The sequence below is a fragment of the Microcaecilia unicolor genome, chromosome 2, assembly GCF_901765095.1.
Source record: "Microcaecilia unicolor chromosome 2, aMicUni1.1, whole genome shotgun sequence".
NCBI classification, from domain to species: domain Eukaryota; kingdom Metazoa; phylum Chordata; class Amphibia; order Gymnophiona; family Siphonopidae; genus Microcaecilia; species Microcaecilia unicolor.
In genome coordinates this window covers 363,095,205-363,218,345 of record NC_044032.1, presented here as the reverse complement: position 1 = coordinate 363,218,345, position 123,141 = coordinate 363,095,205, and the positions used below count along the sequence as shown (strand labels likewise).

General features: G+C 41.9%; 2 protein-coding genes across 3 annotated transcripts; one reads left to right on the top strand and one right to left on the bottom strand.

Moving 5' to 3' along the window:
* Positions 1-1,695: 1,695 nt before the first annotated feature.
* LEPROTL1 (leptin receptor overlapping transcript like 1) lies at positions 1,696-39,897 on the bottom strand. 2 transcript variants are annotated; one of them, XM_030194508.1, is made up of 5 exons: positions 39,837-39,897; positions 38,966-39,046; positions 31,534-31,609; positions 13,098-13,284; positions 1,696-3,206 (listed from the first exon to the last, which is right to left on the bottom strand). In XM_030194508.1, the coding sequence occupies exons 2-5, from the start codon at positions 38,979-38,981 to the stop codon at positions 3,090-3,092; spliced, it is 396 nt and encodes a 131-aa protein (XP_030050368.1). In that variant the 5' UTR covers positions 38,982-39,046; positions 39,837-39,897; the 3' UTR covers positions 1,696-3,089. The 2 variants fall into 2 exon arrangements, with proteins under 2 accessions (XP_030050368.1, XP_030050367.1); XM_030194507.1 differs by lacking the exon at positions 39,837-39,897 and adding an exon at positions 39,141-39,222.
* Positions 39,898-39,925: 28 nt separating this feature from the next.
* SARAF (store-operated calcium entry associated regulatory factor) lies at positions 39,926-98,076 on the top strand. Its single transcript, XM_030194506.1, has 6 exons — positions 39,926-40,221; positions 57,482-57,660; positions 70,439-70,865; positions 81,575-81,722; positions 91,679-91,800; positions 97,613-98,076. Exons 1-6 carry the CDS (start codon positions 40,146-40,148, stop codon positions 97,636-97,638), a joined length of 978 nt encoding a protein of 325 aa, XP_030050366.1. The 5' UTR covers positions 39,926-40,145; the 3' UTR covers positions 97,639-98,076.
* Positions 98,077-123,141: the final 25,065 nt, after the last annotated feature.

Genomic DNA, 123,141 nt, shown 5'->3' with positions numbered 1-123,141 from the left:
AATCCACTGGAAGATGCTCCCCAACAACCTTTATCTTTTCAATACCACAACAGTCCCCAACATTTGTACCTTTTCTGCCCATTAGGACCACACTGTCTGTGACCTTGGGAGACCTCCTACCCCATCATTCGTGTTCTTGCTACACCACCAGGCCCAAATGCCTGCATCGAGCTGCACAGTCTGAGATGCAGAAAGAACCTGGTGGCCACTAGCAAAACCGCAAGGGACCCAACAGACAGATGCAGGAGCCGAAGCATATGGAGGGAAAAGTAATTTATGCCTGCGTACATAGGGTTATACATGCAGAAATTGCATCTTATAAAATCAATGGCACAAATGTGCATAAACAGATATTGGAGTTAAACTCATGCATACTTTGTCAAGTGGGAACTCCAATGTTGGCGTGTAGACTATAAAGTGCACACTTTCATTCTGCAAAACAAGTACACACATATCTAATCTGCTCCTGAGGAGGCACAACTTATGCATTAGATATCATGTGCGCTCACATATGTATTTACGGGAAAAGTAAGTATATACCTGTTTTCCAGTACAAACAAGGCATAGAGTAGACATGAGCTTCCCTCTTATAAAATTACCTTCTTTATATATGTATAGATTAACAAATATGGTTTTGTCAATTAATATATTTGGTACCTCTCTCAATTTTTCAACAATCGAGTGTTAAGTCTGATTTGTCACTGTGTGTCGTCTATATGATGCAAGTTCTCGGATCCTCTTGTATTTTTTTTTTTTTTTTACAACTAGATGCTATGGCTTGCTAATTTTCTTTCCTTCTTTTGACAATTGTATCAAAAGCCTATACACCAGCGGTTCCAAAACCTGGTCCTGGATGCACCCCAGCCAATCAGGTTTTCAGGATACCCACAATGAATATTCATGAGAGAGATTTCCATGCACTGCCTCCACTGCATACAAATCTCTCTCATGAATATTCATTGTGGATATACTGAAAACTTAACTGGCTGGGGTGCCTTCAGGACCAGGTTTGGGAATCACTGCTATAGACAAAATATTATACTATTGTAATTACCGTCTTCTCAAAACTCACACACTTTACCTGTCTGACATTTTAATCACACATATATCTAGTTTAAATACTATATACACTGTCAGTTGTACATATAACTATAGAAGGGGGGTCATTAGAATATTACCATATGGAAGGTAATAAATCAAATCACTTTTAAATCATCAACTGATTATCTTCAAACCCATTTTAATTCTATTTCTTATATACAAAAATTTCCCTCATTCTCTGTTCTGAATCTTCCCTTTTGCTTCTCACCTGAGTTCTGTCCTTTGCATCCCAGATCATCATAAGCCTGCTACCTGAATCACAGTATTTTACAGTAGTAAGGGAAAACGGTGTTGTGTCTGGTAAGCTCATTTTGGAGGAGGGAGGGCGGGCAGGCAGGAAGAGAATAGAAGGAGAGAACCATAAAAGATTCAAGAAATCAAAACACATACAGCTAACTCCTGAATGAGAGAAAAATCAGGGCTTGAAGACTCTCCAGTTAATATTACAAAATTATGCATTCTCTACCCTAAGTTATTACTAGAATTGTGGCATGCGAGAACAGTTAATGTTCCTGAGTTTGACAAACAAAAAAATGCGTACAGTAAGATTCACTGCTAAGTCAATGATATGCACTTTTTAATATTTTTGTTTTTAAGAGAAAGCTTTTGGAATGGGTGTATTGCACAAAGAGCTTGCCATCAGTTCCCAGACACAGCGTGGGGAGGGGTATAAAAAAAAAACTACATGTGAGACAACTAGGGACCAAAATCTGATACTATGAGGCATTCACACTTAATGTATGAATCGCAAGACCACTATGAACCTATTTGTAACACTTGCCAAAAAAAAAAAAAAGGGAAGATGAGCAGAAAGCCAAGCTTGAGTTGTACTAAACACTGGTACAAGAATTTATTTTAAGAACATGACATAATAACCTTTAAGAAGTGCTTTTACATTTACATTTGAAAAACATTTTACTTGAAACATGGATGAAAAATAAAATGTTCAAAAATGGGAGAAACTGAAAAAAAAAAAATCTGTTTCCAATCAGGATATGTTTCATAATCACTAGTTTAACCATTTTTGTCTTTATTTTAAAACCCTTTTGATAAGAATGTAAAAGAATTATAAGAACCCAAACTAAAACTACTGAATATATACAAATAAAAGAGCTGCTTATATTTAATAAAAAATGAAATTTCAATGTAATTTTGCTGATGCAGTTTCAAAGGCTTGCCTTGATAACAATAAACATACCAAAATAGGTGATGAACATGTAATCTTCCCCTCACTTCAGAGTTTAAAATACCAAGCAAAGGCAAGGGAGAGTGAAAGTACACTTTTTAAAAACCATTTCTGTTCAGTAATCTTATCAAACTGTTTTTCACAAAAATTATCAACATGTAAAATCAGCTCTCATCCACCACAGGAAAATGCCATTGATGTTATCCTCCAACTTCAGTGAGGTAAAAATGCAAAAGGCATTACACTAGTTTTGCTTTCAATACACAAAGAAGCAAACTGAACACATGCAGGCTAAGGGGAGGGTGGAGGGCTTCATTTTGGTTGAATAATTTCTGGATTCTGGCTAGAGAACCACATTATGCTCAGCACAAAAAAAAAAAAAAAAAACATGCACACACATAGAAATCCAAAAGAATTATAAACTTAATACAGCTATCCACAAAGCAAATGTTAATATACCTTTGAGTGGCTGGATTAGATAATTCACCTTGTTTTAAAGGATGGGTTTTACCACAAGAAAGTAAACATCAACCAGAATAGGAATGACACAATGCAAGTAAAATATCTTCATAAGAGGAAAACAAGAGAATAAGCCAGTGTCTTATCCAAAACACCCCCTTTTAAAGCTTTCCACAAGTCTGAGATAACATACTTGCGAACACATGAACAAGTAGCATCTAGATATTCCGGGCGGCCTGCTATATGCTACTTCTCTGTACTGCCCAGTCTCTTTGCATGGATGACTGCTGAATGACAAGCATAGCTGGCTAGTTTATGATAGTTCTGTGTCTGACACTGTATTTCACCATTGCTGCCAGCTAAATTCATCGTTGTTGCCGAAGACCAAGAAAAATCCTAGTATAGTTGCAAAGATGACGACGTTCCCTGTAAGAACAAGTGCGCAGGCTCCAACTTGTATCTGCAGAAGAGGAGAAAAGCAGAATTACAAATCACAAAAGACTGAAAGCAGCAAGACTCGCAATCCATAAGGGACAGGCTTACAAAAGGGGAAAGGATTTTGTAATACAGGTACAGCAGGTTTTTTTCCTGTCCCCAGAAGGCTTCCAATGAGTCTGTACCTGAAGCAATGGAGTATTAAGTGCCATACCGGGTGAGACCAAAAGTCCCTGGCAAGATCCCAAAGAACAAATCAATTCCTCGTCACTTACACACAGGGATAAAGCAGTGACATTCCACAAGTCTACCTGGCTAATATTGGTTTATGGACCTTTACTTCAGGAATTGTTTAAATCCTTTTTAAACCCAGTTATGTTGTCTGCTTTCATCTTTTCACCACAAATTCCACAGTTTAACTATGCATTGGATTAGTTTTAAAAGCATTATCTATTAGCTTCCTGGAGTGTCCCCTAGTCTTAAAACTATTTAAGAGAGTAAATAACTGTTAGCCATTTACTCATCGTTCCTTTTTTTTTTGTCCATGAAAATTTTTATTACATTTTTTAATAAAAAGGATAATACAATAACAAGATAACAATTGCAACATAGAAGATAGAAAATAAATGCACGAACAAGAGAATTACCATGCAAAGCCACAGAAAGACTATATGCTGTTGATTTATACAAATATACAGAAAGAGGTACAAAGTAAGTATAAATATCACATGACTCATAAAAAGGGATAACAGTGTTGCCTCTAATCAAACTTGTTGGTATTACTATCAAGAAATGTATCCAAAAAAGACCATACTTTAATAGAATGATTTATCCTACTCAATTTGTCTGCAAGAGATAATTGAAATCTGTTAATTTGTAGAATGGAGCGCCACCAAAAATTAACATTAAGATTTGTGTTTTCTTTCCAGTTGGAGAGGATGGTTTTTAATGCAGTAGCTAAAATTATATCCAGAAATTTCAACTGTGGAGGATTCAGTCAATCCTGAAAAGTTAGGGATCCAAAAATAATTTTTGGTGAGATAGGGTCCGAGATAGGCAAGATGGATGTCACATATTTCCAGATTTGTGACCAGAAGTTGAAGGTGTGATGACATTCAAAGATCATGTGGAACAATGTTTCTTGATACATTTTGCATGACCAGCAAATGTTGTTGGAAGTTAGCCCCGATACAAACATGTTTTGTGGGGTCCAGACAGCACAATGGTGGACGAAGTAAAGTGCTTGCATGGAGCTAACAGACAAAATTGCTCTACTAACTTCAGACCAGAACAATAACCATTGTTTAGAGTTGAGGTGATGCTGTACATCATTTTCCCACACTTGATGTAAACCTTCCTTTTATTTGAAGTGCTTTGAAATCAAAAGCTTGCATGTTAGAGGCAACATGACCCAGGGGCGTAGCCAGACACCCAATTTTGGGTGGGCCTGGGCCCAAGATGGGTGGGCAGAAGAACTCTGACCTGTCCCACAAGTGATTTGGTCTCTCTCTCTCGCATTCCATATGGTCTCTCAAACATCCCCCCTCCCTCACATACCTTTTAAACTGGCAGTGAGAAGCAACTAATACACACTGCTCATGTTGGCCCCACAGCCTTCCCTGATGCAACTTCCTGTTTCCACATAGGTGGGAATACATCAGAGAGAAGGCTGTGGGGCCAGTGCAAGCAGTATGTATCAGTTGCTTCTCGCTGCTGTTTACAAGGTACGCAGGAGGGACAGCTGTTGGGAGTTTTCAGCTGGTGGGGCTTGGGGATCTCTGCCAGCCACATCATAGGTGTGCTGCTACTGGGTGGGCCCGGGCTCAGGCCCAGGCCCACCCTTGGCTACGCCACTGACATGACCTTTGTTAAACAGCACAGAAATAAAATAATTAATAGCAGGGGATGGAGCAGATAAGGATGATAGCAATTTAGATATATCAATACAATGTTTGATTGTATCCATCTAAAATTGTGGTTTTCAGGAATAGAGAATTGGGTAGACAAACCACGAAAGAGTATTATAATATTGTTGTTTGTTAACTGCGAGATTGACTAGATCACTTTTATTGACTAGTCGGTCCCAAAAAAATTGGATGGTTTTTGATTTTGAGTTTAGAGTTTCCCCCAGATGCATAAGATGGTAGAAAGGATGTCTATGAGACTATCTAGTTCTAGTATACAAAGGTGGGAGGAAGAGATGAGACTGTTTGACATGAAAAGGAGTAAGGAGTTGGGGTGAAGATAATACTCCGAATTCTGTTCTGACTTAAATACCAACCTCCCATCCTTCTCTTTCCATCTCTCCTTAATTTTATCCCTCCTTACCCCTTTTCTCCCAAATTACACTATCCTATCCTGTCTACCCTCTTTTATCCTAGACATATATTATGTAGCTCAACTTATCATACACTACTAAGCCCGACTTTACGTTTTTTACTACTGTTTTATTGAAAATTCTATTCTTAACTTTGTATTTCAAATTACTATGTAAGCCGCATTGAGCCTGCATTGTGTGGGAAAGCGCGGGGTACAAATGTAGTAAATAATAATAATACTTCCATAATTCTCTTTCAACCAGAAGCCATACAGGTGGGTAATCAGGACAGACAAGCTGTAGTAGCAGGCTTGTTGCGTTATGAAAGCTTTGTGATGAAATAATGGAAAATAAACTCCAGAGTGTTCCTTTGGATGTTTAAAGGTTTTTAGTGCAATATTTGGGGTTTTGAAAGAGCAGAGGAATTCTGACAGCTTTTTCTCTATTTGGGAGTAGAAAGATTTTGGGAAAAGGGCGAGAATAATGCTGACTATAAAGTTTACTTTGGGCATAATTACCATTTTGATTGTATCTTCATGTCCTCACCAAGAGATGTGCAAAGGGCTCAGGACAGGAGAAGATTCTTAACCAAGTCAATGATTTTCTTTTTATTGAGGTCAATAGTGGATTCTACATCAGGACAAAGATCTATACCTAAATATTTAAGGACCCTGTTTACTAATTTGTGCTGTAGGCAAGCAAACTTTTTAGCAAGCGCCAACGCTAGAGACACCCATAGGAATACAATGGGTATTTCTACCGTTAGAATGCGCTAAAAGTTTAGCGCGCCTACCGCACAGCTTAGTAACCAGGCCCTAAGATTTTTGGATGACCAGATTAAATCATACGAGGAGATTTCACCTGGGGTGGCATGCATGTTAAGTGGAATTACTTCTGTTTTATGTTTGTTAATTTTATATTCTGAAAAACTGGAATAAGTTGAAACAATTTGGAAGAATTTATGTAGAGAGGAGGCTGGGTCAGTGAGAAAAAGCATAGCATCGTCTGCATACAATGATACTTTTATTTCAGAGTCACCATTACAAATGCCTGAAATGTCTGTGGGTGACCTAATTGCAATGAGTAAAGGTTCTAGAGCCATGTTAAAGAGAAATGGTGATAGACAGCAGCCTTGCCTTGTGCCTCTTTGTAAGTGGATAGGTTGAAATAGAGCATCGTTTGCTATTATTCATGCAGTGGGAAAGGAGTAAAGAGTCTTAACTCTAGTTATGATTCTGGAGCACCAAACCACTCCAGTATTTTAAAAATAAAGGTCCGTTCCACCTTGTCAAAAGCCTTCTCCGCATCAATGAACAAGGCTATGACGGAGGAGGAATGGGTCCTTGAGAAGATGGAGAGTTGGTGAAAAAAGTCTAGAGTGATCAAAATCCCAAATAGAGAAACTGCTATCAGAATTCCTCTGGTCTTTGAAAACCCCAAATATTGTGCTAAAAACCCTTAAAAATCCAAAGATGTCTGTAGTGTTAGTTAAGACTTTATTATTGTGTTTAATTGATGGGATTTGAACTTTAGATGTTTTTAAGTAATTTGTGAGCATATGACCTGATTTGTTTATATCTGCATAATTTGTTCTTTTTTGCAGGAAAATCTCATGACCAGCTCGTTGGCTCCAAAGTTTATTGTATTCTTGTTTATATAAATTATTTAATATAATCAGGGGACTGATAGTATATTGTTGTTCTAAACTTTTGATTTTAGCTTCTATTGTGTTTAAATGCTTAGTCCTTTCTTTCGTATCATAGGCCGAAATGGAGATAAATTCACCTCTGAGGGAGGCTTTAAATGCTTCCTATAAGGTGAATGGGTTAGTATCTGAAGCTTTGTTTATCTCTAAAACACTGGAAATTAATTCATTAATTCGGTGAACATATTTATCGTTTCTTAGAAGCTGCATGTTTAGTCTCCACTGGGGTTCCTCGATGAAATACTGGATTGTAGTCGTAGCAAAATGGATATTCATGCATGATCTGACAAAGTGATGGAATCTATATGGGCATTAGCAGATTATTAGAAATGACTTTGATTTGGAGAAGAATGTGTAGTCGCGGGTATCAGAGAAATGTTGTCTCCAGAGGTCAATTAAGTGGTATAAATCAATTAAGGATTGTAAGGCTGCATGAACTTTGGGAATATGATATAAAGTTCTGGATTGTCTATCTAGCCAGGCATCTATAGACATATTGAAATCTCCTGTTACAATTAGGAAAGCGAGGTTACATTCAACTAATTTTTTCACCAAATCTGTAAAGAAAGAAGGACAGTTTTGATTTGGGGCATAGACATTTAAAAGAAGAAATTCTTGTTGGAAAATGAGCACTCTGAGGAGGACCCATCTCCCTTCAGTATCAGATTTCTTCTTTAACTTGTGCATTGACGTTTTTATGAAAAATAATTGCAACCCCCCCCCCCCCCTTTTGCCCTGTAAAGGAGAACAAGCATATGGACCCGTCCAATCACTATTAACCAGAGAATGAACTTCAGGGAGCTAGGTTTCCCGAATAAAGACAAATCTGAGTCTTCATTTTCTGTAATGCCAACAGAACATTTTTCCTCTCAAGAGAGTGTCTGAGGCACTGAGAGTGTTTATTACAAGTCTAATTTAACACTTGTAGTCTCTGTGTAAGCTAAAAATGAGAAGTGAGGACTGGACTATACAGCAAATAAAAAACATGTGACATTAGCTTATTGCAGAAACAGTACATATCAAAGCAGGCACACTGAGATAGCAGTAAAACTTGCATGAACAGTTTTGCAAATAAGGACAAGGAAAAAGTGAACATTAAAAAAACAGCAATTAGAATCTGAGAGCTCAGCCTCATAGTGACTGCAGGTGAGTGCAAAGGGATGCAAACAGGGCCACTGTTGGAAAAAGAAAACTGGGGTAGGTGGATTCTTGGTCTGGTTCAGTAGGAGAACTTATGTTCTTATGATTTCAATATATTATATACAATTTATTTAATAAATGTATAGCTCACCTTTCAACTTCACTGAATGCTCAAGGCAGTTACCTCATGCAATATCAACAGCCACAGATAAAAACAGTAAAGGTAAAATTAGTCCTTACCTGATAATTTTCTTTCCATTAGTCCCAACAGATCAATCCAGAGATGAGTGGGTTATACTATCAGCAGGTGGCAACAGAACGCCAGAGCTCTGCCATAAGAGATACTGTGCAGCAGCCTCACCTTCAGCATGATCAATACCAAAGCAGTAAGGAAACAAAGATACCAGTCAACAAACTCCTGCCAGCAACCATGGTCTTACTTCCATACCATCCATCCAGGGAAGAGACATCTTCTTCTTTAACTCTGTGAAACCCAAAGGTTTGAATCTCCAGGTGGATTGGTCCGCCTTCTTTTGAGGGCGGTCTGTAATGACGTTGCATTTGAGTCAGCTATTGTGAATTGGTTGTCCTTTGCAGAGGGAGGCAGTGCTTCATCTATTTAAAGATTTTGTTGGCGTCTGTTTTTCAGTTACCTACTGGAGTTTTGAATGCAGTGGTCATGACATAGGATTGCTAGTCCTAACGCTACCCCTGAAGCAGCTTCGGTGAAACGGGGAATCCCTGTTGGGTACATCAGACTTGGACATGCTAGTTAGCTCTACATTGGATAAGAAGATAAGTGGACGAATATTAAGCTACCAACATGCTATGACTGGGTTATATTAGTGACTATTTTTTTGACTTCTTGTGGTTGTATACATGCGTTTGTGACTCTGTGGAGAGTTTGCAAAGTCATCTTGAGCACCCTTTTTGAGTGGAGTTTTTTTTTTTTTTTAGATCTATGATGGTGAGCCATGCCTACGCTTTACATCTGAGGTTGGCTGGGTGGCTCAACTGATCACTCTTTGTTTGCGCTCAAGTATTTTTCTCTCTCAGTGTACCTGCGCATGAGATATTTAAAGAACTATTCTTTTGATAGATTTTCACCTTGATATGTCTGTCAAGAGACTTGGGATGCTAAAATAATTTTTTACAAATACAGCAGACTCTTGATTCCTTCATTCACCACTCCTTGTTTTTCCTATTACCATCAACAGTGGCAGCATTTACCACAGGCTGCCTCTGGCCACTATGGGGCCTTCCCTCTGCCAGGTCCCACCAAGGCAGAAATAGGAAGTGGAATCCAGGGAAAGGAAGGATCAGCAGAAAGAAGGCCTAAGAGTGGCAGGAAGTATACTGTGGTGATCACCAGGGTTGCCGAGAGGGGGGGGACAGGGGGGACAAAATCTCTCCGCTACGTCTTTGTCTTCCTTGATCGCCCCTTTTACCCCTATCACCGTCCTTTTCCCTTTTATACATGGAACTTCAACCCACAATGATTCAAAGGTGTGATTTGTGTCCTGCTGAATTTGTAATCTATCTGAGTCAAGGCTCTTGTTAATATACAATACTACCCCTCCACCAGACCGGTCCACCCTATCACATCCCAGAGAGACCTTGGCAAGAGGTATCGGGTCAATTAAGAGGCTGGTACCAGCACCAGGGGAGAGCACAAGACAAACCATCGGATACATTACAGGAGAAATTGTCATTCCCAGGGCAATGTGCCAGATGCATAAGCTGCGCAAAGACTGCTCTCGCTGGGGGAAAAATGAGAAGCACACACCATCCATGACCTAGCCCAACTCACAGCAACCCATCTCCCGTAGATACTAGGAGAACGCTCAGCTTCCCCCCCCCCTTTTTTTTTTTAAGAGGCAGGAGAACCAGGTAGCAAGCCTAGTGTGCCAGAATGACCAATGGTCCGGAGGCAGGAAAGGGGGAGGGAACCTGGCACCACCAGGTGTACCCCTAACATTGGTCAAGCCCAGACTCGACCCCCTAGCTCAACTACATCTGAGAGAACAGGCTTGGAGCAAGGCCCATCCACAGAGCTGCACAAGAGATGTCCATCCACCTGCTGAGATGAAGAGAATACAAAAAAAAAAAGAGGCTGCTGCACAGTATCCCTTTTGGCAGAGCTCTCTATCTATCTGCTGGTAGAGGGACATAACCCACATCTCTGGATTGATCTGTGGGACGCTATGAAAACTTCCAATAATTTATTTACGTATTATTTATTACAAAATGAAAAATCCCTAAAAAATATTACACAGTGGCCTCACTTAACCGCCACTGCACCACCCGTTTAAGTGATATCCATCCTACTATATAATCAAGTCTTCAATGCCACCAACATTGAATATAGCTTATAATTTCTTTCAGCAAAGGAAGGGAAATCCAAATATATGACACCACCCATGAAAATGCACAGGATCTAATTTAACATCCCTTTCCCCTAAAACTCTAAAATGTTGTAGCTGCAGGGATCTAAGCAGACCGATACTGTTTGAGCTCCTCAATGATGAATGCTATGTAATAGTTTAAATGCCAGACAGAAAAGTTTAAATATGACCTGCAGCTGGACTGATAGTCAGTGTAGTGATGCCAGTAGAGATTAATTCTCCCATCTGGCAATTCGCTTTATTACCTTGGCCTCCAGATTTTGACAATTTTTTGGAAGACCCATATAGACTGCATTGCAGTAATCCAACCTGCTCAGTATCGCTGCTTATATTACTGTTTTAAAATCCTGATATCTCAAATAGGCCAATTGTATCTTGCTGACTACACTTGAGGCTCTACTGAAATGGTTCTCAAATCTGTCCTGAGGGAACCCCAACCAGTCAGGTTTTCAGAATATCCACAATGAATGTTCATGAATTAGATTTGCATGCAATGGAGGCAGTGCATGTAAATATAACACATGAATATTCATTACAGATATCTTGTAAATCTGACTGGCTGATGTTCCTCCAGGACAGGTTTGGGAACCAATGCTCTATTTAAAGACCAGAGCCAAAGTAACTTCCAGTCTGTCAACTTGGGCTTTTATCTGAATACATATGCCAACACAAAATAACATTAACTGTAAGATCGTATACCTGTAGACAGACATTAGTGGATACAGAGGAAGATAATCTTATTCAGTCCAATGGATTCTCATCTACTTCCACATACAGTTTAGGTTTCTCTACAAAATTTATTTATTAGGATTTATTTACTGCCTTTTTGATGGAATTCACTCAAGGCAGTGTACAGCAAGAATAAGTCAAACATAAGTGACAGACAATTACAGCAGTAAAAACATTCAACGTGCATTCACTCTGATTCCTCATTACCTCTCATCTCCATTGCACCCCTCCTCATAACCTCCACTCATCAGGTAAGATGCTCTCATCTGTGCCCCTTTATTAACAACTCCAGACTCCATGCCTTCTACCTTGCCATGCTGTATGATTTAAATGCACCCTCCCTCCCCACTCCAAGTTGGTGCCTCATTCTCCCTCTCTGGCTATATTCACGTCCTGACTAAAACCCACATTTGCTAGGTTGCTTTTTAAGCTTAAAATTTGCATATTTAATACAATTTCCTGAAGTCTCCTGTCTTGTATGCTTTGACTACGTTATAAGCTTACATATAAGGGATTGTCTCATCTGTACAGTGAAGCATATGTCTAATAGTGCTACAGAAATAAGAAAAATGGTAGAAGTACTAGTCCTACAGAAGAAGTCAATATGGAAAATCTAATTCTTTCAAATGCCTTTTGAGCAAAGCTGCAGTTGCTGATCATTTGTAACCTTTTTATAAAATGTACAAAACAGATCCACAGTATGAGTCTCACTTAAAAGGTCCCAAAACCACAAATGGAGCTGCACTTCCAATTTGGAAAATATTAGCAAAACAATTTGCTCACCACAGTTTCTTCTGCTCAACTATATTGAGCACATGTCAATAAATTATGCTAAAACAACAAGGGCTATTGCAGTTAGCTAACATAAGAGTAACATTTTACCAAATGTCTCAAGCTAATATTTTCCATGGATTTATCTTTCAATAGAAGACAGAGAAGAGCACAGGATCCCCAGTGATAAGAAACTGAGAGTAAAAGTCAAAGTCAGACATCAGATAGGATCTGCTGCAGTTATAAAAATGAGCAGACTACACAGGCCTTGATTCTTTACCTGATACCAATCTCTGTTGAAAAACTATGAGCTAGACATAATTGGTCAGAGAATTAGAAAAATTCCTTAATACATCTACCTCTTAAGGTTGACCACTGTGTTTTCCCAGTTCTTATGATAAAACAAAAAGCTAAAACAAACAATCCCATACAAAATTAAGGTGTAGTAATTAGCAGGGGAGGAAACTTCATTAAGGCAGATCATCTAGATTTTGTGCCACTCTGAAATCTGCAAAATTTACTGTAACCCACTTGCTCATCATTTCCCACTCAGACTTCCATCTAAATATAACCATTTCCCCTGCACCCCCTCAAAAGAAAAATCACCAAAAACAAATGACTTAACACTACACCTACAAGGAAGGCAGGACAGAAGAGTCTGCTGAGAAAAGCCACATCAAGCAATGGGACTTGGTTTCTATCAGCTCCGCAGAACTGTGCAGTTACCCAGCATTTCTGCTGTGGGACCAAAGTATGATAAAGCTGTGGGAGCTCTCAGCACAAACAATGTTTCAAAGAAAATAATATTTAAAAAAAATGAAATTAAATGTACACAAGCACAATACTAACCAGGCCAGCTCTGACAAACACAATTGGCAGTCCAAACGCAGAGACGACAATGCCCGTGGTAAGAAATATAGCCAGCTCCTTGCAAGCATTGCTTGCAGTATCTGTATCATCCACCAGTCGCCTGGCTATGCAATATGGGATAGGAGAGAGGATGTAGAAGATCAGGACAAATAACGGCCAGTACTGGCTGAAAAGAGAAAAAAAGAACCACTATGCTTAATTAGGCATCCAGAACTGTGATACAAAGAGTCAAACAATACAGTAACAATGACCTTACCCAAAAAAGGTTTACAGAATTAGTGTTAAAATGGACCATCAAACATGAACCAACTTGCAGTAAACTATATCCATTTCTGTTCAACATATAACCATTGGTCCAAAGTGCCAACATTTTCATAACAATTGTTCAAAATATTTTCATAGGAAGGAGAAGGGGGAGAGGTAGTACAAGGGGCCTCTCCTTAGAGGGGACTTCCTGTGATTAATCACTCAGATGTTCAGCTCTCTGAGGTAAAGGGTTAGAGTCCTTAAAAAAAAGGTCAACCACAAGATACAATTCTTTAAAGAAAAGGGTTGATCTTTTCAAATTTGTTAAGTTACAAATTACATTCTTTATTATTATTTTTAACAGCAAAACATTATAACTTTTTAAAGTTAAGAATAACTTACAGTGGGTAGCAGCACCTGCACCCCCTCCCCAGGTGACCTGGAAATGTTCGAGAAAAAACCCCCCTCCAACCAAACCAAAACCCAGCAGAGTAGCCAAAAGAATACAATATGGCTGCTGTATAAATTAGGCTATGCACTAGAGATTGTTATTAAACTGGCAAAAGATAGGTGCCCAGCATGGTGATCCTTAATAGATGGCTACACAGCAAAAACAGCACAAATTTGGAGATGAGGTTTGGGAATTGTAGTAGAGAGCTGCACAGGAATAGGGATCACAGGAATCACATGGAAGCAACAGGATTCCTGTGAGGATGGAAGAAGTTGCTGAAGGATTCTCAAGTGTAGTCAAAATCTCTGATGACACCAGAATGAGGCTTGGAACATTCAATGGTTGAATAGTGAATACCACCCAAAAAAAAAATGGAAGGCTGGTGGGGTCAGGAGGAAATGGAGGACTGCAACCAAGTAACAGCCGAGTTCTGTGGGTGTGGGTGGATGAAATTTCTATCCCCATGCAAAGATATTACGCTTTGCTGACTGCAATTAGATTAGAGATAAATCTGTTAGACTTCAGGAAAAGAGTGAAGACTAATCTGATCATACGTTTAACCCATGATTTACTACCTAACTTAGGGCTTCTTTTACAAAGCCATGCCAGAGATTCATGTGGAGCAAATGAGAGGAAGCCCATTCAATCCCTATGGATTTCCTCTCATTTGCCACACGGGAATTGCTAGCGTGGCTTTGTAAAAGAAGCCCTTAGTCTTCTAATAGATGTTTTTATCTAGGGTTGGATAGACCCATGAGGACCAGCTGTGGTAGGCTGGCAAGCTAGCCATCTACCAGAGGTCCCCTGAAGGCTGTTATCTATTTGGCTGCTATCTGACTCCCAACCGGTAATTGTGTGCTTGGGTATTATCTTACTAGCCATTTTTACCCCAAGAGTTTAACTAAGCCTCTAAATATTCTATAGGAAAGAGTAAGGGAACAAGATGCAAGAATAATCAGCTTTATTATAGCTTACCACAATAATACAGCAGGATCAGTTATACAAGCAGATGGGTGGACAGACGGACAGCACTTCGTGTAGCAAGCCAAAAGGTCTTCTGACACGCCCTAAATCTTCCTGCCTTATATACTCTCCTAACTTCATTCTAGGTAATGGGGCCCATAAGCTACAATGTTAAAGTTATTTATCCCAAACTAGCTAACCACAATCTTGCTCAATCAGTAAGTCATTTCCTTTGCACCTGCAGATACTTAAGAAAAACAAGTCTTTTTCTAACTTAAATGGGGAAATTGGGGAATATCCACTTTATAACTGACACTTTAGAGTTTCCATTTTGTTTTCTGATCTCCATTTTGTTTCATGTTTTTCTGACCAATTTTCCTAATTTAGATTATTTAGGCCTCAATCCAGGCTTAAAACTAGGCCATGCTTTTTTCCAGCAAGCTCCTAGTTATGCCAACCATCAGATTTCTGACTTGGCCTATGTCTCTAGTAGCCTGAGCTCTATGGCTCTGCCCTCCACCATTCCAGTGGGGGTCTCTGGCTGTATTATATCTTATCATAGATTAGATTCCAATAAAGATTCAAAAGTTCTTCAAAAATATTAGGGGGAGCTACATCTTTGGGATGCTTGGGAAGCTCATAGATACATATGGTTACACTTATTTTTCCTCAGTATACAGCACTATTCAAAGAATTGACTATTAGCTTGTTTCTGCTGACTTGTTAAGAAATATTTGTACTTCTAAAAAAGGGCACATTTTAATTTCAGATCATCTCAATAAATTCTGTGTGTAGATATCTTGATGGGAGATGACCTTAAAAAAGCGATCTGTGAACAGACAACTTTTTAGTAACCCAAACTTTGTAGGGAAAAACTTACATTGGCATGGCAGGAGTATTTAAGATATACCTATACGCCTGATATCTTTATTTTGTGGAACCAGCTAAAGCAGTTCTGAGGGTTGGAAATCTACTGTAGCTGCATTTAATTTTCGAAAGGGCAACTATAATAAAATTAGGAAAATGGTTAAAAAGAAACAAAGGATCAGCTGCAAAGGTTAGGACACTAAATCAGGCATGGACGTTATTCAAAAAATACCATCTTGGAAGCCCACTCCAGATGCATTCCACGTATTTGCAAAGGTGAAAAGAAGTGAAAATGTCAGCCAGTATAGTTAAAAGGTGAAGTAAAAAAAGGCCATTACAACCAAAAGATTGTCCTTCAAAGAATGGAAAAAGAAAATAAAAAGCAACATAAGAACTGGCAAGTCAGATGCAAAGCATTAATAAAGAAGGCTAAAAAAAAGAATATGAAGAGAAACTTGCTGCAGAGGCTAAAACTTACAGTAACAACTGTTTCATGTATATCAGAAGCAGAAAGCTGCGAGGGAATCCATGGGACCATTAAATCATGAAGGAGCAAAAGGAGCAATCAGGGAGGACAAGGCCATAGCGGAGAAACTGAATGAATTCTTTGCTTTGGTTGTTACGAAAGAAGATGTAAGAGATCTGCCTGTACCGGAATCAGTTTTTAAGGATGATGATGTGGAGAAACTAAAAGAAATCTCGGTGAACCTGGAAGATGTACCGAGCCAAACTGACAAATTAAACAGTAGTAAATCACCTGGACTGGACTGCATACATCCAAGGGTGCTCAAAGAACTCAAGCATGAAATTGCTGATCTCCTGTTAGTGATATGCAACCTGTCGTTAAAATCATCCATAGTACCTGAAGATTGGAGGGTGGCCAATGTAATGACTATTTTTAAAAAGGGTTTCGGGGTGATCTGTGAAAGTACAGACCAGTAAGCCTGACATCAGTGCCAAGTAAAATAGTGGAAACTATTATAAAGAATAAAATTATGGAACACATAAATAAATATGGTTTAATGGGACACAGTCAGAATAGGTTAAGTCAAGGGAAGTCTTGCCTCACCAATTTGCTTCATTACTTTGAAGGTGTGAATAAACGTGGATAAAGGTGAGCTGGCTGATTTGCAGGCTTATTTTCGAAAGAGAAGGGCGCCCATCTTTCGACACAAATCAGGAGATGGGCATCCTTCTCCCATGGTCGCCCAAATCGGCATAATAAAAAGCCGATTTTGGGCGTCCTCAACTGCTTTCCATCGTGGGTTCAACCAAAGTTCACGGAGGCGTGTCGGAAGCATAGCGAAGGCGAGACAGGAGCATGCCTAACACATGGGTGTCCTCGACAGAAAATGGAAAAAAGAAGGGCGTCCCTGACGACCACTTGGGCGACTTTACTTTGTCCATTTTTTCTTACAACCAAGCCTCAAAAAGGTGCCTGAACTGACCACATGACCACTGGAGGGAATCGGGGATGACCTCCCCTTACTCCAGCAGTGGTCACTAACCCGCTCCCACCCTAAAAAAAAACAAAAACTTAAAATTATTTTTTTTGCCAGCCTCTATGCCAGCCTCAAATGTCATACCCAGCTCCCTGACAGCAGTATGCAGGTCCCTGGAGCAGTTTTAGTGGGTGCAGTGCACTTCAGGCAGGTGGACCCAGGCCCATCCCCCCCCTACCTGTTATACTTGTGGTGGTAAATGTGAGCCCTTCGAAACCCACCACAAACCCACTGTACCCACATCTAGGTGCCGCCCTTCATCCCTAAGGGCTATGGTAGTGGTGTACAGTTGTGGGGAGTGGGTTTTGGGGGGGCTCAGCACACAAGGTAAGGGAGCTATGCACTAGAGAGTTGCACGGGGACAGAAATCCTACCCATCCCCACCCGTCCCTGCTGGAATCTTACCCGTCCCCACCCATCCCCGCTGGAATCTTACCCGTCCCCACCCATCCCCGCAAAAATTAAAACCATCCCAACCCGTCCCCACCCGTCCCCGTAAGAATTTAATAGTACATAAAAGAAAGTTCCAGTCAGCTCCCTTTCTGGATTTGAGCCACAGCACTGTAGGCAAGGAAGGAATGGAAGTTGGAACTTGGAACACTCTGGTGCGCACATGTAAGATTTGTCTCTGATTCACTGGCAGTGTGTGCTGAGAGGCCGCCACATGCACGCGCCAGTAGGTCAGGTGACATCTGATTCTCGTGCCTGTGTCAGAGCTGAGGTCTGTGCACCAGCCTGGGAGCAAAGAGGATTAATAGTAACATAGTAAGTGACAGCAAATAGACCTGAACGGTCCATCCACTCTGCCCAATAGTCACACTCATGATCAATTCATCATTAAATCAACGAGTGTGATATTATATACTTGATTATGGTCTTTCTTTCGTGTTTCTGGAACAAAGACCACAGGAGTCTATCTGGCCCCATCCTTATGTTCCAACTGCTGGAGTTGCCATCGAAGCCCACTCCAGCCTATTCATGTTCTCATTTGTGGGACACAGACCGTAAAAGTCTGTCCAGCACTGTCCTTATGTTCCAGCCACTGAAGTTGCTAAGCCCTTTCCAGCCCATCCTACACCAGATTGCCATGTATGAGACACAGACCATACAAGTCTGCCAGGTATCAGCTCTAGTTCATCACAGCCAGAGTCACCATCTAAGTGTCACTTGACATATCCACACACACATGCAGCCATTTAAGGTTAGCTTTTATATAACTTCCATTTTCTAATTAGAGATCCTCTGTGTTCATCCCACGCCTTTTTGAATTCCGTCATCATTTGTGACTCTACCACCTCCTTAATGGAAGACTTTCCACATTTATGCTGTTAAAGCAAGGAGGAAGAGACAGCACTCAAATAAATGGGTATTCGGTAGATGAGAGGCTGGTGCAGGTGCAGCTTACACTTCCACGGGAACCCCACAGAACTGGTTCCATCCCCGCGGGAACCCCGCAGGAACTGCCTCCGTCCCCGCGGGAACCCCGCAGAAGTGCTTCCATCCCCGCGGGAACCCCGCAGGAACTGCCTCCGTCCCTGCGGGAATCCCGCGGGTTCCGCGGGATTCCCGCGGGGACGGAAGCCGTGCAGCTCTCTACTATGCACCTGGGAGCTTTTTCTGAAGTCCACTGCAGTGCCCCCTAGGGTGCCCGGTTGGTGTCCTGGCATGTCAGGGGGACCAGTGCACTACAAATGCTGGCTCCTCCCACTACCAAATGGCTTGGATTTGGTCATTTCTGAGATGGGCATCCTCGGTTTCCATAATCGCCGAAAATTGGGGACGACCATCTCTAAGGTCAACCTAAATGTTGAGATTTGGGCGACTGTATTATCGAAACGAAAGATGGCCGCCCATCTTGTTTCGATAATACTGGTTTCCCCGCCCCTTCGCGGGGACGTCCTGCGAGGATGTCCTCAGGAAAACTTGGGCGCCCTGTTCGTTTATGTCCCTCATAGTGTATCTAGATTTTCAGAAAGCTTTTGACGAAGTTCCTCATGACAGACTCTTGAGAAAATTAAAGAGTCATGGGATAGGAGGCAATGTTCTGGTGTGGATTAGGAATTGGTTACTGGACAGAAAACAGAAGGTAGGGCTAAATGGCCATTTCTCTTAATGGAGGAGGGTGAATAGTTAAGTGCCGCAGGGATCAATACTGGGATCAGTGCTATTTAACATATTTACAAATTATCTGTAAATCGGAATGACGAGTGAGGTGATTACATTTGAAGAACAAAACTATTCAAGGTTTGATTAAAAAACATGCAGAATGTGAAAAGTTGCAGGAAGACCTTAGGAAATTGGCAGACTGGGTGTCCAAATGGCAGATGAAATTTAATGTAGACAAAGTGATGCATATTGTTAAGAATAATCCGTTAGTTATCTGATTCTAGGGTCCACCTTGGGGGTGAGTGCACAAGAAAAAGATCTAGGTGTCGTTGTAGATAATACGATGAAATCTTCTGCCCAGTGTGCGGCAGCGGCCAAAAAAGCAAATTGGATGCTAGGAATTATTAGGAAAGGGATGGTAAATAACACCAAAAATACTATAATGCCTCTGTATTGCTCCATGGTGCATCCTCACCTTGAGTACGGCTTTGAGTTCTGGTTGTCGTATCTTTAAAAAGATATAGCGGAATTAGATAAGGTTCAAAGAAGAGCAACCAAAATGATAAAGGGGATGGAACTCCTCTCATATGAAGAAAGGCTAAAGAGGTTAGGGCTCTTCAACTTGGAAAAGAGATAGATAAGGGGCGATATATGACTGAGGTCTACAAAATCCTGAGTGGTGTAGAACGAGTAGAAGTGAATCAATTTTTTTACACATTGCAATAGTACAAAGACTTTAAAAACAAATAGGAGGAAATATTTTTTCACTCAATAAATAATTAAGTTGAGGATGTACTAATAGCAGTTAGTGTATCTGGGTTCAAAAAAGGTTTGAACAAATTCCTAGAGGAAAAGTCCATAGTATGCTATTGAGACAGACATGAGGAATCTGCTGCTTGCCCTGGGATTGGTAGCATGGAATGTTGCCACTATTTAGGTTTCTGATAGGTACTACTTGTGACCCTGCTTGGCCACTGTTGGAAACAGGATACTGGGCTAGATAGACCACTGGTCTGACCCAATATGGCTGTTCTTATATTCATGTGGCAGGTTGTTATGTATAAAAAGTTCACACAAGCCCAAAATAATCAATCTGAATATCAAAGCACAGTTCTTTAAATATTCTTACGTTCTTATGCTTGCTTGCAGTTCAAGTTGTGCAAGGTGCTCTCACCAGGTTGGGCATGAGGTCGGGGAAACAATGTTGGCAACACAATCGACTGATTCAGAAGGAACTCTGACACAACCTTAGTTAGGAACTTAGGGTGTGTGCGGAGGACTACTTTGTTGTGATGAAACCATGTATAAGGTGCAGCCAGTACTAGGGCCTGAAGCTCACTGACTCTACAAGCTGAAGTAACAGCCACCAAGAAAATTACCTTCCAGATCAAATACTTCAGATGACAGGAATCCAGTGACTCAAAAGAAGCTTTCATTAGCTGGGTGAGATCGATGTTGAGGTTCCATGACACTGGTGAAGGTTTGACAGGGAGCTCTGACAAAAGCAAACCTCTCATGAAGCGAACAACTAGAGGATGTCCAGAGATGGGTTTACCCTGTACAAGTTGATGAAAAGCACTAATTGTACTGAGGTGAACCCTTACGGAGCTGGACTTGAGGCCAGACTCGGAAAGGTGTAGGTGATCTTCAAGCAGGGTTTGTTTGTGTACGACAGGAAATAGATCTAGGGTTTTACCCTCACTCCAGACAGCAAACCTCCTCCACTTGAAAAGTAATACCTCTTAGTGGAAGTTTTCCTGGAAGCCAGCAAGACCTGGGAGACACCCTCAGGAAGAGAAAAGGAAGCAAATTCTTGACTCTCAACATCCAGGCCATGAGGGCCCGAGATTGGAGGTTGGGATGCAAAAAAGTCCCTCATTCTCTGTGATAAGGGTCGGAAAACACTCCCATCTCCACAGTTCTTCGGAGGATAACTTCAGAAGAAGAGGGAACCAGATCTGTTCGAACCAGTAAGGAGTGATGAGAATCTTGGTCCCGTGGTCTTGTTTGAGTTTCTGCAAAGTCTTCCCCACGAGGGGTATGGGAGCTTGCGCATAAGAAAGACCTGTCCCCCAATGCAGGAGGAAAGCATCCAATGCTAGTCTGATGTGGGCCTGAAGCCTGTAACAGAACTGAGGGACTTTGTGATTGATCCGAGTGGCAAAGAGATCCACAGAGGGGTGCCCCACGCTCGGAAGATCTCCTGGGCAATGCCCATGTTGAGAGACCACTCATGCAGTTGTCGGCCAGGCTGTTGGCTTTGCCCGTCAGATAAGTGGTGCGAAGGAGCATACCATGTTGGATAGCCCAACGCCACATCTAAACACCCTCCTCATACAGAGGTGTGATCCAGTGTCCCCCTGCAAAGCGATCCTTTTCAACACGTGGCCTACTATTGGCCAAGAAGGGAAGACAGGAGGAGTAGCCTAATAGTTAGTGCAGCGGGTTTTGATCCTGGAGACCTGGGTTCAATTCCCATTTCAGCTCCTTGTGAGCTTGGGCAAGTCGCTTAACCCTCCATTGCCCCAGGAACAAAAACTTGTGAGCCCTCTAGGGACAGAGAAAGTACCTGCATATAATGTGTACAGCCACCCTGGTGGTCTAGTGGATTCTTCGGGGGTAGCAATAACCCATTGAGCCTGATTCTTCCTAACAGCTGAAGAACCTGGCAACAAAAAGGAATGCCAAAGGGCCCATCAAGCCCAGAAGCAGAGAACCCCATCAGTCCACTATCAGCTGAAAACCCTGGCTGGATCGTTCCTGTACTCCTGGGTCCAAGGAGTGCCTGCTGAGAAAGTTCACCTCCACTATGATTTTCAGTGCTCTCTATCTCCCCCTGCTGGTAGGTGGACACAACCCATTCATAATGGATTCATCTGCTTGATGACAAGGAATGGCATGTTTGAAAGCAGGACTTCTGACCATATTGCTAATGACCAGGACAGTATCTTCTGCTGTCAAGAAGTCAAGATCTAGAGTCCCAAGATGGACAACCAGAGGCTCTTGGTTTATCCTTCAGAAACCGCTGTGGCTTAGTTTCTCCCAGTTCTTTCACTACGTTATTGAGATATTCTCCAAATAGCCACTTGCCCCAAAATGGCAGTTTAACTAGACATGATTTTGATGCTGCCGCAACCAAAGTTGCTGACACGCCATGACAGCCAACGACATACTGAGGGCCGTAACCTGTAATGTCATAAACAGCATCTGTCAAGTAGGCCAACCTCACTTCCAGCTGGGCGTTATGGCGCAAGTCTTGTGCTGCAGACTGCTGATGCCACTTCAGGCATTCTCCTGCCACGAATGAACTGCACACTGTCGCTTGAAGATTCAAAGAGGCCATTTCAAAGGCTTGTTTCAGCGAGCCTTCTAGCTTCCTATTGTTCTGCTCTGTCTCCTGATAGGCTCTCTCTACTCAGGAGATTAGTATGCAGTTAACCAGAGTATAGAACATCACTGTAATGACTTGGAACTCTTGAACCAAAATCTTCTTTAATGCAAATTCAAACAAAAGGAACTAACTTACAGTTAGATGTGCTGGACAGTAGTCTCTGCTTTGCGGAACTGGGAATCTGTTCTCTACCAGCTCTCCCTGTATACAAGGGGAACTGAGAGGCAAGCTGAGAGAGTAAATGCTGTGAATACTTTCAAACTGGTAAAAATCTTGGTTATTTTACAGTAGCTTACATTGGGGAGCATGCAACAAGGTACAGCAAGTCAGTTTACAGTTTTGAGAAAGCATGCGTGCAGACAGTTCTCACACCTTCCACTGGAGAGAGAAGCAGGCTACTAGCCCAGCATACGCTGAGACAAGGGCCAGCCAATAGGAAAAGTCCCATAAGGCATAGGGAACAGGGACATGTGCTCAGGAACAGCCTATCACAGAGTACTGCAGGAAGACTAAGATTTGTAGTCCAAAGGGTACGGTGGTAAACTGTTACAAACAATGTAATCTGATATAAACAATGTCCAACATATACCTATAAACACCAGGCAATATGCCTCCATTCAAATGGGGGAAAACACCCATACTGTAGGTCATTTAGGACAATGCCCCCTTCCAATAGCTAAGTGGTCTTTTTAGTCACCGCCAAAGGCACTTCCTGCCTTTAAGGGTACAAGCACTGTAAACTGTTACAAGCAATGTAATCTGATATAAACAATGTCCAACATATACCTGTAAACAACAGGCAATATGCCTCCATTTAAACGGGAGAAAAACACCCATACTGTAGGTCATTTAGGACAATGCCCCCTTCCAATAGCTAAGTGGTCTTTTTAGTCACCACTGTAACAAGGCAGTCCACCCTGGGAAGCTGTAATTTACCTTTCTCCTCCAGAACAAATGGGTAGAGGGGAGCTATGGCTCTTCCCACTCTCAGCCCCGTGTCCAGTGAGACCCATGCTGCTGTAATCAGGTCTTGAAAGTCTGGATGCATCAGGAAGACCTTAGAAGGACCTCTAAGCCCACTCATGATCAAAGATGGTACTCCTGGCGCTGAAGCAGAAGGCTCCTCAATGGAAACAACCTCAGTACTTTTAGGTCATCCCCCTCCTCAGTGGGAGACAGTCCTCCACTAACGGCTCCTTCAATGATGGTTCCTCTGAATAGACTGAGGCCATATCAGGTAAGGGAGAAGTAGAGACAGACCTCCAGGAATGGACAGATGAGGCTAAACGAGATCTCTTAGGAAGTGAAGGAGCAGCGGGACGAGAAACTGAAGCACTCTGCAGCAACTTTGATTGTTCCTGCTTCAGTAAATAGGCCTGGTTTAAGAGCAATATAAACTCTGCTGAAAATAAAGATCCTGATACAGCTGAATCCTCTGTCAGGCCCTGAGGTTGTAAAACTGTGGCTGTGCTCCACGCATGATAAGACAAAGGCTGTTTCTCACTGCCAGTTGGCCCCCACCAAATGACACCTGTTCCCGTGTTCTCCTGCATCCAGCTGCACACTGACCCTGTCAGAGAGCCAGAAGTCTCCGGCATATTTGGATGCTGTGCCAAAATCAAAAGAAGTGCTGCCACCACAGGATTCCTGGCTTGCACGCTCTGCAACACCCTGATGCCGGCTGGCGAGTCCCACAGTGAGAAAACCACTTAACTGCCTCCACATGAGTCGCCATTCACTCAGACTATCACAAGCGCAGCACAAAGCAGTCCCAAGTGGTGAGTCAGGATCCCTCCTCCAGGACCAATGGGTAGAGGTGAGCCATGTCCCTTCCCACTCTCAGCCCTGTGTTCGATGAGACCCATTCTGCTGAATTGGGAAGGCCTCAGAAGGACCCCTAACCCCCTCATGATTGATGAAGATGGAACTCCTGATTCTGAAGAAGGCGGCACCTCAATGGAAAGCACCACGTGCCTCAGAAATAAAGAGTACTGAGCTCCTCTTTATGAAACAACTTCAGTACCTTTGGGTCATCCCTCTCATCAAGAAGGAGCTCTCTCTACTCTAACAGCTCCTTTAACGATGGCTCCTCTGAATAGACCGAAGCCATATCAGATAAGGAGGGAGAAGCACAGAGCCTCATCTGCCCATTACTGGAGGTTTAAACAAGATCTCTTAGAAAACAGAGGGGCAGTGGAGCAAGAAACTGAAGTACCTTGCAGCAACTCTGACTTCACTGCGTCAGTCAATAGGCCTAGTGTAAGAGCAATATAAACTACGGAGAAAACAAAGATCTCAATGCAGCTGAATGCTCTGTCAGGCCCAGAGGTTGTAAAATGGCGACTATGCTCCACACATGATTAGGCTGTTCCTCACTGTCAAAATGGCACCCATTCCAGCGCTCTCCTGCATCAAACTGCTCACAGGTCCCTGCTGGAGAGCCCGAAGTCCCCAGCATATTTGGAAGCTGTGCCAAATCCAAAAGGTATGTTGCCGTGTCTCGCAAGATTCCTGGCTTGCACATTCTGCAATACCCTGACGCCGGTGGGAGCATTCCACAGCAGGAACATCACTTAACTGTCCTCCACGGGAGTTGCCACTCATCCCTACTGTCATAAGCAATGCATCGCCTGGTCCCAAGCAGTGAGTCAGGATCCCTCCCCTTGCAAGTAGAACTTGTAGGCCTCCAAGTGGTTCTGAGTCAAACTTTAGTCGGACTTACCACTGCCGGCTGCTCACCCCTAAGCTCACAGTCAAGACTTACCATTGATGAGAAAGACTCAGGACTGATACTTTGTCCCAGGCTCTCCAACAAACTTATTTCCCTCTCCTTTCTTTCTATTTACTTATTTTTAAGGTTGTTGTGCTGGAAAAGGAGATCTCCACAGGAAAGGTGAAGGAAGGGAACAAGTAAATTTGAGGGGCACCGGAGACAGGGATCTGAAGACCTCCAGATATGACTGCAGACTGAAGCCACCCGCAAAGCTCAACTGGGAACCAGCTGACCAATTGGAGCGGGAGCAAATCACTCAGAACCAGAGGCTGAAAAGTGTGTCTATCCACCTGCAGGAGATAGAAAATACTGAACAGCAAGAGAGATATGTCTCAGCTCAGTTTTCAGTTCTCTATCTCCACTTGCAGGTTGATAGATACAACTATCCCACAGGTTCTGGAATAATAGGAAGCTACGTAATGGAAAAAAGGTTGACGAGGATAAATTGGGAAAGTTGTAATCTTTTTAAGGCACAGAGCGGCAAACCAGAATATAAGGTGTTGCAGTGGTCCAAGTGAGAGATTACCAGACAGACAATAAGTGTGAAGATAAAAGAGATGGGGAAAAGGTGCAGGGCAAATAATATGGAATGAAGGACTTCATCAATCCGAAGTTTGAAAGTCAATTTAATATCAAATGTAACACCAAGAACTTTAACAATCTTTATAAGTGGAAGAGTGGCCATTAAGGATGGGAAATTACATGGTTGGCATGTAGGGGTTAAGGAAGCGAGACACCAACAAGAAAGGCGATGATCTGCACACCAACATGACATCAAGCAAAAAGCAGACCAAGGATATAGGAGTGCTGGGCAAATTTATTGATGCAGATATCCGACCCTATAGCTGCGTCAGGGGTTTCCCCTATTAGTTATGTCTCCAAATATATATATGAAAGAATCTGCTCTGCACTATGCTTTACTGCTGTTTTAGTTTTTAGGTCCTGTTTGGATTCCTTATACATTTTCATACAAATATATTTTTACAGATATTATAACTTTTAGGGGAAATTTGGGTATTTTCCCTATAGGTACGTGTTCCTTTCACATCTCTTACACCTCCTTTGGCTTTATATACGTTTTCTGAGTAGATACATTTTTACATGCAGTTTATATGTTAATGCACATTCAAACTAATTGTTCATATATATTTAGTTGGTTATTCTTATTGTTTCTCATTTTATAATTGTTTTAATTTGGAGGTATTTCTAATTAGGTTTTTTATTCAATGCTATTGATGTTTTTATTTTGAACAATTAGATTTTTTTTGTTTACATTTGTTTACATTTTTTAATTTGGCTAATTTTTTATTGTTTGCTGATTTTATCATTTTGACTAATTGATCTGTTTTTTTAAATCAGTTTCTAACCCCTGACGCAGCCATAGGGCGAAACGTGGCTGCGTCAGGTATTCGTATCAATATATTTGCCCAGCACGCTGTCACGTCTGTGGCCGTGACCACCCTCAGACTTACTTTATTTCTGGGGGTCAGCTTCTAAGCTGGCTTCTGCCTATCCTTTCTGGAGTAGTTTTCCTTCTGTGTGCTGGCTGCTTCCAGCATGGCTCTAATTACTCTACTCTACTGCAGCTGGGGGTGCTGCCTGAGTTAGCTCTACCTCTGTCTCCAGCCTGGCTCTGTTTGCTCCTCTGTGCTGCACCTAGGTATTCTAAGTCTCTCTATGTTCTGTGTGTGCTCTGCCTGCTCCTTGGTTTGTGCTCCTCTCACCCGCTGGTGGCCAGAGCCAGTGGCTGCCATAGTTTGTCTTGCTGTTCCTACCCGTTCCAGACTTTAACACAGTCCGGTCCGGTTCTTCCAGGCTGCCGGACGTCTCTCTTGTTTGTGCCTGGACAGCCGCCATAGTTGCTTACTGATGGCTGCAGCTGCTCCTCAGGTATTGAAGGGCTTTATTAATCATTTAGAGACTGCAGCCTTGGCCTTTGCAACGTCTAAGGTCCCCCTGTGCACTGCTACCTTGTCCAGTTCAGTGTGAGTTTCTAGCTTGTTACTAGTAGCTTGGGCATAGCTTTTCTTGTTAGCTTGTGTACATCTTTACTAGTTCTCCTGTGTTTTGCTTAGTGTGAGTTTCTAGCTTGTGACTGGTTAGCTTGGGCATAGCTTTCTTGTTAGCTTGTGTACAGCTTTACTAATTTTCTTGTGTTTAGCTTTCTGGTTTTCCCGTGTGTGTTTTCCTTGGCTTCTGGAGCTTCTGCCCTAGTCCTGTCCGCTGCCAGTACTCCTTGCTACTGGAGCTCTAGCCATAGGCTTGCTGCTTGACCGGACCATTGCCTGATCTGACTACTTGCTGCCTGCTGCCTGACCCGACTACTGCCTGAACCCGGATATTCTCTGCCTGTGGCCAGACCTGACTATTGCCGGAACTCGGACATTCCCTGCCTGTCTGCCTTGCTTTCGCCTAGGTGCCTGGGGGCACTTCTGTATCCTGATTCCTGTTGTTCCTGCTTGTTAGTTCCAGTTCTGGTTTCCCTGTAAGGCCTACCGGCTGCCCGAACCAGAGGGCTCAACCCTTGGGGAACAGTGGCTAAGCGTAGGTGAAGCCTAGGTCCAGTGTGTTCCTGTCCAGCGGGTTCCGGTCCAGTGGGCTCCACTCCAGTGTGTACCAGTCCAGTGGGTTCCAGTCCTGTGTATTCCAGTGCAGAACTCCAGTCCGGGGTTTCAGTCCAGCCTTGCCTCTGCTTTGAAGGTGACCTTGCCTGCCACTGCCACTCCACGGTAGTGGCCCAAGGCTCACAACCCAGTGCTTCCAGGGAAGAAGCCCGACACACGCCTATATTCTTGGTCTGCTTTTTGCTTTCTGGGATTGGGGAAGTGAACAGCTTCACATTTTGTAATGTTGAGAAAAAGACATGGGTCAGTTAGCTACTGAGAGAAAAGTTGGAGATGAGTGTTCAATTTTAAAATTGAAGAGGAGATTGTAGGCAAACAATAGATAATCTTAATGTCATCTGCATAACCATAAGATGTACAGCCTTGTGATTGAATAACTAAAGAGAAGAGCAAGGAACATATTAAGTAGGACAAGAGTCAGTATTAATCCTTGTGGGATACCTAAGGATGCATAATAAATGTCTCAGAGGGTATGCTGGTAAATATTTTGAAAGTTACGATCAAACAGATAACTAGTAAACCAGGACAGTACAGTCCCTGAGATGCATAATCCATAGTCTGCTATTGAGACAGACATAAGGGAAGCCACTCCCTCCTTATCTGATGTGACCTGGATTGGCCACTGTTGGAAGCAGGATACTGGGCTAGATGGACCATTGGTCTGACCTAGTATGGCTATTCTTATATTTCACTGCAGGTCACTGGCAGAAATACAAAGCCAGCAGTCCCCTCCCCAGCTCTGTGATCACCTAGTCTCTTTCCCCCACCTGTCATCACCACCTCTGTCATCATCTAGTCTCTCTCCCTCTCTTCCTCCCACCCTGTCGTCACCCAGTATCTTTTACTCTTCTGTTCCCTAGTATTCCTTCCTATCTCACTTCTCCCTGCTGGCCACACTCCTAAATCCAGCCCTTACTACCCATGAAGACAGTAACTTAATCCCCCCACCCCCTGTACCATCCAGGAATCCAGAAGCCAATAAAGCCTCTACCACTCCCCTTATTGTCCACGTAGCCAGCTAAATCCTTTCCTAGGTTATGATTCCTTGCAGGCAGGCAGCTCCTCATTCTCTCTCTCTCTGGCCAAGTCTATCCAACTGTCATCAGTGAACAGGTACTTCCTATTCCATGTACCCCATGACTAGCTACAGTATGAGCTGCAGATTCAGAAACTTTGGCATCCAGTCCTCTTCTTTTGTCTCTTACCCCCTACCGAGCTTAAGAACATAAGAGTAGCCATACTGGGTCAAACCAACCTGTTTTCACAACAGTGGCCAAGCCAGATCACAATTACCTGCCTTCTCATCGACTCCCCAGCCCTATTTCCACACATTCTGACCCACTCTACAGTCCATCCAGATCCTTTACCCCATGTCTCCACCCCTCCCTTTCCCTCCACGTTGGGGTGCCTTTTACTCAGGGACAGAGTGGCTGGCCCTCTAGACACAGCCATTTACCCTTCCAATCATCCTCCTCCTCCTCCTCAACCTAACACCTGAAGCAGCCCATTACCCAGCCTTCAACTTACAGTTTCTGATCCATCTAGCCACGGGGGAGGGAGAAGAGTGGCAGGGCAACTCGGTGCACGATATATGCACAATTAGGGAGGTGGTGGCCTTTTTTGAGACAGCAGTAGCACCTCTGGTGGACATTTGTGGAGTTTCTCTCTCACCCACATAAATATTTTTTAAGTTCCATAGGCTTACTGAGGGAAGAGGTTTCTGGGCTAAATCCAACTTTTAAGAAAAGAATTGACAAGAAAACTTCCTGGACTGTGTAGAAGATATATAGGAAACAATGGATCCAATATTCAAAGGTAGTGGCCACCACATTAAACAGGATTTAAAGTAATATTCATGTTCTTTGGTTCTGAATATACTTGTAAGTAAGTGACCACAGCAATATCAGGACAATAGCCGAATACTGCCACAGATACATTTTGCACAATATCCTCACTCCACCCCTTTACTACACAGATAGCACTTCTTTGGTTAGAGGGATTTTCTGTCAAATGCTATCGGTACAAGTGCTGAAAATCCAGAGTTTTTCTTTCATTGGCCATTGGTGAACTCCACTTGATTATCAGACCCCAATATTTTTAATGGAGTAAAAATGTATTGAATGCCAAAAAAACTGCATTTGAACAACAACGCAGACAAAATTAGACTGAGGGGGCTCATGAGGTAGCAGTTATTTATTTTTGAGCTTTGAGAGAGTTTTATATAAGAAGGAATAAACACAGAATAATTATTTTATATTTTGCCTTTCACATTTTGTCCAAATATAAGGCCCCTTTTACAAAACGGCAGTACACATACTGCCACTTTGCCGCTTGCCAAATTGGGACTACTGCTGGGCTACCACAGGAGCCTGATGGTGGTTCCCACCCCCAGCGTACAGGAGCCTGATGGTAGTTCCCACCCCCAGCGTGCGCCATTTCTGATGTAAAAAAAATATTTTTTTATTTCTGTAGCGCCGGGGCTTACTAAGTGGTAACCAGTGTCTCGTTACCACCAGGTTAGAACGGAAGTCCTTAATGTCACCTAAATTGGTGGTGGTAAGGGCTCCCCCCACCCCAGAAATGGCTGCGCACCAATCTCTGTGATTAGCACCTGGTCATTTCTTTTTTTTTTTTTTTTTTGACTGAAAACAACCTTTTACCTGCTGTGGTAAAAGGGGGCCTTGGTGTGCAGCAAATCCACACGCCAATGCCAGCCAAAGCTTGGTAAAAGGGGCCCACAGTATAGTCCTATGTTTTTGTTTAGTATTTAAACTGCAAAGAAGATTTTTAATGTATCCATTTGATTTGAAATTCACAGCATTGGGGAAGGTGAATTATAATATTTGCTCATTTATCTCGTTGCTAATCATTCACAAACAGCTCTATTCATCAAGAGAAATAAAGGCTAATGTAGTGTGAAAAAAGTGCTAAGGTGTACAGAACTACTATTGGTAGCTGAAGTGATCTGTACATTCTAGTCATAAAAAGGAATCCTGAGAGGTATTCGGCTGCACTACACTAGTCTCTGTGCAAGCTTTGGCCAGTCTCTGGCCCTATACAACTGTGTACAATCTTATGATTGAGAGGTGGTTGGCTTCAGCCTGTCTTCTGCTATGCTGTGATAAAAAATATTTGGCCTCAGTTTCAGAATGCTTTTTGAACATGAACATCTTGCTGAACGCTGGCCACAATTATGCTTCTAAGCCAGTAATTATTTAATTACCAGCCCATTTAGGGCATCAATATTTAGACTACTGTACTAAAGGTATACGTAAGAGATTGATGGTAGTGAGAAATTCAACATTTTCTTATTGGATGATGATCAGCAAATATGCTGAGCTCCAAACAGGGTTGCCCATGGAGGAAGGGGGAGGGAAGTACAGATATTTGTGTGGTGGTGTGTTTCAGGTGCATGCAAGTTGTTAATGTTTGAGGATTTAAAATATGAGCTTATCAATGGACACAAGCATATCAATGAACAATTAAAATTACTTGAAATCTGGCAGGGCACATCCAAGCATAAGAAACATCAATCCAATGGCTCCTCCGAAGGACAGGCTTATTAGAGCTGTAAAAAAAAAAATGCAAACACTGAGAACAGGTAGGATATATGATGTTTTGTAAATTGTCAAAATTAAAACAATGTCACTTTGTCCCAAGAGGTTACATGGTACAGCATGATAAATTTCTGACCTAATCCATGGTAAAGGTCATGAAATACCACCCTCTCCCCCTTAACTTTTCTATTACTTAGCCAGGCTAAGAGGATTCTTCTCACTCACTGCCACATCAGTAGAACTTTTTTCCCCCCAACTACAGAGGGCCAGGCATAAGTATGTAAGTACTGCAATACTAGGACAGAACAAAGGTCCATCAAGCCCAGCATCCTGTTTCCAACAGTGGCCAATCCAGGTCACAAATACCTACCAACATACCAAAAAAGTACAAAACATTTTATACTGCTTATCCCAGAAATAGTGGATTTTCCCCAAGTCCAATTTTTAATGTTGGACTTTTTGTTTAGGAAGCTGTTCAAACCTTTTTAAAACTCTGCTAAGCTAACCGCCTTTAGCACATTCTCTGGCAACGAATTTCAGAGTTTAATTACAAGTTGAGTGAAGAAACATTTTAACCGATTCATTTTAAATTTACAACTTTGTAGCTTCATCGCATGCCCCTAGTCCTAGTATTTTTAGAAAGCGTAAACAGACAATTCACGTCTACCCATTCAACTCCACTCGTTATTTTATAGATCTCTATCATACCTCCCCTCAGCCACCTTTTCTTTAAGCTGAAGAGCCCTAACAGCTTTAGTCTTTCCTCATAGGGAAGTAATTCCATCTCCTTTATCATTTCCGACGCCCTTCTCTGCACCTTTTCTAATTACACTATATCTTTTTTGAGATGCGGTGACCAGAATTGAACACAATATTCGAGCTGCGGATGCACCATGGAGCGATACAAAGGCATTATAACGTCCTCATTTTTGTTTTCAATTCCTTTCCTAATAATACCTAACATTCTATTTGCTTTCTTAGCCGCAGCAGAACACTGAGCAGAAGGTTTCAACGTATCATCAATGACGACACCTAGATCCCTTTCTTGGTCCGACTCCTAACGTGGAACCTTGCATGACGTAGCTATCATTCGGGTTCCTCTTTCCCACATGCATCACTTTGCACTTGCTGAAATTATACATCATCTTCCATTTAGACGCTCAGTCTCATAAGGTCATCTTATAATTTTTCACAATCCTCCCACGATTTAACGACTTTGAATAACTTTGAGTCATCAGCAAATTTAATTATCTCACTAGTTTCTCCCATCTCTAGGTCATTTATAAATATGTTAAAAAGCAGCGGTCCCAGCACAGACCCCTGGGGAACCCCACTAACTACCCTTCTCCATTGAGAATACTGAGCATTTAACCCTACTCTCGGTTTTCTATCTTTTAACCAGTTTTTAATCCACAATAGGACACTAACTCCTATTCCATGACTCTCCAATTTCCTCTGGAGTCTTTCATGAGGTATTTTGTCAAACGCCTTCTGAAAATCCAGATACACAATATCAACCGGCTCACCTTTATCCACGCTTGTTCACACAAAACACCCAAGTTACATGCTCCAGATGCCCACATCTATGCACATTATGTTTACTTAAAAGGCAACATATTAAGCTTTGGGCACATTAAGGTTTAACCTTTTTTTACTGCTTTCTCTTTTGAAACATGTATTCAATATACTTCTATTTTATCCCTCATCAACATTTTTAGTATTATCCAACAACTTGTTGGACCCATTTACGTTGGATAATCAAGACTCTATTGTATATTAATTCATAGATATTTTATATTACATATCTATATATATTTACCTATCTATAAAGACAAATATAAATATACACACAATATATATAAAAAGCTGCAAGCTAAAAATTAAAAAATTCAAACGGTGGAACCCATCATTCTCTTTTAGCCCTTTTCCGATTCTTTAAAAGGACCAAGATTCAGAGCTCCCTCCTCAGTTCCTACAAAGACAAAGCAAAGAGAGCAGACCAACCATAAAAATAAAGTGCTCCAATCCAAGGAATTAGAACTGGCACAGGTAGAAGCAACTGGGGATCCTCCTACCCAGGAGCGTCCACTAGACCATCAAGGTATTTAAAGGTAGGCTCGGGGAGGGCCTTCGGGTGGCCGGACTCGCTCTCTATACAAGGGGGAGGAGCCATTTTCAGTTTCAACTGAAACCGAGCGCAAATTTCAGTTACTGATTCAGTTTTATTTGCCCTTAAGTTAACAACCCAGTCAACCTGTCTGACTTGAATCACCCGGTAAAATGGCTATTTCGGCTCCCTACAGAGTTAGCTAAGATCAGCCAGCTGTCTAGATATGGGGAAACTCAGATTCCCTCTTTGCAAAGAAATACTACCAAAACCATTAGGAAGATCTGGGGAGCTACAGCCAGGCCAAAGGACAATGCCCCAAAATGGAAGTGATCATCCAATACACAGAATCAAAAGGAAAATTTGGTGTTCTTCCCAAATCAGGAAGTGCAGAAAGTCTCTGCCAAATCTGCGAAACTTGCCAATTTTTACTTTTCTGAGGTTAAGGATGGTCTTAATGTTCCATCCTTCTTGGATACCACAAAGTAGATGGAATAGCAGCTTTGTCCTTGCTCTTCCAAGGGAACCAGCACAATGGCTGCCAGAAGTTGTAGATTACCGACTGCCTCTTTCTTGAGCTCTGACACAAAGGGAGAAAGCAAGAGGCTGCAAAAATTCAAGAACCCACTGATCTACTGTGATGTGGATCTACTCGGGGGGGGGGGGGAGCCTGAGGAGATCTACTTTTAGTCTATCAGAGTAAGCTGGCTAATTCTCATTGGAAGCAGAAAAATCAAAGCAGACCTGGAGACCGAGAGGGACAATTCTTAACAATGCCTCAGCCCATTGCCAGCACAGGCCAATGAGTCTATTGGCTTGATCAAAAGCAAACCTATTGGTTCAACTTGCCTGGTGAGCTCCTAGAGAAAGATCAGGCACAATCCTCTGACAACCTCTATAGCTTGGCTCTGCTGCCCAAGTCCCTGACTAGCTTCTTCAGGACATCCGTAAAAGGGATCTGCCCTGAAGAGGAAACTATTTATGCTTTAACTTTGAAGCTAAAATCTGCCAACCAATTCCTGAGCCAAAGAGCTCTCCTTGAAGCATATTTTCAAAGCACTTAGCCTTCCAAAGTTCCATAGGTTTCTATGGAACTTTGGAAGGCTATGGGGTCATTCCATGCCAAGTGGTCTAAAATTAAAAAAAGTTCCCACCATCATGTTCTCCAAATTTGTTCAAGTTTTATCTGTTGCGCAAGTCAGGTGTTAAACGAAGTTTACCAAAATTTGAGGTCTCTAACTGCAATAGTTGCAGATCTAGACCCCCTTTTCTGAAAGGTTGTCAGTCCATGAGCGCGCGACATTTACCAAAATGCCATTTTTGGGATCTAATAAAATCCAAACATTTATAAGAATGGCTAAAAAATTCAAATCCTGTACAGTTTTTGATGCTAATTCCGATGAAATACATTTTAACATTATGGATGCAAAATCCAGTCAAACAAGTTGACTCAAAGTGTGCATCAAAATTGGTCGCGACTCATCGGAACATATTTGGACCAATATTCAGACTGCAACAACTTCCATGCAAACAAAGATACGGACTTGAAATTTTGAACAAGCATTATGCTTGTGCTGGACATAATACTGCCAGATTTGCAACTAACCAGCATCTATAACCGCCCTGCAGGATCTCTTCAAAGTTGGCACTGTCAGCGCAAATGGTAAAATATACCAAAGTTCAAAGCCAATTATTAAAAAAAAGAGAGTCTGCCTGAATCAGCTTGTGAACAGTATAATCTGAAAGAGAAAATTGTGCTCTACAACACTGACCCCATTTCTGACCAGAAACATTCAGACTATTGGTACAATTGTTAACATTATCCCAATTCGATTATTGTAATGCTATATATGCTGGCTATAAGGAGTATCTGTTGAAAAAAACGCCAAACAGCTCAAAACACTGAAGCCAGGTTCATATACAAAATCTCTCATTTTGAAAGTGCTTCCCCTTTATCAATCAAATTACACTAGGTTCCCATCAAAGCAAGAATTACCTTTAAATTATGTACCTTTATTGTTCAAATACTAAATGGCACAGCTCCAGACTATATGGTAACATTAATAAACTTACTTCAAAGAAACCCTAAATATGAGGCAAGAAAATATTTCAGACAACACCTCCCAAATTGCAAAAAAGTGTTCTACAAAACTGTCCACTCTGCAGACTTCACTTACCTAGGAACCAAATGGTGGAACGCCTTAGCATCCAAAATAAGAAATATACAGAAATATACTAGATTCCACAAAATCCTCAAATTATTCCTATTCAAACAAACCCTCATATAGAACGACCATATCTCAAACAGTTATTACCTGAATAGGTTATTACTCTATTTACCATTAACTTTCTCTTTCCTTCATGTATAATTTCTCATTCATAATAGATTTTCTAAATGTTAAACATCCATAGCTATCCTAGTATTTTTATGATACCGTATTGTAAAATTGGATTCTTACAACAAATTACTTTCTTATGCATTATTCTTTGTTATGTATCCTATACTGTTTATTGTAAGTCTCACTGAATTCAAACTTGTTTGGGACAATGTGGTATATAAATGTCACAAATAAATTCCCCTTCAAAATTCCCATGTGAAATAATTATGCGTATTATTTTGTCGTTCAACACATGAAACTACTAACAAAAACATTGAAATTTTACTTCAATCATTAAAAACAACTATATCACGCTGGTCTCCCTAATTCCTTAGTTAGTGGGGTAGACTTGAGACAACAAAGATGACACTTGCTCCCAGAGACAATTACCTCTTAAGTATGCTCCCACTCTCATTTCTGCCATCTTTCTTTAAACAAATAAACTGCTAACAGACTTTCTCTGGAATCACATATCTCCCCACAAAGATGCTAGAATGCTAAAACTCACAAAACACCATGGAGGGGTAAACTTTCCGGACTTTATTCAATACCACTCAGTCTTCATTCTAAATCAAGGAAGTCAATGGTTTCATACTTCCCAATCATTTCCTACATTTATCTGGTTGAAATTGGAAACTGATCTCCAAATATTTAATTGAATAAACTAGCATACACGTCATCACCTACCCACTTGAATATACCTTTGGTTTTAAAAGCTACTCTTGCTTCATTTGTTACTATAAGGGATTTTATTAAAGAAAAATCTAATGGGTTTCACAACTCTTGTCTTATGGAATAACTCACATATAATAATTGCCAGGTCACCCATTCATTGGTTGATCTAGCAATCCCATTACATCTGGTTTATAGATCAATTACTGCTAAATAAATACAAATCATCAAATCATTTGCTCAACTGAATTAAACTTTCCAGATTCAGAATTCCTCCATTTTCTACAAACTGAACACTATAAAACATCTCCTCAACTACCACAAATCCCTCCTTAAAGAACGCACAATAGAAGTTTTTACCTTAAAGGCTCTTCTTCATTGCTCTCATCAAACTTCGTTCTTCTATAAGACATTTCAAATACATAAAAGAAACGACAGTATGGGCACTCAACAGGTATGGGAAAAGGACTTGAACGCTCACATATCAGAAGACTCCTGGCACTCATTTTAGAGCCATGGCCCTAGAGTCTGCTTCAATTACCCAATCCTTATACTTCATATATCATCGCTCACTCTGGACTCCCAGGAAAGCAAATGGCCAGTGATCGATCTCCATCAGATCAATGCTGGTCACGCTGCAAAGCAATTGGTACACTCTCCTATATGCAAATTGACTGCAGCAATCTTTAAATTGTTTGGTCTGACGTTTGGAGTATAATAACATAGTAGATGACGGCAGAAAAAGACCTGAACGGTCCATCCAGTCTGCCCAACAAGATAAACTCATATGTGCTACTTTTTGTGTTTACCCTACTTTGATTTGTACCTGTCCTCTTCAGGGCACAGACCGTATAAGTCTGCCCAGCACTATCCCCGCCTCCCAACCACCAGTCCCGCCTCCCACCACCGGCTCTGGCACAGACCGTATAAGTCTGCCCAGCACTATCCCCACCTCCCAACCACCAGTCCCGCCTCCCACCACCGGCTCTGGCACAGACCGTATAAGTCTGCCCAGCACTATCCCCGCCTCCCAACCACCAGCCCCGCCTCACACCACCGGCTCTGCCACCCGATTTATCCTTCACTTGTCAAATACTATTTCTTTGAAACTCATTATTTGGAAATCACTCATCTTACCTGAACTAAAGATTCGTGCAAATTTCTATTTTATTTTCTAATTTCTCTTGCGCTTAAACTTACTGTTAGCCACTGGAAGGATAACTCACTTCTTTCTTTTCATATATGGTGGAATTGGGTTATATTATTTAAGAACTATGAAAATAATTTAAGTTGTCCCACCCTCCAGAAATCTCATAAGTTGTTACAATGGAAAACTTTAGAAAATTATTTATCTAGCAAATAACTCACAGAGGTCAGCACTATAGTAACAAGATTATGTACACTTTTATCCTAGATATTTATTTACCAAACTCATGCTTTCCTTGTAGTACTTTGTTGTACTATTCTTGTTACTATTATACATTTGTTACTTGTTTTTACCTGAATCCATTCTATATTTTTATATTTACTATAATACTCAAAATATTTAAAAAAAAATGGCACTATTAGGATGGGGCCCAATCCCTTGTCTTTCCATTGAAAACAATTTATTAGTTCAGTCCCTTTATTTGTCAGCAAGATGTGGGATAGCAAAATAATGGAAAGTGGATAAGCACCCATCCAGAATGAATGGTTACAAGTATGGGAAACTGTTAAAATGGAAAGAATGGCATTCTTTGAAAAATAACAAAAAATGTAATGAATAAAAAACTCTTTTACTAAAAATTATCCTTTATAATTCCTAAGTGCAAAAATTATATTGAAAATGACTGTATAATATTTAAATGTGAACTTTACTTCAGGTTTTGTAACATTGGATGGTCATGCTCAAAAGGTTACATCAATAGTTTATTTTTTGCTTTGATAATTTCTGACTATAAGTCATGGAATTACTTGAAACAAACGCGAAGGCGATGCAATACCCTTGGATAACAGATAACTCATTTTGAGCAGATTTTTACTCGCAGTGTTTGTTGATTACCTATTTTTACATAAAGGTATACACACGATTGAACATTTGTGCTTATAATTACTGGTCATTGGATATTCTGATTTCATCAATGACTTTTTATAGTTTATTACAAAAATTCAATTTATTATACAAACAAAAAATAGGTTGTTAGCTCCAGCTTTTCCCGTCTTGCACTCACCTTTAATGCCTGCCATGACGATGCTCCACAGACCCCGCGCCCTTGCTTTAGTATCTGCGACAGCAACTGAAAAACGGGACGCTGCAATCAAAGCGAACAATGCTTAAACAAAAAAAATACAGCGGCGACTTCCGCAAAATCATGGAACAAAAAAAAAAAAAAAGGCAACACAAACCACCGTGACGAGACCGCAGACCAGGAACACAGCACAGTCTCACTCAGGAAGCGCCCGCCCGGCTACCACGCTCAGCGTAGCAGACGCACACCGTACCAACAACGCAAAACACGTGACCTCGCCCTGCCCAATTAGAGTCCTGCGTACCTGAGGTAAGTCTTGCGTGCGCATGCGTTTAACTTAGACGCGAGTCACGTCACGCGACCTGTTTCGCTGTGAGGGAGGGGGCCCGGGGGTCGATGAGTGGTCTTCGGGAGATTATTTACACACTGCGAAAGCCTACTAGCCATACCATTAAAAAAAAATACGATTTTTAAAGCGTGTTGAAAAGTGGCGGCGTCCTTCGCTTTATGCATTTAATTTTTTTTCTATGTGCTTATCAATAGAAATCAACCAAAATAAAACATGGAAAAGAAAATAAGATGGTACCTTTTTTATTGGACATAACTTAATACATTTCTTGCTATGTGCTGTAGCTCTTTTTCCCCCATTGACTTATGACCTTTCATTGATCGCCTAGGTCTGCACCGTAATACAAACCTCCTTGAGCCAAGGAGGTTTAATAAACAGGAGTGGAAGTGAGCCTACCATTGTAAGCAAGAAAGCCAATTAGGACAGTCTAAGCTTCCCCTTCCCAGCGCCGCCGTCATCCCCGTTTACTCAAAACAAAGCAAGCAAGTTCTCTCTCAATCTAACCTCTTTGGTGTGGGTAAACAACCGCCTATCATGAGTGAGCAGGTGGAATCGTGCGCGTGCGTGTTGCATTTCTTGTCTGGCTGTAGGAGGAGGCCAGTGGAAGCACTGCACCTAAGGTGACGCAACACCTTGCAACAGAAACACAGCTTCAGAAAGCACGGCTCGTATTTGTCCTCGTGTACGTCCTGGTTTCGTGCTCGCTTGTTTTATTCGTGGAGTGGTGGCAGCAGCTCTTCAGACAGCTACCCAGATCGATTTGTTGTGACGTGGGGGAAGGATTTAACCATTCTTTTAGCGTGTGAGGGGGCCATGGAGCGGCTCGCGGGCTACCTGATCACGCTCTGTCTAGTGGTCTGGTCACCCGTTCTCGCCTGGAATGAGGCAGGTAAGGCACTGTGATGAAGTTAAGGTTTAATGCCCCCCCCCCCCCTCTCCGTAGAAAAATGAAGATGGACTCTTTCTCTCATGTACTCTCTCCTGCTAGCTTTCATTTCGTCTCGCTGTCCCAGTAATCTCCAACCTTTTTCACATAAAAGGCTACAAAGAAGTCACGAGAAATCTCCGACTGCCACCACCACCAAATGTTTTTTAGGCTTAGACGTTTAACTTTTTTTTTAAAATATTTGTATTATTTTAACGTGTATTAGAACAACCATTAAACGAAATATATATCATGAGGTTATAAAGAACAAGCTACTGCAGAACAGTACATTAACAGCCACGTAATACTATTGATAAGAACATAAACAGCCCAGTCGTTTACATATGGACATTTTACATATATCGTCCAAAATAAATTTTTTTAGAAGAAGACAGCTGATGTACTTAACGCTGAGGATTATTCTCCCGGGATCCTCCTATTTCCTTACTAATCTTGCCCTCCTTAAAACTAAGCTGAGAATGATCCGATTCCTCCTCCGTGCGACGGTAACATTACGTCACAGGGGGCATAATTAGTGGATCAAGCGTAGAATAAGGTTTAATGACAGAAGGAGCGCTTCTTTGTTTTCACGTCCGCTACTGCTTACAGTATCCAGCGATCACCAGCCATAACTCAGCGCTGCTCAAATCTTTTAGAAAGTTAAACAGAGTTGCAATAGACAGGCTTACTTCCACTCCAATCTAGTCCACTGTAAGCAAGGAAGCCAGTTTGGTTAATCTCTATTTCCACTCACCCCCCCCCCCCCCCACCCGCGCAGCCCTCATTGCCATTCATTCAAAACAAAGCAAGCAAACCTATTAGCTGCTGCATCTGCGTTGTAGTTCTTAATTTTTGATCCATCTGTAACAAGCCTAAAGCTGTTTCAGTTGGATTGGCAGGTCTTACAAGGTGGAGGATAAAAGACATAATTGGGGTCATGATATAGACGTTCAAATATTTTTAAGGTATTAATCCGCATTTGAACCTTTTCTAGAGATGGGAAGATGGTAGAACTAGAGGACATGAATTGAGGTTGCAGGGGGGGCAGACTCAGGAGTAATGTCAGGAAGTATTTCCGCGGGAGATGGTGGAGATGAAAACAGTAATGGAATTCAAACATGCGTGGGATAAACACAAAGGAATCCTGTTTAACCGGCATTTGGAGAAGAAAAACGGTGCAGGGCGGACTTCTATGGTCTGTGCCCTGAGAAAGGCAGGGACAAATCAAACTCGGATATACATATAAAATATTATATATCATGTAAAATGAGTTATCTTGTTGGGCAGACTGGATGGACCATTCAGGACTTTATCTGCCGTCATTTACTATATGTTACTATGAATATCATCATTTAAAAAAAAAAAGCTTCAAAATTTATTGTAAATGGTAGTTTGTAGTCATTTTTCTTCACTGATCTGTGCAATGTAGATGACCAGATTTCAGTGAGGATATCTTGTTTCCTAATGGGTTCATCTTAACTGTTGTAATCTGCCTGGGAAGCCTGGTAACATAGTAACATAGTAGATGACGGCAGAAAAAGACCTGCACGGGCCATCCATTCTGCCCAACAAGATAACTCATATGTGCTACTTTTTGTGTATACCCTACTTTGATTTGTACCTGTGCTCTTCAGGGCACAGACCGTATAAGTCTGCCCAGCACTATCCCTGCCTCCCACCACCGGCTCTGGCACAGACCGTGTAAGTCTGCCCAGCACTATCCCTGTCTCCCAACCACCAGTCCTGTCTCCCACCACCGGCTCTGGCACAGACCGTATAAGTCTGCCCAGCACTATCCTTGCCTCCCAACCACCAGCCCCGCCTCCCACCACTGGCTCTGCCACCCGATCTCGACTAAGATGGTGTTTCTAAAGATGATGGGATATATTGAAATTAAATGGAAGTAGAATTAAACTCTCCTTTCATTGGGGGGCACATGGAATCACATTTTCAACTGTTTTGTAGAAGTTTGACTTTTAGATGCACAAATGGATTATTCTGTTTTGGAACATGTTTCAGGGGCAAGTGGTTTTATAATTCCAAATAAAAATACATATTTAGTTTCATGCAGATCTCTTTTGTTTAAACATAACTAAATGGGCTAATAGCCCCTAATGCAGTCCAGTAGTTTTCTTATATTTTGTTCTTGTGATGTCTTCTCCTGTGCCAAAACTGAAAACTCTTATCTCCTTGAGGTTAAATGAGGGGACATGGGATGAGCTTTTCTGGTCCACAGGAGACAGTACGATTATAAAGTTGAAGCCGGTCCCCCTACAGCAGCCATCTCCGTTTGTCAAAAACAATAGCAAAGTATATTTGCATTCTCTCTTGTTAGGGGAGAGGGAGAAGTTCTAAGAGGAGCTGTAGGGGGCTGGGCTGGTGGAATTTTCAAGGGTATGAAGGGGGGGAGGGTTATTTTCAAAATGTATTTGTTAGTACTGCAGAAGCTGCTTTGTTATTTCCAGTGCTGTATTGTGGTTTTCATTGGAGCGCTAGATGCCTGCTTTTTTCTTCATGATTACAATATAGATAGTCCTCTATAAAAATACTTGCAAAAGTTTTAATGCCTATGTGTGTCATTTTTTAAAATATGACAAAAATGTCATTTATTTTAAAGCTTCTCCTCTGAACATATAATATAAAATTTTAAATCAGCAAAAGAGCATTAAAATTATTGTACCTGCTAGACGCAGCAGAAACTCTCTTTGCATTTGTCCAAATCTTTCTGGAAGGGCTGCTTACACCTAAATCCAGCTGTATTCATTGTCTGAGGGGCAGCATACACCTAGATTCAGCTCTGTTTCTCATCAGAAGGGCCGCATACACCAGGATCCTGGTCTATTTTCGATCAGAAGGGAAGAATACACCAGGATCCTGGTCTAATTAGGATCAGAAGGGCCGCATTCATCTCTTCTGATCGAAAATACACCAGGATCTCTGATCGAAAATTCAGGATCCTGGTGTATTCTTCCCTTCTGATCAAAAAATACACCGGGATCTTGGTGTATTCTTTCCTTCTGATCAAAAATACACCGGGATCCTAGTGTATTCATCGCTTCTGATTGGAAACCCTGGTGTATTCGGCCCTTCTGATCGAAAATACACCGGGATCCTGGTGTATTCTTCCCTTCTGATCGAAAATACACCGGGACCCTGGTGTATTCGGCCCTTCTGATCGAAAATACACCGGGACCCTGGTGTATTCGGCCCTTCTGATCGGAAATACACCAGGATCCTGGTGTATTCGGCCCTTCTGATCCCAAATACACCAGGATACTGGTGTATGTGGCCCTTCTGATGAGAAGCAGAGCTGAATCTAGGTGTATGCTGCCCCTCAGACAATGAATACAGCTGGATTTAGGTGTGAGCAGCCCTTCCAGAAAGTTTTGGACATATGCAAAGAGAGTTTCTGCTGTGTCTAGCAGGTACAATAATTTTTAATGCTGCTTTGCTGATTTGAATGTTTATGTTATATGTTCATAGGGGAAGCTTTAAAATAAATGATATTTTTGTCAAATTTAAAAAAGACACACAGGCATTAAAACTTTTGCAAGCATTTTTATAGAGGGCTGTGTTTATTGTCATCATGAAGAAAAAAGCAGGCATCTATCGCTCCAATGAAAACCACAATGCAGCACTGGAAATAACAAAGCAGCTTCTGCAGTACTGACAAATATATTTTGAAAATAACTCTCCCCCACCCCCCCCCCTTCACAGATCCACTTGCCCCTGACACATGTTCAAAACAATCCATTTGTGTATCTAAAAGGTAAACTTCTACAAAACAGATGAACATGTGATTCCATGTGCCCCAATGAAAGGAGAGTTTAATTCTACTTTCATTTAATTTCAATATATTCCATCATCTTTATAACACCAGACTTCCCAAGACAGATTGCAACAACAGTTAAGATGAACCCGTTAAAGATATCCTCACTGAAATCTGTCCATCTATATTGTACAGAATAACAGTGAAGAAAAATGACTACAAACTACAGAGTTTATAATTGCTGTTTCTACCAGTTACAGTACATTTTGAAGCTTTTTTAATGATATTCAGTTATGTCTTTTATCTTCCACCTTGTAAGGCATGCCAACTGAAACAGCGTTAGACATGTTACAAATGGACCAACAATAAAGAACGACAATGTGGATCAAACAACTCATAGGTTTGCTTGCTTTGTTTTGATTGTATGGCAATGACGGCTGCGCGGGGGAGTGGAAACAGAGGTTAACCAAAAGGCTTATAGTGGACTAAATAGGCTCACTTCCACTCCAGTCTATTAAACCTCCTTGATAGTGCATGACAAAGGGCCCAGGAGAACCTGGAAATAGGACTAGAGAACCAAAGCACTGGGTTATGACTACTGATTGCTGCATAAAGCAGTGGTGGCTGACAAAACAAAGAAGCGCTCCAGCAGCAGCAGTCGTCAAAACAAAGAACTTTTCCAGTCTTAAGGTAGTACTTAACAGATCCAGAAGATCGCTGGGATCCCGCAGATCTGGCTTTTACACCGTCCCGTACCAGAAGATTTCAAGTATTCCATCAAAGGTTTTCCAGATTTGTAGTTTTTTGGAAGAGACAAGTGTAGTAGTCAAATAAGCTTGCTCATATTTCTTAAACAAAATAACCCAATTCCACCAGATGTACACTGTAGGTTGATCGTCACTTTCAAGGCAATGGTTAATAATTCGAATAAAGCTTTGTCTTAATTTGTACGATTGTTACGGCTGAAGATTATCATATTAAGTGTTGTAAAGATAGCGACTCATGAAGTTTAAAGATTTGTAAAAGATCTTTAAAACAAAGTAAGATTAGGGCATTAAAAAATGAGATGAGTTATGGTTCCAATTGTTGATTTGCAGGACCAGCATAGATCTGAAGAGGTGGATCTATAAAGTTTAGCTTTCCTCAGTGTCCATAAAAGAGCAGTGAAGCAGAAAAAATATAAATTGGGTGATGGACGAAGATAGTGAGGCCAAAGGACTTTTTGACCAAACAAATTTCCAAGGATTGTCAGATAAAGTATCTTGAATGTCCGTTTCCCACACTTTCTGTGTTTGATAGGTGTAGTTTTGGTATTTTTTTTCATACATAACAGATTTATAAAATGCAGGTGTGCTGTGGGTAACTAAACAGTGTTTGGCAATAAAATAAGAAAAAAGAAGTGTAAGTGGACCAATAACTCAAGGGACTGGGACAGATAAGTCAAAATGGAAAACTTTATTACAGACTTGACACAGATCTGTGTTTCAGCCATAGGCCTGCCTCAGGAGTCTTTGTGATGTGCATGCGGGTATGAAGATAAAGACCTTTTGCTTATGCTGTTCGGCGAATTCAAGTAGAAAAAGTCTTTATCAAGACCCCCCCCCCCCCCTTTCTGTTGCAGCTTCATACCCGCGTGCACATCACAAAGGTCAGTTAAAGGTTTTTTGCAGCTTCATACCTGCATGCACATCACAAAGACTCCTGAGGCAGGCCTGTGGCCAAAACACAGATCTGTGTCGAGTCTGTAATAAAGTTTACCATTTTGACTTATCTGTCCCAGTCCCTGGATTTATTGGTCCACTTCCCACATCTTCTTCTTTTTTTCATTGTTTTCGTGGGATTTTGTTGTTCATCTACCTTACTACTACTACTTATCATTTCTATAGCGCTACTAGACGTACGCACCTTGGTGGATTACCCATCCCTGGCAATAAAATAATTAATTTCATTGCAGTAATTCGACCATTCTTATTAAGGTTCCATTTAGTGAATTTATGGTCATATAGCAATTGAGCCCATTGGGAAGATAAAGTTCTTTTTGCAGTTGAGTAAACATTTTCACAGCACCATTATAAATGAACTTAATTAGTGACTAAATACCTCATTGCTGCATTTCAACCCGTTTACAGGTTTCTTATCTATTTGAATATCAACATTATTCCATAGAATTATATCAATTGACTCCCACAAAGTTTTAGGAATAGTACTGTGAACCTTGTCTAAAGGAGGAAATTGTGGCTGAAATAACTGGGGATAAATGATCCCAATATTTGGCTTTGCTATTGGTATTTTTTATAAGATATAGAGAGGTAAAGGTGTACAAAGTTCCTTTTCAATCAAAAACCATGTAGAATTGTAGTAGTGTAGAAATTCTATCCCACACTAGAGTCCAAAATAATTGTATATTTGGACAGAGATAGAGCATGTGGTCAAGTGTACCCATTGCGGAATTACAGGACCAGCATAGATTAGAATGGTTATTACTTAGTCTAGTTAGGCGGACTGGGGTCCAATTAGTTCTATGCATAAGAAAATGTAAAGATGGGTGCAGAAGCAAGTGACTTGTATTGTAAACATAGGCTTTAATGTTTCTAAATGTATGCCTTCTATGTTAAGTCAACATTGAAGGCTCTGTTCAATCCAATCACGACAGACTTTCAGTACATAAGTAATGCCATACTGGGAAAAGACCAAGGGTCCATCGAGCCCAGCATCCTGTCCACTACAGCGGCCAATCCAGGCCAAGGGCACCTGGCAAGCTTCCCAAACGTACAAACATTCTATACATGTTATTCCTGGAATTTTGGAGTTTTCCAAGTCCGTTTAGTAGCGGTTTATGGACTTGTCCTTTAGGAAACCGTCCAACCCCTTTTTAAACTCTGCTAAGCTAACCGCCTTCACCACTTTCTCCGGCATCGAATTCCAGAGTTTAATTACACGTTGGGTGAAGAAAAACTTTCTCCGATTTGTTTTAAATTTACTACACTGTAGTTTCATCGCATGCCCCCTAGTCCTAGTATTTTTGGAAAGCGTGAACAGACGCTTCACATCCACCTGTTCCACTCCACTCATTATTTTATATACCTCTATCATGTCTCCCCTCAGCCGTCTCTTCTCCAAGCTGTATAGCCCTAGCCTCCTTAGTCTTTCTTCATAGGGAAGTCGTCCCATCCCCGCTATCATTTTAGTCGCCCTTCGCTGCACCTTTTCCAATTCTACTATATCTTTCTTGAGATGCGGCGACCAGAATTGAACACAATACTCAAGGTGCGGTCGCACCATGGAGCGATACAACGGCATTATAACATCCTCACACCTGTTTTCCATACCTTTCCTAATAATACCCAACATTCTATTTGCTTTCTTAGCCGCAGCAGCACACTGAGCAGAAGGTTTCAGTGTGTTATCGACGACGACACCCAGATCCCTTTCTTGGTCCGTAACTCCTAACGTGGAACCTTGCATGACGTAGCTATAATTTGGGTTCTTTTTTCCCACATGCATCACCTTGCACTTGCTCACATTAAACATCATCTGCCATTTAGCCGCCCAGTCTCCCAGTCTCGTAAGGTCCTCTTGTAATTTTTCACAATCCTGTCGCGATTTAACGACTTTGAATAACTTTGTGTCATCAGCAAATTTAATTACCTCGCTAGTTACTCCCATCTCTAAATCATTTATAAATATATTAAAAAGCAGCGGTCCTAGCACAGACCCTGAGGAACCCCACTAACTACCCTTCTCCATTGTGAATACTGCCCATTTAACCCCACTCTCTGTTTCCTATCCTTCAACCAGTTTTTAATCCACAATAGGACATTTCCTCCTATCCCATGACCCTCCAATTTCCTCTGTAGCCTTTCATGAGGTACCTTGTCAAACGCCTTTTGAAAATCCAGATACACAATATCAACCGACTCCCCTTTGTCCACATGTTTGTTCACTCCTTCAAAGAATTGAAGTAAATTGGTCAGGCAAGATTTCCCCACACAAAAGCCATGCTGACTTGGTCTCAGTAATCCATGTCCTCAGATGTGCTCTGTAATTTTGTTTTTAATAATAGCCTCTACCATTTTCCCAGGCACCGACGTCAGACTCACCGGTCTATAATTTCCCGGATCTCCCCTGGAGCCTTTTTAAAAAATGGGCGTTACATTGGCCACCCTCCAATCTTCCGGTACCACGCTCGATTTTAAGGATAAGTTGCATATCACTAGCAGTAGCTCCGCAAGCTCGTTTTTCAGTTCTATCAGTACTCTAGGATGAATACCATCCGGTCCAGGAGATTTGCTACTCTTCAGTTTGCCGAACTGCCCCATTACGTCCTCCAGGTTTACCGTGAAGTCAGTAAGTTTCTCCGACTCGTCCGCTTGAAATACCATTTCCGACACCGGTATCCCACCCAAATCTTCCTCGGTGAAGACCGAAGCAAAGAATTCATTCAGTCTCTCCGCTACGTCTTTGTCTTCCTTGATCGCCCCTTTTACCCCTCGGTCATCCAGCGGCCCAACCGATTCTTTTGCCGGCTTCCTGCTTTTAATATACTGAAAAAAATTATTACTATGTTTTTTTGCCTCTAAAGCTATCTTTTTTTCATACTCCCTCTTGGCCTTCTTAATCTGCGCCTTGCATTTGCTTTGACACTCCTTATGCTGTTTCTTGTTATTTTCAGACGGTTCCTTCTTCCATTTTCTGAAGGCATTTCTTTTAGCCCTAATAGCTTCCTTCACCTCACTTTTCAACCAGGCCGGGTGTCTTTTGGACTTCCATCTTTCTTTTCTAATTTGCGGAATATGTATGGCCTGGGCCTCCAGGATGGTATTTTTGAACAGCGTCCACGCCTGTTGTACAGTTTTTACTCTCTCAGTTGCCCCCCTAAGTTTTTTTTTTTTTTACCGTTCTTCTCATTTTATCATAGTCTCCTTTTTTAAAGTTAAACGCTAACATATTTGACTTTCTGTGTACAGTTACTTCAAGGTCGATGTCGAAACTGATCATATTATGGTCACTGTTATCAAGCGGCCCCAGTACCATAACATCCCTCACCAGATCATGCGCTCCACTAAGGACCAAGTCTAGAATTTTTCCTTCTCTCGTCGGCTCCTGCACCAGTTGCTCCATAAAGCTGTCCTTGATTTCATCAAGGAATTGTATCTCTGTAGCGTGTCCCGAAGTTACATTTACCCAGTCTATATTTGGATAATTGAAGTCACCCATTATTATCACATTGCCCATTTTGTTCGCGTCTCTGATTTCTTTTATCATTTCTGTGTCTACCTGCTCATCCTGGCGAGGCGGACGGTAGTACACTCCTATCACCATTTTTTTCCCTTTTATACATGGAATTTCAACCCACAGTGATTCAAAGGTGTGATTTGTGTCCTGCTGAATTTGTAATCTATCTGAGTCAAGGCTCTCGTTAATATACAATGCTACCCCTCCACCAGTCCGGTCCACCCTATCATTACGATATACTTTGTACCCCGGTATGACAGTGTCCCACTGGTTATCCTCCTTCCACCAGGTCTCAGTAATGCCTATTATATCCAATTTTTCATTTATTGCAATATATTCCAACTCTCCCATCTTATTTCTTAGACTCCTAGCATTTGCATATAGACATTTCAGAGTATGTTTGTTGTTCTTATTTGCATGATGCTTAGTACCTGACACTATTGATTTGACATCTTTTGTCTGATCTTTAGTTGTATTTAAGGGCACCTGGCCTACCACGGTCTGTTGTGCAACCTCACTATCCAGAAACCCTATCTTCCCTGTTTGTGAGGTATCTTTGCAAGATACCTTTTCCCGAACCATGCGCTTTTGAGCGACTGTCGGCCTTCCCCCCCATTTCTAGTTTAAAAGCTGCTCTATCTCCTTTTTAAATGCCGACGCCAGCAGCCTGGTCCCACCCTGGTTAAGGTGGAGCCCATCCTTTCGGAATAGGCTCCCCCTTCCCCAGAATGTTGCCCAGTTCCTAACAAATCTAAAACCCTCCTCCCTGCACCATCGTCTCATCCACGCATTGAGACTCTGGAGCTCTGCCTGTCTCTTGGGCCCTGCACGTGGAACAGGTAGCATTTCAGAAAATGCTACCCTAGAGGATCTGGATTTGAGCTTTCTACCTAAGAGCCTAAATTTGGCTTCCAGAACTTCTCTCCCACATTTTCCTATGTCATTGGTACCCACATGTACCAAGACAGCAGACTCCTCCCCAGCACTATCTAAAATCCTATCTAGGTGACGCGTGAGGACTGTTCTAAAACTCTGATAAGGGCATTGCATGACGCATATGATACTGCCACTAGGGGAGCAGCAGTGACAATTACAGCTCATAGGTTGACCTGACTTAAATCCTTCAGGATTGCGCGAGGATGTGCATGAGAATATGGCAGGTGCACTTTGCGTAGGAGATGATCTCTTTTGAGATAAGAGTGTGAGAAATAATTCCATCAAGGAAGACTGTTCCACCCTGGACGTGCTGGAGGATGATAATACGGAGCAGTCCAAAACATCCTACAAGAAACAGTATTACTACTAAGGGAATAAAAAGTACCAGCCCAGGAAGCAGTACGGTGGTGGTAAATACTACTCATCAGCATCCAAAGCTATCAAACAACCAGCGTAATAACAGAAACAAAAGGCCCCAGAAGCCACCTCCTTTTCAGCTGGCTAAGTCAAACCCCAAGAACAGCTACTGTCTGCGGTACATCAGACCACCATTTGTCAGGCTCAATTTGTTCCAGTCTCAATAACTGAACATGCAAATACAGCAGCTGTTACTAGCACATGCAATAGAGAAAGTTCCTCTGAGCCAGCTCAGTGAGGGATTTTATTCCAGATATTTTCTCATACCAAAGAAAAAGGGGGCCAGCAGCCTATTCTCGATCTCAGAAACTGAACAGATACATCAAAAAGGAGAAATTCAAAATAAGCTCCCTGTCCACAATTTTTCCATAGTTAGACAAGAATGATTGGCTTGTGTCTCTGTATTTGGAGGATGCATACCTTCACATTCCCATCTATATAGTACCGGGTGCTTCTTCTTGGGCTAACATCAGCGCTGAGAGTCTTCATAAAATGCGTAGTCACAGTGGTAGCTTATCTTAATGTAACCCATATAGGGTTAAATTATTTTACCTGGGATGCCTCTGAGGGTGAGCTCCGGGATGGGGAACCCAGCGTGGAACAGAGTGAGAAGGGGGAAGTGCTCCGGTGCACTTCTCCGGTGTTTTTTATTTTCTAAATGTGTTGGCGGGCGTGCTGTTGGGTGGCACGCGCTGAGGGGAAGCCACGAGGAGGGAGAGAAGCAGCTGATGGCACGAGCCAGATGCTGGCTTGTGCCAGGGAGTGCAGCAGGCGCGTGCAGAAGAAAACTTAAAAATAAACACAGTTAAATGCTAAATGAGGTAAGGAAAAAATATTCAAATATGTGTAAAGTGCTGTATATTGCTGAAAATGTCATAATTTCATGTAAAGTGTATGTTTATAGGGGATTGCAAAGTGTTAGGTTAGTGTAGGGGCTCATGCTGGGCTTGTGCCATATATGACATACTTAAGTTCTAAACGGCTTGTGTGGCAGTTGGGAGGTAAGCTAAAGGCTGTGCCGACCTGTAAAAGTGGTCTCTGCGCAATTCAGCCAAGAAATACATTTAAATTGAGTTTTGAGAGGTTTGGGTAATCAATTAAAAATATTGGTGTGTGTCTGCAGTGGGAAAACTTAATTTTAAAAGCCGCTCGCGTGTTGTCAGGAGGCTTTAGGCAAGTGATTTTGGTTTGGATGGGAAAGCTGTTGCCTGAATCTTAATTTAACTTCATATGTTAGAAGTGTCTTTGATAAATAAAATATTTGGGCGCAGTACCAGTCTGGCTCACTAATAGAAGTGAACTTGTAAGGAACTGGTGTGAGTTTCAAAATACTTCTGTGAGGGGTTATCTGCCTTGTGACAAGGTTTAACTAAATAATCACCACAGTAATTGTGAGCTTCATCAATTTAAGGAAGAGGGGAAAAAAATCTCATGATTATAATACCCCTGTCTCTGAAAGAGCGGTGACCTGCTGCAGAGAAAGAAAAAAAAATCAACACATAGGATTTAATAATCCTAGTGCTTATATTAAATTGTGATACATTTTTGGGGATTTATTGGTTTGGGAGGGTTTAGATAGGGATGTTCAATCATATTTTATTTTACCTGGGAATAGCTAGATAGGGAAAGGAATAATTATAATGAGCCACTGCATATTAATATGAGTGGACTGGATAGAAAAGGTTTAAGGTTTTTCTTCTTAAGTTGGTTACAGCTTAGAGTAGTAGGTCCTTCGGAGGAGTTCCAGTTCCTGCCTGCAGTATACCCGCTATCATCTTGAAAAGAAAAACAGCACGGTACCGGTACCCAACAATAAAAGAAAGAGAGATTCATACAAAAGTGATGGAGAGGAGTATCCTTTAATATATCAGCCAGAATCAACCAGGCCCTGTTAAAAACATTGACTTATAATACTTACCTTATTTTTCCTTGAAGAAGTTCCTGCAAAAGAAAACATAAAACAAAGAATCAGCTCTTACAGTTGTTGAGAATTTAAGAAATACTGTACTGTTGTATTATATATATTAGAGAAGAAAATTTTGTTAGGTTAGTAAAATATACTTACAGTGGGGGAAATAAGTATTTGATCCCTTGCTGATTTTGTAAGTTTGCCCACTGACAAAGACATGAGCAGCCCATAATTGAAGGGTAGGTTATTGGTAACAGTGAGAGATAGCACATCACAAATTAAATCCGGAAAATCACATTGTGGAAAGTATATGAATTTATTTGCATTCTGCAGAGGGAAATAAGTATTTGATCCCCCACCAACCAGTAAGAGATCTGGCCCCTACAGACCAGGTAGATGCTCCAAATCAACTCGTTACCTGCATGACAGACAGCTGTCGGCAATGGTCACCTGTATGAAAGACACCTGTCCACAGACTCAGTGAATCAGTCAGACTCTAACCTCTACAAAATGGCCAAGAGCAAGGAGCTGTCTAAGGATGTCAGGGACAAGATCATACACCTGCACAAGGCTGGAATGGGCTACAAAACCATCAGTAAGACGCTGGGCGAGAAGGAGACAACTGTTGGTGCCATAGTAAGAAAATGGAAGAAGTACAAAATGACTGTCAATCGACAAAGATCTGGGGCTCCACGCAAAATCTCACCTCGTGGGGTATCCTTGATCATGAGGAAGGTTAGAAATCAGCCTACAACTACAAGGGGGGAACTTGTCAATGATCTCAAGGCAGCTGGGACCACTGTCACCACGAAAACCATTGGTAACACATTACGACATAACGGATTGCAATCCTGCAGTGTCCGCAAGGTCCCCCTGCTCCGGAAGGCACATGTGACGGCCCGTCTGAAGTTTGCCAGTGAACACCTGGATGATGCCGAGAGTGATTGGGAGAAGGTGCTGTGGTCAGATGAGACAAAAATTGAGCTCTTTGGCATGAACTCAACTCGCCGTGTTTGGAGGAAGAGAAATACTGCCTATGACCCAAAGAACACCGTCCCCACTGTCAAGCATGGAGGTGGAAATGTTATGTTTTGGGGGTGTTTCTCTGCTAAGGGCACAGGACTACTTCACCGCATCAATGGGAGAATGGATGGGGCCATGTACCGTACAATTCTGAGTGACAACCTCCTTCCCTCCGCCAGGGCCTTAAAAATGGGTCGTGGCTGGGTCTTCCAGCACGACAATGACCCAAAACATACAGCCAAGGCAACAAAGGAGTGGCTCAGGAAGAAGCACATTAGGGTCATGGAGTGGCCTAGCCAGTCACCAGACCTTAATCCCATTGAAAACTTATGGAGGGAGCTGAAGCTGCGAGTTGCCAAGCGACAGCCCAGAACTCTTAATGATTTAGAGATGATCTGCAAAGAGGAGTGGACCAAAATTCCTCCTGACATGTGTGCAAACCTCATCATCAACTACAGAAGATGTCTGACCGCTGTGCTTGCCAACAAGGGTTTTGCCACCAAGTATTAGGTCTTGTTTGCCAGAGGGATTAAATACTTATTTCCCTCTGCAGAATGCAAATAAATTCATATACTTTCCACAATGTGATTTTCCGGATTTAATTTGTGATGTGCTATCTCTCACTGTTACCAATAACCTACCCTTCAATTATGGGCTGCTCATGTCTTTGTCAGTGGGCAAACTTACAAAATCAGCAAGGGATCAAATACTTATTTCCCCCACTGTATCTAATTTGTCTTTGCGATTTGGTGATGTGAGCCATGATATACCTATAAGAAGAAAAGGGAGAAAAAACCGCAAACTATACTTACCTGCTTGATGGATGAGGGACCTGAAAAAGAAATAATAACAAAGAAGCAATTCTTATAGAAGAGGGGAATGTTTAGATAAAATTTTAAGATTAAATGCATATTTAGTTAATGAATTTTGCTAAAGTCAAATTATACTTATCTGATAAAAAGTTGAAGAAGTTTATCTGTTGAGTTGTTGATGTACTAAAAAAAAATATTGAATTTGTTAAACGGATTTGAACCTTACACATACCCATAACCTAAATAAAAAGAATAATTTATTGAATTATTAATGTAAATGACATTTGTTTTCCTGAGTTACATTAAAATATATAACCAATTTAGTTTCATTCCTCTCCCCGTTTTAGAAACAGGGAGACGTGGCTAGTGTTAATGTCTGTACCTTAACCCTGTCCGATACACGATATTTTGCCCGAGGTATTCTAAGGGTATTGTAGGGTGAAGTATCGTGCCCAGGGTGAGGTCACAGTTACATTAAACTTCACGTTCTATGTATATTTCCTTACTTGGGATGATTGGCTGATAGCAGCTCCTACACTGAGTCAGGCTCAGCAAGCTCTGCATCTCATAATCTTCTTACCAAGCTGGGATTTCTGGTCAATTTTCAACAAATCAATTCTCCAACTTACCCAGATCATAAAATACATTGGCAACAAAAAGGAGCAGAACAGAGGAAAAAAAGTCCAAAATAAGTTTATTAATGGTTAATAAATCAGCAATGCCCAACACAGGCCATATTTTGCCCATACATGGGCTGCGTTAGGGGCTACAATCAAACATATATACATACATATTACTACTATATGTATAATGTAAATTAAAATAGGCTAATTAAAAATGCAAGTATAAAAATAAAAACCATGACATGCATAATCAATAAAATATAACTGAATAAACAATACAAGTAAAATCAAAAATGTCTGTATAAAATAAATTACACCATGCATACCAAACGGTGTTGAGAACTGGACATATCCCAACGTGGTATGCACAGAAAGTATCACCACCTTGAAAGTCACCATACTGCTACTTAGTGCAATTATAATATGATCCATACATATAAATAGCAATACCATATCCACATTAAGAATAAGCATAAATAAAAAAAAAAAGACATTGATTGCAAAGTGATGCTGTGTGACCCACTGCACTGAGAAAGCATAAAAAAATATAAATAATAATGCGAAAGCTGGACAAAAAATGAGCTGCCACCATAAATAAAACTAATATAAGTCAGAGGCTAATATAAATGGATAAATGAAAATAAAAAAAACTTTGAAAACGGAAACTATGACATCAGTGCATTCCACAAAGGGAGCAATGCGTTGCAATTGAGGTGCAATATACACAAGACCTCACTAAAAACATGTACCCCCCCCCCCCCCCCCCCCGTTTACTAAGCCATGCGGCAAAGCCGACATGGCCCATTCAGATCTTCTCATGTCGGTTCTATCTTGTGGTAAAGCTGATGGTACAAGTAAATCTCTCAAATTCCTCTCACAATGTAAGTTATCATTATATCCTTATCTACCAGTGCTTCCTTAAAATCTTTACAATGTCTTTTGCTAAATGTGTAAATGGAACTGTGCACACTACTCCATTCTCATTGTCCGCTTTGCTGCAGGTTTTAATAAATCAGTTCATATACACTTAGAAGCTCTTTGATAACCTTCCTGAATGCACCTCACAGGATACCCTTTAGCCTTAAAACATTTAATCTCATCAGATCTTACTCTAGAAGTACTGGAATCTGAACATAATCTTTTTAAACATAAAAACTGACTGTAAGGGAGATCATGTTTGAGAGAAGAACCATGACAACTATTAAAATTCAAAAACTTAGTGACATTAGTAGGTTTATGATAAATATCAGTATGGAAAACCTTGCTCCTAATTTGAATACTGATGTCCAAGAAAGGATTGCTTACTGTATAATAACTCATTTGAAATTTTAAATTAGTATCACATTGATTCAACCATTCATGAAATCTCTTCAGCTCCAAAATTGGCTTCCATGTCATAAAAATGTCATTTATAAACCTCCTCCAGAGGTACACATGTTCTTTAAAGTCGTGAGAATTATTTTTTCAAACTGGGCCATATACAGGTTCGTGATAGAGGGGGCCATCGTGGACCCTATGAATGTCCCTTTAAACTGTTGGTAAAATTTACCATTAAATGAAAAATAATTCTTCATAAGTGCTATGATAGTCAATTTAACTACAAATTCAGTTTGAACTCTCAACAAAAAATCTCAATAATGTATCACGGATAATGTCGAGCACTTCTTTTTGAGGTATATTAATATATAAGCTCGCAACATCTAATGTAATCAAAACCATCTCATTACGGCATGTCATGGTACTCGAAGCATTAATATCATCAGCTGAATCACAAACATAAAATGGAATCTTACTCATGAAAGGATTCAAAAATTTATCTGTAGAAATGGATAATGGCTCAAGGAGTGATGCTTTAGCCCAGTGATTTTCAACCTTTTTCATCTCACAGCATACTGACAAGGTGCAAAAATTGTCAAGGCACACCATCAGTTTTAAGATTGTGTTTAAAGTTGAAAAATAACAAAATTAACTACAAGTAACATGCATTCAAAGGCATCCATGATCTATTTTTCCTAAACTAACATAGTTAATAAATTCAAAATAAAATACTTTTTTCTACCTTTGTTGTCTGGACATTTTTTTCACATCATGTTGATCCTGATTCTTCTTTTCTATTTTCCTGTCTGTCTTCTGCTCTCTTTTCAGGGGCTGCTGTCCTTATGGTCCAATATCTCTTCTCTTCCCTCCCTCCCTGACCCTGTGATCCAATCTCTCTTCTTACATCTTTCTCCTGCCCCTCCACCTTCAGGTCCATCACTTCTCTCTTTCTTCCCTTCCACCCCTTAGATCCATCATTGTGTGACTTTACATACATACATATATATATATATATATATATATATATATATATATATATATATATTTCACAAATGGATGTTGCTTGGAAGTTTGGGGGCAACTACAAGAATCTTTTTATTACTTGTCTTTGGTAAAGTAAGAGGCGATCCGATTATTACAGATGTGTTAGGTGTAATTGCTGACTGTTCTGACTCTGATGCAGAGAAAGTGCTCCTGCGAGAGATCCAAGCTCTTACCCTCTACAGAGACCATTACACAGCTTCTCGACGCACAGCTGCAGTGCCCCAACTGAAATGCACCGGAGGCTCGGCTGGTTGTTCTGCCTTTGTCCCAGAGGTTGTGCAGTGTCATAGCAGAGGCTGGGATGGCTTCGATGTACAGGTAATTAATGCATAGCTTTAAGTATACACATAGCTTTTTAAAAATATGTTACAAAGATACATTATATAAATGGTCTGTATGTGTCTCTTACACTGACTTGTGGGTCAGATATATCTATATATATATTTATAGCTATATATTTGTATATATTTTTTTTCTGACTGAAAATACTAATCCTTTCAATTCTCAGGCTTTGTATAATAATTCTTTTAATTATAAGGCTTTGTTCAGTGAAACTGACTTACCTAATGAAGCTCCTGGTAGGTTTTTCTGCTCATGGCTTTTCCATCTGAAACCACTATATACCGCAGGAACACATTGCCCACCTTCTGCTTTCATCATGTCACTATCCCTGTTGCCTTCTCCCTTCTTCTCCGCTCTCAACCTTCAATATGTCCTTCTTCTCATCCAACCAACCATCTCCTTTCTGCCTGTGTACATCTCATCTTGTCGCTGTCGTCATGCCTGTCCTACTCTTCTCTTTGTTCTCTTGCTCCTTCTCCTGCTCCTCCATGTTGGCGCTCATCCTATTCATGCAGGTCACACAGTGATGTCGCCAATCTATTTTCTGTTCCTCTCCTCTCCCCTTCTCTACCTTTCTCATGTACTCTGTGGAATGCCCTCTCTCTGCAACAAACTTTCCTACGTCCACGACCTCTGTATCTCTCGTGCTCTCCATCTGCTTGCCCTAACTGGCTTTTCCCTGAAGACTCTGCTTCAGCTGCAGCCCTGTGTCATGGAGATTACCTTTTCTCCCATACTCCTCACCTGATTGGCTGTGGAGGTGGTGTCGGGCTACTACTCTCACTCTTGTAGATTTCAACCTCTTGTTCCACCTCAGTCTCACTGCTTTTCTTCCTTCGAAGTCCACTCCTTTCTATTCACTCCTCTGACTCTCCAAGTAGCTGTCATTTATAGACCCCCCGAGAGTCCCTTTCTTCTTTTCTCACTGACTTTGACTCCTGGCTTTCCTTCTTTCTTGAACCTTCATCATCTTCTCTCATTCTTAGAGATTTTTAACATTCATGCTAATGATCCATCTGACTCTTATGCTTCTCAGTTTCTCGCGTTAACATCCTCTTTCATTCTTCAGCTGTGCTCCTCCACTACCCCTGCTCACCAGAATGGCCACTTGTTTTGCTTATCTTCTTCTCAGACTGCTCTCCAGTTTCTGTGCCTCAGATCTTCCCCTCTCTGACCATCATCTGGTAACTTTCACATTTAAACACCCTTCCCACCCCCATTCCATCCAATCTCCACCAATGCATATAGGAATCTTCAGGCTATTGACTCTAATACTCTGTGCTTCAGTGTTTCAAACCACTTGTCAACCACTATGTTACCCAAGTCTGTCAATGGGGCTGTCTCTTCGTATAATACTATTCTCTCTCCTCTGCTTTGAATACTCTTGCTCCTCCCATTCTCCGTTCTGTAAGGCGTACCAAACCCCAGCCTGGGCTGACTTTTAGAATTTACTACCTATATTCCTGTGCCTGTGCTGACTTAATACATTTCAAATGTCCTTCCAGTCTGCTCTTTCACTTGCCAAACAGGACTACTGCATCCAGTTGACAAACTTTCTTGACTCAAACCCTTGATGTCTGTTTGCCACACTGAACTCTCTCCTCAAAGTGCCTTCACCTCAAGCTTTCATGATAAGGTTCACAAGATGAACCTTGAATTCTCAACCAAGCCACCTCTACCTCTCCTTCCTTCAGTCCATTCTCTCAACTCTCCTTCAACCCCTGCCTCCTTCTCTTCCTTTTCTGAAATCACTGAAGAGGAAACTGCACATTTTCGTTCCTCTTCCAAACTAACTACCTGTTCCTCTGATCCTATTCCCACCCATCTACTTAGCACTGTCTCTCCTACTGTCAGTCCTTCTATTTACCATATCCTCAGTCTTTCACTTTCCACTGGAACTGTTCCTGATGCCTTCAAACATGCCATAGTTACACCACTCCTGAAAAAAACTTTCATTGGACCCAACCTGTCCTTCCAACTATTGCCTCCTTTTCCTATCCAAGATATTTGAACGTGCAGTTCACCGCCATTATCTTGACTTTCTTTCCTCTCAAGCTATTCTTGATCCACGTCAATCTGGCTTTCACCCTCTTCGTTCAACTGAAACAGCCCTTGCTAAAGTTTCCAATAACCTTTTCCTGGCCAAATTCAAAGATCTGTATTCTAACCTCTTGTTTCTCGATCTATCTGCTGCTTTTGACACTGTTGATCACCGCCTGCTCCTTGATACGCTGTCCTCACTTGGATTTCAGTGCTCTGTTCGTTCCTGGTTTTCTTCTTCTCTCCCATCGCACTTATAGTGTATACTCTGGATCTTCCTCTACTTCTATCCCACTGTCAGTTGGTGTATCTCAGGGCTCTGTCTTGGGACCTCATCTTTTCTCCATCTATACTTCTTCCCTTGGTGCTCTGATCTCATCCCATGGTTTTCAGTGTATCACCATTACGCTGATGACTCCCAGATCTACCTCTCCAAACCAGAAATTTCAGCAGAGTCCAGGCCCAATAATCAGCCTGCCTGTCTGACATTGTTGCCTGGATGTCTCATGGCCATCTGAAACTAAACATGACCGAGACTGAGCATTTTATCTTTCCCCCATTGTCTGTCTCTGTGGATAACACTGTCATCCTCCCTGTCTCATCAGCTCGTAACCTTGAGCTCATCTTTGACTCCCCTCTCTCTTTCTCTGCACATATTCAACAGACTGCTAAAACCTGTCATTTCTTTCTCCAAAATTTGTCCTTTCCTTTCTAAGCACATTGCCAAAACCCTTATCCACACTCTTATTTATTGTATTTGTATCCCACATTTTCCCACCTTTTTGCAGGCTCAATGTGGCTTACAATGTATCGTTCTTGGTGGATAATAGAATAGAAATAGACAATTAGTGCTACATAAAGATCGAGCATAACATGAGAGAAAGTTAAATAATCTTACAATGTATTGTTCTTGGTGGATAATGGAACAGAAAATAGACAATTAGTGTTACATAAAGATCAAGCGTTACATAATAGAAATTTAAACTATCTTACAGTGTATCGTTCTTAGTGGATAATAGATCAGGAAGTAGACAGTGTTGCGAGAGGGTGCATGACATAATAAAGAATTAAACAAGCAGATATCTGATAACGAACCGTTCCGATTATAGGTAAAGTGGAGATGTATTACATTTACACTTGTTGGTCTTTGTTGTATGCCTTATTGAAGAGGTGGGTCTTCAGAGATTTACGAAAGTTGGTTAGTTCATAAATAGTTTTTAAGTTGCGTGGCAGTGCATTCCATAACTGTGTACTCAGGTAAGAAAAGCTTGACGCATGAGTTAGTTTATATTTTAGGTCTTTGCAACTGGGGAAGTGAAGATTAAGGAACGTGCGGGATGATCTTTAGCGTTCCTAGGTGGCATCTCCGTGAATGATTTTATGGACTAGGGAGCATATTTTGAACGTGATGCGTTCTTTAAGTGGAAGCCAGTGTAGCTTTTCCCTTAGGGGTTTAGCGCTTTCGTATTTTGTTTTTCCGAATATGAGTCTGGCTGCGGTGTTCTGGGCGGTCTGAAGTTTCTTAATGATTTGCTCTTTGCAACCAGCGTATAGTGCATTGCAGTAATCTAGGTGACTAAGCACTATTGACTGTACCAGATTGCAAAAAAATGGTCCTTGGGAAGAAAGGTCTTACTCTTTTTAGTTTCCACATTGAATGGAACATCTTCTTGGTTGTATTTTTCACGTGATTTTCAAGTGTAAGATGTCGATCAATGGTAACTCCAAGAATTTTCAGAGTGTTCGAGATGGGAAGGGACAGGTTTGGTGTGTTTATGGTGGTGAGTTTGGTTTTGTTATGTTGTGAGGTGGGTATAAGGCATTGTGTTTTTTCTGCATTAAGTTTCAACTGAAATGCATCCGCCCATGAAAGCATGATATAGAGACTTGATGTCGTTGGTAATTTCCTTTAAATCTTGTTTAAACGGGATGCAGATCGTTACGTCATCTGCATATATGTATGGATTGAGATATTGATTGGATAATAACCTGGCCAAGGGTATCATCATTAGGTTGAAGAGAGTCGGCGAGAGGGGGGATCCTTGGAGAACTCCACATTCAGGTATCCATGTGGTTGAGGTATTCGAGTTGGTTATTACTTGGTATGAACGTGTGGTTAGGAAGCCCTTAAACCAGTTGAGAACGTTGCCTCCAATTCCGAAGTAGTCAAGGATGTGTAGTAATATTCCGTGATCAACCATATCGAAAGCACTGGACATATCAAATTGTAGAAGTAGTATATTATTACCAGTTGCGATCGCTTGTTTAAATTTAGTCAGGAGGGTTACTAGTACTGTTTCACTACTGTGGTTTAATCGGAATCCTGATTGGGAGTCATGAAGTATTGAGAGTTTATTTAAGTAGTTGACGAGTTGTTTTGTCACCATACTTTCCATTAGTTTGGTTATCAAGGGGATAGATGCTACTGGTCGGTAGTTGGTTAAGTCGCTTGTATTTTTCTTTGCGTCTTTGGGTATCGGGGTGAGTAGGATATTTCCTTTATCCTTTGGGAAGATTCCGTTTTGTAGCATATAGTTCAAGTTTTTCATGAGGTCTGATATAAATTGTTGGGGGGCAGACTTTATAAGGTTATTAGGGCATATGTCTAGTTTGCACTGAGACTTGGTGAACCTTTTGACTGTCTGGGAGATGGAATCATTTGATAGTGTCTCGAAGTGGGTCCATGTTCTATCCGTTGGGTATTCACCGGGGTTTGGGTCTAGACAATCAAGGAGTTTTGTGTAGTCGGTGGTATTGACAGGTATCAAGAGTCGTAATTTTGTGATTTTCTCATTAAAGTATTTCGCAAGCTTGTCTGCTGCTGGTGTGTCTGTGCTATTGGAGGTCACCGGTGTAGTAGCTAGTAATTTGTTCATGAGTTGGAAGAGTTTGTGTATCCTTGTAGTCTGGTCTAATTTTTGTTTTGTAGTATGATCTTTTGGTTTGTCTTGTAGTTGTTTCCAAGCGTTGAGTGTGGAGTCGTCTTTCTTTTTGTTCCATGCCCGTTCTAATCTTCTGACTTGTGTTTTTAATTTTTTCAGTTCTTCATTGAACCATGGTATTGAGCTCTTTCTGTGTGAGGTTCTGGTTTGGAGTGGTGCTATGTTGTCTAATATGTTTTTGCATCTGTTGTCCCATTCTTGTAGAGATTGGTTTGTATCTGTCTTTGTAGTCCATCCATTATAGATCTGTTGCCAGAATATTAACGGATCTATTTTGCCTCTTGTGGTATAGGTTATTCGTTCTTGTTTGTGGGGTGAGTTTTTCATTCGCCATTGGAAGGAGAGGTTTGCTTTATAATGGTCGGTCCATGGTGTGAGTGTCCACTTTGTGTCTAAAAGATTTCGCAAAATGAAGCGTGTTGGTTTTGTAAACACTTCAAGTGATTAGATGAGAGCTTGCCATTCAATTTCCCTGTTCAGGCCACTAGGGGCCACTGTTCGCCATCGAAAAATAAATTCCTGTTCTTTCTGAAGTAGCAACCGAGAGACGTCTCCACCTAAAGGTAAAACAATCTGTAAAAGCACAACAAATTTTAAATCTTTGATGTCATGATGTGCTTGTATCCAGTGATCCACAAGCGGAGCTTCATGTTTGCTGTTTCTTAGATTACTCAGATGTTCACCAATCCTCTGTTTAATCCGTCTGCTGGTGTGCCCTATGTACCATTTAGTGCATGGGCACACTATACCATAAATTACTTGTGAGGAATTGCAAACCGTAGACTTATTCAAGAAAAACGGTTTATTCGTCCAGGGATTAGTAACTCTCATAGTTTGCCAAGCATGCTAGCAGTAAACACATCTGCCACAGCTTTTATGACCTTTTATTTCAGATGCAGAAGAAGTCCACAGTCCTGGATTAACAGATGCCAGTATCTCACCTAAATTGTGATCACGCATATAGGCAAATGTTGGTGCTTGATCAAATCCAAGAGTGGTCAACATAGACCAGTGTTTATTAATAATGTTCTTAATTACATTCGTTTGGCGAGAATAAGGCAGCACGCATACCAATCTTTCATCTGTACACCGTGGTTTAGGTGGCAGATTTACCAACCAGTGACGGTCAGCACTCATTGCTCTCTTAAAAGCTCTTTTAATGACCTTATTGGGGTATGCTCGAGCTCTAAACCTCTTATACAAGTCCACAGCCTAACTCCTAAAGCACTCCTTCGATGTTGATAATTTCTTTACACGCAGAAATTGGCCCACTGGGATTCCATTTTTAGAGGCTACTGGATGAAAACTTCGATAATGTAGTAGCGTATTGGAATCAGTTATTTTTCGATATATTTCTGTAATGAAACTCCCTTCCTGTAGCTGGATGGTCATATCAAGAAAATTGATCGATTGCCCTCCAATAGATGACTCAAATTTAATATTTGTATCTACTGAATTTAAATAGGACAAAAAACAATGGAGCTCACCCTGATCACCAGTCCAAATGAGAATCACATCATCAATAAAACGCTTCCATAATATGATGTTGGAGATAAAACTTGATGGATATAGAAATTTCTGCTCAAAATCTGACACGTAAAGGCATGCAATAGTAGGTGCAACAGTAGCACCCATCGCAATGCCATGTGTTTGAAGAAAAAATTGATCTCCAAATCGAAAATAGTTCTTTTTGATGATGATGATCTCCGTCATTTGATTTAAAAGAGTCATTTTCTCCAAAGATATTTCAAGTTGCTCAAGGTGAAAACTCACAAGGTTACAAGCATCAGTGTGTGGAATGCTAGTGTAAAGTGATACAACATCTAATGATACCAGTGTAGCAGGAGTTTCAATCGGTTCAATATTTTGCAAAATTTGTAACAAATGAGCTGAATCTTTAAGATAAGACGGGGTTTGAAGTACCCTAGGTTGTAAATAATAGTCCAGATACTGGGAGAGAGGCTCATTAAGGGACCCACACCCAGAAACTATAGGGCAGCCCGGAGGTTGTCGTAGTGCCTTATGACTTTTCGGCAAGAAGTATATAAAAGGTGTACGAGGATGCTGTTTAAATAAATATCGATGTTCTTTATTCGTTAAAGTTCCAGCTCGAGCAGACTGCAATAGCATATCATTTACTAGCTGTTGAAATGCCGGTCCTGGATCATGATCTACTTACTGGTAAAACTTTGTATCCGACAACTGTCGGAGCGCTTCAGCATGATAGTCAGTGGTATTTTGAACAACTACCCCTCCTCCTTTATCAGCCCACATTATCATAATGCTAGTGTCTGATTTCAGACTTTTAATAGCTTCTCTTTGTGATGTCGTTAAATTAGGGGGTACATAGTTCAATTTACTCTCCATATTATCAAGATCCCGTAAAACTAGCCGTTGGAAAGCTTCCAGCAGTACATCAGGCGGCCCTGGAGGCAACCAGGAAGAAGGTAAATGATGAGTTGACATAAAAGTTTGAAATTCTTCCTGGGCATCAGTCTTTTCTTGTTGACCAAAATATGCTTTTAGTTTCAGTTTACGGAAAAATCTATAAAGTTGTTTTCGATTGTTAAAGCTATCATACCATGAAGTAGGAACAAAAGATAAACCAAGCTCCAGGACACTCATCTGAGATGCTGTTAAAGTCTTATCCAATATATTGAAAACTACTCTCTTGTCCCCCTCTTAATTTGTGAATGTCGGGGGACACCAGTGATCGACCTCATGGCTACGCAGGAGAATGCCAAAGTACCCAAGTTCTTCAGCCAAAAAAGACAGCCCGGGTCCGTAGGCTTGAACGCACTGCTACTGCCGTGGCCGGAGTCGGTGCTTCTTTACATGTTTCTGCCTTGGCCCTAATAGGCAGAGACCTGTACCGGATCAGTCTTCACTGGGGACTAGTTGTGTTGGTGACGCCAGATTGGGCCCAGCGGCCATGGCATGCAGACCTGATTTAGTTGCTCGAGGGTCAGCTGTTGTCTGCTGGTGACTCTGGATATCCTCCATTAGGGTCCGGTCCGGGTGGAAGATCCCTTCCGCTTTGGTCTTATGGCCTGGCTCTTGAGAGGAACCGCTTGAGGAAGAAAGGTTACTCGGAAGCGATTATAGATTAGAACGAGCATGGAATAAGAAAAAGGACGACTCGGCACTCAATGACTGGAAGCAACTACAAAGAAAATACAAATACACCATCCGACAAACTAAAAGATCATATTATAAAACTACAATCGGACCAGACTACAAGGATACACATAAACTCTTCCAACTCGTAAACAAACTACTAAATACCACACCGGTTACTTCTAATAACATAGACACCCCATTAGCAAACAACCTCGCGAACTACTTTAAAGAGAAAACCATAAAGCTACGACTCACGATACCTATCAACACAAGTGATTATGTAAATCTCCTTTAGTGTTTAGACCCAATACCTGGGGAACATCCAGCAGACCGATCATGGACCAACTTTGATACACTCTCGATTGTTAACTTCTCCCAATTGCTTAAAAGATACGCCAAGTCGCAATGCAAATTAGATATCTGCCCTAGTAACCTTATAAGATCTGCCCCTCAACAACTCAAAATAGACCTCATGAGACACTTAAACTACATGCTACAAAATGGCCTCTTCCCAAAGGATAAAGGAAACATTCTACTTACTTCTCTACCTAAAGATGCAAAGAAAAGCACAAGTGACTTAACCAACTATCGCCCAGTAGCTTCCATCCCACTGATAACCAAACTTATGGAAGGCGTAGTGACGAAACAGCTCACTAACTACCTAAATAAACACTCAATCCTGCACGAATCTCAATCAGGATTTCGATCGAACTACAGCACTGAAACAGTACTAGTGACTTTAATGAATAAGTACATAAGTACATAAGTACATAAGTAGTGCCATACTGGGAAAGACCAAAGGTCCATCTAGCCCAGCATCCTGTCACCGACAGTGGCCAATCCAGGTCAAGGGCACCTGGCACGCTCCCCAAACGTAAAAACATTCCAGACAAGTTATACCTAAAAATGAGGAATTTTTCCAGTCCATTTAATAGCGGTCTATGGACTTGTCCTTTAGGAATCTATCTAACCCCTTTTTAAACTCCGTCAAGCTAACCGCCCGTACCACGTTCTCCGGCAATGAATTCCAGAGTCTAATTACACGTTGGGTGAAGAAAAATTTTCTCCGATTCGTTTTAAATTTACCACACTGTAGCTTCAACTCATGCCCTCTAGTCCTAGTATTTTTGGATAGCGTGAACAGTCGCTTCACATCCACCCGATCCATTCCACTCATTATTTTATACACTTCTATCATATCTCCCCTCAGCCGTCTCTTCTCCAAGCTGAAAAGCCCTAGCCTTCTCAGCCTCTCTTCATAGGAAAGTCGTCCCATCCCCACTATCATTTTCGTCGCCCTTCGCTGTACCTTTTCCAATTCTACTATATCTTTTTTGAGATACGGAGACCAGTACTGAACACAATACTCCAGGTGCGGTCGCACCATGGAGCGATACAACGGCATTATAACATCCGCACACCTGGACTCCATACCCTTCTTAATAACAAACAATTGCAACTGGCAACAATGTACTTCTCTTACAATTTGACATGTCCAGTGCCTTCGACATGGTCAACCATGAAATATTACTACACATCCTAGAATACTTTGGAATCGGAGGCAACGTTCTTAACTGGTTTAAAGGATTCCTGACCACAAGATCATACCAAGTAACAACTAACACGGCTACTTCAGCCCCATGGATACCTGAATGTCCCCCAAGGATCCCCCCTCTCACCCACCCTCTTCAACCTAATGATGATACCCCTAGCCAAGCTACTAGCCAATCAAAACCTCAATCCATATATATATATATGCAGATGATGTCACAATCTACATCCTGTTCAAGCATGAGCTAAAGGAAATCATCAATGACATCAACCAAAGCTTCCAAATCATGCATTCCTGGGCGGATGCAGTCCAACTAAAACTTAACGCAGAAAAAACACAACATAACACAAGTAATTTCACCACCATAAACACATCAAACTTTTCCCTTCCTATTTCAAATACTCTGAAAATTCTCGCCATGTACAATGGCTCCACACGTGGCCAGCTATGGCGCATGGCCGTCTGTGACGCATTCCCGTCATGCATGCGGGGCCTACGTGCGGAGTTGCCCTTATATGGGAGTTTTCATATATGGATCATTTTCACAAATGCGAACTTCATACACAATATATTTCCCGTAGATTAGCAGCTAAAACCTAATTTCCCCTTCACTCAGTGATTGCACTGGATTGTGGTTCCTTTCTCTAATCCTAGATATTTATATATGCCTTTCTTTTCAAATTCATTTTTATCACGGTTATCAGTCAGTGAGATCTTTTCAGTTTTCCTCAATTTTCTGCTAAGGAATGTGGCCTTTAACATATTTATCTAGGCCAGAAGTCATCTTGATGTCATTGGAAATGCTTTGTTCCACTAGGTATTGATCACTGGATCTATAGATAATGCTTCAGCTCAGCTACAGATAGTAAGTGTGATGGCTTGGGCTTCTTCTGTGCAGTCTGTGTGGCAGACTTGTGATCGGAGTTTATGAATGTAATTTAAATCATAAGAAGGTTCCTGTGATCCACAATGTTATACTCCAGTATACTCTGTAAAGCGTTTTTCTTGGGGGGGGGGGGGTTATTATTATCATTAATATTATAAGTGAAAATCGAATGAGGAAGTGGAGGAGTAGCCTAGTGGTTAGTGCACTGGGCTGAGAACCTGGGGAATTAGGTTCAATTCCCACTGCAGCTTCTTGTGACCCTGGACAATCACTTAACCATTGCCTCAGGTACAGAACTTTAGATTGTGAGCCCACTAGGGACAGAGAAAGTATCTGCATATAATAAAATGTAAACCACTTTGATTGTAGCACACAAAGTTGATATATCAAATCCCATTACCTTTACCCTAAATGTGAGAGTTGCTTACACCCTACCAATTTTACACTATTCTTTTTGTCAGATGTATAGACTGGTGGTTTTCACCCCAGTCCTCAGGGACCACCTGGCCAGTCGGGTTTTCAGGATATCCACAATGAATATGTGTGAGAGATTTGTATACTAAGAAGGCAGTACATGCAGATCTCTCTCATGTGTATTCATTGTGGATATCCTGAAAACCTGATTGACCTGGTGGTCCATGAGAACTGGGATGAAAACCACTGGTGTAGACTATACAGGTTGGGCTTTAGTTTGTTTTTCAATTATCCTTTGCCAGTTATGCATATCATCCAGTATGTCTGCTAGTGAAAGATCCTTTTGACATTTCTTCTAGTGTTTCAGCCCTGAGAGGTTTATAATTCAGTCTTGAAGGAACTAGATGGCTTTGTGACAGAACTAATTCTTGCTGAAAATATTGAATTATCCAAGGGACTTTCGGTATATCTTCTTTTGAAAGGGGTTTTAGAATTATTTTTTCAACTTTTTAAATGGATATAGGGATTTCACAGTGCAATCATATACTTTCTGCCAAGAACATTCTTTGGATTTAATTTTTCTCTCAGGGTCCTCTTTAGTACAAGCAATGTTTTTGAGAGTTATACTAGTCTTGTGATTTGATCGCAGTATGATCATATTTTTTTTGGTCTGGTTGTTAGACAACACACTTTCACCACATGTGGTCTTACACAACAGGTCTGTGATCTAGGAAATCTCACAGTCAGAGTTTTCCGATTACCATGTGGGTTTTGTGGTGACATATGAGGAGACCTCAGTACAGGAGGCAGCCCTTAAATGGAATTCTGTTTAGGGGGATCTAACCTCTTGTTTGGCTTGGCCTCTCTTAAAAAGTGTTGGTTATAGGGGAAGGGGGATGTTGGGTTTCATCTTTATTTTGAGATTTGGCAGGAAGTGGTAGGGAATGTATTAGGCAGATTATTATTATTATTAGCATTTGTATAGCGCTACCAGGCGCATGCAGCGCTGAACACCTGATACAAAGAGACAGTCCCTGCTCAAAAGAGCTTACAATCTAAATAATACAGACAGACAAGACAGTTACGGGTGAGGGAAGTAATGGGTGAGAAGGGAGGAAGGGACAAGGGGAGGGCAAATGTGGCTAGGAGCTAAAAGCAGCAGTGAAAAGGTGGGTTTTCAGCATAGATTTGAAAACAGGTAGAGATGGAGCTAGACGTATAGGTCAGGGAAGTCTATTCCAGGCATATGGTGCCGCGAGAGAAAAGGAGCGAAGCCTGGAGTTAGCAGTGGAGGAGAAGGAGGACGACAAGAGAGACTTGTCCAGTGAGCGGAGTTCACGGGGAGGAATGTAGGGAGAGATGAGAGCGGAGAGGTAATGGGGGGCTGCAGAGTGGATGCATTTAAAGGTCAGTACGAGAAGATACTTAAACAGTTTACTTAAACAGATAGATACTTAAACAGTTTACTGAAATTTATATCCAACAGTCAGCTAAGTTAGGCTAATTTTCAGGCACAATCTAGTCAGTTAAATTGTGGCTGAAAATTATCTTTAAAATGTCTGACTGATGATCATAAGATCAGGGGATATTTGTTATAGTTAGGGACTGTGAAACCCATACAGTTGTGTTTAAGGCCAAATGATTTAGGTTGAATACGTGTAAAGTTTTGTCTACAGCACGGAGTATATATGCTATATTATAACCACTAACAGTTGAGGCATAGTTTGTTACTTTCTTTACATCTGAATATGTGTGTTACACAAATAATCTAATATTTATTTTTGTGCTTTACGTTTTTAGTGGGAGTGCAAAGCAGACATGGACAATTCATATCGATTTGGAAAGATTGAAGTGAACTGCGAAGGCTTTGACTATCCAACTGATCCTTTTGTGTTAAGGGGCTCCTGTGGGCTGGAGTACACCATCGAGCTAACAGAGCAAGGCCAAAGGAAAGCAAAAAACACTTATGACAGCAGTAGCTTTGGTTCACATTTTTTCCAAGGCGTTTCAAGCAAAGTGCATTCTGATGGGTCCTCAGATTCCAGTGGACTAATTGTCATCGTAGTCTTGCTAGTCCTTGCTTATGGTGTGTATAAGTTATTTCTTAGTGGCCCGCAGAGAGAACAGCAGACTTTCCCCGAAGGCACCGGGCACTCATATTCTGCTGAGCATCCATATTCCTCCTATGCAAGTCCACCGCCACCTGGATTTAGATCAGATTATACAGGTAAAATTGAATATTGCAGAAATGATACACTTAAGTTAACGCAGTGTCGATATAAGTGAGTTGAGTTGCAGACTAGTTTCAGAAGGGGCACATTTTTGAGCAAGCACAATGTGGCTACCGTATTTTCATGCACATAGCGTGCGCATATTGCGCATTATATGTAATAGTAATCTGTGAGATCCCTCCTGCATGTTATATGCATGAGTGTGCTATATGGATTTATTTTTACATAGCCTCCCTGCAGTCTTTTGCATTTCCTTCATTTCTCCCCTGTCCTTCCCTCTCTCCCGTAGTCTTTCTTACTTTATTCATTTCTCCAACACAGCAGTTCTCCATGATCCAGACAAGCACCTTGGGCAGCATCTGGAGCCTTGGAAGTTGTGTCAGAGGAAAGGTTCCCAATTCCACCTAGCTGCCTATCTGGATCGCAGAGGACTTCTGTGTCGGAGAAAGCAATAAAGTAAGAGTGACAGCAGGTAAAGAGAGGGAGGGAGGGAAGTTTTAAGCTATCTCCCCATGACTTTAGAAATAATTTTATTTTGTCTTTGGATACGTGGAGGACTGCAGGGAGAGGGAGGGAGCGGAGGAGCTGCAGGACGCACATGTTAGCCCTCAGCATTGCCAGCCCTAGATGAACTGTGGGAGAGTACTCTGGTGCGATTGCTGATAGATTTTCACTTATATAAAGTGAACAGTATGTTCGTGGGTGCGTTTTGTATAAGGGTTTTTTGTTTTTTACATTGCTTGGCAATTTCCACACGTTATACACATATGCATGTAATATGAGTGAAAATACAATAGTTTACCACATACCTTGATTCCTAGAGACAGACAGATACAAGAAGAAATGTAATTTTTTTCTTTCATGAATAAGAGGATATGAGAGAGACTTGCTAGGCAGTATATGCCTGTATTCCTTTTGCACTGCACCCTGTTCTGGTAAATAGCAGAAGCAATAAGTAAAAACAAATGTTATTGTACTGTTATCAGCCCTAGAACAGAAGTCTCCTCTCTTTCAAGTAGCAGGTGCAGCGGTAGGCAGAAGCTATGTAATTTTTCCTATACTTTGCCAACATCTTATCCAGATGCCCTAAGTGCCATCTTCTTCAGCAGTAGCTTCCTTCTGGCCACCCTCCCACAGGCTATGTTTGTGGAGTAATCTTCAAATTGTTGAGCAGTCAACATTTTTCAACAGTCATGGTTGCAGGTTCAGTTTTTTAAGGACAGCCTGATCGAGGCACTGTTATGATGGTGTTAAACTCTTCATTTTAGGATGATAGACCTGACAATCCCCCAGGAGCTATTGAAGCATAGTGAAATGTTATTGCCTTGTGCCAGTCCATATCTTTCAGTAACCTTATTCCTTAGTTCATTTGGCAGATTTTTGTATTCAATGTCCAGAAGCTACAAGAATAAAGGAAGAAAAGGCCTGAAGATGCCACCGCTCAATACTAGTACAAAATGCTTGTGGTTGGGGCTGTAATTGTCAGAAAAACCTCTTTCATGTCAAAACACAATTTGATGTGATAAACTCTTTTCAATAGTGAATCATTAAATTCTATCCAAAACTGTGACAAAACACTTACCTTTTTAAAATGACGTAAAACCCAATGGGGCCTCCATTTCGCAACAACTTCATCAGGAGTTGAAAAGAGTTTACCACATCCAAGTTGTGTTTTAATATGAAAGAGGCTTTTCTGACTGATGGTTTGAAAGTACAACCCCAGCCACAAGCATTTTATGCTAGCTTTGTCGGGGGTATCTTGAAGTCCTTTTCTCCTTTATTCTTGTGGCTTCTGGACATTTAATTAAAAAAAAAAAAATCTGTTGAATCCTTAAAAAAAGCCAGATACTTGTCTGTCCTAACCTACTAAATGCTGAGCTCGTCTGACAGAGCCCCCCCACCAAGCAAATATTTACACCCAAAATGTAAATATATGCCCTCATATGGCCTTGCCACAGCAACAGATAGTAGTTGGCAGTACACATAGCAACCAGTCAGTAGTTTACACAGTACAATTAACAGCAGGTGGGAAAAGCATGTGGAGCATGGCTCAGTGGATTCTTTCCAGCCCCTTCCATGTGTGTGTGTGTGGTGTGCTGTCTCAATGGGTAGTTCTATAACTGAGGAACTGAGTTCAATTCCCACTTCAGGCACAGGCAGCTCCTTGTGACTCTGGGCAAGTCACTTAACCCTCCATTGCCCCAGGTACAAATAAGTACCTGTATATAATATGTAAGCCGCATTGAGCCTGCCATGAGTGGGAAAGCGCGGGGTACAAATGTAACAAAAAAATAAAAAAAAATTTAGGTGCTTCAATGCTGTGTGGTGAGAGCCTATTCTGTAATGGCTTCTAGGCATCCAGATTGCAGTGTAGAATACTAGCATGACTCAGTAGTGGCATGCCTTTATGTATGCACCCCTAGTGAAATGAGCCATACACATGGCATAACTGCGGTCATTAATTCTGTAAGTTAGGTGTGTGAGTGGGTGCTCCATGTATGTGTACCCCTTGCATTTACATACTGTTTCACTTACATGAACTGTTACAGAATAGCACTTAAGCAACCTGCTGGCACTTTTCATAGGTAAGTGCTAATATTCTATACACTTAGCTATGTAAGGGGGGTGGGTGGGGCAATAAATGTGCCAGTTACAGAATTTTCCTTCACTTGTGTCTTCAACTTAGATGAGAGGGGACAGCTTTGTTCTTTGAGGGTGGAGGATAGATGGGGGTCAGATGGTTGTTTAGGTGGGAGCTTAGTAACACAGGGTGGAGGTGGCTAAGTGGGGAGTAATTTTGTGGGGTGGGGTAGTGTTGGGGGTAGTTGGGGCAGGTTGTGGGTGGTAGAGTAGTTGCAGGGATTCTTTTGGGGAGTGGGCATTAGCAATGATAGGTTAGTTTGGAGGTAGTGAAGTTTCAGTTGGTATCTTTGCAGGTGGGACTGTTGGGGTAATTTTAGGGAGTGGAGGCCGTTTATGGTTTGATGGAGCAGTTGTGGAGGGTTAGTTTTGGGAGGTAGGGGGCAGGTTGTGGGGTGTTGAAATGGTTTATAAGTTCCTGGTGCAGTTGTGAGGGGGAGAGGTAGGTTTGGCGGGAATGGCAAAAGTAGAGAACGGGAGCAAGGTGGTTTGAAAGTAGGAATTCCCTAACTGCTATATTTCATTGTATGTAAGCTCCTATGCTTCAAAAGCTGTAACTGCTTCTCCCATAGACACATGTTGAACTGTTTTGGGGAAGGGGAGATAAGGGTGCTTATTGCTCCAGAATAACTGTTCCAATCTGGCCCATTCTCGAACTCTGTTTGTTTGTTTGTTTGTTTGTTTAAAAATCTGAATTTTTCCAAGTCCGCTTCCATCCCATCTCTTTAAATTTTTGGAGAGTTATTTTGCCCCCAGACGGACACAGTATAAACGGACATTATCCAAGGACAAGCAGGCCATTAATTCTCACAGTTAGGTAACACAGTCCCACGTTGTCCGGTCTGGAGTTTGACAAGCTTAACAGAGCTTTGTGGAGTGCGAGACACACTCCACCGTGCATGCACGAGTGCCTTTCCGCCCACCAAGAAAGCGCAGTTACCGTTGTTGTTTTTCTACCTCAGTGAGGAGAAATTGTGTCTCTGGTTTCTCTTCACTCCTCCCAGTCTAGAAGAGGTTCTTTTTTGTGCCTTTTGTTGTTTTTTTCGTGCTGCCTGTTCTGTCCCATATCCAATCTTACCAGCTTTTTATGAGCGTGTACTTGCGGGACTCGGTGCGCAAGCTGTTGGACTTGCATATTTTTTCCTACCAGAGCAGGCCAAGTCAGTACGCCAGTTGGCCAAGCAGCAGAAGGCGTGTTGTAGGTTCTTAGCTAGGGGCGCCTATGACACCTTTGACGTGGCATCCAGGATCTTTGCTCAGTTCAGCATAGGTTGGCGGATGCCCCATGCTGGTGGGATAACCTTTTTGGAGAGAAGGTAGAGGAGATTACAGACCAAATCAAGAAGCACACTGATATCATCTTTTCTGTCTCCCACCGGGTGCCTTCTGCATCAGCCTCCTCAGCTAGGAGGTCTTTTGGCAAGTCCAGGAGGGGTGCCTACTACCCCTAGAGATGTAAGTATGCCACCTTAGGGGTTAGACGGTTTCCTAAAGGACAAGTCCATAAACCGCTACTAAATGGACTTGGGATCTAAGTGTCATCATTGATGATACGTTGAAACCTTCTCAGTGTGCTGCTGTGGCTAAGAAAGCAAATAGAATGTTAGGTATTAGGAAAGGAATGGAAAACAAAAATGAGGATGTTATAATGCCTTTGTATCGCTACATGGTGCGACCGCATCTCGAATATTGTGTTCAATTCTGGTTGCCACATGTCAAAAAAGATATAGTGGAATTAGAAAAGGTGCACAGAAGGGCGACAAAAATGATAAAGGAGATGGGACGACTTCCCTATGAGGAAAGGCTAATGCAGCTAGGGCTCTTCAGCTTGGAGAAAAGGAGGCTAAGGGGAGATATAATAGAGGTCTATAAAATAATGAGTAGAGTTGAACGGGTAGTTGTGAAGTGTCTGTTTACGCTTCCAAAAATACTAGGACTAGGGGGCATGCGATGAAGCTACAATGTAGTAAATTTAAAACGAATCAGAGAAAATGTTTCTTCACTCAACGTGTAATTAAACTGTGGAATTCGTTGCCAGAGAATATGGTAAAGGCGGTTAGCTTAGCGGAGTTTTAAAAAGGTTTGGATGTCTTCCTAAAGGAAAAGTCCATAGACCATTATTAAATGGACTTGGGGAAAGTCCACTATTTCTGGGATAAGCAGTATAAAATGTTTTGTACTTTTTTGGGATCTTGCCAGTTATTTGTGACCTGGACTGGCCACTGTTGGAAACAGGATGCTGGGCTTGATGGACCTTTGGTCTTTCCCAGTATGGCAATACTTATGTACTTATGGGAACAAACCACTTCCAGGACCGTGTGTTGCCTTTTGGCCTCATATCAGCACCCAGTGTCTTTACAAAATGCCTAGCAGTAGTTGCAGCGTTGCTACGCAGGCAGGGGGTGCATGTGTTCCCTTACCTCGACGATTGGCTGATGAAGAGCACGGAGGACTGATTGGGTGCTTGAGCTACTAGGGATCATTTTAAACTACCCCGTCCCATCTTACCCTGCTCAGTAACTGGAATTGATTGGAGCCCTGCTTGATACGCAGAAAGTTCAAGCCTTTGTCCCAGAACTGAGAGCAGACGCTCTAGTTGCTCTGGCTTCTCAGGTTCAAGCCTCTCAGCAGGTCACGGCTCGGCAGATGTTGAGGCTGTTGGGCCACCTGGGTTCCACAGTTTGTGACACCCATGACATGCCTTCACATGAGAGCATAATGGAGCCTAGACTCCCAGTGGTGGCACGCTACAGGAGACTTAGAATATGTCATTCAAGTGTCTCCAGAGCTTGTTTACTGTCTGTTGTGGTGGACCATTCGATCCAGTTTGAATTTGGGCTCCCATCCCAAATTCCTCAGCCTGGGGAGCTTGTGGATGGACTTCATGCTCAAGGAGCCTGGTCCGTCCAGGAAACTGGTCTTCAGATATTTTCTGGAGCTCCGGGCGATCTGCAATGCTGTTAAGGTTTTCAGAGATCTGCTGTCGCACCAAATTGTGCTTGTTTAAACAGACAACCAGGTTGCAGTGTATTACACCAACAAGCAGGGGGGCACCAGATCACGCCCGCTGTATGAGGGGGCTGTCTGGATGTGGCACTGGGCTCGCTGACACGGCATGTTCCTTTGGGCCACTTATCTGGCATTCAAAAACAGTCTGACCAACAGGCTGAGTAGAGTCATGCAACAGCATCAGTAGTCTCTCTGCAGGGGTGTTGGCCACAAGATCTTCCGAGCATTGGGCACCCCCTTGGATCTCTTTGCCATTCAGCTGGATCACAATGAGTAACTAGCGAGGTAATTAAATTTGCTGATGACACAAAGTTATTCAAAGTTGTTAAATCGCGACAGGATTGTGAAAAATTACAAGAGGACCTTACGAGACTGGGAGACTGGGCAGCTAAATGGCAGATGATATTTAATGTGAGCAAGTGCAAGGTGATGCATGTGAGAAAAAAGAACCCGAATTATAGCTACGTCATGCAAGGTTCCACGTTAGGAGTTATGGACCAAGAAAGGGATCTGGGTGTCGTCGTCGATAATACACTGAAACCTTCTGCTCAGTGTGCTGCTGCGGCTAGGAAAGCGAATAGAATGTTGGGTATTATTAGGAAAGGTATGGAAAACAGGTGTGAGGATGTTATAATGCCGTTGTATCGCTCCATGGTGCGACAGCACCTTGAGTATTGTGTTCAATTCTGGTCGCCGCATCTCAAGAAAGATATAGTACAATTGGAAAAGGTGCAGTGAAGGGCGACTAAAATGATAGCGGGGATGGGACGACTTCCCTATGAAGAAAGATTAAGGAGGCTAGGGCTATTCAGCTTGGAGAAGAGACGGCTGAGGGGAGACATGATAGAGGTATATAAAATAATGAGTGGAGTGGAACAGGTGGATGTGAAGCGTCTGTTCACGCTTTCCAAAAATACTAGGACTAGGGGGCATGCGATGAAACTACAGTGTAGTAAATTTAAAACAAATCGGTGAAAAGTTTTCTTCACCCAACGTATAATTAAACTCTGGAATTTGTTGCCGGAGAAAGTGGTGAAGGCGGTTAGCTTAGCAGAGTTTAAAAAGGGGTTGGACGGTTTCCTAAAGGACAAGTCCATAAACCGCTACTAAATGGACTTGGGAAAAATCCACAATTCCAGGAATAACATGTATAGAATGTTTGTACGTTTGGGAAGCTTGCCAGGTGCCCTTGGCCTGGATTGGCCGCTGTCGTGGACAGGATGCTGGGCTCGATGGACCCTTGGTCTTTTCCCAGTATGGCATTACTTATGTACTTATGCACTTATGTACTTCTGTTCCAGACTTAAGGCTCACGACAAGAGTAGCGTCAGATGCCATCCCAGGTACAAATAAGTACCTGTATATAATATGTAAACCGCTTTGAATGTAGTTGGAAAAACCACAGAAAGGTGGTATATAATTCCCATTCCCTTTCCCTTTCTTCATGCATTGGGAGACGGGTCTTCTGTATGCATATCCTCCTGTTCCTCTTGTGGGGAAGACTTTGCTGAATTTCAAGCAAGACTACAGGACCATGATCTTGATTGCACCTTACTGACCAAGGCAGATCTGGTTCCCTCTTGTGGAGTTATTCTCCAAAGAACCGTGGAGATTGGAGTGCTTTCTGACCCTCATTACGCAAAATGAAGGATCTCTTCTGCATCCCAGCCTTTATTGGCCCTTGCAGCCTAGATGTTGAGAGCCTAGAATTTGCTTTCTTGTCAGAGGTTGTCTCCTGGTATTGCTGGCTTCTAGGAAAGATTCCTCAAAGTGGTATTATTCTTTCAAATGGAGAACATTTGCCATCTAGTGTGAGGCCAGGACTCTAGATCCTGTTTCCTGCTCTACACAGGCCCAGCTTAAGAACAGACTCGGAGAGATGTAGAAGGTATTCAAGACCAGCACTGTAAGGGTTCACCTCAGTGCAATTAGTGCTTATCACCATGTAGAGGGTAAGCCCATCTCCGGACAGCCTCTAGTTGTTCGCTTAATGAGAGGTTCTTGTCAAATCCCTTTATCAAACCTTCCTGTGTCATGTGACCTCATGTTCTCACCCTGATGAAAGCTCCTTTCGAGCCACTGAATTCCTGCCATCTGAAGTACTTGACCTGGAAGGTTATTTTCTTGGTGGCTGTTACTTCAGCTTGTAGAGTCAGTGAGCTTTAGACTGTAGTAGTGGATGCACCTTATACTAAGTTTCATCACAACAGAGTAGTCCTCCGCACACACCCTAAGTTCCTACCTAAGGTCTTGTCTGAGTTCCATCTGAACCATTGTCTTGCCAACATTCTTTTCCCGACCTCATACCCATCCTGGCGAGAGCACCTTGCACACCTTGGACTGCAAGCGGACAAGGTTCCACAGACAGCCCATCTAACTTTTTTTTTTTTTTTATCCCAACAGAATAGGGGTTTCCATCAGGGAAACACACCATCTCTAATTGGCTGGCAGATTGCATTTCTTTCACTTATGCCAAGGCTGGGCTGACACTGGAGGGTGATGTCAAGGCTCATAATGTCAGAACAATGGCAGTGTCGGTAGCCCATTTGCGGTCAGCCTCCATTGAAGAAATTTGCAAGGCTGCTCTGTGGTCACATTCACATTCACATCCACATCTCATTACTTCCTTGAGCAGGATACCCGATTCAAAAGTCAGTTCAGGCAGACGGTATTGCAGAATCTGGTTGGGGTCTAGATCCATCTCCACCTCCCAGGCCCATTTTATTCTGTTCCAGGCTGCACTCTCACTCAGTTTGTATATAGTTTCAGGGTAATCTGAGCTATGTCCTCGCCATTGCGAGGCCCAGTTGTCCAATTTTTCTTGTTTTCTGAGAGCTTGGATTCTAGAGGTACCCCGATTGTGAGAATTAATGGTCTGCTTGTCCTCGTAGAAAGCAAAGATATTTATCAGTTGTGGATATTCTCTGAGGACAGCAGGCCTTATATTCTCACAAACGCTCCCACCTCCCCTCGGAATTGTCTCCTATTTTTTCCTTTTATGCTATAATATTTAACTGCGGTAACCGTGCTATCACGGTGGGTGGGAAGGCACTCGTGTATGAGTGGTAGTGTGTGTCTCGTGTTGCACAAAGCTGTGTTACGCTTGTTATAATCTCTGGACCAGATAATGTGGGACCGCGTTATCCAACTGTGAGAATATAAGGCCTGCTGTCCTCGGAGAATACCTGCTACAGGTAAGCATCTTAGCTTTCTCAACTCCTTTTGTGTAATTCTTTTCAACTTTCTTTTGGTTGGAAAGTGTATTTGTGGATTAGGAAGTATGACATTTTTAGAGGAAAAGAATTATATAGCTAAGTGAGGGGGGGAAATGTATTCAGTAGAAGTGTTTTAATCCTGCCTGCTTGCTTTTCTTATTTTATTTAACAACTAGTAAAACAGGCCCATTTCTGACACAAATGAAACGGGCGCTAGCAAGGTTTTCCTCGGAGTGTGTATGTTTGAGAGAGAGAGAGAGAGTGTGTGTGTGTGTGAGAGAGAGAGACAGACGGAGTGTGTGTGTGTGTGTGTTTGTGTCAGAGAGAGAGAGAGAGAGAGAGAGAGTGTGTGAGAGACAGACTGTATGTGTGTGTGAGAGAGAGAGTGTATGTGAGAGACAGTGTGTGTGTGTGTGTGGGGGGGGGGGCTCCGAGTTCCAGGCCCCTCCTGTCCGAGGTTCATGCCCCCTCCCTCCCTCTCCCTCTCTCTCCTCTCCTCCCTCTCTCTCCTTCCCTCCGAGTTCTTGGCCCCCCCTTCCCTCCGAGTTCCATGCCCCCTCCCTCTCCTCCCCAGCATGTTCCATGCCCCCCTTTCCTTGGAGTGTGTATGTTTGAGAGAGAGTGTGTGGGTGAGAGATGGAGTGTGTATGAGAGAGAGTGAGAGAGAGAGAGAGAGACAGAGTGTGTGTGTGTGTTTATGTCAGAGAGAGAGAGTGTGTGAGTCTGTGTGTGTGAGAGAGAGTGTATGTGAGAGACAGAGAATGAGTTTGTGTGTGTGAGAAAGTGAAGCTTTAAGCCTTGAAGCATTCGTGCACTCTAAGGCTCAGGCTGAAGCATTTCAGGCTGCACCAAACCTTTAGTGGTGATGTCACTGGAATAGTTTAGTATCTCTACCTCTGTCTGCTAATAGGAGGACTCAATCCATCAGTCTGGACTGGAAAAGAGTTCTGTTGGGGTTTTTTCCTCTTGGTACAAAATAAGTACCTGAATATATGTAAACCGCTTTGAATGTAGTTGCAAGAACCTCAGAAAGGCGGTATATCAAGTCCCATTTCCCTTTTAATTCTGAATACATAAGAGCCCTAATTAGAAGGGGCTTCCTTTTGTGTCTTTCGGAGTAATTTCTAGTAAATAGTTTTCATTGTTGTACAGTGTGTAGGTATGGAAAGGATCATGTTATATGAATTCAAGACATTATGGAATGATAGAATATTTGAAAATAAGCACTGTAAAAGTTCCTTAGGGATTCTTCTTTTCTGGCTGGCAGGGGCTAGCATTACTGTAGGCAGGATGGAGTTGGGTCATACTTTACAGCGGGATGGGCGCCCTCGATCCTCAAGGGCTGCAACCCAGTAAGGTTTTCAGGATTTCCCCAATGAATATGCATGACGTCTATTTGCATGCATTGTCTCCATTGTTTGCAGATAGATCTCAAACATATTCATTAGGGAAATCCAAAAAACCTGATTGGATTGTGGCCCTCTTGGACCAAGGTTGCCCACACCTGCTTTACAGACATCCTGTCTGATTGTAGACCACAGTTGTACCAAGTTCTAAACTTGTGATACATATCTATTAGCAGTGGAGTTTGATGCAGTGTCTGTGCTACTATGGGAAATGGAAGAGGGAGGTAGTACAAGTGCTACAAGTGAAGACTGAGGCTGAACCTGGGAGTCCAGGTGAGGCAAGTGTACAGCCATCATAAGTGGTGCCACTGTAAACTGACCCTCGTAGCTAGTTTTTTTTTTCTAATTTCTCAAATTCTTGACGTTAAAATGTTAGAATTAAAACCTATTGGATAAATAATCATAGTTCTGTAACATTTTTATTTTTTAACGAAGGGGCATCAGCAGGTTATGGCGGTTTCGGTGGCAGTTCCAGTTTTGGAGATTTTTTCACACGACCTCGGCATAATGTTAACTCAGGACCTGGATTTTGGACTGGCATTGGAACAGGAGGCCTGTTAGGGTATTTGTTCGGTAACCGCAGGTAAATATTTTCTCATAATAATGGAAATATTTAAGGTGTATCATGTCTGTCCATTTACCACCTGGGGCAACTACTCTGATATAAGCTGTTATCATAGTTTCCTCTAAGCGCCAAAACTGCAGTGAGCAAAACTTTTACACTGTATAAAAAACGTTTTTGGTTACATTTCTCTGTGAACATTACTTGCTATTACACAATATGATAATTCATTAAAGAACGCATTGAAGTGGCATGTTTATTTTAACTATTCAGGCCCCACAAGAGTGTAAAATAAAAAATTTCCATTTACTACTTCAGTAAACATGTAGCACACAGCTTTGGATCATATTCATTGCTGTGCATTATACTTGACTGTTTGCAGGTGTTGAGGCAGAGGATAATTCACCAGTATGATGGGGGACTAGATTACTGTATGGAGAAAGAGAGGGAAAGATTGTCAGTTGCTGACAAAAACAGTAAGACATATCAGTGACTTGACAGTTCTGCTGAAAACATGTAGGAAAAACTGGGTACTTACAAATTACTGTGTGAAAACTGTTTCTCTTCTCTCTCTGATTTCCACAAATTATAAACACTCTCCAGGCTATAGATATATTTTAATCCACATTACATTGTGAAGGTGTTCAGCTTCTAGCCAGTTTCTCATCTTAGTTTTAATGGAATTCATCAAGCTTAATCCACTTTTGCAGTCAGTACTGGAAGCCTAAAAAGTACCACAAACATCCAGTAAAAGAGAGAGTTCAGTATACTGTTGCTGTATGAAAACTAGTTATATCCTCAAACATGTTTACTTTACATTTTTATCTTATCAGGTATAATTAACTTAAATGCTGAATATTGTTTGCATGGTTACTTTCCAAATGAAGTTTATTCTTTGTTTCCTTAGCGTCCCTCCAGACCGGCCTAGAATGTTACTGACAGGTTGTGTACGCCTTCCAGCAGGTGGAGACTGAAAACTTTGACTCTAGAGAGGGCCAATATGAGCCCTGGCTAACTGTAACTAGACTTATTGGTCTCCAGCAGGTGGAAGGTGGTGAGCTCTTTAGTCTGTTCTCTCCTTTCTCTATTTCTTCTTCGTTTAAAAATAATAGGAGACGTGTTGAATTTTTAGACAGTGTTTTAAGTTCTGTTTACTAGCCTTTGTTATTCTGTGCACCGATGTCTGTTGCTTGGAGGCTGAGGCCCGCAGGGGTCTCTTTAAGCCTTGGGGGTGCCAAACCTGGGTGGCTGGGTCTCTCCCCCCTCCCTCCCATTTACTTCCCTGTTCGTTGGGAATTGCAGTGCCCTGAGAGCTTCCCTCAACTTCTTTGGGGGAAGAGTGTTTTGAGGTCTGTGAGAGGCAGCCGCATTTTAAAAAAAAGAGAAAAGCAGAACAGAAATAAGGCGCAAACGAGCAAGGCAGCTGTAGTTCAGCCTGTGTTGTAGCGGTATTGTAGCTCCGATCGGTATCGGGGTTCCTTTAAAAAAAAAAAAAAAAGCTTCAGGAGAGCTGCTTCAGCACTGCAAGGGAAAGGCGCGATAGCAGAGAAACTCTGCTGTTGTGCGGTTTATCAGCAGTGGTGCCTCGGAGCAAGTGGTGTCTGTAAATACTACACCATTGTGTAGTTTTCCACAGAGTCTGGTTCTTTGCGCCCCATTCTCTCTTCGGTGTCCGTGCCGCTGCATGATACCGGTGCCAGTACAAATAAGGCGCCAGCAGCCATTTTGGCAGGAAACACCGCCATTTTGCCTACTCAATCTGTGGTGGAGGAGCGGCCTGCTTCTCAGCCACTTCAGGCATCAGAGCAGTTGGGGTTAGTTCTGTCGGTTAGTTTTGTCAGTGCACAGGGGGCTGCTGCAGGGGGGATTCCCTCCTGAGTTTGACCTTCAGATGTACAAGGCCGCCTTGTTACAGAAATCAGATTCCCCTTTGAGGGTGTTCCGAAAGACAGGTGGTTTCAGCTAAAGTGTCCAATGGCATCCTGGGATCTAGAGGAAGACCTAATATCAGAGCCAAATCAGGAGATGCCTCCTCTGAAAGGTGCTGACTATCTAGGCGAAGGTTTGCTTTCTGAGGATCCCGGTCCGGAGGATTCAGGTGCGGAGTATTTCTTACCAAGTGAAGACTCCTTCGGTGGTCAGAATTTTTCACAAAGAGGATTTACAGGAGCTTATTTCTTTGGTTTCCTGTACCTTGCATTTTGAGGAAGAGGTTCCCGCTGCAGTGGAAGGACATAAGGTGGATCTTCTGGAGAAGGGCATTAGAAAGCCAGGTAAAACTTTTCCTATGCACCAGGATATCAGGGATGTTATTCAGGCACAGTGGGATGTGCCAGATTCTCCTTTCCGGCTCGCTAGGTCTATGGTTTGTCTCTATCCAGTTCCGGATTCAGACAAGTCCTTTCTCAAGCCCCCAGTAGTGGATGTGGTGGTCTCTGCTGTTACTAAGAGGAATTGATCCCCATGGATGGATGCGTGGCTCTTAAGGTCATTCAGGATAGATGTATAGAGGCTCTCCTAAAGAGCAGTTTGATGTCTCCACTTTAGCGGTTCAATCAGCTGTCTGTGGTTCTTTGGTAGCCTGAGCTTGTTTCCGCTGGTCTGAGAACGTTTTGGATAGAGCTTTGGATGATTTGGGTTTGATATATGCCAAAGTGGCTAAGATTGAAATGGGTTCTACCTTCTTGTGGATACGTTGTATGATTTGCTGAGAGCCTCTTCTAAGCCCATGGCCTTGGGTGTAGCTGCAAGGCGCTCGCTGTGGCTGCGGGGTTGGTCCGCGGACGCAGCTTCTAAGTCAAAGTTGAGTAAGTTCCCATTTCGGGGATCCTATCTCTTTGGAGAAGAGTTAGATAAGTTGGTCCACAATCTGGGGGATACTATGGTGCTTCATCTTACTGAGGACAGGCCTGGGATGTCAGATCATGCCCCAATGGCTGGTCGGGGTCAGGACTTTTGCCTGTATAGGCCAGTTAGAGTGGCTGCGGTTCAGCAGTCACAGTTCTTTCAGAGAAATCGGCCCTTTCGAGCGGTTCACAGAGGAGGCAAAGATTCAGGACAGTCTTTCCCATCTACAGCCCTTCCTGCCCAATAGGTTTTCGGGTCCAGCCTCTGATTCCTGTGGGAGCTCGGTTAACACAGTTCTATTGGAGGTGGGCCCAGATTACCTCTGATCAGTGGGTGCTAGAGGTTATTTGAGACGGGCACACATTAGAATTTGCGTGGCATCTTCCAGATGCCTTTCTGGAGTTTCCCTGTCGGTCTCGTCTCAAGGTGGGCATCTAAATGGCAGATGACTTTTAATGTGAGCAAGTACAAAGTGATGCATGTGGGAAAGAGGAACCCGAATTATAGCTATGTAATGCAAGGTTCCACATTAGAAGTCACTGACCAAGACAGGGATCTAGGCGTCATCGTTGATGTTACGATGAAATCCTCTGCTCAGTGTGCTGCGGCGGCTAAGAAAGCAAATAGAATGTTAGGCATTATTAGGAAAGGAATGGAAAACAAAACTGAGGATGTTATAATGCCTTTGTATCGGTCCATGGTTCGTTCGCACCTCAAATATTGTGTTCAATTCTGGTCACCGCATCTCAAAAGTATAGTGGAATTAGAAAAGGTACAGAAAAGGGTGACAAAAATGATAAAGGGGATGGGGATGACTTCACTATGAGGAAAGGCTGAAGCGGCTAGGGCTTTTCAGCTTGGAGAAAAGACGGCTGAGGGGAGAAATGATAGAGGTCTATAAAATAATGAGTGGAGTGGAACGGGTAGACGTGAATTGTTTGTTTACTCTTTCCAAAAATACTAGGACTAGGGGGCATGCGATGAAACTACAAAGTAGTACATTTAAAATGAATCTGAGAAAATGTTTCTTCACTCAACGTGTAATTAAACTCTGGAAATTGTTGCCAGAGAATGTGGTAATGGTGGTTAGCTTAGCAGAGTTTAAAAAAGGTTTGGACGGCTTCCTAAAGGAAAAGTCCATAGACCATTATTAAAATGACTTGGTTGGTGGTTTTGCCTGTTCTCGGTTCTTCCTCTGCCGTTTGCGGTGTTTAAATGTCAGGAGGGTTCTGAAGCATTATTTGAAAACTATAGGGGATTTTTGACGTATAACTCATCTATTCCTGTTGATTAGATGGTCCCAGAAAGAACTGGCAGCATCTAAACCCACCATTTCCAGGTGGCTTAAAGAGATGATTGCTTCTGCTTATCTTCTTTCTGGGAAACCTATACCGGAAAAAGTGAAAGCCCATTCTACCAGAGGCCAGGCTGTGTCATGGGCAGAGCGCTTTTTAGTGCCTCCTTTGGAGATTTATAAGGCAGCAACATGGTCTTCATTGTATTCCTTTTCGAAGCATTACCAGTTAGATGTCAGGAAGCTATTTTTGGTGCAAATGTTCTCGCGGCAGGATTGCTTGGGTCCCTGCCATAAATGTATTGCTTTGATATTTCCCATCAGTCACATTCTGGGCCAGTCTGGAGGGATGCTAAGGAAGGAGAAATTTAGTTCTTACCTGCTAATTTGCTTTCCTTTAGTCCCTCCAGACCGGCCCAGATCCCTCCCTTCTGTGTTTCTGCCAGGTACCTGTGACCTGGCTTGGCCACTGTTTGGAAAACAGGATACTGGGCTAGCTGGACCATTGGTCTGACCCAGTATGGCTACTCTTATGTTCTTATGTGTTTGAAGTGATGATCAAATTTTTTTTTTTTTTTTTTGGTTTGTGGTTTTAGTAAAGCTGCTTTGCAGGTTTGTTACATAAATAAATGAACAAACAAAAGAAAGACAACAAATGTGCAGCAATTATGTTTACTATAGCGTTCAGCACATTAAGCAAGAGGCACATTCTCATTTGATAGTATGTCCTTCGTGGCTTCTCAAGTTTCCTGGTTGCACAGAATATGGTTCTTTGACTTCTTGTGCTTTGGTATAATAATACTGGGTCTAGTTATAGTTTGCCAGGGCTCTTATTGGCTCTATCTAGAGTCAGAGTTTTCAGTCTCCACCTGCTGGAAGGCCTGCACAACCCATCAGTCACATTCTGGGCCGGTCCGGAGGGACTAAAGGAAAGCAAATTAGTATGTAAGAACTAATTTCTCCTAAACCAAGTGTTGTATCAGCTAGTCAGTCTACTAGGCTGTTGATGGCCAAAGGTAAAATTATCCATATTGGATAGACTTGTAAAACAAGTCCATCATACACAGATCGTTTTTGCAATTCATGTTCTGGAAATCTTTTATCTACTTAATAAACTAAAGAATAGAGGCCGACCGAATTTTGGTTTTGGTTTTAATGCCCGAAATTCGAATTTGGTGTTGTTTTGGTGCCCCTGAAATCAATTTTGGTTTCCCTGAAATTGGTACAGCCCCTGCTCCCTTCACCCCTACCCTACAAGCGTTGGTGGTCCAGTAATGTAGTTGAGGCAGGAACAATCCTCGCTTACTCTTGCCCCTGCCAGCTCCATTGTCAAAATGACTGCCAAGACTTCAAGTGGCAGTCTCATGAGACTGCTGCCAGAGGTCCCAGAAGACATTTTGAGATTGGAGCCAGCATGGGTAGGAGAGATTGCTTATCCATACCGTCTCCATTTTCAAAATGGTTGCTGCAGCTTCTGGTGGCAGTATTGTGTGACTGCCACTTGAAATTGCACAGCCATTTAGACAGCGGTGTTGGCAGGGGCAGAAGTGAGTGGGGATTGCTCCTGCCCAAACTGAACCACCAGTGCTTGCAAGGTAGGCATGGGGAGGAAGGGGACTGGGAGAGGAGTTGCTCCTGTGTGGGGAGGAAGAGGGGGTGCAGTGCTGATTAGGAGCAGCTGATTTTGGTTTCACCTGAAACGAACAAAAAAAAAAGGTTTTGGTGAATGGAGGGCTATGTTAACAGAAACACTAAAAGAAAACAGCAGTTCTAGTACAGTTTCACTGAAATGGATACAGTCTTCAGAATATTGTTCAAGGTCTACCTCATTTCCATTCCTACTTTGGTTTTCTGTGGCCCTACATCTGGTGTTATGTTAACAGAGAACAGAAATATTTCTGAAGGAGTTCTGCTTTAACTTCGTCACCCTCTACTTACTCCTGTCCTTCACCTTTGAGTCTCACCATGCTATTTTTGTACTTCCTCCTGTCACTAACATTAAAAAAAAAAAGTCTTGGACCCCATTTTACTGTATTGTCTATTTTCCTTCTGTTTGGCTTCTTTGTTTTCCTGACTACTTTCCCAACTTCTCTTAGGCTTTCCAGATAATTGCTTGTCTTCCTCTTTTAAAAATTAAAAAACAATAAAATGATCATTTGCTACAGAAAGGTATTTTAAGTACTTTAATGGATTGATAATTTGGGAGTTAACTAGACAAACCTTGACATTTAATATATATCTCCAACTGACTGGCCAGATTTTGTATAGGCTAATCATAGCTTGCACTAAATTAACTTTGTCAACGAAAGGTATTGCTTGGAGTGCTTTTGGGCGTAGTTAATTTTTAACCATTCTTCGCTAGTTTGCCAAAGTTCTTTGGGCCACTGCTATCTGGATAAAGGTAATTTGATAAAGGTGTCTGGTTGATTTTCTTCACTCACGTCCAGCTGAATATTGGCCTTTTAGAAGATAATTTTATAACAGAATGACTACATTAGAAGTCCCAAAAGGTACCCATGTTAAGCCTACAGTGATTTCCCCTATTATTTATTTACGGAATAAAATTATCCAGTACCCACATTGCCATTATATCACCTCAATGACCCTTTTAAAATGAGTATGTGTAAATATATGCCTTGTAGGTCCACCATTTCACTCTGGCTTCATCAGGGGTTGTGGCATGATATGACACAGCTGGCAACGTGAATCATATTCAAACCATGGCTGAGTAAATAGGTAACAAAATATTTAAACACACATGAATACAAGTGTATTGCTTCTTCAGCTTATTGAGAGTGGAGTAGTCTCATATATAACACACGATAAAGATTATTTGATTTTTCACCCAATGACTGGGTGTATTATCTGTGTGTATTGTCTAATCATTGACTTAACCTCCACCATATGGTGGAGGTTAAGTCAATGATTAGACAATACACACAGATAATACACCCAGTCATTGGGTGAAAAATCAAATAATCTTTATCGTGTGTTATATATGAGACTACTCCACTCTCAATAAGCTGAAGAAGCAATACACTTGTATTCATGTGTGTTTAAATATTTTGTTATATTTTGATGCTCGACAGAGCACAGGCACAATTGTTTGTTGAGTAAATAGGTAGGCAGCTGCTAAGAAAAAGTTTTAAGGGTCAGCAGTGTCGCATGATGTCTCAACCCATGCCGAAGTCTGAGTGAAGCAGTGGCCCTATTGTGTTTTTTTCCTTGACTAAAAGATATGTATTGGGTGGCATGCATAGACCTTAAGGTCTCCAAACAGAAAAAGCGATGGTCAAAGCCAGAAGTATGCTTGGCTGCATAAGGAGAGGGATGACCAGCTGGAAAAAAAAGAGGTGATAGTGCCCTTGTATAAGTCTCTGGTGAGGCCACATTTAGAGTACTGTGTGTAATTCTGGAGACCGCACTTACAGAAGGATATAAACAAGGATGAAGTTGGTCCAGAGAGCGGCTACAAAATTGGTAAGCAGTCTTGGTCATAAAAAATACAGGAACAGACTTATGAACCTCAACATGTATACGCTGGAAGAGAGGCAGAAGAGGGGATAGGAGAGATATATTTAAATACCTCAGTGGCATTAATATACAGGAGGTGAGCCTTTTTCAAATGAAGGAAAACTCTGGAATGAGGGGGCATAAGATGACATTAAGAGGAAATAGACTTAGGAGGAATCTAAGTAAATGCTCTTTCACGGAAAAGGTGGTGGATGCGTGGAATGGCCTCCTGGTGAAAGTCGTGGAGACGAGGTCTGTGTCAGAATTTAAGAAAGTGTGGGACAGACATGTGGGATCCCTTAGGAAAGGAAGAGTTAGTAGTTACTGAGGATGGGCAGACTGGATGGGACATTTGGCCCTTATGTGCCGTCATGTTTCTATTTGTATGGTGATTATAATTATAACAAATTTTGGAGGTTTTTCTAATGACTGTTTTATATAACTTATGTCTCAAGCTTACAATATTTGAGAACAGAGTGTCTGAGGTCTCTTTTCCTCCAGTGCAAATTAAGATTAAGCAAAAGGCTTTTATACCTGTCTCGTGTTGCATTTATGTAGTTCATGGTAGTGTAACTGAGTCTATACATCTCTATTTTTGTGAAGTCACAAAACTTCCCAGAACAACCTCCAGAGAACTACAGACCTCTCCAGCCTCAGCTAAGGTTGGTGATCATAACTTCACAATAAGAGCTGGCACAAAAATAGGATTCATGGGAGAGTAGCAAGGCAAAAACTACTGCTATTAAACAGTAACATTAATGCCCATCTCACATTTGCTAAACACACCTGGATGATTCTCAAACCTTTAGGGATAATGTCCTGTGATCAGACGTTCAAAGTGTAACTCTTTGGGTAACACGGGTCTCTTTATGCCTAGCATAAAGCAAATACAGTATTTCACAATAAGAACATCATACCAACAGACACACGTGGTGGTAGTGGGATGATGTGGGGATGCTTTGCTGCCTCAGTACCTGGAAAACTTGCCATTATTGAAGGCACCACAAATTCTGCACTTACCAGAAAATTCTTAAGAATGTCCCTACATCTGTCTGTGAGCCAAATCTGAAGCATAATTAGGTTATTCAGCAAGACGATGATCCAAAACACAAAAGCAAGTCTACATCTGAATTCTGAGGAGAAACAAAATTAAAGTTTTGGACTGGCCTAGTAAAAGTCCTGACTTGAATCCAATAGAGATGGAATTGTAGGAAGCAGTTGGTTGCAATTATTGCTGCTACAGGTGTTGCAATCAGTTATTTAGGAGACAGCTACTTTTTCACATGGGCGCTATGGGTATTGGATAACAGTTCCATAAATGATGTAATAATGTAAAAATTGTGTTATGTTTTTACTCAGGTTCCCACAGCACTACATTTTATTTAAAGATCAGAAACCATTCAGTGTGACATACATGCCACAATAGGGCAAATTGGGGAGGGGAGGGGCAACAAAAAGTTTTTCACATCACTGAATTTTATAAGAATAACATAGGCACCTTTGTGCCTTTTATAAAATAGGCTCCCAGAACCAGCCCCAAGTATGCACACATGCCCATGGACACATTTTACACCTGCTCTGAAAGAGATGTAAATCTGTACATGAACTCTGTGTGTGCCTTGCAACTCTGACCCTGCTGCGCCCAAACTAAACCCCAGGAATGCATGTGTCCTAATTGCTTAAAAGGAGACACATTTAGGCACACTTTTTTGTCTGCATGTGTGGTGGTGGTGTTTTTAAATAAAAGCTCTTTCTGTGTTTAAAACCAGCTTTTTCGAGAACCTTTATGAAATAAACACCTTAGGAATAATGTTATAAACATGGACTTAATTTCATCATAAACTGGTGCTGTTGTGCAAAACTTGTCATTTCTCCTTAATTTTCTTAAATTAAAAAGGAGCAATGGGGTATGCTGAAAACAAACATTACCACAGTAACTAAACTTGTGCTGTTCATGGTGGTGCTACTGATGTTCACATAGACAAAATTGCAACAGTACTGAGGGTTCTATGAAGATTTATAAGATTCTGATATTTAACAAAGAAATGCACTCTCAAAGTTTGGATTCATCTGGTGAATTGGATCTCTTCATCCTCTTTGTTTTCCCAGATACATAAGTTTTGTCTTCCCTTGAGGAGACAAACAAAGCAGACTGAGAGTCCAGGGCCAGTGATGGTGTCACTGGTTCTGGAATGTTTTGGGGGTTTTTTTCTTGTCCACAAAGCAATGGAAGCAAACTCATCCATCACACTGTATGAGAACTCTGAAAAACCAAACTAACAGTTAAGCAAATTCCTTTTTTAACACAACATTTTTTTTTCAGGTCACAGCCGTATCATTCTCCATCTTTCAACACATGGACTAATTCTGCCTATCCCCCACCAATGCAAGGATATTCAGATGTTCCCAGGCGACAAGAAAGTTCAGGAACCAGGACAGCTTCAGGTAAGGCACAGGATGTTTACTGTTTCTGCAGACTTGTGAGAACACAGTTACACAGAACAGAAAGTTGTCATTCTTGGATGTATATTTCATTTTCCCTTTAGCCAGAATATTTTAAATGGCTGCCATACTGGCAGACTTTTCTCCTCATTCCAGAATAAATATGCATGGTTTCCAATATATACGTTTTTTTCTTCCAGTCTTGCAGTGGCTTCCTGTAATTAAAAATAGAAGAAATGTGGAGTGGGATGTGTTACTTGGGCCCTGGTCCTACTAATAGTTTATCCAACACAGCATTGGTAACTGGAGAGCTGGGGGTGGGACCTTACAATGGGTTGTTTTGGACCCTCCAAACAAAGCAGCGTTCTGTTTGCCTCTCTCATCATTAGTTATCAGTCAACAGGCAGGATGACTCAGCTGTACAAGTGGAGGATGTCATCCAATAGCGCTGATCTGGGTTCTTGCAGAACTCCAAAAAAAAAAAAAAAAGCTGGATTTTTTTTTTTCTGAGCATATTCAGAACTTCTGCGTAATCATTACATCACAAGTCCCCTTATTCCATTTTTGTCTGTGCTATCACCCAGACACAATTGCTTTCTTTCATCTGTTATAATTATGGTACAGAGTATACATTTTCTCTCTTGCTCTTCCTTCCTCCCTCCCTGTTTTTCCTTCATTTTCTGTAGGTTCCCTTCTCGGCATTCATTCACATGATGGTAGATAGAACAAAGAATCTTAAAATTAGTGTTTTATATGAAGAAACGGAGATGGGGAGGAGGGTCGGGATCTTTCTTCCTCTGCAAGGAAGCACTAATGATCTGGAACAGAGCCATCTCTTGGGCAGATGCTTCTTTTAACAAACAGGTACCTTCTGGGACCTCAAAATGTGAATGCAACCAAGCACAGTCCCTGCCTGCATCCTTACCGATGCTCTTTAGACAATTAAATAGTGCAGCACATCTTAAAACTGTAGTGTCCCTAAGTAGATTTCTTTGTATCAAAAGTCAACAAAAAACTTGCACAATTCCGCTTCAGATATCAAGCCAGTACAGATTAGTGTTGGATATGTTCAGCATACACTGGGGAAAAAGAGCACCTTTCTGCCTATCCCATCCATTTCTCTAATATACAGAATCTTACAGAAAATAAGAGAGGACAAGTTTCTGTTATACGTTAGATTCATAACCATATCGTGGCCTCATCAAATTTGGTTTCCTCATGTGCGTCGGCTGTCAGGTGGTGCACTCATATGCCTAGCAGAGTATCTACCAGCTAGCACAGGATCATGAAGCAATTCTCCATACAAGCATCCATTTGCTAATAGGGACTGAGAGCTCTTAGCATTTTTTCCTACTGGTTTCTAGGAAAGGATGTATCAACCAGCTGTACTTCCTATGCTTTTTCCAAAGCTGCATGCCCACAAAGCTGAAGAGGCCCTGCACACTCTGGATAATGAGTGCTGACCTGTTGTATGAAAATGGCACATTATCAGTCCATTTAACATTTCATATCCATTGACTAACAGATAGGAATAGTAATAGCTAAACACATTTTATCAAATTGGCTAACAAAATACATATTGTATTGCTGTGGACTAGGAGGGTTGCAACAAATAAAAACACATGGAGTCAGAACCATGACAACGCTGGTTGTCCAACTATGTAGAGCTTCCACATGGTCATTAATACCCGTACTTCTTACTATTCTCTGACCAGCATGTCTGGAAGGGGCAGTGCATTTGGAGGACAACGTAAAACACTTTGTTCGTTCCCGCGACAGATTGCAGTTGGAGGCGCCCAAAATCGGCTTTCGATTATACCGATTTGGGCGCCCACCGGAAAAAGGCGCCCATCTCCCGTTTTGGGTCGAAATATGGGCGCCCATCACTTTCAAAAATAAGGCTGAAAGTCACCCAGGTTTTCAGGTAGCTATAATCAATGAAATTCAAGTTCAGGAAGGGGGTTCCATGAGAGCTTTCAAGGTAATTCACAGAGTAGGGAGCAGAGCAGAGCCTTTCAGCATCTGCTAAGGTTCATGGTGTCACCAGAAGTCTCTTGCTGCTTGTTTTTTTCTTTATCCTTTTCATTCCTTTAGCTGCCATGCTGTGAGGAGGCTTTGCTATACATCTGTCCATAAAGATGTTATCAAGTCGTAAGTACTCACGGCACTCCAAAAAGTGCTAGTTTACTGCTGATGTAGGCTGATTGTGTGAGGGCCCCCGAAGTGGAACAAGACCATGTCCTTGCTGCTCTCTGTATCACGTGGTCTCATTTTATTTTATTTATTTTTAATATAGTGAGTGGAATATGCCAGTTTTTAAAATTTACATTGCCTCTTTATAATTTGCACACTGCAGGGGAACACACATTTTCTGTTTCTCTGGTACTGTCTTAAATTGCCTTGAGCCCTTTTACATTTGGACAGACAATTCAGCATTACGCTGCAGTCTTTTGCCGCCTCTCCTTACACTTTCTCATTTGACTGAGAGATTCTTGCAACCTGTTGCTCGGTGGGCTCTGGCAAACTTGTGATGCGCGCCTTCTTCAGAGCTTATAGTACTCCATCCACAGTCTGTACCTTCAGTTCTGCCCCACTGATTTTTTTTGTTTTTTGTTACATTTGTACCCCGCACTTTCCCACTCATGGCAGGCTCAAAGCAGCTTACATGGGGCAATGGAGGGTTAAGTGACTTGCCCAGAGTCACAAGGAGCTGCCTGTGCCTGAAGTGGGAATCGAACTCAGTTCCCCAGGACCAAAGTCCACCACCCTAACCACTAGGCCACTCCTCCACTGTTGCTACTATTTGCAGATCACCAATGTGGCCGCGCAGGCTTCTGCTTCTGTGAGTCTGACGTCCTGCACGTACGTGCAGGACGTCAGACTCACAGAAACAGAAGCCTGCGCAGCCTTCTACATGGAATGTTGCTAGTGGAATAGCAACATTCCATGTAGAATCTCCAATAGTATCTATTTTATTTTTGTTACATTTGTACCCTGCACTTTCCCACTCATGGCAGGCTCAATGCAGCTTACATGGGGCAATGGAGGGTTAAGTGACTTGCCCAGAGTCACAAGGAGCTGCCTGTGCCTGAAGTGGGAATCAAACTCAGTTCCTCAGTTCCCCAGGACCAAAGTCCACCACCCTAACCACTAGGCCACTCCTCCACTGTTGCTACTATTTGCAGATCACCAATGTGGCCGCGCAGGCTTCTGCTTCTGTGAGTCTGACGTCCTGCACGTACGTGCAGGACGTCAGACTCACAGAAACAGAAGCCTGCGCAGCCTTCTACATGGAATGTTGCTAGTGGAATAGCAACATTCCATGTAGAATCTCCAATAGTAGCAACATTCCATGTAGAATCTCAAATAGTATCTATTTTATTTTTGTTACATTTGTACCCTGCACTTTCCCACTCATGGCAGGCTCAATGCAGCTTACATGGGGCAATGGAGGGTTAAGTGACTTGCCCAGAGTCACAAGGAGCTGCCTGTGCCTGAAGTGGGAATCAAACTCAGTTCCTCAGTTCCCCAGGACCAAAGTCCACCACCCTAACCACTAGGGTAGTCCACATGGGAACAGCCAGAAGTACTTAACGTTCTAGCACTTTAATTTCTGCCTGATCTCTCTAAACCAGTAGTTCCCAAACCTTTCCTGAGGAACCCCCAGCCAGTTAGGTTTTCAGGATGTCCACAATGAGTATTCATTCCTTAAACTTGTTCATCAAGCTTCTCTCACTGTTGGCAGTACCGTATTGGCAGTATAATCAGAGAATCATTGTTAATCAGCTATACCCATAGATCAGGATCAGATGTATTCTAGGTCTTACTTTGCAAGATTAATCTATTTAATTAGGTCTACAACCAACCGGTACACATTACCACACAGTTTTTTGCATGCAGCTTATTTGCATATTCTGCTGCATCACGTAGGAAAAAAAATTATGCATGTTTTACAAAACTGTGCTGAGATTTGGTGCACAGCTTTCTGCATCAGCCCCATAAACTGTACCAACTTCCACCTACTGAATATGTACCCAAAAGATGTGTCACCTAGAGGAGTGGAATAATTTGTGATATATGTACCCCAAACCAGTCCCTGGTAGCACTTAAGCACCATTCTGTGGCAGGCACCAAATGACCCAGCTCCACTGCTGCTGCACACTTTCATCTTTTCTGCTCTGCAATTTGGTCTTCAGAGAGGGGGACTTGACTTCAGATCCCAGCAGCCCTTGTTTCTTTCTCTTCTCTTGCTTCACAGAAAGTGCCTGCGTTCAGTATCAAAGATCAATGTAGACAGCAAAGGCTCTGAGGCTTGGCATGAGCAGGCTGTATGAATTACAGCTCGCTGCTGTCGATCGCTAGACAAGAAAACTTTTAAAAAGGTACACTGGGAGAAGTTAAGAGTGACAAGGGGGGATGTCTGGTCACTGGCTGGAGAGGGGACCGTGGGGAGAGATGCTGGACTATTTGAGAGGGGGGTGAAGAGAAGGTAAATACTGGACTTTATGAAGGAGGGGGGAGAAGGTAAAATGCTGGACCATGCATGGGTCCATATACAGTACAGATCTGGAACTAACCCATGGGAGATTTGTGCAGCTTGGCATTTCTCTTTGTGGTCAGACATTGCAGATAGAGTACATGGGAATGTTTTCTAAATTAAGTTTTCATTAAAAGTAGTTCAGATGTCTTCGGCCGGTTTAGGCTAAAAGCATTTGTATTGTGAACAATAATAAAACGTAAAATTGTAAAGCAGTTCTGGTCCCTTATTTTACCATGTACTTAAGAAGCATTCAACACCAATTTTACAGGGAATCCTAGTGGATTCTGACATTCATTTATATTCTGATCCACTGAAATGCCTGCAAGACCTGGAAAGTAGGCTCCAGTAGTTGTGTGTGAGATTTCTTTTTCTTTTTTGCTCATGTATTTTTCTGAGGTCATAAGAACCCAGACCTTTCTAATTTGATTGGACTTTTGGACGGATATAGTGGGAATGTTGTGGGGTAGGGAGGGTATTATGTTTTTAAAAATTGATGACCATAAAATGTTATCTTGGTTTTGCTGTTGTAATTTTTGTCATCAATAAACATAATTCAAGCTAAATTAGCAACAGGTAATTGTGAATGAATGCTCAAGGTCTAGCGTCATGAATCTTCATTCACAGTTACCTGAGGTTTCCCCCTTTATTGTACCCCTTCCTAACTTGCTTTAGTCCAGTTATTACAGGTATCTCCCTTCTCTTTATGATCTTCCTTGGCACAGAAGCCTCCTTTGGTTAAGTTGTGTTCAGCCATGTTGCCCTTTGCTTCTTGTCTGTGTAACCTTATTTTGCCTGGTGAGTATCTGGAGGGGCGGCTTGAAGTATTTTTAGGACTGTTTTGGAAAGTCAAGACTGAGATCAACAAGCTGGGCACTTCAGATCCACTAACTCAGAACTCTCCATTCATCCAAAAAGTCAGTCCAGGCCAGAAATTGAAAATTCTAACCAAAAGGTTTAGATAAGCTTGGATGATGAAGGGAAAACATGAGGCAAATCTCAGCTTCAACTAATTACAGTCACTAGTAGAATAAAGGTAAAATCCAAAACTTTTTTAAAAAGGTATATTTCTGGAGCTGTGATAAGGAACTAATTTGACTAAAACTGTGAGTCTCAAATACTGAGGAAGCCAACTTGATCATGTCTTTGCAGGTAAGTATTTCAGATAACAGGGTGCAATAGAAAGATTCTACAAAGAATGATGAACTTAGTTATCAAATGTAGCAGTGGGAAAAATTCTTCATTGCCCAATTTAATGTAATCTTTTGTTCTTTGCAGGATTTGGTGGTACAAGAAGAAGATAATGTGTCAAAGGAAAATCTGTTTTAAAACTTAACCGATGAAATTTGTTTTAGTTTAATTTTGCTGATGTTTCATATGTTCTAAAAATATCTATATTAATCATGGAACACAGGCCGTTTAAGGAGCTACTTTAAAGTAAATGAACAAAATGCATATGTAAAATTTATAAATTTATCTGTGCTTTCTCATTTGTACCCTATAGCAGTGGCGTAGCCAGGCCTGGCATTTTGGGTGGGCCCAGAGCGAATATGGGTGGGCACTATATATGAGTCCTGGACATTATTAAAATTTATTGTTTGTGAATTTCTAGGTGGGGATGGGCTTTTCATTGCCTAAGGCAAAAGGGATATATATTTAATGATTAAATATACTTTTTCCCCCCTAGGCAGTAAAGAATCCACCCCCCACCCAAAAACCCACCACCAGAGCCATCATTTTGATTACAAGAGAAATCAAAATGCTGGCTGGTGCCTGGTGGTGGGCTTCTGGGAATGAGTGGGCTCTTCACTGCCTAGGGCAAAAAAAGGGTATATGTAACCATTAAATATACCTTTTTTGCCCTGTAGGCAGTGAAGTGCTTACCCCACCCAGAAGTCCACCACCACCAGCCAGAACTTTGAGTACAATTACATGACACGTTAAAAAAAATTAAAAAAATGTTACCTGCTGGGCAACTGCTCCTTGCAGTTGCACATGGCTCCTGTACCTGTGTGTTGGGGGCCACGGGGAGTGCTACTGCTGCTGTGATGATGATGATTGAAAGAGTCCCTCCAAAGGAGCGAGCGCTGAAGTCAAACAGAAGTGATTGTGGACAGTAGTCCCTTCCAAGGAAGTCTTCATCCTTGGCCGCGTGCCTGCTCCGCGCCACAGATTTCAAAGTGCCGGTTGGGAAGTACTGCGTCTGAGCGGTACAGGAGACTTCAGAGCAGCGCGTCGGATCTGCAGACTGAAGCCGGCATGCTGTTCCGCTTTGGGCCGCACCTCATCAAGCCCTCAGTGCGGACAGACAGAGCTCTCTTTCGCAGTGTAGACCAGCGACCGGTGCTACCCAGACACGTGTTGGTTTGTTCACTGCGCCCAGCTCCTCGTTTCCGCAACCTCAGCCCAGACCCACAGGAAGTGGCAGATGTGTTCAAAACCGCGCAGCGCTTGGCTTGCATCATGGAGCGTCACTTCTCACTACAGCTACCAGTGCCGCCCGAGAGACTAAAAAGCAGGTGGGAGGTGGCTGAGCAGGCTGGCGCTGCTGCGAGGCAGAAAGGCAGTGGCTGCTCAGCTGTGCACTTTTCAGCGCTTAAACTGGGTGGGCCTGAGCCGAGATTGGGTGGGCCTAGGCCCACCCAGGCCCACCCTTAGCTACGCCCCTGCCCTATAGAAAAAGGCCTGCAATTTTCAATAAGGTCAGTTCCCAGTCCACGTTTGGCCTTCACCCTAATTTGACCCTGATCACTTCAGTTTACTACAGTTATTGTACCTCCAGGCAGTCAGATTTGATCACCCACATAGAAGCTTTTCTATCTCTGGTTTAAAAGCACAATTTCTTTTAGCTAATTTAACTAATATAATTCTAATTGACTGTGACTTTGATGTTATCAGCACTGGCCTAAATGCAGTTATAAATTAATAAATGAAACTCTCTTGTGGCATTTTCATTAACTGATGAAGCCGTTTTAAGGATTTTGTCCTTGGCAAGTTTCTGGATGCTTTGTGAGAAACACTGTTGGTCTGCAGGAATGGGAATGTGGCACAATGAGAGATTTAACAGCAGGTGATTCTCTTTTCTCTAGAATAAATTTGAAACCATTTGAAATTCTGATAACTGCTGTAGTCCTTTCTTACATTTTTGGGTTTTTTTTTGTTTTGTGTTTAATTGTTAAAAAAATACCTCCTGGGTTATAGCAAACAAATCTTGAGCAGAACTCCCCTTTGTGTATATGTTGGCTTCTGCCCCTTTTAAGTTCTGCTACTTGCTGCAGCTCTGTCTCTTCACAGGTTGGTTGGAAATCTACTTTTACTTTCATTCTTTTTCAACTTTTCTAACTTGACATTGCCTCACTTGACCTGACCATTCATCCCTTGATGCAGTGGTTCCCAAACCTATCCTGGGGGCTTCCCAACCACTCAGGTTTTCAGGATATCCACAGTGAATATTCATGAGGGAGATTTCACCTCCTCCACTGCATGCAAAACTCTTTCATAAATATGCTTTTTGGATATCATAAAAACCTGTGTCGAAATAGCATTTCTATAAATAAATCCAAATCTATAAATGGTCAGTGAAATCAGTCATTTATTTCAGATCTGGATAGCTTGTTAACAAGGAGAAGGGAGTAACAAAGACATTAGTCTCTTCTAAACTAAGATTCAAAATGGATACATTTTTTATATTCTAACCCACAGATGAGGTAATGAATCCAGTCTATTCAAGGAATAACAAAATACAAAGAAAAGCATTAGACAGAATACAGATGGTTAATTCCAGGACTATGAAATATTGTATTTTCTTTACTACTAGTAAAAAAAGGCCCGTTTCTGTTTGAAAGGAAACGGGCACTAGCAAGGTTTTCCTCTGAGTGTGTCTGTTTGAGAGAGTGACTGTGTGAGAGAGGCATCTATTCCTGCTGCTGTGCATTCCCTGTGTTGTGCTGATTCGCTGCTCCCTGTATCTTGGCTCCGCCCTCTCCCTTCTACTGGCCAATCTGGTGTGGGTTGTGTGACATCACTATTATCTACTCCAACATGATCCACAGTTCCAGGTAGCCTCAGAATGTTGGAGGTGAGAATTATTATATAGGATAAACAAGTCAATTGAAACTTAGGAGTTAAAAAGAAACATTGTTAATTAGGCATGCTTAATCTTCTAGGTATGCAGTTGGCACCTGGGGTCTTTTAAACCCCCAAGAGTAATCAATCTACATAGCTTAAGGCCTTTCTGGGATCAGGGAAAAGGCTGATAAGAGAGAGTCAGTCTCAGCTTTTTCTACTATCAAATGAGGGTTATTTTTCCTTAAATATTATAGACTAAAATTAACCATTCATTCACCAGATTCCACACCTGACTGACTGGTGGTTCCCAGGGGTCAGGTTTGGGAACCCACTGCCTTAATGTACAAATGCCAGTAGATCTCTAACCTCCTCCCCTTACCCTATTAACTCATACACTTGCACAATGTATCATTTTCACTATCCACCACTATCGGACGTTTAAAAAAAATTTTTTTTCTTATATACCCCTGCAAGTCTGACGGCTATCAAAGTGATGTACAGTCAGGTACAATTGGTATTTTTCTATCCGTAGGTTGACAATCTAAGTTTGTACCTGATGCAATAGAGGGTTAAGTAACATTCCACCATTTCCCACATCAGTCAGTTGATAAAATCTTGTTCTTAAATATGATATTCAGCATATGTAAGTTTCTAATATATTTCAAGCAGCATTTCTTTCAAAAGTAACCATAAAGACATTTTTGTATGGTTATGTTGGGCTAGCACCTGACGTACACTATAGCAAAAATCTGTCCCTATGGGCCAGCAGGAGAGAAGCACATAACAGATAAAGGATGGTTCCTGAGTGGAAAGAGGAGCAGCAGTTGAGGAAAGAGAGGGCAAGGCAAATGAGGAAGAGAGCAAAAGAAGAATAGGGAAAAAAGGAGAGTTTGGGGGGGGGAGTAAGGGTCTGCAACAAGAATTGATGGCCACACTTTTAAGCCACCAAAACTTTTTTCTTTTTTTAAATGAAAATCCCCAATTTAAAACAAATCAACCATTAGAGAAAAAGTACATTAAAACATAAAACACTTAGGGCCCTGTTTACTAAGCTCTGTTAGAAGCACACCCTGAAGTGTATTTTCAAAGCACTTAGACTTACAAAGTTCCATAGTAACCTATGGAACTTTGTAAGTCTAAGTGCTTTGAAAATGAGCCTACCTGTGTACTATGGTGTGCTAAAAACACTAGCGCACCATAGTACACAGGGCCCTTATTCTTTCTCAGATACATTTTGCTATATTATATGCCATCTTTTTAATCAAGTTAGATCCTTTTGTTTTTGCAGTTGTTGCCAAACAGTACCATGTAGTTTCCTCCAAACATGTATTAACTTTTCCCTTCTCTTTTTGTAGTCATGCATTTTGCAGAAATGTTTCATTTTATAACTTGCAGATATTTCATATTTATATAATTGATTATAGTGCTTTTAAATGTGTGTATTTCATGTTAGTCCTATTACTAGGATTCTCTGATTTTATATTTATGATATTGTCATTTTATTATTTCTGTACTGTTAAAACTGTAAGGGCAAAAAAAATGCATTCTCCTTCATTGGACTCTGGATTGCCCACCCACCTTTTTTGCACTGGAGGAATATTTATTTATTGCATTTGTATCCCACATTTTCCCACCTATTTGCGGGTTCAGTGTGGCTTACAATACATTGTGAATGATGGAAATACAATTTGTTACAACTCGGTTATGGATTACATTGTGAGGAGTTATGCGAAGACAAAGTCAGAGTATCGTTGAGGGAATCGAACAATGGGAAAGACAACGGAACAATGGAAAGAAACAACGGGAAACTGATAGGGCAACAGAACAATAGTAGGAGAGCATTCGGTATAACATTTTTCTGTAAGTAAAGGTATAAATAAGGGGGATAAGAATTCAGAAGAGAATGTGTTGATGCATTACTAACAGTGTGTGTGGACTTCATGTGTTTCGATCCTTTCAATAAATTTTATCAAAGAGATGAGTCTTCAATAATTTGCGGAATAGACTTCACGAGTTGTTGGCTTGGGAATCTAGAGGGGCAGGTCTGTCGCCGGGAAGGCAACGGAGGTTCCTAGCAGTATGGGGGGGGGGGGGGCCTATATAAATACCATTTCACCGAGGGCGAGAAGTCATATTTTGAATAGGCCCCCATGGAATAAATGAAGGGAATTTGGAGCTTTGAGCAACGCTTGGGGGAGGGGGGAAGAAGAGTTCTGGGTTAAGAAGATTAGGGACAAGTTATGGCTCTGTTAATAAGGTTTGTCTATTTGTTATATTAACCATGTATCAACGCACTTCATGTTGATAGGCTACGTTATAACATATCCGAGGAGGGGAGGAAAGTGGTTTAGGTGGGATGGGAGAAAATTGTTAAAACACAAGATTGATGGCAGAAATGTTTTCAAATTCACTTCTGATGCATGAAAGGATGTTGACAATTTATTCAAGTCTGTTGTGTGTCATCAATAAAAATGTTGAAACATAAAACTGTAAGGGCCCTGTTTACAAAAGTACGCTAGCTTTTTTACCATGTGCTAAAAATTGGCGCACACTGTCTAGACACCCATAGGAATATTATGGGCATCTACACAGCACATGCTAATGTTTAGCACGTGCTAAAAACGATACTGTGCCTTTGTAAGCAGGGCTCTAAGTTTGTCAAGCTGTACCTGCTTGGGTGAATCGCTTCATAAAGGTGGTTAATAAATCCTAATAAATAAAACTTTAAAATTATGTTGACAGACCTCTGCCTCTCAAGGACTGGAGTTTAGACCTAGAGCAGAGAGGGAGGAAAGTGCTCATTCACTGTTGTTAAAATTAGAGGCTTGGTAGATTCTTTTCCTGAACAAGCCATGACACAGTGGAGCAGCCTGCTAGCAGTAAGTGATACACAGTACAGATCTGGAACTAACCCATGGGAGATTTGCACAGCATGGCATTCCTCATTGTGGTCAAACATTACAGATAAGGGTACATGGGAAAGTTTTCTAAATGGAAATCCCATTAAAAGTAGTTCAGATGTCTTCAGCAGGTTTGGGGCTAAAAACATTTCTATTGTGGACAATAATAAAACTAGCAGTAAAATTGTAAAGCTGTTCTGGTCCCTTATTTTACCATGTACTTAAGAAGCATTTAGCACCAAATTTACAGGGAATCCTATTGGATTCTGACATCAATTTTTATTCTGATCCACTGATATGCCTGCAAGACCTGGAAAGTAGACTCCAGTAGTGTGTGGGATTTCTTTTTCTTTTTTGCTCATTTGACTATTTTTATGTTGCAGTTTTAGGGGTCCTTTTACCAAGCCGCGGGGGAAAAGGGCCCTGCAGTAGTGGGGGGGGGGGGGGCATTTTTCCCACGTGCTAGGGCCCTTTTTACTGCAACAGGTAAAAAGCCCTCTCCCCCCCCCCCCCCCAAATGTCTGTGTAGCAAGATAACTTACTGTGTGACCATGCAACAGGGAGCACTTACCGCCACCCATTGAAATGGCAGTAAGGGTTGCCGCAGTAACCAGGTAGCATGCGGCGATGCCTGATTACTGCCGCGTTAGAAAAACATTTTTCAGTGGCGTGCCAGAAATGGCGCACACTTTACCCAGAACTACCACTGGCAGTCTTGTTGAGCCAGTGATAGTTCCAATTTAGCATGCTATAAGCCCGCATTGGGCTACTGACACTTTATAAAAGGGCCCCTTAATTTTTAGGAGAATCTTTTTCCCCTTTCTCTTTTTCAGTCCCTCTCACAACAGCCTCCTTTCTCCCTCCAGCTTCTTCCTTTGCCTGTCTAACTTGTTGGTCTAGCTCTAGCATAGTATTTCTGACCCTCTTCCATGGCTCAGTTTGTTTGGGCTAGAGTGGGACCCACTTGAGGCCTAGTTGTAAATCATTCCAGTTGGTTGGCAGGGTCACAGAACAGGCACCAGCAATTGAATTTTAGCTGCCTGAGATTTTCTCCATCCCTGATTCTCTGAAAAGCTTCCGCTTACTCATTTTAAAGTCTAGGCATTTTCATATTAGGACAGTGATGAACTACAGTAATTAGCAACTGTCAAGTGCAGTTGGGTATTGGGAATACCATTTGAAATCTCCAATTAATAGGAACATATGAAAGTTAAAAATTTCTTTTTCTAAACAAGGTCTTTTTTGGGTTTTTGTTGTTTTTTTTAGGGGGGTGGCTTGCTTTCAAAAACTGGAGGTTAAAATGTTTACATTGCTTTTTGCTGGAATGAAACTGCTCAGCATAGTTCTAACTGCAGGTTTGTATGTCAGTACAGCTATTAAAAGGGCTCAACATTTTCCCGTGTGCACTTCGGTTTTTGTATTGTGAATATATTTTTACAGTTTACAGATAGCTTTACTTTATGAAGATTGTAATGAGATTATTTTCAACATTTATATTGTACTGTTTCCAGAAGCAATTGTAGTGGCCATTGATGTCCTTATTAATCTTGGAGTTCTAATAAACTGTTGTTAAAATGAGTGTTCTTTTATGGACGTCATTTTCTGTTGGATAGAGAATGGAATAAGCTAAGACCAGCAACTTTATCCTATCCTGGAATTGGTACTGGGTCTTAGGATGTGTTAGTTTTAATCAGATGAAACAAAAGTGAGGGGTTTTTCTTATGTTTTTTTTTTTTTTTTTTTACTTTTTCTGTTTGTTTTGTGTGTGTGTCAAGATTAGTTTTAAAATATGATAAACTACCAACATAACAAAGCAGTGTACAAAAAAAAAAAAAAAAATACAACAAAAACACTGGTATATTGAACCAAACAAAATTAGAAAAATACAATTACACCAGAACATAAAAGCATAGATATAATGACAACCAAGAAAGAAACATAAAGACAAGCAAATTACATTTCAAAAATTAAGCTGCAAATAAATTATCCGAAAAGTACAGAAACAACATAATCACACCAGGTTCCTCTCTAGAGGCAAACTTAGCTTCCACACTACCCTTGACAGCCTACTGTGCATACACTGCTCTTCATGAATACTGTGAAAGGAGCACTATCCTGCTAATCTTAGTACCAGGGGACTCTTTGCCAGTGGGGCACAACCTCTGATCTGCAGTTAACTGTGAGTAAACGTGGTTATTTCAAGAAAGGACTTTTTCAGAGAGATTAGTCTTAGGTGTGAACTGGTGTGCCAAAGTTATATAGCAGCAATAATTCCTAGAGGCTGTATGCAGGTCCCTGGAGCAGTTTTAGTGGGTGCAGTACATTTGGGGGGGGGGGGGGGGTTGGGGGGCTCAGCTCCCAAAGTAAGGGAGCTATGCACGTGGGAGCTTTTCTGAAGTCCACCGCAGTGACCCCTAGGGAGCCCGGTTGGTATCCTGGCATGTCAGGGGGGCCAGTGCACTAAAAATGCTGGCTCCTCCCACAGCCAAATGCCTTGAATTTGGCCAGGGTTTGAGATGGCCGACATAACTTTCCATTAAAAATCGAAACCGGCCATCTCAAACCCCGGCCAAATTCAAGGCATTTGGCTGGCCGGAACTGTATTATCAAAACAAAAGATGGCTGGCCATCTTTTTTAAAAATACGGGTCTGGCCAGCTGTTTGCGGCGCCGCCAAAATACATCGCCGGCGCCGTTCGATTATTCCCCTCTATGTTCCACTAATGTTAAACAACTGGATTTCTTGAAAGGATTATATAAACGTAGGATGCATGACTAGGGGCACAAACAGATATTTATCCAATATCACAATTCCTCATATAAAGCCACAAAACACCTTTTTAGGGTAGATAGTGTTCCTTTTATTATCGACCAGATAGAGAGAAGAGTTTTCAGTTTTGACACCATATAAGTCATCATCACAAGAACAAAATATAAGAAAACCAGTGGACTGAATTAGGGGCTTATAACCCATTTATGTTTAAACAAAAGAGAGCTGCATGAAACAAAATAATTATTTTTATTTTGACTACTTGCCCCTGAAACACATTCAAAACAGAATAATCCCTTTGTGTATCTAAAAAGTAAACGTCTACAAAACAGATGAAGATGTGATTCCATGTGCCCCAATGAAAGGAGAGTTTAATTCTACTTCCATTTCATTTCAGTATATTTATCATCTTTATAACACCAGACTTCCGAAGGCAGATTACAACTATAATTAAGATGAACCCATCAGGAAACAGGATAGCCTCACTGAAATCTGGACATTTATATATAAGAAGTGAAGAAAAATGAGCACAAACTATAGAGCTTATAATTGCAGTTTCTACCAGCTACAATAATTTTTAAGCTGTTTTAGTGATATTCAATTGTTATTTATTTTCTCCACCTTTTAAGATGGAGCAGCAATAAAAAATGACAAGGTGGATGCAGCATCTCATAAGTTTGATCGCTTTGTTTTGAGTGAACTGAAATGATGACTGTGCGGGGGAGCAGGGGGGTGGGAAGTGGAAACAGATTAACCAAATTGCCTTCCTTGCTTACAGTGGACTAAATAGGCTCACTTCCACTGGTCTTTGGCAGTGCTTTCTCCCTTCTCGATTCCCCCCCCCCCGAATTTAGCATCTTTCTCCCTCTGTTCCTTGTCCGTGTGGTCTCTTTTACTGCCCTGAAGCGTTGTTCTCCCTCTGGCACCGGCAATTCACAGTCAGCCATCTGCCAGCATCGGGGCCTCTCAGGTTCGTCCCACCTCTGCGGAAAACAGGAAGTTGCATTAGAGTAGGTGGGATGCGCCTGAGGAGAGGCCCCAACGTCATTTTTTCTAAAAACTTGTTTGGGGGAGCAACCGCGCCCCCTAGCTACGCCACTGTTGGGTGTGCCTAACACTTGGACGTCTTTGACCCATAATCGAAAAAAGCAAGGACGTCCCTGACGAACACGTGAACGTTTTCACCCAGACGTGTTTTTTTATGAATAAGGCACAAAAAGGTGCCCAAAATGACCAGATGACCACCGGAGGGAATCGGGGATGACCTCCCATTACTCCCCCAGTGGTCACTAACCCCCTCCCACCGTCAAAAAACATCTTTAAAAATATTTTGTGCCAGCCCTTTATGCCAGCCTCAGATGTCATACTCAGGTCCATGACAGAGCATGAAGGTCCCTGGAGCAGTTTTAGTGGGTACTGCAGTGCACTTCAGACAGGCGGACCCAGGCCCATACCCCTCCTACCTGTTACATTTGTGGAGGAAACAGTGAGCTCTCCAAAACCCACCACAAACCACTGTACCCATATATAGGTGCCCCCCTTCGCCCGTAAGGGCTATGGTAGTGGTGTACAGTTGGGGTAGTGGGTTTTGGGGGGGCTCAGCACACAAGGTAAGGGAGCTATGTTCCTGGGAGCATTTTATGAAGTCCACTGCAGTGCCCCCTAGGGTGCCCGGTTGGTGTCCTGGCATGTCAGGGGGACCAGTGCCCTAGAAATGCTGGCTCCTCTCACATCCAAATGGCTTGCATTTGGACTTTTTGACATGGACGGCTTTGGTTTTGAAAATTGCTGAAAGTCAAAGACGTCCATCTCTAGGAACGTCCAAATCCAAGAGCGTCCTTCATATTTTCGAAACAAAAATGGACGTCCATTTTGTTTTGAAAATATGGTTTTCCCCGCCCCCGGATTTGGACGTTTTACAAAGACGTCCAAATCACAACTTGGACGTTTCTTTCAAAAATGCCCCTCTTGGTATACTACAAAGGGATTGACATCCCAGAATTCTGGGATAGCAGTATTGAAATAGCACCCATATCATGGTCAGACCATTTTCTAATTAAGTTTTCCCTAAGTGACCACCTGAAACAAATGGCACCTCACAGAGTTTGGAAGGAGATCAGAGACAAAAAAAAAAGCTGACCACTGAGAATTTCCTAGCGACCTTGGACTATCCACATGTGGAAGAAAAGACAAATACAGTGTCAGAACAGGTTGACAATTGAAATACACACTCAGAAAAAAAATGGCACCATTAAAAAAGGTCTTATGCCCCACTTACAAACGCTCACCTTGGATTTCTCCAAAACTTCAGATCCTTAAGTGCAAAGGATGGAAGCTTGAAAGGAGATGGTATAAACCTCACCTGGAAGAAGATAAGCTAAACTGTAGGAAAGACATGACAAAGTATCACCAAGCCTTAAAAGCAACCAAAAAACAATATTTCTCTCATTGCATTGCACAGGCTACCAATTCAACCAAGCAGCTGTTCAGTACAGTAAACAGCCTACTGCAACTTCCACAACAGAAACAGCCTGCCCAGTCAAAACTGAACTGCAATGATTTTATTGAATAATTTGACTACAAAATTAAAAGTCTCTGCCATGATTTACAGGCAGTCCCACCCAGTCCCCAATCAGCCAACCAGGAGCACACAAACTCGACCTCCTGACACAGACATAATGGACACTTTTAACCTGATAACAGAGGAGAACCTTGACAAAATCCTAAGAGACCTTCGACCAAGCACTTGCTGCACAGGGAAGTATAGTGGACACAGAGAAGGGAGATGCTGGACATGGGGAAAGATTGGGATATAGAGATGGAAGATGGATGGTGAGCATGGAGAAAGAAGAAATGTCAAATGGCCAGGAGACCCTGGTGAGTGAGTTAAGAGAATAAGTACATAAGTACATATTATAAGTACATAAGTGCTGCCATACTGGAACAGACCACAGGTCCATCAAGCCCAGAATCCTGTTTCCAACAGTGGACAATCCAGGTTACAAGTACCTGGCAAGATTTCCAAAACAGTAAAATACATTTTATGCTGCTTAAATAAGCAGTGGATTTTCCCCAAGTCCATTTTAGCAAGCTATCCAAACCTTTTTTAAACTCCACTAAACTAACTGCTTTTACTACATTCTCTGGCAACAAATTCCAGAGTTTAATTACACTTTGAGTGAAGAAATATTTTCTCCTATTCATTTTAAATTAACTACTTTGTAGCTTCATTGCATGCCCCCTAGTCCTATAAGACTGAACATTTTAGCGAAATGTCTGGCCGTTCAGATATTAAATAAAAATTGGGAACCTGCCAGTAAGAGGCCATATAGTACACTACCCCAAAAAAGAATAATCCAAAGTTAAATAAACCTAATACTTCCTGCCAAAATGAAAGGCACGGATATAGAGAAAGAGCATGAGTATAAAAAGACGCCGACGACTGCAAATCGAAAGTAAGTTATCCGACTTCTGTGCATGCATACAAACTCATATATACATACCCATACACGAACATGTATATGCACATATATACACGTGTATGCATGCTGCAAAGCCCATAGTCACCTTGAAGGATAATAAAAACTTACCGCTGATGATATCCGAAACGGAGCATAGACACTAAAAGCCTGTAAAAGCTGGTCATGGCAAAGGACGCTGCTATTTAAAAGGAAACAAAATGACGTAGCCAACCATCTTGGTCAATTAGTGACGTGTATGGAACAATTGTACCAAAGACCAACCTTAGAAAACCCGAATGGATACTATCTCGTGTATATTACATTATAAATTATAAGAAACCTTCTGTATATCATTATGAAAACGTAAAAAGACAAAAACAAAATGTATATACAATACAAATAGCGGAGCATATGGTATTCAGAACAAAATGAAATGTAGCCTGGAAACAATCACAGGAACATATTGATGTGTAAAAAATATGCAGAGGAAAATGAATGGCATCTATTAATGATATAAACCTTAATAAAGAATGAAGAATCAAATATATGAAAACTCATTAATAACAATAAAACTAAAAGATGAAAAACGAAAAATATATAAATGAAAACAAAAAAAGAAGAATAAGAATACCAACAAAAATAGTACTATAAAAATAGATGGAATAAAAATAATGACATTGATAATAGTAAATGAAAATAAAAATAATAAAATTTAGATGATGAAAGCATTAAAGAAAAATAATCAAATGAATTATAGAAATTAAAAAAATTTTTGAAAAAATAACAAATACATTTTGAAATGAAAAAATTGGAAACAATTTTGAATAAAAATAAATGTATAGATAAAAATAAGAATAAGAATAAGAATAAAAATAAAGAATAAAAAGTGAAGATGAAAAGATAATAATGAAAAATGAAAAATGTAAAATAGAGAAAAGAAAAAAGAAAAGGAACAGATCTGAAAAATAAATAAAAAGGACATATACGTCAAATATGAGGTAAAACATCAAATACATCACAAAGTGTGTATGAGTTCCAAATCCCTATTTAGGCCTTTTGGAGTTACTGAATTTAATTGATAAATAGCATGTTGTTCTGCATTAAGCTATGTACTATCCAAATTTCCACCTCGCCAATTATTTTTAAAAGTTTTAAAAATGAAAAATTTTATGTCATCACAATTATGTTTAGCCTGTGTCCAATGTTCCACCAGAGGTGCAGTTCTGATTTGTCTCTTGATACAGCTACGGTGTTCTATAATTCTGACCTTAATCATCCTGCTGGTCTTGCTCACATATATCAAGCCACATGGACATAAGATTATATATACCACATTTTGTGTTTTACAATTACTATTAAAGTTTAATTTATAACATTTTTTAGTGGTTAGATGGACAAATTCTTCAAGAGTTAATGAATGGACACAAACTGAGCAAGAATTGCATGGCTTGTGACCAGTCTTGACTTCAACTGATTTATCAAGTATAGAGAGAGCTGACGGAACTAAATGGTCCCTCAAATTTGGGTTTCTGGAAAGAGCAAATGTGGGTAAGATATCACTGAAACAAGGATGGATATGCCAATGTTTATTGATGATTTTTTTGAAAAAATGGCTGAATGACGAGAAGCGAAAGGTACACACAATAACAGGTGTTACCTTGTTTTTACTACCATCTTGGAGCATAAATAAGATTATAGCAAAGTTTCTGAATGGCATAAGAAAGAAATAGTCATCATTAGGCACAAAGTATAAAGTGGACAACCAAGAAATGTTTCCTCCCTTCACAGTCTTTGTAAAGTTTATCAGAGATTTGGCAGGGAGGAGAACCTATTCCAACTTCATGTTTGATGGATCTGATGCAGGCAAGACAGACTAATTCCTGAATGAAAGGCCAGTCAAGAAGTACAGCAACACCAGGAAGCCTATAGCTGTACACATGACAGATGTGTTGCCCACAGCAACTCCACCATCTGATCGTCCTCCTACTACTGAGAAAGTAGAGGATCCACACTGACAATGTCCTACACATAAGAAACCTCATCCTCTCTAGAAATGTCAGGGGATTAGAGAGAAACCCTTCAGAAAATGTAAAGAACTGTTGAAAAAGTACAGAATTTGTTACAAATGTTGCTCTTAATCCAAGAATATAGCTAAAGATTATAAAGCAGCCAACAAGCGCATGGAGTGTGACAATGACCAGCATGTCAGTACCTTACACCTTGACAAGAGTAAGCCTATTTCTCCAGGAACCTCAGTCTCAGAGTCAAGCCACAGCAGGGAGAAAGAGGCAGAGCAAGCATCACCACCAAACATTACTCCAAAATGTACACAAATGTGCAGAGGAGGCCGCAGTGGAAGGTTATACACCAAGATATGTGTAGGTAAAATATATCCAAAAGAGCAATTGGAAAAGGCAGTAAAAATGTATGTCATCGTAGATGAGCAAAGTAACCAGTCCCTGGCAAGGATAGAGTTCTTTGACTTATTTGACATCCAGGGAGATTGCTATCCCTACAACCTTAAGCACTGTACAGGGATGACAGAGATGATGGGGAGAAGAGCAAGTGGATACGTGATAGAAGTAAATGATGATAGTAACAAGATCCATCAACTGACTCTCATTGAGTGTGATCAGATACCTGATAACAGGAAGGAAATTCCCACACCAAAGGTTGCACAGCACCACCCTCATTTGCAATCTATAGTGGAGTATCTGCAGCCTGTGGACCCAAATACAGAGACCTTACTGTTGTTGGGAAGAGACATACCAACATTGATCAGAGTTCATGAGTTGCGTGCAGGTCACCTGATGCTCCATATGCCTACCAACTCGCCTTGGGATGGGTGATAGTAGGTGATGTCTGCCTTAACAGATTAAGAAGACCAAATGTAGATTTATACAAAACATGCATCTTGGAGAACAGGCGTACCACCTTGTTCAAGCCCTGACATAACCATCTCCATATAAAGGAGGTTTTCAGCTGGGAAGAACCAGGCCCTGGTTCAATCATCTGCCAAAATACCTGCTTACCAGATTTAAGAGAACATCTGGGGAATTCTGTGTTCCAACTCATCAAGGATGATGACAAACTAACTCTTTCAGTAGAAGACACGCTAATAACTTATTCTGGATTTCAAATTATCAATATGGTTTAAATATTCAAAATATATATTACAAAAACCATTACACTATTATAAAACCAATTTTTATTATTATAAATTTAAGATTCAAATTTACACAAACACTCAACAACAATTGCATCTGATCCTCAGCCCCACAGCGGGGGAGCTGCTGTCTCCATCACTATTCTTCTTAGTTATCAAAATCCTCTCTCATGCGCTTTAAAGTCCATACTGGTTTAGATTTGCTGGTAACAGATAATCTTTACAAGAACAGTTTCGTAGATGTTGTACAATGCATTGCAAAAACTGTCACTTCAAAAAAGCACATTCCCATAATCCATTTCAAAAGTGCGATGCATTTTTAGAACTGAAAAACTCAAATCCGTCTCGCAAACACCCAGTGTTCTATTGCTTATAATGATACATTCCTTCATTCTTCTTAATGAATCCACGGATTGATATCCACCAATTTAAGCCATAAGAGTAATCCAAGGTAAAGCTCCTTTTCTCTGCTGGTTAAAAATCATAACATTTGCATCGGACTCAACATGGTTCCATGTTTCGCCTGTTATACAGCATCTTCAGGAGTCCAAACTACAAAACAATATGAGTATCAATTAAAACTTCACATACATATTCTAATGCATTCCATTACATAACAACGTTTCTAAGACCTACCATACAAACTGTTCATGGACACTTTCCCAGGTTCAAAAAACCACAGTCAGTTACCCTATCATTTAAAGCAACCCCCCCCCCCCCCCGAACCAGAACAATCAACTGGCTCGCGTATGCTGTTTTTATATGTATTCTCCACCTTACTAGTCCTCAAACCCATTCCACTTCTTTATTCAAGCCTTGTGGCTCTGCTGTTTGCCAGGTGAATATAGTTTTTTTTGTTCTACTGTCACTAAAACATCTGTAATATCTCCACCTATTTTAAGCATTACTTGTTTGAATACTATGACCCATAGGTCCTTCACTTCACTACTAATGGGGTATCTGCCCTCTCTATCATTAAGTTGCTTAAATGCTGTGCTATACATAATTTAACAGGTCTGTTAGTCTGTCTTATATACCATTTAGAGCATGGACACCGTATTCCATAAATTACTTGTTTGGAATTGCAATCAGATCTCAAGTATAAATTATATTGCGTGTTAGTATTAGGTATCATTATCTTATCTGTCTCCATACTATACTGACAATAAACATACCAATTTCATTTAAAATGACCCCTTAAGGATGTGGGGCTTAATTCCTCACTATGGTTCACATGCAGCAATTCCCTAAGGCTACATCCCCTGATGTATGCAAAACATGGTATTGTGTTCAATCCTGGGTAAAAAGACAAAATAGCCCACTGTTTACTAATAATAGTCTTAATTTTTTACATGTGGGTGGACAATGGAAGAACACAAGTCATTCTTTTATCATCCATTGAAGCAGGGCCGCCGAGAGGGGGGGCAGGGGGATAAGATTCCCTCCAAGGTGGGTCCGGTGCCGCAGTCCCACCCGCCCTCCGTCGTTGACCGTCTGCCACCGGGCCGGGCCTCCTGCATTGAAATCACAGCACTTCTCACCTCCGTGTGAAAGCGCTGCAGGCAGCAGGGCAGCAGATCGCCTCCCTTCAGGTCTCCTTCCTGCCCTGTGTCCCGCCCTCGTCTGACGTAACTTCCGCAAAGGCGGGACACAGGGAGGGAAGGAGGCCCGAAGGGAAGTGATCTGCTGCCTGCAGCGCTTTCACACGGAGGTGAGAGACGCTGTGATTTCAATGCAGGGGGCCTGGCCCGGTGGTGGATGGAAGGGAGCAGGTGGAGGGGGGGGGGGGGGAGCTGCGACCTCGGGTGGGGGGGGGCGACGGTGAGGGGGCCCTGGGGGCGGCCTTGCTCTGGGCCTGGCCCAGTCTCTCGGCAGCCCTGCATTCAAGATAGCATCTCATAACAGCAGAGAAGGGGAGCTTTACCTTGCATTATTCTTAGCCTGTAACAAGGGCTTAAATTGGTGGATATCAATCCATGGATTCATTAAGAGGGAAGGAGTTTACCACTATAAGCAATAGAACACTGTTGTGGTAGGAGGATATGAGGCGGTTGTCTTGAGGTCAGCGGATACCACAAGCTGGTGGCTGGGAGAGCTAGTGCCCCAGAAACTATTGAAAGAGCCCTGGGTTGACTGAGGGGGAGCAACGGCAACAAAGCTTCCCAGAATGAGCACAATGGATATACATTGAAAGAGAGCTGTTTGGGATGTGGGGGTTGGAATACCCTTATGCACGATTGGCAGTGATGTGTGTGGTGGAGGTCCAGAGGGAATTGTGGACACGGGAGGCCATTCAGCAGAGTATGAGACAGTATGGCAGCCTGCTAGTTGGGCTGGAGGACCCTCTAACCCAGCAATATACTGAAACCCAATATAAGAATTGGGAAATTGGGCAGTCCACCCATAAGCATTGTATTAAGATTGTGGATCCCCAGCATCAATTTCAGTGCCATAGTGTGACCAGTGTGCTACCAGGGTGTATCTTGGTACAAAAGCCTGATCCAAAGTGGTATGGTTGAAATCATGTTTAATATGCAAAACTGAGTCATACTCTCCCGCTTTACTTAAAGAGGGGGGAGGAAAAGAAATTAATGAGGTTAATGCAAAAATTTTTGTGGAGTGGGAAGAAACCCCGCCTTTCCATTCCAACACTGAGTATACCGGTAGAATATGGGGGTTTGGGACTACTGAACGTGAAATATCTAACAATAGCTAGTGGCATGCACCACATCACTGACTGGTTTCTCAGAACACAGGACCATACAAATACAGAACTGGAATTACACTTATACCCAGAAACGCACTTCAGCAGCTATTTGCACACGATGGGATTACAATTGCCGCCCCTACTGAAGCATACAGGAATAATGACATCAGCAAAAGCAACTTGGAAATGGATCTGTAAATTACACGGATTTTCTTCGAATGTTACACCATACTTGCCAATATGTGGGAACCCTGCCTTTGCACCTGGAAGGCTATATTCGGTGTTCCGCAGGTGGAAAAGGAAAGGGATAGTATACTTGTTACAAGTACTTACCCGTGAAGGACAGATAAAGCCGTTTCAGGAGCTCTGTGCTGAATACGCCCTGCCGCCCTCCGATGAGTTCTATTATGCACAGCTAAAGTATTATATACGTTCCTTGTCCTGGGAGGCGCTGGCGGAGGAAGAGTTGGCAACAGCATTCTCTTTAGAGGCACAGCAAAAAGTGCCCCTCATGTTCCATCACAGGCACATCAGGGACACAGTTACCGAACTAGACTATGCCAAGTTACTGGCTGCCTGGAAACGAGATATCCCCATGGCCCTTACATTGCCTCAGTTCAAGTCCCATGTGCTTACAATGCGCAAAACAATGAACATGACGCAGCACTGGGCGCAACAATACAAATTTGCTCTTCGACTCTACATTTTTCCCAGAAGAGCCTTTCACATGGGACTCTCGCCTTGGGGAGAGTGCCTCAAATGCAGGGATCCGGGGGCCACCCTAGGGCACATGTTTTGGTCCTGCAAGGGCATAGTCTGATTTTGGAAGGAGTTAGTACAATATGTTTCTGAGATGTGGAAGGCAGGCTGGAAGTATGACTCGGCGCTGCTCCTGGGCCATCCTGTTCTCATACACCCTGTCCCATCAGGATTTACCGCTTTTGTACGCAAAGCTATTGTAGTGGCTAAACAAGCAATACTCTCAGAATGGCTAACATACAACTACCCTACAGTATCGCAGTCGCGGGACATGGGTGGAGGGCAGGGGGGATGGGGGGGGGTTTACTGGACATGGATGGCAGGGGGGACAGGAGGGTCACTGGACATGGGTGGATGGCAGGGGAGGGGGGTTCTGGACATAGGTGGATGGCAGGGGAGGGCAGGGGGCACAGGAGGGTCGCTGGACATGAGTGGATGGCAGTGGAGGGGGTTTCTGGACATAGGTGGATGGCAGGGGCGGGCAGGGAGGACAGGAGGGTCGCTGGACATGGGTGGATGGCAGGGGAGGGGGTTTCTGGACATAGGTGGATGGCAGGGGAGGGCAGGGGGCACAGGAGGGTCGCTGGACATGGGTGGATGGAGGGGAGGGGGTCTCTGGACATAGGTGGATGGCAGGGGAGGGCAGAGGGGACAGGGGGTTTGCTGGACATAGATGGATGGCAGGGGGGACAGGAGGGTCGCTGGATATGGGTGGATGGAGGAGAGAGAAGAAATGCTGGACATGGATGGAGGCGAGGGAAGAGTGAGGAAGGAGATGAGGTGAGGGAAAAGGAAGAGAGGAGAAAAAGTGCACATGGATATAGAAAATAGGCAGAAGCTGGATCCACTGGACAGTCAAGTCTGCGGAGGACCCAGCTTTTACTTACGGATGTAGGGCAAGAAATGAAGAAGAAATGCGGAAAGTAAAGAAATAAATGGAAAGGAAGCCCTGGAAACGGAGTTAAGAGGACAGATAGCAGCACAATCGGATACTGAGCCAGCACACAAAATATTACAACAATAAGGGAATTACATTTCACAATATAATAATGTCTAGTAATAGCCATCTACCTTGTTTATCCCGGGCTTGTTTTGGAATTGTAATTGGGATTGAGCTACGTATCAAGATAGCAACACCATTATGTTTTTGAGAAGCAGGAAAGAAACCCACAATTTGATCATTTTTATCTTGCAATTTGGAACTATCAGTTTCATTTAAGTGAGTTTTCTGAAGTAGAATTATCTCAGCATTCAGATGTTTACAGTGTCCCTACCTTTTTTCTAATTTAAGTTTTATTATTTCATTTTAGTCATTATGGCTTCCAACACTACCATAAGGTATTTCTTGTACCCTTTCCTTATCAGTACTTCGGTCTTTGTACCGAAATCACTGATTCATATGTCCGCCTTTTTTTTAGCATTTTCCCGATTGATGGTACATAATATCATCACATATTTACAATACTCTATCCTAATATAGCATATATATCTGTCTCACAGTATGAACATAACAGTTGGAATTAATAGAAGGTGACACTTATTCACACATTATATTTTGCTCTCCTGTAAACTCTTTTAATCACTAGTTGAGGATAACCTCTTTCCTTGAATTTTGCCATCATTTTCTTAGCCTGTTTTTTTAAAAAGTCTTTTCATCTGAGCAGTTCTTTTTGACTCGCAATAGTTGTGAAAATGGGAGGCTATCTTTCAGTTTTTTCGTGTGGCAACTATAGAAATGCATTGTTGGAATACAATCTGTTGGTTTTGTGAAAATATCAGTCACAAAACTACTGTTTTCATGTATAATTGATAAATCCAAAAAACTAATACTGTCATACAAACATTCCATGGTGAACTTTAGATTATCATTGCATAGATTCAAACACTGTATTCTATCGATGGTGCAAAACATTTTTCTTTTTGAAGAGCAGCTATATTTGCTGAAAAGAAAAACACTGCAGGAACAGATGGTAACTTACTGCATTGAGAATCAACATACTTTTGAACAATTGAAATGTCAGATGATAGACACTGTCCCAACCAATTTGAGAAGTGGTGACAGACAAAATTCTTTAAAGCAGAGAGAAACATTTTGGATTCATAAACTTAGTTGCTCGAATGGGATTCAATAGTTCCATTGATTGGAGTGTATTTTGAAAATTAATTTATGTAGTGGAAAGTAATAGTCATTGAAAAACTGTGAGCATTGTCACTATTCATGATTGACTGCAAATAATTTCCATTCCAATCATTTGATTAAAAGATAGCGCTTTAACAAGCTGTAGCCACTGGGTGGCAGCATTGGATTATGTTTAAAAATGTTAATTGTATTTACAAGTAAAAGAACGCTAGATGGCAGTATTATAGGGCTAGCAGTTTTATTACACAGGCGCTGGCGTTTTAGTTAAATAAGCCAGTGGCGTAGCCAGACCTGACATTTTGGATGGGCCTAGAGCTAATATGGGTGGGCACTATGTATATAGGTATGAGTCGTGTTTAATGGGATAGTCTAAATAATGCCTTAAGTAGCGTGCACTCGATGACAAAATTATCTGCCCAACAGATGTCCTGCATCAATATAAACCAAATACATACTTTATGGAACACAGAAAATTTTAAATAAAGGCAGTGCTTTTTTTGTGCCGGTACGCAGCGGTACGGCGTACCGGCACCTTTTTTTTTTTTTTTGCTCCCCCCGCCCCGTGACGGACGCAGTGCCAGCCCCCATTTCCGGCCGCTGCTGCTTCTCCTGTTGAGCAGCAGCGGCCGCTACACAAAGAAAAAGATTTTTTTTAAAACTTCAAACCTGGCTGAAACGCGGCACCCCGGCACTGTAGACAGCCATTAGGCATTGGCTGTGGCCCCGCAGCCGCTCCTCCTCTTGCCTCTACGTCACTGCGCTCCTCCGGGGTCTTCCTCCAGGGGCAGTGACGTAGAGGCAAGAGGAGGAGCGGCTGCGGGGCCACAGCCAATGCCTAATGGCTGTCTACAGTGCCGGGGTGCCGCGTTTCAGCCAGGTTTCAATTTTTTTTTGTTAATCTTCTTTTTCTTTGTGTAGCGGCCGCTGCTGCTCAACAGGAGAAGCAGCAGCGGCCGGAAATAGGGGCTGGTGCCGCGTGCGTCGCGACTTCGCGCCGTTCGCGCCAAACTTGGCAGGGAGAGGGAATCCAACAGAGGGAAGGATTGGGGAAAGAGGGAAACCAACAGAGGGAAGGATTGGGGGAAGAGAAAAAGAGGGAAACCAACAGAGGGAAGGATTGGGGAGTGAGAGAAAGAGGGAAATCAACAGAGGGAAGGATTGGGGAGAGAGAGAAAGAGGGAAACCAACAGAGGGAAGGATTGGGGAGAGAGAGAAAGAGGGAAACCAACAGAGGGAAGGATTGGGGAGAGAGAGAAAGAGGGAAACCAACAGAGGGAAGGATTGGGGAGAGAGGGAAACCAACAGAGGGAAGGATTGGGGAGAGAGGGAAACCAACAGAGGGAAGGATTGGGGAGAGAGAGGGAAACCAACAGAGGGAAGGATTGGGGAGAGAGGGGAAAAACAGATGGAAGGATGGGGAGAGAGAGGATAAACACAGATGGAAGGATTGGGGAGAGAGGGAAAAACAGATGGAAGGATGGGGAGAGAGAGGGAAAACAGAGGGAAGGATGGGGAGAGAGAGGGAAAACAGAGGGAAGGATTGGGGGGAGAGAGAGAGAGGGAAACCAACAGAGGGAAGGATTGGGGAGAGAGAGAAAGAGGGAAACCAACAGAGGGAAGGATTGGGGAGAGAGAGAAAGAGGGAAACCAACAGAGGGAAGGATTGGGGAGAGAGAGAAAGAGGGAAACCAACAGAGGGAAGGATTGGGGAGTGAGAGAAAGAGGGAAATCAACAGAGGGAAGGATTGGGGAGAGAGAGAAAGAGGGAAACCAACAGAGGGAAGGATTGGGGAGAGAGGGAAACCAACAGAGGGAAGGATTGGGGAGAGAGGGAAACCAACAGAGGGAAGGATTGGGGAGAGAGAGGGAAACCAACAGAGGGAAGGATTGGGGAGAGAGGGGAAAAACAGATGGAAGGATGGGGAGAGAGAGGATAAACACAGATGGAAGGATTGGGGAGAGAGGGAAAAACAGATGGAAGGATGGGGAGAGAGAGGGAAAACAGAGGGAAGGATGGGGAGAGAGAGGGAAAACAGAGGGAAGGATTGGGGGGAGAGAGAGAGAGGGAAACCAACAGAGGGAAGGATTGGGGAGAGAGAGAAAGAGGGAAACCAACAGAGGGAAGGATTGGGGAGAGAGAGAAAGAGGGAAAACAACAGAGGGAAGGATTGGGGAAAGAGGGAAACCAACAGAGGGAAGGATTGGGGAGAGAGAGAAAGAGGGAAAACAACAGAGGGAAGGATTGGGGAGAGAGAGAGAGAGGGAAAACAACAGAGGGAAGGATTGGGGAGAGAGAGAGAGGGAAAAACAGATGGAAGGATGGGGAGAGAGAGAGGGAAAACGGAAGGATAGGGAGAGAAAGAGGGAAGACGCTGGATGGAAGAATGCAGAAAGAAATAGGGGAGACACTGGAAGGATGGGGAGAGAAAGCAGAGCTGCTGGATGGACAAGGGGAATAGAGAAAGACTGGAGAATAAGAGGAAGGGGCATGGGGAGAACAAGGGTGAGGAAAAGATGAAAAGCCACAGGTAGATGAAGGAAATTAAAGAATGGATAGTAAGAATGAATTAAATCTGGACAGAGAGAGAGCCTGAAAAATATTGAAGAAAGCAAAGAAAAAGGAGACAAAAATGACAAATGGCACAGAAGAGTTAAGCGAAAACAAAGGAAAGGAGAATCACAGACTGGGACCAATATGGAAAGAAAAACAGTCACCAGACAACAAAGGTAGAAAAAAATCATTTTATTTTCATTTTAGTGTTTGTAATATGTCCAATTTGAGAATTTACATTGGCTGTCTTATTTTGCACTGGGTATACTACTACTACTACTTAGCAAATCACGTTATTTTTTTCTCCTATAGTACTGTAATATTTTCAATGATGTCTATTTATATGCGCCATGGCTGGTATAGGGGGTGTGGTTAATGTGGGTGTGGCTCATAGGGGTGGAGCCATATGTGGTGACCCCGCCCATAATGAGTACCAGCACCTTTTTTTCTACAAAAAAAGCACTGAATAAAGGAATATACTGAAATTAAATTGAATTAAAATGAAACTCTCCTTTCATTGGGGCAAAGGGAATCACATCTTCACTTCATCTCTTTTGTACAAATGGATTATTCCATTTTGAACATGTTTCAGGGACAAGTGGTTTTCATAAGTCAAAATAATAAAAACATTTTCTTTCATGCAGATCTCTCATTTGTTTAAATATAACTACATGGGCTATAAGCCCCTAATGCAGTCCATTGGTTTTGTTATATTTTGTCCTTGTGATGACTTATACTGTGCTAAAACTTGAAATGCAGTGAGACAGACTAATAGAGTTGTTCCTCCTTGGTTAATTTTAGGCAAGAAGCTAAGAAATTATTTACTCTGGTCTTACAATAAGGACATCTTATCAAGTTATGCATCATCATTTGGAAAACATAAGTGCCATTCAGCTCCAACTGTTTTACTGCTGCTATCCCTTAGCCATCATTATTCCTGGGACTCATCTATATACAAACACAGAGCTAGGAGACAAAGATTAACCCCCCCCCCCAAAAAAAAAAAATTATATATATATATATATAATTTTTTGGTTGTGAAAGGCATATATATATATATATATATATATATATGCCTTTCACAACCAAACACCCCACAAAACAAAAGGAGCAAGTTCCCACAAACCATCCCCCTCACTTGACCCAGACACAGGAAAAAAATAAAAAGACTCCAAATGCTCCCATGTATTTTAACGGCTGATAAATACCTTTAGAAACCACAATGATAACTCAATAGCCAAAACAGATGGAAAATAACCACATTTTTAGAGAAAAGCTGACGCTCACACTCGCTTCACTGGTAGCAGAACACAGTTCACAAACGCACTTTCATTTTTTAAAAAATAGATACATAGAAGGGTTTTTATTTTTGTAAGTTTCAAGATCGCCCCTTTATAATGTGGTTAAACCGCAACACATAACTGTAGCATGTTACCTTCGCATTTGTAAACCGAGAGAACTGGTAGAAGCTTTTAGGCGAGCGGAAGGGTATTGACCCGATAACTACAGAAAAACACAAAAGGCTTCTCTTTGAGGACGAATATCTCCCTCCTTCGCTCGCTCACTCACCTGCGCATCAGAAGCGCGTCCCTTGCAGCTTCAGGCTTCCTCGCAGTAGGATGGAGTTTGGGGTCAGAAAGTAACACTCTCCCTTGCTCCTTCCCTCTGCCACCTCGATCGGGTTCACCCGTCCTGCAAGAGGGGGTCTGTATCTTAGGATGGCGACTTAGTCTTCCCTGTACCCAAGCCGTGGACATGGAGAACGGTGCGGTGCGGTGCCGAACCTCTCCCCCCTCCCCCCAATCCGATGCTTGACTCCTGAATAGCAGAAAACAAAGCAAGGCAGTAGGAGGTGCTTCACTGCTTTCTGCACATTTACTGCCTGTAGCTGTGCAGGATTGCTGGCAGCTGATTGGTGATCAATGAGACTGGGCGGACCTGAGCCAAATATGGGTGAGCCTGGGCCCACCCAGGGCCACCCGTAGCTACGCCCCTGAATAAGCGCCATTTTTAAAGTCTGGATTCAGTTAATATAATGCAGAGATATCGCTCTTCAGAGAAGAAACGTAATAGATTCTTAGGTCAGTACAGTGAGTATTTCCATCTAAAGACTCTAGTAGTCAACCAGAAGCTAATGTTGAATAGGTTGTTTTGAGCATCAGGATAAAAGCTGTAGTTTATTCCAGGGGCATAGCTATGAGGGCCCAGGCTCCCCCAATCTTGGCTAAGGCCCCCTCTCCAGGTGCACAGGCTTTCTGCACAGGATTGTTTTTAGAAGTGGCAAGT

What these genes read in the sequence shown, in the direction of transcription:
- SARAF (XM_030194506.1), top strand. Translation starts at nt 40,146, where the DNA reads ATGGAGCGGCTCGCGGGCTACCTGATCACGCTCTGTCTAGTGGTCTGG. An exon ending in ATTTAGATCAGATTATACAG is followed by an intron (nt 70,866 to 81,574) that starts GTAAAATTGAAT and finishes TTTTTAACGAAG; the next exon opens with GGGCATCAGCAGGTTATGGC. An exon ending in AGGAACCAGGACAGCTTCAG is followed by an intron (nt 91,801 to 97,612) that starts GTAAGGCACAGG and finishes TGTTCTTTGCAG; the next exon opens with GATTTGGTGGTACAAGAAGA.
- LEPROTL1 (XM_030194508.1), bottom strand. An exon ending in TGTGCCCTGCCAGATTTCAA is followed by an intron (nt 13,285 to 31,533) that starts GTAATTTTAATT and finishes TTCTCTTTTCAG; the next exon opens with CCAGTACTGGCCGTTATTTG. An exon ending in TGTTTGTCAGAGCTGGCCTG is followed by an intron (nt 3,207 to 13,097) that starts GTTAGTATTGTG and finishes CCTCTTCTGCAG; the next exon opens with ATACAAGTTGGAGCCTGCGC.